Here is a 144,179-nt window from a genome sequence, read left to right as displayed (position 1 = left end):
ATGGCCACCCGGCACTTCGCCTTTAATTAGCGCCACCCCAGCTGCAGGTAGGCCCCCCTGACCCCGTCGGACATAACGTCCCGTGGTAAGTCAGGGGGCACTACCAAAGATCATGGCCAGGGCGCGAGTGGCCGGCAGTGCAGCATCGCGGGGCGCTAATGGTTACTGCTGCTGCTAACCTCTCACTGAATTTCGCGGGAGGCGCTGGTGGCGCCGCGTCCAGGCGCTAGTTGCTTTGCGCCCCGACGCTAACGGGAGGCCCAAAGCAACCAAATTTTTCCCATATAGTTTAAACAGAATTTGCTTATGGTAACCTCAGTCTAAGTTAATTTCCCTTGTTAGATTGACACTGAAACGTTTTAACCAACAGTCCTCTGGCTGTTGGCTATGAGATTCAAACACTGACAGATGACTGAAAACTGACTCTCAATATAATTATCTAAAAGGAAGACCTTGACTGCTGAGCTCTCAATCAACGAGGACGCCAGCCATTCAATGAATCAGTTCACTTTTCTAAAAGTCTCAGAAACAGCTACAAATCAATGTCACGTTCCCAGACAGGAGCTTATCAATTGCTTGAAATGTTATACTGAAAAAGGAAACTTTTTGTAATCTGACTATATGTGTGCCATGTTGGAGAATGGAATAGGACAACACCTTAAGCAACAAGGGGGGAGAAATTGGGTGAGTAGCGCCACCTGTTAGCGCCTAAAGAGGCAGTCAGTGGCTGTAGCGCCACTGGCTGCGTCTCCCGCGATATTCAGCAGGGGCCCTAATGGTGGCGTTAGCCTGTTGCGCTGCGCTGCCACTGATGACGTCATCGGTGTGCGCAGCGCCCCATTCGCGCCCCGATCGCGATATTTGGTAGCGAACGCCGCTGTAGCGCCGTTCGCTACCCGCGCCCGGTTCACGGGGCCTTGCTGCGCCGGCAGAGGCGCAAGTTAAGGTGGAGGTGCCGGGCGGCCGCTTTTTTCGGCGGCCGCCTGCCAGCACCTCCGTCCCCGGCCTCCTGGTCCCTCCCCGCAGCATTGCCGGTTGTTTCCCGAGAGCCCGGCACTTCTCCTTGGTGCCGGGCTCTTTTGCCAGCACTCGCGATCGGGGCTCGCGTTGTTGCAGGCCCCTCCCCCTTAACAGTGGGAGGAAGGCCTGCAGTACCGCAGCGTGCCGTGCCGCAGCGTGTGGCACTGCGGCACGTTGCGCTGCGATATTCAGTTTCAGCGCCTTAAGAGAGACGCGGAGCGCCTCGAGACTCGCCCCGTCTCCCTCTAGGGGCACTTCAACTGAATTTCTGATGATCGCTACAGCTCCGAACGCTGCGCAAAAACCAGCACCCAGGCGAACTTGGCACCAGTTTGGCGCCTCAACCCAGGTGTATTAATGTAATTCTGAGGCGCAATGTAGGCAACCTTTGACAAAGGCATTGTAAAAAACAGAGCTGATCAGCAGTCTATCCCCCACCTTAAACATCCACTCTCTCCACCAACGGCGTACCGTGGCTGCAGTATGTACTATCTACAAGATGCACTGCAGCCACTCGCCAAGGCTTCTTTGAGAGCACCACTCAAACCCACGACCTCTACCACCTAGAAGGGCAAGGGCGGCAGGCGCATGGGAACACCACCACCTCCAAGTTCCCCTCCAAGTCACACACCATCCCGACTTAGATATATAACGCCGTTACTTCATGGTTGCAGGGACTCCCTACCTTACAACACTGTGGGAGCACCATCATCACACGGATTGCATCGGTTCAAGAAGAAGGCTCACCACCACCTTGTCAAGACCTGGGCAATAAATGCTGGCCTTAACAGCAACGCCCACATCCTGAGCATTAATGAAAAGAAAACCAATTTGACTAACCAATCAATGCTTCATATAATCATTGTATGGGCCATAACAAACTCACAGCTTGTGCAGTCCTTCCTCAGACAACTTGTCTGTTCTGAACTAATAGCTTTCTGCTGACAAGATGCTATGTGTGACTGTTATTTCTAGCACTGCAAAATATAAGTTAAAACTCAACAGTGGCAAAAAAGTACATTTTTCCAAATCTTCACAGACATAATTGCAACAGGGATCATTGGAAAGTGCTTAGGAATAATAATCCTGGTCCTCTTCCTACCTTGAGAATCTTTAAACCTATTGTAGCAATCGTATTATCCCTTGATTAGATTAACTAATTCAATACACATCGGGGGTCAAACTTGGGACCCTCGCAGCCCTGCCTTCGATCTAGTTCCGATCGCAGCCCTGCCTTCGATCTAGTTCCTTTTCTCTCCAGTTTTGAAGAAGGGTCAAACCCGAAACGTCAACTCAAATTTCTCTCCACGGATGTTGCCTGACCTGCTGAGTTTTTCCAGCATTTTCTGTTGTTATTTGGGACCCTCCTGGTCTGTATGGCTCATTTTCCCACTGAGCCATCAGAGGAACGTGAAATAGCGATGACTTTAATGTGTATTTTGATACATGCAGTAGTGTTAATCTTCTTGATGTTTTATATTAGAATTTGCTTTTATGCCTATTTTACTTGGGATCTGCAAATGCAGATATTTTGCTATAAAAGTGTGAAAGGCTACAACTGATACAGTGTGGATGTGTTATGTTAGTTTATCACACAATGAAAGATCTTTCTATTCACTGCTCTTATAGTTCTTTATATAGTTAAAAATGTCAAATTTAAGATTAAACAATGGTAAATTCGGTCTAGATTTTCTACTGGATGCTTACTGATTTTGCCATTTGATGAATAACTTAGCTCAGCTCCTGATGTTTGTATTGATTTCTTTGTGGGTTCAATGACGACACATTCATGAAAGAGAATGGCCTAGAAATTGGGTTTTGGCGCAGCGACGGCTTTAGCGCCGGAAGTTAGTGCCGGAGCTAAGTCGCGCTGGGCGGGCCAAAAATTCACTACTTCTGCGCCCAAACGGCTGCCGGCGCTGCTGAAAGCTGTTAGCGCCTGAAAACTGGCGCTATGCGCTGAATTTCGGCGCTATTCCGGCGCTGCGGCGCCCGCTGCGGTGCGGCAGGTTCAGGAAGTGCAGGCCTCCTCCTTCCCTTAAGGAGGAGCTGCCTGCACCCGGCCGCGGCCCGCGATAATATTTTTAAAAATGAGCCCGGCACCTCGGACAAGTGCCGGGCTTGCTTCTGTTCCGGGGGGGGGGGGGGGAAGTCCGGGGAGGGAGCTGCGGCCAGGCGGGCGGCGGGAAAGCGGCCGGCCGCCGCGGGGCCTTTAATGCGCCGGCGCAACGTTCTGTAAGGCACCTCTGCCAGAACGTTGCTTGCGGCTGCCACGGGCGAGGCGGCCGCAACTCAATTTCCGAGTTCGGGCGGGTTACCATGGCAACCGGGACACTGCGCACACCGATGACGTCATCGGTGCCGGCGCAGCGCTACCGGCCTAACGCCGATTTAGGGCCCCTGTCAATTTCAAAACTGGCCATAACTTCGCCGCTAGGCCCTCTAGCGCCTCAAAAGCGGCGCTAAGGCCAGTGAATTTCTAGGCCATAGAGTTTTAATCTAAAGCTTGTTCAACTCTTTTATACAGCTTTTACAGGAGACACCTTGCTTGTGATGCATCTAGAACAAAACTGAAACTAAACTGAACTTCCTTGCTTGTCTCAGTCACATAACCTCTGCTGGTCAGGCATAAGTAATCAATACCTGCAAACATGCTGGTAAGGCATCATAATCAAACAGGCAAATAACATCACTATTTGCTGATATCATTACATCTCCTTTTCTTAAAACAAAAGTATTTTACTTTTAACTAACAACATGTTTTCTTTGTATTAATCTGCATTTTAACTGTAACACTTAATGAACTTACATTATCATTATCATGATCAAGGTTTTTTAACCTTGCTTTGTGTGTTCACATGAAATATGTCAATACACTAGAACTTGAAGAAAGAATAAGATAACATTACTTCCTTCTATAACAATAGTCCTTAAATTTGCTCAATGAGTCTCTCAGGAGGCTTCACGTGTCTTGAGGATTTTCTGATTGATTGTCCTTGACTCTGAGTTGTTGCCTCAGATGATGTGTTCTCAGCTGTGTGATCAGGTTGTTCAACAGTATCAGTCTCTTGACCTGCTGTGGCTGGTCCCATGAGAAGATCTCGACGATTTCTTCTCAGAACAGCACCCTCATCTGTCTGAATGGTGTATGATCTTGGTTGAACTTCACTCAGGACAGTTCCCTTCTGAGTCCATGTGTTTGTTTTGTCTTTCAACCTTACTTGGTCACCAGTGTGGAGTTCAGGTAGGTTTTGTGTTCCTCTGTCATAGTAGTACTTTTGCTTTTCTTTCTGTTGTTCTTTGAACTTCCTCACTTTCTCCCCCTCTTTTGTTTTCAGGAGGTTCTCCGGGATGGGTAGGTTTGACCTTTCATTTTCGTTCACTGGCCACGCCTCTTTTTTCACATTGGCGCTCTTTTTGTTAAACGGTTTATGTCCGTTCATTCTCACTGCATCCACGTTGCAGCTACTGTCACTGAACAGCTCCTTTGCCTGCAACTTCACAGTCTCTGTAGCCCTACACAGTGCTATGGCTTTTCCCAGGTCTAGATCTTACTCTCTTAGCAGTCTTTCCCTTAGACCATTATTCGGAATACCACACACCAGTCTGTCTTTTATCAGCGAGTCTGTCAGTCCCCCAAATTCACATGTTTTGCTTCGGTTTCTCAGTTCAGTCACATACTGATCAATAGTCTCACCCGTTTTCTGTACACGTGAAAAATCTGTGCCTCTCAAACGTCACGTTACGTTTAGGTATGCAGTAGGCCTCAAACTGTTCCATTATTTTATCTAGCTTCATTTTGTCTCCATCAGCAGCGAATGTGAAATTACTATACACCTCCAGCGCTTCATCACCCACGACATGTACGAACACTGATGATTTCTTATTATTACTTTTCTCGTCAGCTCCAATTGCTGATAAATACAACCCCACACGTTGTTTGAACCTTCTCCAATTTTCAGCCACATTACCTGTCAACTGAAGCGTCGCCGGTGGGTGTAAACCTTCCATTTTTTCACTTCGTTAGCTATTCTCCAATGGTAAGCAACGATGTTCTCTTTTGGCTTGCTAATTTGTGGAGAGCTGATTTAACTTCAGATTTTTTCTCTTCATCTCTTTCAGTCACTTCTGACACCATGTATTGATTTCTTTGTGGGTTCAATGACGACACATTCATGAAAGAGAATGAGTTTTAATCTAAAGCTTGTTCAACTCTTTTATACAGCTTTTACAGGAGACACCTTGCTTGTGATGCATCTAGAACAAAACTGAAACTAAACTGAACTGCCTTGCTTGTCTCGGTCACATGACCTCTGCTGGTCAGGCATAAGTAATCAATACCTGCAAACATGCTGGTAAGGCATCATAATCAAACAGGCAAATAACATCACTATTTGCTGATATCATTACAATGTTATGTCCATTGTATTGCACCCAATAGCTAGAGGTATTGGCCTGGAGTCGGGATGCAATTATTTTTCAGATTATTCAGATTCAATAGCTAATTTTTTTAAAATACTGAGCTGCAGGAACCTGAATGATATTTGTACACTTACAAGAAAGTAATAGAGGGCAGTGTTCAATTTGGAAGATATTTCCATGTGTTATTCATTTTAGATTATTACTGTATTTGGCTTACCCCTGAGTTTTACACACTCAGATAATGTAACAGCAAGCAGCTAACATGATGCACACATAAATGTGTCCTCTCAGTCACATGTACAATAATAGTAAAAATATAAATACGTTAGGTTATCCAGGAAGAATCTCAGCTGATCCAATCTGTTACCTAAACTGACCTATTTGACCTGCAGCAGACCCCATGGACCCTTGAAATCTTCTGCCCATATTGACCTGCTTTTCAATTAACCATTACCATATTATTATTTCTCCCAGTAAAATTTCCTGCCCATAAATAATTTATCCATTATATATACCATGTCAGAGTGAATTTGAGGAAAAATAAAGAAATGTAAATCTTTTGTGAAGCTCATGAAATTATTTTTCATTATTTATTCATGGGATGTGGGCGTTGCTGGCAAGGCCAACATTTATTGCCCATCCCTAATTGTCCTTGAGAAGGTGGTGGTGAGCTGCCTTCTTGAACCACAGAGGGCAGTTAAGAGTCAACCACATTGCTGTGGGTCTGGAGTCACATACAGGCCAGACCAGGGACAGCAAATTTACTTTTCTAAAGGACATTAGTGAACCAGATGGGTTTCTTACAACAAGTACGCTCACTATTACTGATACCAGCTTTTTAATTCCAGATTTAATTACTTAACTGAATTTAAATTCCCCAGCTGCTGTGGTGGGATTTGAATTCATGTCCCATGGATCATTAGTCCAGGCCTCTGGATTACTAGTCCAGTAACATAAGCATTGTGCTACCGTACCACTAAGCAATGCAAAGTCATGCAAAATCTTAAAAATCAGTTCTCAGTGGTAAGTAATTCATACATAAACTATCCCTGAATCATCACTGTTGACATGGATCAGCTGTACAATTATCAAACCTCAACATTACTTTTTTTTTAAAAACATTTTACAATTACACTCTGTCAGCCTTGGCTCAGTGGTAGCACTATGGCCTCTGAGTCAGAAGGTTGTGGGCTCAGCAGAGATGTTAAACCAAGGCCCCACCTGCCCTCTCAGATGGACATAAAAGATCTCATGGCACTATTGAAAGAAGAGCAGGGGAGTTCTCCCGATACCCTGGCCAACATTTATCCCTCAACCAACATCTAAAACAGATCATCTGGTCATTTATTTCATTGGTGTTTGTGGGACTTTGCTGTGCATAAATTGGCTGCCGCATTTCCTACAATACAACAGTGATTACATTTCAAAGGTACTTCAGTCGCTGTAAAGTGCTTTGGGACATCCTGAGGATGTGAAAGGTGCAATATAAATGCAAGTCTTTCTTTTCTTTATTCTTACTATCAAGGTAACTTGAGCGCATTCATAGTTCTCCATACAATATAAATCTATTTTTCCATATAGGCACACACATGAATATTATCCTTACAGGAATATTTATAAAAAATGTAAACATCACAGCAGTATGCATAAATCATTGAAAATACAGTTGCAGTATGAAATGTTATTAAACATTTCTGTTGTATTGCAAGTACAAAAGTTGCCTCATAGTCAATCTGTCACAAGTGACAATCTTGTAGTCTTGTTAAACGGGCAAACATATTTTCTAGCAGACACAGTTGGATTATTAATTCACTACGGTATGAAACATTTTTCTTCCCTCCTAAATGCGTGTCTGCTGATGTTCCTGCCACAAATCACTTGCTGTGTCCTGAATGACTCATTGCTTATGCAGAGGCATAGGCGATACAAGGGAACTGTTACATTACTGGCAATCAATCACTACCAGCAGGTTCTGCGTAGTTGCAGCTTTTGGATGTGAAACCTCCATACGTCAGTTTTTCCCTTGTGCATGTCCACTTGCCTGTCCACCATTCTGCAATTTTCTTTGTTGAAAGAGATAGTCAAACAGCATGGGAACAATACAAAACAATGATGTTGATGAAACACAGCTCCCAGATGTAGCATCCATGAACAGAGATAGAGAATGGAGATGACAAACACAGGCACTTCTGATCTGAGATCAAAACGTAACAAAGGCAATAAAAATTCTGACAGGAATTAAAAATGTTTTCATTGCTTCTGTTTCCAAAACTCTATTATTTTCTTTTGGATGAGACTTTAAAGTGAAGCCCTCTCAGGTGGACAAAAATGATCCCATGTCACTATTTGATGAACAGCAGGGGAGTTATCCCCGGTGTCCTGGCCAATAGTTATCCCTTAACCAAAATCACTAAAACAGATTATTTGGTCACTATCACATTTCTGCTTGTGGGAGGTTGCTGTGCGCAAATTGGCTGCCGTGTTTCCTACATTACAACAGTGACTACTTTTCAAACCATTGGCTGTAAAGCGCTTTGAAGTTGTGAAAGGCACTATATAAATGCAAGTCTTTCTTTTCTTTATCGAATTAAAGAATTACAGTGCTTTGGAATCAGGTAAAATTTCCTTTTACTCCCCTGAGTACTTTCTCTGATTGCAAATTAAGATATTGTAATGTATGTAATGTATATATACCTTAAGGGAGAGAACTACTTTTTGCAGCTCCTGTATACTGTAGTACTGGCAGTGAACACACCTGTATATAAACCCTGAGTAGTGATCTGTACAGTTAGTTCTAGAGTAACCATCATTCAGTAAACACCTGTTGATCATTCCCTGCAGTCTGTTGTTTGATTACTGAAGGACACAACGTTAAAATACACGGATATAACATTGGCGACGACGCAGATTCGAACCTACCTGCAACTCTGCATCATCACCCAGGGATTCGCTCCTGGAGAACAGTGGAAGGAGGTCGAGTCCAGAAGCACGGGCGTCGACCATGGGCAACCGGCCAGTCATCCAGCGGAGATTTGAGCATCGCAGGGGAGGCTGTCGAGAGCCAGGCTTGGCTTTCCAGTCACGGTGGTCCAGCGAAACGGACTGGCAACAGGTACTGCGCAGACCCTTCCCGGACAGCGGCGGCTAGAGCCGACCGAGCGGCACAGAAAAGGGCCGAGCAGCGTCGATGGGGGAGAGAGAGAGGGCAGAGCACACAGGGCGCAGCCGGTGTTCAGGACCAAGCGGCGTCAACGGGGAGAGAGACGAGAGAGAGCAGAGCGCAGCCGGTGTTCAAGGGCCGAGCAGCGTCAACGGGGGAGAGGGGCACATAGGAAAACGTGAGGCGCTGCCATTGCCACGAGGACCGCAGAGAGCGGCATTAGCAGCAGCGCAGGAGCAGCGCATGAAACCCACAGAGCATCACCATTTGCCACGAGGACCGCCGAGAGCGGTGTTGGCAGCAGCGCGGGAGACGCCATTTTAAGCTGCAGCGGGGAAGAAAGGAAAGCGTGGGAGACGCCATTTTAAGCCAGTCTAACCACACCCAAAAATTCCAAAGAGTGGCAGTATCATAGCATTCGACAATGAAGTCGAAGATTGGACGACATATGTCGAACGCATAGAAGTATACTGCAAGCCGAATGAAGTGCCAGATGACAAGAAAGCGCTGGTATTGTTGAATTCAATGGGTGCAAAACGTATGGCTTACTACAAAACCTAGTAACCCCAGAGAAGCCAGTAGAAAAGGATTTTGAAAACATAGTGTCAATCCTACAGGACCACTTAAACCCCACACCGCTGCTGATAGCAGAAAGATTTAAGTTTCACAAAAGGAACCAGCATAAAGATGAAAGTAATGCTGAGTATTTAACGGAACTGCACAAGCTATCGAAACACTGCCAGTTTGGAACAGGACTAGCAGATACTTTAAGGGACAAGTTTGTGTGTGGGCTTCAAAGTGAAGGAACCCAGAAACGGCTTCTATCAGAAAAGGATCTTATGCTGGACAAGGCTTTCAGCATTGCAGTATCAAATGAAGCAGCAGCACCGGGCACTGCAGAGATACAATGGAGACCGCAAGAATATGGCACAATTGAAATGTCATACGGAACAGTGAAGTGCTATCGCTGCGGCAGAACAACACATGACCATAATGATTGCTGGTTCAAGGACAATGTGTGCAGACAGTGTGGAAAAGTAGGACACATAGCAAGAGTCTGCAGGTCGGGAAAGAAAACCAGCAGCAAGAAATCTCCACAGGAGAAGTACAAGAAGGTACATAAGGTGACGGAGAGAAGTTCAGACGAACAGAGAAGTGATACAGACTCCGGAAGCAAGGAGCTGGGTTGTCTGAAACTACATAATGTGATCAAAACGGAGGATCACCAAACTATCTGGGTCACGCTCAAGATAGCAGGGCCTAGAAATTGAGTAGCCTTAGCGCCGCATTTGAGGCGCTAGAGGGCCTAGCGCCGGAGTTATGGCCAGTTTAGAAATTCCCTGGGGCCCTAGAATCGGCGGTAGACCGGTTGCACTGCGCTGGCACCAATGATGTCATCAGTGTGCGCAGCGTCCCGGTTGCCATGCCGACGGGCCCCAGCGCCGAAATTCAGTTGCGGCCGCCTCGCCCGTGGCAGCCGCAACTAAGACTCTGGCAACAGTCTTACATCAGTTAGCGCCTGCGCCTTAAGGTCGCGCGGCGGCCGGCCGCTTTCCCGCCGGCCGCCTGCCCCACCTCCCTCCCCGGACTCCTCCACCCGCCCCCCGCGGAACAGATGCTTCCGGGCTGCGAGCCCGGCACTTCCCCGAGGTGCCGGGCTCATTTTTCTGATGAGTTTACCGGCCAGCGGGCGGGTGCAGGCAGCTCCTCCTTAACTGAAGGAGGAGGCCTGCACTTCCCGAGCCTGCCGCACCGCATCGGGCGCCGCAGCGCCGGAATAGCGCCGCAATGCGGCGCATAGCGCCAGTTTTCAGGCGCAAACACCCTTCAGTAGCGCTGGCAGCCGTTTGGGCGCGGCGCTACTGAATTTTTGGCGCGCGCAGGGGGACTTAGCGCCGGCGCTAACTTTCCGGCGCTAAAGCCCTGGCGCGGCGCCAACTGAATTTCTAGGCCCAGGAGTCCAAGTGAAAATGGAATTGGACACAGGATCAGAGCTAACAGTCATAAACCGAAGGGACTACAAGCGGCTATTCTCACATATACCCTTGAGAGATACAAAGATTGTCTTGAAGACGTACACGGGGTAAAAAGTCTACCCCAAAGGAAAAATAAGGGTGAACGTTATATATAATGGCAAGGAAACACCAAAAATGGACCTATATGTATTGCCAGATGGAGGACCACCACTACTAGGATGTGAATGGATCCGGAAGATACAGCTAGATTGGCATTCCATACAAGCACTGACTGTAGATGCCAAAAAGGATGATGACGTCACACCTGGACGACTGTCAAAAATGCTAACTGACGCACAAGAAGTGTTCCAGCAGGGACTCGGAACACTAAAAGGCATAACAGCGACGATCAAAATAGAGGAAAATGCAAGCCCAAAGTTTTTTAAGGCCAGACCGGTACCTTATGCGATCCGCCCAGCCGTCGAAGCAGAGCTGGAAGGTTTGGAACGTTCAGGAGTACTGTCCAAAGTGGACTGGAGCGAGTGGGCTACACCCATCGTTCCTGTAATGAAGAGGTCATTGAGTAATATGCATGGGGAACCAAAGAAGGTTCGCATCTGTGGGGACTTTAAGGTGACAGTGAACCCAGTCCTTCACACTGTACAATATCCACTTCCGCGGATTGAAGATATTTCGCCTCACTATCTGGAGTGAAACGCTTTACTAAGATTGATTTGGCCCAGGCGTACCTGCAAATGGAGGTAGAAGAAGAGTCGAAACAGTACCTCACGATCAACACTCATAAAGGTCTCTACCAATACAACCGGCTGGTGTTCGGGGTAGCATCAGCTCCGGCTATTTGGCAAAGGGCAATGGAACAAGTCCTGCAAGGGATCCCAGGGACCCAGTGTTATTTGGACGACATCCTGGTCACGGGCGAAAATGACAGTGATCACCTCGCCAACCTGGAGCAGGTGTTCACTAGATTGAAGGAATATGGGCTCCGAGCTAATCGCCACAAATGCGAGTTTTTCCAGAAGCAGATCTCGTATTGTGGCCACGTTACTGATAAAGAGGGGTTACATAAGTCCCCTGAAAAGATTGAGGCAGTAGTCAAGGATCCAGCACCGGAGAATGTGTCACAAGTGAGGTCGTTCCTCGGGCTGGTGAACTACTACCATAAGTTCTTGCCAAATTTGTCTACCGTACTACACCCACTGAACACCCTACTGCAAACGGGGGTACCATGGAAGTGGAGTGACGAATGTAAATGAGTTTTCCGGAAGAGCAAAGCATTGATCACATCAAAAGAGGTGTTGGCTCATTTCAACCCAGCACTACCAATTCAGTTGGCGTGTGATGCACCACCCTATGGCATTGGAGCGGTGCTGTCGCACAAATTCCCGGACGGCTCGGAGAGGCCAGTAGCATTTGCGTCTCGGTCACTAACCTGAGCCGAGCGTAACTATGCCCAGATTGACAGGGAGGCCCCCAGCCTCGTGTGGGGAGTGAAAAAGTTCAATCACTATCTGCACGGGCAGAAGTTCACCTTGCTGACTGACCACCAACCACTTGTCTCCATCTTTAATCCAAAGAAGGGCGTTCCGGTGATGACTGGGCAACGGCTACAAAGATGGTCCCTTTTTCTAGGGGCGCACCAATATGAAATCGAGTATAAGGGCACGAAACAGCATGGAAACGCTGATGGGCTATCACGCCTGCCACTGCCTACTGCGGAGGAAGCACCAGCAGTGGATCCTGTCGAAATATTTCATTCGACTATAATTGAATGCTTGCCAGTAACTAACGCTGGTATAGAGAAGGAGACCCGAAATGACCCGACACTGTCTCAGGTATATGATTTGATGGTGAAGGGATGGCCAGCACATGGCGACTCACTGTTGCCAGCATTCTCATCCAGAAGAGAACAGCTGTCAGTATGCCAGGGGACCTTGATATGTGGATCCCAAGTGGTAATTCCACCCAAGTTAAGGGAGAGAGTGCTCAATGAGCTTCACAAAGGTCATCTGGGAGGGGTGAAAAGGAAAAGCCTTGCTAGGGCTTATGTGTGGTGGCCGGGGATCGATCAGCAAATCGAGTACCTGACAAAGAGCTGCTCAGGATGCCAGAAGGTCCAAAATGCACCACCACATGCCCCTCTACACCCATGGGAGTGGCTCTCATCTCCATGGCAATGGGTGCATATTGATTTTGCTGGTCCATTCATGGACTCAATGTTTTTAATAGCCGTGGATGCGCACTCGAATTGGCCTGAGGTGATCAAAATGTCCTCCACCACCACGGAGAAAACTATTACAGTCCTACGGACCATTTTTGCCAGGAGCGGCTTGGCAGAGCAGATCTGCTCTGATAACGGACCACAGTTTGTGTCCAAAGAGTTTCGAAGATTTAAGAAAAGGAATGGGGTAAGGCACTACACATCCGCCCCGTATCATCCAGCCACAAATGGATTGGCTGAGAGGTTCGTACAAACCTCTAAAAAAGCAGTAAAGGCCATGTGCGATGACGACATTCCACTGCAGCATAAGGTGGACAATTTCCTGTTAGCCTACAGAAATGCGACACATGCAGTCACCAACCAGGCCCCGGCCATGATGTTCTTTAACCGAAGGTTGAGATGTCGTCTGGATTTGCTCAGACCAAATGTACGAAGAGATGTTGAGAGTAAGCAATTCCAGCACATCAATGAGAAGCCTCTGGGTTGGAAAGAAACTTGCAGTGGGAGGGGGTGGATCCAATTGTCGTGGTCCATGTTGGTACAAACGACGTAGATAGGACTAGGAAGCCGGTTCTGTTAAAGGAGTATGAGCAGCTAGGGGTCAAATTAAAAAACAGAACCTCAAGGGTAATAATCTCTGGATTATTACCTGAGCCACGAGCGAATTTGGCTGGGACAAATAAAATTAGAGAGTTAAACGCGTGGCTCAAAGACTGGTGTGGGAGAAATGGGTTTTGCTTCCTGGGACACTGGCACCAATACTGGGGCAGGAGGGAGCTGTTCCGTTGGGACGGGCTTCACTTGGCCAGTGCTGGGACTAGAGTCCTGGTGGATCATATAACTAGGGCTGTAGAGAGGGCTTTAAACTAACTAGTTGGGGGGAGGTGCTTAGAGAGCAAAGAATAAAAATTACATCAGAGAAGGTCATAGACTTAGGTAGCAGTGGGGAAATTAAAAACCAGAGCATGTCAGGAAGGGGCAGAAGGTATGGAGTAAAAGGTAAAGTAATAAAAAGGGCAAAAGCAGGAACTAAGTGTCACAAAACATATTTGAAAGTTCTCTATCTGAATGCACGTAGCATTCGTAACAAAATAGACGAGTTAATGGCACAAATGGCTACATATGGGTATGATCTTGTGGCCATTACAGAAACATGGCTGCAGGGTGACAATGCCTGGGAATTAAGCATACCAGGTTATTTAACAATCAGGAAGGACAGGCAGGAAGGAAGGGGAGGTGGGGTGGCTATGTTAATAAAGGAAGGAATCACTGTAATACAGAGAAATGATACTGGGTCAAAAGATCAGGATAATGAAACAGTTTGGGTGGAGGTAAGGAATAATAAGGGGACAAAAACACTAGTGGGCATAGTCTATAGGCCTCCGAACAGTTGCAACTCTGTTGGACGGAGTATCAATCAGGAAATAGTTGAGGCTTGTAATAAGGGAGCATCTATCATTATGGGGGATTTTAACTATCATATTAATTGGACAAATCAAATTGGGCAGGGCTGCCTTGAGGATGAATTCATTGAGTGTATTAGGGATGGGTTCCTTGAGCAGTATGTAACTGAACCGACAGGGGGCAAGCAACCTTAGATCTGGTCCTTTGTAACGAGACAGGATTAATTAAAAATGTGCTAGTAAAGGATCCACTTGGAATGAGTGACCATGACATGGTTGAATTCCATATTCAATTAGAGGGTGAGAAGGTTGGATCTCAGACAAGCATGCTAAGCTTGAATAAAGGAGACTATGAAGGTATGAGAGCGGAATTGAGTAGAGTGGATTGGGAAAATAGATTAAAGGGTAAGACGATACATGATCAGTGGTGTACATTTAAGGAGTTATTTTACAACTTCCAAAAAATATATATTCCACTGAGGAAAAAAGGGTGTAAAAGAAAAGATAGCCATCCATGGCTAAGTAAAGTAATTAAGGATAGTATCCGACTAATAACAAGGGCATATAAGGTAGCCAAATCTAGTGGGAGGATAGAAGATTGGGAAGTCTTTAAAAGACAGCAAAAAATAACTAAAAGATTGATTAAGAAAGGGAAGATAGATTATGAAAGTAAATTAGCAAAAAATATAAAAACAGATAGTAAGAGTTTTTCTAGTTATATAAAAAGAAAAAGGGTGGCTAAAGTAAATGTTGGTCCCTTAGAGGATGAGACCGGGAAATTAATGGTGGGAAATATGGAGATGGCAAAAACACTGAATGAATATTTTGTATCAGACTTTACAGTAGAAGACACTAAGAATATCCCAACACTGGACAAACAGGGGGCTATAGGGGGGAGGAGCTAAACACGATCAAAATCACTAAGGAAGTGGTACTCGGTAAAATAATGGGACTCAAGGCGAATAAATCACCTGGACCTGATGGCTTACATCCTAGGCTCTTGAGGGAAGTGGCGGTAGGGATTGTGGATGCATTGGTAATAATTTTCCAAAACTCCCTGGACTCAGCAAAGGTCCCGGCAGACTGGAAAACTGCTAATGTAACGCCCTTATTTAAAAAGGGCAGTAGACAGAAGGCTGGAAACTATAGACCGGTTAGCCTAACATCTGTGGTAGGTAAAATATTGGAGTCCATTATTAAGGAGACAGTAACAGGACATTTGGATAATCATAATTTAATAGGACAAAGTCAGCATGGTTTTATGAAGGGGAAGTCATGTTTGACAAATTTGCTGGAGTTCTTTGAGGAAGTAACATATAGGGTGGATAAAGGGGAACCAGTGGATGTAGTGTATTTAGACTTCCAAAAGGCATTTGACAAGATGCCACACAAAAGATTATTGCTTAAGATAAAAAATCACGGGATTGGGGGTAATATTCTGGCATGGATAGAGGATTGGCTATCTAACAGAAGGCAGAGAGTTGGGATAAATGGTTCATTCTCGGACTGGCAATCAGTAACTAGTGGTGTTCCACAGGGGTCAGTGCTGGGTCCCCAACTCTTTACAATCTATATTAACGATTTGGAGGAGGGGACCGAGTGTAACATATCAAAGTTTGCAGATGATACTAAGAAGGGAGGGAAAGTCGTGAGTGAGGAGGACATAAAAAACCTGCAAGGGGACATAGACAGGCTAAGTAGGTGGGCAGAGATTTGGCAGATGGAATACAATATTGGAAAGTGTGAGGTTGTGCACTTTGGCAGGAAAAATCGCAGAGCAAGTTATTATCTTAATGGCAAGAAACTGGAAAGTACTGAAGTACAAAGGGATCTGGGGGTCCTGGTGCACGAAACTCAAAAGGTTAGTATGCAGGTGCAGCAAGTGATTAAGAAGGCCAATGGAATGTTGGCTTTCATTGCTAGGGGGATAGAATATAAAAATAGGGAGGTATTGCTTCAGTTGTACAAGGTATTGGTGAGACCGCACCTGGAATACTGCATACAATTTTGGTGTCCATACTTAAGAAAAGACATACTTGCTCTCGAGTCAGTACAAAGAAGGTTCACTCGGTTAACCCCGGGGATGAGGGGATGGACATATGAGGAGAGGTTGAGTAGATTGGGACTCTACTCATTGGAGTTCAGAAGAATGAGAGGCGATCTTATTGAAACATATAAGATTGTGAAGGGGTTGGATCGGGTGGATGCGGGGAGGATGTTCCCGATGATGGGTGAAACTAGAACTAGGGGGCATAGTCTTAGAATAAGGGGCTGCTCTTTCAAAACTGAGATGAGGAGGAACTACTTCACTCAGAGGGTGGTAGGTCCATGGAATATGCTGCCCCAAAAAGCTGTAGAAGCTACATCATTACATAAATTTAAAACAGAAATAGACAGTTTCCTAGAAGTAAAGGGAATAAAGGGTTATGGGGAGCGGGCAGGAATTTGGACATGAGTCTAGGTTCGGATCGGTCATGGTCCTGTGGGTAGCGGAGCGGGCCCAGGGGCCGTGTAGCCTGATCCTGCTCCTATTTCGTGTGTCTAATTCTGTTAGATTCAGGAGATGGTTCTGTGATAGTAGATTGGCGGTTAAGATCAGATCAGCCATGATCTTATTGAATGGCGGAGCAGGCTCGAGGGGCCGATTGGCCTACTCCTGCTGCTATTTCCTATGTTCTTATGTTCTTATGTTCTTAAGCCGACAAGGAGCTTCAATGTAGGGCAACCAGTCTTGGCCCGCGACTACCGAACAGAGAAATGGCAACCAGGAACGGTATGCACATGGCAGGGGCCACTAATGTACACAGTGGATGTTGGGGAGAACATTGTGAGACGCCATGCTGACCAGATCCTAGAGTCACAGGAACGAGTCAACCCCATGTCTCGGCCATATGTACCTGGTGAGGAACCCGACGGACAGGTCGCATCTACCTCAGAAACAATAGCATTGGAAGCTGATGAATCAACTGACGACAGGGTGCTAGAATCGCCTCCGCACCAAGAGCGAGACACTCGGGAAAGGCGTTATCCAGAAAGAATCAGGAAGCCTCCCCAGAGACTGAATATATGAATGGACTATTTTCATATAACATTGTATATTAAAAATGTTAATTGTTAAATGAGTATTATGGTACTGTTAATCTAAAAGGGGAGGAATTGTAATGTATGTAATGTATATATAGTTTAAGGGAGAGAACTACTTTTTACAGCTCCTGTATACTGTAGTGCCGGCAGTGACCACACCTGTATATAAACCCTGAGTAGTGATCTGTAGAGTTAGTTCTAGAGTAACCCTCATTCAGTAAACACCTGTTGATCGTTCCCTGCAGTCTGTTGTCTGATTATTGAAGGACACAACATTAAAATACACGCATATAACAGATATAATTCTAATTTCTTTACTCATCAGATGAGCATTAATGAGTTACACATTACAACAGTGACTACATTCCAAAAGTACTTCATTGGCTATAAAGTGCTGTGGGACGTCCAGTGGTCATGAAAGGCATTATATAAATGCAAGGCTTTCTTTTTCTTTTATATTTAGTGCTATCCATCTGGAAAGTTTAAAGCAAGTTTGGACTCCTTTATTTAAGTTACAGCTATACAAAGCCCTGGTTAAACCACATCTGGAGTACTGTGTTCAGTTCTGGGAACCGCAGCTTAGAAAGGATAGATTTGCCTTGGAAGGATGTTATTTGGGCTCCAAGGGTTAGATTATGAGGAGAGAATACATAAACTAGGCTTATATTCCCTGGAATATAGAAGGCTAAGGGATGATTTGATTGAGCTTTTTACTGTTGTGGGGAGTCTAGTACAAGGGGATAAAATCTTAAAATCAAAGCCAGGCCATTCAGGAGAGACGTTAGGAAACATTTCTTCACGCAAAGGGTAATAGAAGTGTGGAACTCTCTCCCACAAAAAGTAGTAGCAGCTCAATTAATAATTTAAAATCTGAGATTGATAGATTTTTGCTAGACAAGTGTATAAAAAAGATATGGAGCCAAGGCAGGTGGATGGAGTGAAGATACAGATCAGTCATGATCTCATTGAATAGCGGAACAGGCTCGAGGACCTGAATAGTCTACTCTAGTTCCTATGTTCCTCAGCAAATGGCAATTTTTGGTGGGAAAACCAAGATCAATCAGCTTAGTGCTCCACAGAAATATATCTTTGAGTTTTATTAAGGTCGGGTGTCTACGTTAACCTCCCTTCCTTAATAGGGTCTCTCTCCCCCTTCTTCACCTCTGCTTCCACCACAGGGTAATTTTCTGGGTTCTGATGAAAGGTCATTGACCTGAAACATTAACCCTACAACCCTCTCTCCACAGATGCTGCCTGACCTGCTGCGTATTTTCAGCATTTTCAGTTTTTATTTCAGATCTCCAGCATCCGCAGTATTTGCTTTTTTGTGTAAATCTCCCTCTCCCTTCTCATTTCCGTTTGTTCAAAAAACAACGGCGAAGTGTCCTAACTTGGAGTAGAAGCTTACAAATTACAGAACAAGAGGAGGCCATTTGGCTCATCGTGGTTTTGCCAGAGATTGGACCTCAGGCCTCATTTTAATTATTGCAACGAACTGCCAGCACCTGTTGAGCCTCCAAAGGCAGCAGGCCACTTTGTTCAGCTCCAATTTGGGCCGGCTGCCACGCTGGCAATGACCTGCAGGTAAGTTCAGGGAGGGAAGGATGCAAATGAGAGAGGGGGAGGAGCAGGGCATTAATATGGAAGCAGGAGGAGTACTCATGCTCCTCATGGCTCCGCATTGAGGGAAGTGTAAAAAACTTACCTGATGGTTTCTTCGATGGCCTCCGGCGGTCCATGCTCCGACTTGTTTTAACAAATTTAACATACAGGTAATGAAATGGGCATAGTATCCTCACTTTAACATTGAACTGAGGCCTGTGTTTGTTTCAGGCACCTGCCAAGGCTGCCTATAACTAGTAGGCTCAGCTGTCTGAATGCATCCGAATGCAAGCAATGTTCCTTTTATTTATTTTTTGGGTGGGTGGCCCCTTTAAGAGGCTGTGTGGCCCATTCAAAATACCGTGATTAGATGGTTTTTCCTATTTAAAAGCCGGTGAGCTGCAACTTAAAGGGAACATTGAATGCAAGTCACTGATGCCTTGAACAAATGTAACATTCTTTCCATGCTTTTATATTCCATGGCCCTATGTATAGCGGCACCAATTAAGGTAAACAGGGTAAAGTGGTACACTCAGATTTGTTATCACTGTTCCAGGACCTCTAATTTTCATGGTCTCATAGTCAGCTGGATTATTCCCCATGATCTTGCCCAAAACGTAAGTGGTAGCGAGGGGGGGGAGGTTAGAGGGGAGTGAGAGGGTGTGTGGGTCCCTGTTGGATTTCCCTCCCGTCTGCCTGTGCGACCCCAAGGACCAGGTAGGCCCCAGAGCAGCGGCGGACTTGAGTGGAGTGGGCGGCGGCGGCGGAGCGACTACAAAAGCGACCCCGAGGACCAGGTAGGTTTACCAATCTCCGAGCTCCAAGAGCGGGAGAGAGAAGTAAAAAGTAATTGAAGTGTGACATCACCAGAAAGCAGGTAAGTGATTGGTTGGAGAGTATTTCTCTCTTACTCCCTTTTTACAAGCTTAAATTCTGTGTTTTATAGTTTCTAGGGTCTCTGTGGTGTAGTGGGGACAGTTGGTAAACAAGGGCCATTGAGTATATCATTTAATTGGTGGTTTTGATTTAATTTAAATTAATTAAAGGGTAATTCATGGCAGGAGAGCTCGGCCCCGTGGTATACTCCTCCTGCGCTATGTGGGAAATCAGGGACACTTCCTGTGTCCCTGGTGACCATGTGTGCAGGAAGTGTATCCAGCTGCAGCTTCTGGCAGACCGCATTGCGGTGCTGGAGCTATGGATGGATGCACACTGGAGCATTCGCGAGGCTGAGGACATCATGGTTATCACATTTAACCAGTTGGTCACACCGCAGGTAAAGGTTGCACAGGCAGAAAGGGAATGGGTGACCAACAGGCAGAGTAGTAGGCGCAGGCAGGTAGTGCAGGAGTCCCCTGTGGCCATCCCCCTCTCAAACAGATATACCACTTTGGATACTGATGGGGGGGATGGCTTACCAGGGGAAGGCAGCAGCAGCCAACTTCCTGGCACCAGGGGTGGTTCTGCTGCACAGGACGGGAGGAAAAAGAGGGGAAGAGCTATAGTGATAGGGGATTCTATTGTAAGGGGAACAGATAGGCGTTTCTGCGGCCGTAAATGAGACTCCAGGATGGTGTGTTGCCTCCCTGGTGCAAGGGTCAGGGATGTCTCAGAGCGGCTGCAGAGCAGTTTGGAAGGGAAGGGTGAACAGTCAGTTATTGTGGTGCATATAGGTACCAATGATATAGGTAAAAAATGGGATGAGGTCCTAAAAGCTAAATATAGGGAGTTAGGAGGTAAATTAAAAAATAGGACCTCAAACGTAGTACAGGAAACTTTGTGCTATCCGGCACCAATGGGACCGAGTTGTTGCCGTCCCATCAAAACTGCCGGACAAACCAGCGCTAATGTTGAAACATACGGAGATTTTGAGCTCTGTATCTGGCAACAAACCCTGCTTCTAAACAGTCAGCCGTACCTTGCAAGCGTCTCCGTAGCTTAGCAACAGCTTCAGCGAGACCTTGCAGAGCCTGACTGGTGAAAAAAAAGCAACAAAAAGAACAAAATCCTAATGAAACGGCTCCTGATTTTTGCCGGTGGCTCGAGCATTCTGGACAGTTAACCTCCGGATAAACCAAAGTTTCCTGTAATCTCAGGATTGCTACCAGTGCCACGTGCTAGTCAGAGTAGAAATAGAAGGATATTTCATATGAATATATGGCTAGAGGAATGGAGCAAGGGGGAGAGATTCAAATTCCTGGGATATTGGAACCAGTTCTGGGGGAGGTGGGACCAGTACAAACATGACGGCCTGCTCCTGGGCAGAACCGGGACCGATGTTCTTGGGGGAGTTTTTCCTAGAGTTCTGGGGGAGAGTTTAAACTAAAATGGCAGGGGGTTGGGAACCTGAGCAGGGAGACAGAGTAAAGGAAAACAGGGATAGAAGCAAAAGACAGGAAGGAGAAAAACAAAGGTGGCAGTCAGAGAAATCAAGGGTTTAAATCAAATATGGCCACAGTAAATAATTCTAAATGGTCTAAGAGCATTAAAAAAACAAGCCTGAATGCTTTGTGTATTAATGCGAGGAGCATTTGTAATAAGGTGGATGAATTAGCAGCGCAAGTAGAGGTAAATGAATATGATATGATTGGGATCACGGAAACATGGCTCCAGGGTGACCAAGGCTGGGAACTCAACATACAGGGGTATTCAATATTCAGGAAAGATAGGCAAAAAGGAAAAGGAGGTGGGGTAGCATTGCTGGTTCAAAAAGGGATTAACACAAATGTAAGGAAAGATATTGGCTCTGATAATGTGGAATCTGCATGGGTAGAACTGAGAAATACCAAGGGGCAGAAAACGTTAGTGGGAGTGGTGTATAGACCCCCAAACAGTAATGCAGAGGTTGGGGATGGCATTAAAAGGGAAATTAGAAAAGCATGCAATAAGGGCACAGCAGTCATCATGGGTGACTTTAATCTACATATAGATTGGGCTAACCAAATTAGTAACAATACTGTGGAGGAGGAATTCCTGGAGTGTATACGGGATGGTTTCCTGAACCAATATGTCGAGGAACCAACTAGGGATCAAGCCATCTTAGACTGGGTATTATGCAATGAGAAAGGATTAATTAGCAATCTTGTTGTGCGAGGCCCCTTGGGTCGGAGCGATCATAATATGATAGAATTCTTCATTAAGATGGAGAGTGAAGTAGTTGACTCAGAGACTAAGGTCCTGAATTTAAATAAAGGGAACTATGATGGTATGAGACGCGAGTTGGGTAGGATTGATTGGGGAATGTCACTCAAAGGGTTGATGGTGGATAGGCAATGGCAAACATTCAAAGATCGCATGGATGAACTACAGAATTTGTTTATCCCAGTCTGGCATAAAAATAAATCAAAAAAGGTGACTCAACCGTGGCTAACAAGGGAAATTAGGGATAACATAAGATCCAAAGAGAGGACATATAAATTGGCCAAAAAAAGCAGCAAACCTGAGGATTGGGGGCAGTTTAGGATTCAGCAAAGGAGGACCAAGGGATTAATTAAGATGGGGAAAATAGATTATGAAAGTAAGCTGGCAGGGAACATAAAAACTGACTGTAAAAGCTTTTATAGATATGTGAAGAGAAAAAGATTGGTGAAGTCAAGCATAGGTCCCTTACAGTCAGAATCAGGGGAATTTATAATGGGGAACAAAGAAATGGCAGACCAATTAAATACATATTTTGGTTCTGTCTTCACAAAGGAGGACACAAATAACCTCCCAGAGATGTCGGGGAACATAGGGACTAATGAGAGGGAGGAACTGAAAGAAATCAGTATTTGTAAGGAAATGGTGTTGGGGAAGTTGACTGGATTGAAGGCCAATAAATCCCCAGGGCCTGATAATCTACATCCTAGGGTACTTAAGGAAGTGGCCCTGGAGATAATAGATGCATTGCTGGTCATCTTCCAGAACTCGATAGACTCTGGAACAGTACCCATGGATTGGAGGGTAGCTAATGTTACCCCACTGTTCAAAAAAGGTGGTAGAGAAAAAGCAGGGAATTATAGACCGGTAAGCCTGACATCGGTGGTGGGGAAAATGCTAGAGTCCATTATAAAAGATGTAATAGCAGAGCACTTGGAAAGCAGTGACAGGATCGGACAAAGTCAACATGGATTTACAAAAGGTAAATCGTGCTTAACTAATCTACTGGAATTTTTTGAGGATGTAACTGGTAAAATAGATAAGGGAGAACCAGTGGATGTGGTGTATTTGGACTTTTGGAAGGCTTTCGATAAGGTCCCGCATAAGAGATTAGCGTGCAAAATTAAGGCACATGGGATTGGGGGCAAGGTATTGACTGGATAGAGAACTGGTTGGCAGGTAGAAAGCAAAGAGTTGGAATAAACGGGTCATTTTCTGAGTGGCAGGCAGTGACTAGTGGGGTACTGCAGGGATCGGTCCTAGGACCCCAGCTGTTCACGATATATATTAATGATCTGGACGAGGGAATTGGATGTAATATCTCCAAATTTACAGATGACACAAAGCTGGGTGGGAGGGTGTGCTGTGAGGAGGATGTCGTGAAACTCCAATACGATTTGGACAGGTTGGGTGATTGGGCAGAAACATGGCAAGTGCACTATAATGTGGATAAATGTGAGGTTATCCACTTTGGTGGCAAAAACAGGAAGGCAGTTATTATTTGAATGGCAATAGATTGGGAAAAGGGGGAGTGCAAAGAGATCTGGGTGTTCTTGTGCACCAGTCGCTGAAGGTAAGCATGCAGGTGCAGCAGGCGTTTAAGAAGGCAAATGGTATGTTGGCCTTCGTAGCGAGAGGGTTCGAGTACAGGAACAAGGATGTTTTGCTGCAGTTGTACAGGGCCTTGGTGAGACCGCACCTTGAGTATTGTGTGCAGTTTTGTTTGCCTTATCTGAGGAAGGATGTTCTTGCCATGGAAGGAGTGCAGCGAAGATTCACCAGGCTGATACCTGGGATGGCAGGAATGACGTATGAGGAGAGATTGTGTTGATTGGGCTTATACTCACTGGAGTTTAGAAGATTGAGAGGGGATCTCATCGAAACCTATAAAATTCTGTCAGGCCTGGACAGACTAGATGCAGAAAGGATGTTCCCGATGGCCGGGGAATCCAGAACTAGGGGTCATAATCTAAGGATAAGGGGTTAGCCATTTAGGACTGAGATGAGGAGGAATTTCTTCACCCAGAGAGTGGTGAACCTGTGGAATTCTCTGCCAAAGAGGGCGGTGGAGGCCAGTTCATTAAATATATTCAAGAAGGATTTGGATATATTTCTCAAGGCTAAAGGGATCAAGGGATATGGGGAGAAGGCAGGGACAGGGTACTGAATTTGGATGATCAGCCATGATCTCATTGAATGGCGGAGCAGGCTCGAGGGGCCGAATGGCCTACTCCTGCTCCTATCTTCTATGTTTCTATGCTACTGCTGTTTCCCAGGGCCACCATGGGGAAGGTGGCAGTAGGCCCCATGAAGCAGTGGTGATTATTCGAAGGTGCCCCGCATGGAGGGAGAGCACCTTGCAGTGACCTCCTCGCACAACATTCCACACCCAACACTTACCTACTGAAGGCCTCAGTCTTGGGCGAGACCATTAATGAGGCATCTGGTTGGATTTTCATGGCATTTTTGCACTCCAAGGTCATCTGGTGCTGCAGCTGCAGGACTTCGCACCATCACAATGGTGAGAATCCCACCAGGAGCTTGCCCTGCATCATTACTGACCTCTGAACCAGGAACCTGGTTAGGATTCTGGCAGTATCGGAGAGGCAGATGAAAGTCTCACCCACTGGAACATCGCTACTGGCAGGAAAATCCTAGCTGGTGTGGTGCCGACTATTCATATAGAACTAAAGAATCTTATAGCACAGAAGGAGGCCATTCGGCCCAACGTCCCTGTGTCGGCTTATTGAAAGAGCTTTCCAATTAGCCTCACTCCCCGGATCTTTGCCCACAGCCCTGCCAAATTCTCCTTTTTAAGTATATATCCAATTCCCTATAACCTTAATATTGCACATTCTCCGGCCTGTTATCATCAGTCTTCACTTAGTTACACACTCGCATGAGGCAATTTGATCAAGTAAATACATGTATATCAATACATTGGTAGACATTACTTTATTACATAAAAAGAAAAAACTGCTAAGCACATATGATCACCAAGCATCTTAGGAATAAGGGGGCCTAAAATGCCATTTCCTCTCCATGCTCCAGATTGTGGATGGAGGCCCTGGCCTTCCACAACTTTCTTTATGAGACACTGAGCAGATCGAACACCTTATCATGTCTCAGAATGTCTCAAAGTGTTTCACATACATTGAATTACTTTAAAGTAAAATATCTGTTGTTATGCAAGTAAACTGGGTAGTAAGATCAGTAGTGAGGTGAGTGACCAATTAATCTATTCTTTTGATGACTTTGGATGCGAGGAATTTTGGCTAGAACGCCAGGAGAACTCCCTGTTCTACTTTCAGTCGTGCAATAGAACCTTTAATATCCACCTGAATCATTGGATCAGGCAGACAGGGCTCAGTTTAATGTCTTCACCCTACTTAACATAATACAACACACAACACAGACCCTCAGGTCTGCAAGTAAATCTCAGGACTGGCGCTATAACTTTTAGTCAATTCAATGTATGGCTGCAGAGAGAAATAAAGAGTGAGATGAACAAATGCTATGTGAGCCTGTCCAAAAAGATATCGGATTTCTGCTCAGTTTCTCATACAGAAAGTTGTGGAAGGCCAGCTTCTCTGTCCACCATCTAGAGGGTGGAGAGGAAATTCAATTCACTCCACGTGATATCAACAAACAGCAGAACGCACTGGATACAGGAAAGGCTGTGGGCCCCGACAACATCCCGGCTGCGGTGCGGAAGACTTGTGCTCCAGAAATAACTGCGCCTCTAGCCAAGCTGTTCCAGTACAGCTACAACACTGGCATCTACCCGACAAAGTGGAAAATTGTCCAGGTACTTTTTGTCCACAAAAAGCAGGACAAATCCAATCCAGCCAATTACCAACCCATCTACTCTCAATCATCAGCAAAGTGATGGAAGGTGTCATCGACACTGCTATCAAGTGACACTTACTCACCAATAACCTGCTCACCGATGATCAATTTGGGTTCTGCCAGGACCACTCAGCTCCAGACCTCAGTACTGCTTTGGCCTAAATAGGGACAAAAGAGCTGAATTCCAGAGGTGAGGGGAGAGTGACTGGCCTTGACATCAAGGCAGCATTTGACTGAGTGTGGCACTAAGGAGCCCTAGAAAAATTGAAGTCAATGAGAATCAGAAGACAATCTCTCCACTGGCTGGAGTCATACCTAGCACAAAGGAAGATGGTTGTGGTTGTTGGAGGCCAATCATCTCAGCCCCAGGACATCGCTGCAGGAGTTCCTCAGGACAGTGTCCTAGGACCAACCATCTTCAGCTGCTTCATCAATGACCTTCCCTCCAGCATAAGGTCAGAAGTGGGGATGTTCGCTGATGATTGCACAGTGTTCAGTTCCATTCGCAATTCCTCAGATAATGAAGCAGTCTGTGCCCGCATGCAGCAAGACCTGGACAACATCCAGGCTTGAGCTGTTATGTGGCAAATGACATTTGTGCCACACCAGTGCCAGGCAATGACCATCTCCAACAAGAGATTCTAACCACTGACCCTGGACATTCAACGGCATTACCATCGTCGAATCCCTCACCTTCAACAGCCTGGGGGTCACCATTGACCAGAAACTTAACTGGACCAGCCACATAAATACTGTGGCTACAAGAGCAGGTCAGATGCTGGGTATTCTACGGTGAGTGACTCACCTCCTGACTCTGCAAAGCCTTTCCATCATCTACAAGGCACAAGTCAGGAGTCTGATGGAATACTCTCCACTTGCCTGGATGAGTGCAGCTCCAACAATACTCAAGAAGCTCGACAACATCCAGGAATAAGCATCCCGCTTGATTGGCACCCCAACCACCACCTTAAACATTCACTCCCTCCCCCACTGGCGCACCGTGGCTGCAGTGTGTACCATCTACAAGATGCACTGCAGCAACTCGCCAAGGCTTCTTTGGCAGCACCTCCCAAACTTGGAACCTCTACCACCTAGAAGGACAAAGACAGCAGCCACCACATCCAAGTTCCCCTCCAAGTCACACACCATCCTGACTTGGAAATATATCGTTATTCCTTCATCATTGCTGGGTCAAAATCCTGGAACTCCCTCCCTAACAGCACTGTGGGAGTACCTTCACCACATGGACTACAGCGGTTCAAGAAGGCGGCTCACCACCACCTACTCAAGGTCAATTAGGGATGGGCAATAAATGTTGGCCGAGCCAGCGACGCCCACATTACATGAATTAATTACTTGAAAAAAAATTGAAAATGGCTTTTTAGGCCCCCTTATTCCTAAACTGCTTGCTGATTGTATGTGCTTAGCAGTCTTTAATTTGGTGGGGACATGGCACTGACATTAAAATACATTTATGAGTTAAACTGAATGAAAGATGAATCATCTCAGTTGCCGTTACATTCAGCAGTGAGCTAATTCAATGTGTAAAGGTAATCTTTTTGGCTTCTTTATCACCATCAAACAAATACTGAATCTCTGCAACAACCTATAATAATGAAATTGGGTAGCACTGTTCAACACAATTATTCCAGCAAAGAGGAGTCAAGTCAAAATGAATACAGTTCAGTTTCGCTGCATACTTTGTGTTGAATTTTAAACAGACTACCAGATGGCAATTACAGATATAGATAGCCCAATAACTCAGAAGGTCATCATAATGTGTAACTGATTCCAAGCGGCAAAAATTGGCTCGCGCCCCCTTTGGGACAATAACTTTGCCAAAGTAGCGCCCCAAAAAGGTTAGCGCCCTGCGCCCGAAATTAGATGGTAGCGCCCCAAGCAGGAGGCGGGACGCTACTGGAAGCGCTCCCCCTCCCTCTTGGGGTGCTCCCATTCAATATCACACGTAGCACCGCAATACTGCAGGCCTCCCTCCCCTGATTAAAGGAGAGGGGTCTAGCGCAGCCGGGCCCTGCTGCACCACCGGGGAGCGGGGTGCCTGCAAAAGAGCCCTGCACTCAAGAGGACTGTCAGGCTGCCCGATCATGGCCGGCACCCCACAAGAGGAGACAGGTGCTGACAGGCGGCCCAAAATAAAATGGCCGCCTGACACCTGCCCTTTAATTTACACCGCCTCGGCCGCAAAAATGCCACCCTGACCCTGTCGGACATAGCGTCCAGTGGTAGGTCAGGGGGCGTGATCCAAGTTTGCGGCCCAAGTGTGAGTGGGGCGCTGCACACGGCGATGACATCATCGCCGGAGGGGCAGTGCTGCAGGGCACTACCGGCTACTGCCGCCACTAACCCCCCGCTGAATTTTGTGGGAGGCGTTAGTGGCGCCACGCCCAGGTGCTAGGTGCTTTGTGCCCTGTTAGCATCCCTAACGGGAGGCGCAAAGCAAACGCATTTCCCCCCCCTCCCACAAGTGTCCTCCCACTCCTTGACATCTGGAACCACCTTAAAATTTCTTCCAACAGGAAATTCTAATCAGAGTGCCTCTTTTCCTTAACATGTTATTAATAAAATAGTTGTATAAATCCGTGATCAAGTCACAGTGTTTCATTTGGATGTAGTCCAGCTTCCAAAAGCACCAAGGTTGTATTGACAGTGCGTAGAATTGTCTGCGGGGGCGTTAACATCAATTGCTCACTTAGTCCTTATAGTGGAGTGCTTATTCTGCCATTGACCCTCCTTTTGGACTAATTACCACAAATTCACATTTTCTGCAGTTAATTAATCACAGACCTAATGCATTAGCACACAAGTGGTAAGTCGCCAATTAAACCAATTACTGAAGTGTGTAGTTCATTAAAATAAACCAATCAGTGGTTTTGGACCTCAAGTGCCAGTGCTATGTGTAAACATGCACTATTGGTGAAATTAATATGCTGAAGTAGGGTTTAATAGTGATTGCATGTGCACATTATTTTATATGTGTCACAGAGTATCAATGTCTAATGGTAGTAGTGTGGCGGGGCCACTGAATTACTCTGGGCAACTGTATATAATTCCCTTTAATGATGTTCTAACACCAGCCTAAGCCGGTACCATTGTGTTAGACATTACTGTGTTTTGTATATAGTGTTTGTATGTACGGGGCGTGGCCCCTTTAAGAGAGCGGGAAAACGCGGGCAAACGCGATGATGTCACGTCGCAAACCACGTGACTGCCCAGGCAGTCCTCGTGGAATCTCCATCTTGTTAAGACCTGTTTTCGTGGTTCTCCTGTATCGATCTCAACAAACGGTTCGAACTCGTTTAGTCTTACATTAAAGACCTGTTTGTTTGATCTCCCGAGTCGACCTCAGTTATTAGTTAGGAATTCGACGATTCCTACATTGGTGACCCTGTTTTTTGTGAACATTTTTCGCAAAAAGAACACAACATGGAGGCCAACGCCGTTTCGCTGAAGCTACCGCAGTTCTGGGAGCAGCAAGCGACCTCGTGGTTCATTCAGGTCGAGGCCCAGTTTGCCCTGAGGGACATCGTTGCGGATCAGACCAAATATCTCTATGTGGTCTCCGCACTCGACAGCTCTACCGCCTCGCGGATCATCAGCCTCCTCGAGAACCCTCCAACGGAGCGCAAGTATGAAACCCTCAAGGCACGGTTGCTGCAAGTTTTCGGGCTCACTAAATCAGAGCGTGCCCGTCGATTGCTCGCTATGCCCGGCCTCAGGGACTCCAAGCCTTCGGAGTTGATGAGCCAAATGCTCACACTCCTGGGCTCAGAACCGGAATGCTTCCTTTTCGGTGAACTATTCCTCAGCCAGCTGCCTGAACAGGTGCAAGCTGCCCTGACCAGATCCGAGGTGGAAGACTGCGCGGCACTCACGGCAGAGGCGGACAAAATTTTTGCAGTAACGCAGCAGTACTGCACCGCCACGAGGTGCCCATCCCCCACAGACGCCGCCCCAGCTCGTCAGCCTGCTGGGCTGTGTTTCTACCACGCGCAGTTCGGCGCGAAGGCGAGGTGTTGCCACCCTCCCTGCAGCTTTCCCCAAAACAAAAACAACCGCGACTACTGAGAAACAGGTCTAACGGGCGCCCCGCAGCCGCCATGGCGATCGGCAACGCGGGCAAGTTGCTTTTCATCACCGCAGTGCAGCATTTTACCCGCATCCGCCCTCGATGTGCAGGCAGGGAATCACGGCCTCGCCCTTGAAGCGGCCAATGGCGGAGCAATTCCGACCTTCGGCAGACGGCGAGTGGAGGTGTGCTTCGGGGGGCAACGTTTTCACTGGGAGTTTGTTACGGCCAAGGTTTCTCAACCCATTCTCGGCGCGGATTTCTTGTGCGCCAAAAGCCTCCTGGTCGACGTGAAGAACCGGCGGTTGATCAACGCGGCAACTTTCAATTCTATCCCTTGTTACCGCAGTAACACTATGTCGCGCACCGTCACCTGTGCTTTCCCGACTCCTGACGAGTTCGCTCGTCTGCTCGCTGAATTTCCCGACCTGACAAGACCCACGTTCTCCTCCACAGTCATGAAACATGGTGTTGAGCACCACATCACCACCAACGGCCCCCCGGTCTACGCGCGAGCCCGGCGCCTGGAACCTGGCAAGCTGGCGGTCGCAAAGGCGGAGTTCGCGACCATGGAACGGTTAGGGATTATTCACCGGTTGAATAGTCCCTGGTCTTCACCCCTCCATATCATCCCGAAGCCTGGTGGCGGATGGCGACCATGCGGCGACTATCGATGCCTAAATGACGCCACCACTCCTGATCGGTACCCGATCCCCCACATCCAGGATTTCTCTGCCCATTTGGCAGGGAGCACCGTCTTCTCAAAAGTCAACCTCATACGGGGCTACCACCAGGTCCCAGTGCACCCACAGGACGTCCAGAAGACAGCAGTCATCACCCCATTCGGTCTCTTCGAGTTTTTGCGAATGCCGTTTGGGTTAAAGAACGCCGCCCAGGCTTTCCAACGCCTGATGGACTCCGTGCTGTGGGACCTCAAGTTCCTCTTCTTCTACCTGGACGATATTCTCATTGCCAGTCCTACTAAAGAGGAACATATCTGTCACCTATGCACCCTTTTTCGACGCCTCAGCCAACACGGCCTGATTATCAACCCGGCCAAGTGTCAGTTTGGCCTGCACCAAATTGATTTCCTGGGGCATCGCATCACCGCAGAGGGAGCGGTTCCTTTACAAGTGAAGGTGGAGGCGGTGATATCCTTTCCACGCCCGCAAAACATTAAGGCCCTGCAGGAATTCCTAGGCATGGTAAACTTTTACCACCGTTTCGTGCCTAAAGCAGCACTACTCATGCAGCCCCTGTACGAGGCCCTCAAGGGCAAGACTGGCAAGAACCCGGTAGACTGGACGGATGACATGGTCCGAGCGTTCACCGACACCAAAAGCGCCTTAGCCAACGCAACCATGCTGGCGCACCCGCTGTCAGGAGCCACCATCGCCCTCACCACCGACACGTCAGACTACACAATCGGCGCCGTGCAAGATCAGTGGGTGAATGGGACATGGCAGCCGTTGGCATTCTTCAGCCGTCAACTACGGCAGAACGAGAGAGCATATAGCACGTTCGACTGGGAGTTGCTCGCACTTTTTCTGGCCATCCGCCATTTTCGCTTCCTCCTGGAAAGACGTCCTTTCACTGCCTTTGTGGACCATAAGCCACTAACTTTTGCTATGGCCAAGACCGCCGAACCGTGGTCATCCCGACAGCAACGTCAACTGACCTACATATCCGAATTCACCACGGATATACAGCACATGGCCGGTAAGGACAACCTGGTGGCAGACTGCCTCTCCCGCGCGACCGTCAATACGGTTCATTTGGGCATCGATTACGCCCTCATGGCAGCCGACCAAGCCTCAGACCCAGAAGTTTAAGCCTGCAGATACTATCCTTAATTACTTTACTTAGCCACGGATGGCTATCTTTTCTTTTACACCCTTTTTTCCTCAGTGGAATATATTTTTTGGAAGTTGTAAAATAACTCCTTAAATGTACACCACTGGTCATGTACCGTCTTACCCTTTAATCTATTTTCCCAGTCCACTCTAATTAATTCCGCTCTCATACCTTCATAGTCTCCTTTATTCAAGCTCAGCACGCTTGTTAGAGATCCAGCCTTCTCACCCTCTAATTGAATATGGAACTCAACCATGTTAAGATCACTCATTCCAAGGGGATCCTTTACTAGGACACTTTTAATTAATCCTGTCTCATTACACAGGACCAAATCTAAGGTTGCTTGCCCCCTGGTCGGTTCAGTTACATACTGCTCAAGAAACCCATGCCTAATACACTCAATGAACTCTTCCTCAAGGCTGCTCTGCCCAATTTGATTTGTCCAGTTAATATGATAATTAAAATCCCCCATAATTATAGCAAAAGGCATTTGACAAGGTGCCACACAAAAGATTATTGCTCAAGATAAAAAATCACGGGATTGGGGGTAATATTCTGGTGTGGGTGGAGGATTGGCTCTCTAACAGAAGGCAGAGAGTTGGGATAAATGGTTCATTCTCAGACTGGCAATCAGTAACTAGCGGTGTTCCGCAGGGGTCAGTGCTGGGTCCCTAACTCTTTACAATCTATATTAACGATTTGGAGGAGGGGACCGAGTGTAACATATCAAAGTTTGCAGATGATACAAAGATGGGAAGGAAAGTAGTGAGTGAGGAGGACACAAAAAACCTGCAAAGGGACATAGACAGGCTAAGTAAGTGGGCAGAGATTTGGCAGATGGAATACAATACTGGAAAGTGTGAGGTTATGCACTTTGGCAGGAAAAATCATAGAGCAAGTTATTATCTTAATGGCAAGAAACTGGAAAGTACTGTAGCACAAAAGGATCTGGGGGTCCTGGTGCACGAAACTCAAAAAGTTAGTATGCAGCTGCAGCAAGTGATCAAGAAGGCCAATGGAATGTTGGCTTTTATTGCTAGGGGGATAGAATATAAAAAGAGGGAGGTATTGCTGCAGTTGTACAAGGTATTGGTGAGACCGCACCTGGAATACTGTATACAGTTTTGGCGTCCATACTTAAGAAAAGACATACTTGCGCTCGAGTCAGTACAAAGAAGGTTCACTCGGTTAATTCCGGGGATGAGGGGGTGGACATATGATGAGAGGTTGAGTGGATTGGGACTCTACTCATTGGAGTTCAGAAGAATGAGAGGCGATCTTATTGAAACACATAAGATTGTGAAGGGGCTTGATCGGGTGGATGCGGTGAGGATGTTCCCAATGATGGGTGAAACTAGAACTAGGGGGCATAATCTTAGAATAAGGGGCTGCTCCTTCAAAACTGAGATGAGGAGAAACTTCTTCACTCAGAGGGTGGTAGGTTTGTGGAATTTGCTGCCCCAGAAAGCTGTGGAAGCTACATAGTTTTATACATTTAAAACAGAAATAGATAGCTTCCTAGAAGTAAAGGGAATTAAGGGTTACGGGGAGCGGGCAGGAAATTGGACATGAGTCTAGGTTCGGAATGGTCTTGGCCCTGTGGGTAGTGGAGCGGGCCCAGGGGCCATGTAGCCTGGTTCTGCTCCTACTTCTTGTGTTCTAATTCTGTTAGATTTCAGGAGATGGTTGTATTGCTGTTCCTGGCTGGGGTGGAGATCGCCTTTACAGAAGGTAAGTACTATAGAAAATATAGGGACAGAGTGATCTCCTGGACGAGTTTCGATCGCCTAGATGGATCGGAGAGGAATTTCCCAGATTTTTTCTCCTAAATTGGCCATTGGGTTTTTTTTTACCTGGTTTTTCGCCAGATTCATCAGCCGCACTCACAAGACAGTCCAGAATGTCACCCGAGCACAACGCAACGCCATCCACGCTCTCAAGACCAACCGCAACATCGTCATCAAACCAGCAGACAAAGGAGGTGCCATCATCATACAGAACAGAACGGACTATTGCAAAGAAGTATACCGACAACTGGACAACCAGGAACACTACAAACAGTTACCCGCAGATCCGACCAAAGAACACACCCGCCAACTCAACAGACTGATCAAAACCTTCGATCCAGACCTTCAAAGCATCCTACATGCTCTCATCCCACGTACTCCCCGCGTGGGAGACTTCTACTGCCTCCCAAAGATACACAAAGCCAACACACCTGGACGTCCTATCGCATCAGGCAACGGAACCCTGTGTGAGAACCTCTCTGGATATGTCGAGGGCATCCTGAAACCCATCGTACAGGGAACCCCCAGCTTCTGTCGCGACACTACAGACTTCTTACAGAAACTCAGCACCCACGGACCAGTTGAACCAGGAACACTCCTCGCCACGATGGACGTCTCGGCACTCTACACCAGTGTCCCCCACGATGACGGCATCGCTGCGACAGCCTCAGTACTCAACACCAACAACAGCCAATCTCCAGACGCCATCCTACAACTCATCCGCTTCATCCTTGACCACAATGTCTTCACCTTCGACAACCAGTTCTTTACCCAAACACACGGAACAGCCATGGGGACCAAATTCGCACCCCAATACGCAAACATCTTCATGCACAAGTTCGAGCAAGACTTCTTCGCTGCACAGGATCTCCAACCAACGCTATACACCAGATACATTGACGACATTTTCTTCCTATGGACCCACGGCGAAGAATCACTGAAAAGACTACACGATAACATCAACAAGTTCCATCCCACCATCAAACTCACCATGGGCTACTCCTCAGAATCGGTCTCATTCCTGGACACACAAATCTCCATCAAAGACGGACACCTCAGCACTTCACTCTACCGCAAGCCCACGGACAACCTCACGATGCTTCACTTCTCCAGCTGCCACCCTAACCACGTTAAAGAAGCCATCCCCTATGGACAAGCCCTGCGAATACACAGGATCTGCTCAGACGAGGAGGAATGCGATGGACACCTACAGACACTGAAAGACGCCCTTGTAAGAATGGGATATGACGCTCGACTCGTCGATCGACAGTTCCGACGGGCCACAGCGAAAAATCGCATAGACCTCCTCAGAAGACAAACACGGGACACAACCAACAGAGTACCCTTCGTCGTCCAGTACTTCCCCGGAGCGGAGAAACTACGCCATGTTCTTCGCAGCCTTCAACATGTCATCGATGACGACGAACACCTCGCTAAGGCCATCCCCACGCCTCCACTACTCGCTTTCAAACAGCCGCCTAACCTCAAACAGACCATCGTTCGCAGCAAATTACCCAGCTTTCAGGAGAACAGCGACCACGACACCACACAACCCTGCCACAGCAACCTCTGCAAGACATGCCAGATCATCAACACAGATACCATCATCACACGTGAGGACACCACCCACCAGGTACATGGTACATACTCATGTGACTCGGCCAACGTTGTCTACCTCATACGTTGCAGGAAAGGATGCCCCGGAGCATGGTACATCGGCGAGACCATGCAGACACTGCGACAACGGATGAACGGACACCGCGCAACAATCACCAGGCAGGAGTGTTCCCTCCCAGTCAGGGAACACTTCAGCAGTCAAGGACATTCAGCCTCCGATCTTCGGGTAAGCATTCTCCAAGGCAGCCTTCGAGACACACGACAATGCAAAATCGTCGAGCAGAAACAGAAACAGAAACAGAAGCCAAGTTCCGCACCCATGAGGACGGCCTCAACAGAGATCTTGGGTTCATGTCACGCTACATGTAACCCCACCTGATGCAGGGTCATCCAGACTCGAGTCGACATTGGCTTGTTCTCTCTACACAGATGCGGCCGGACCTGCTGTGATTTCCAGCCAAAAAAAATGTTTTTTGTCTGGTTTTTTGTTTTTCATACAGACCCCAGCATCTGCAATATTTGACCCCTTGTGACCCCACCTCATTGTTCTTTGATGTAATGTTTCCCTGACTGACCTGTTTGGACACCATTCACACCTTTGACTGCTGTGATTATCTCTCTGCCGAGGTGTGATAAATGGCAGTTGGAAAGGTTACCTGTAAACATCTGACATGATTCTCTGACTATATAAGCTGTGTCTTTATGCATTTCTCCACTTCACCTGAAGAAGGAGCAGCGCTCCGAAAGCTTGTGATTTCAAATAAAGCTGTTGGACTATAACCTGGTGTTGTGTGACTTCTTACATTTGTCCACCCCAGTCCAACTCCGGCATCTCCACACCATTTTTAATAATGACATTGGTATAGTTATTAATCTTTCAATAATATGTTACAAAAATCTGACAGTGATACAAATGTGAGTATCATATTTTCTGAGTTTCCTGTCAACTATTAGTGATTGTGAAGACAGCATCTGTCTCTGCACCAACCCACATGTCAACCATCACACCACCTCATTCACATCTACCATATCCACAACCAGCATTAGCCCCGGCACATAGAAATATGCATGCTCTCCTTTTCATTCATATGTTGCCCTATTTTTTCAACTGCTTTCAAAGCAAAGGGGGTGATTTTGCCAGTAGTGGCGCGTTGGAGGCAGGACTGCTGCTTGTCGGGTTTCAGTCCCGCCGCCATCGACGTCTGGCCAATCCCCAATGATTGAAGCCTGCAGGAAGAAACAAAGTTAAGGAAACTTTTCCTAAGACTTTTCACTCACCTCACATATTTACCGCTCCACACTTGCACCCATCGCTCACCTCCACTTTTCGAACCTTCTGACCCCCGCAGTTCCACTGCTCGCCTTGCTGACCCTGGCAGGGTTTCCCGACGTCAGGGAGCCTGCACATCTGTTGGAAAAATGGGGATAATCCTTTTAACTGCCTGATAACTACCTGTTAACAGGCAGTTAAGTGGCTGTAATCCCCTTCCCACCTCGAGGAGATGGGACCCGGCGGGGTCAGGTACCCCCCTCCTGGGAAGATGGCACGGAGGCGGGTTGAGGGTGGATGTGTACCTGCCCCCAGATTCTGCTATTTTCCTAGCAGTCCCGCCTCCAAGCCCACCTCCTCAGGGTTGGCAAAATCGCCCCCGTAGGTTCTACTGTAGGAATCGTCGAATTCCTAACTAATAACTGAAGTCGACTCAGGAGATCGGGTGGATGCGGTGAGGATGTTCCATTTGGCAGGTACCACGCTGTTGTGTGTCGTCTCCATACGGGACCCTCGCCCGGTCATGCCGGTCGTCTGGCACCGTAAAGTGTTCGATGCCATACACGGATTGTCACACCCAGGAATGAAGGCCTCTCAGAAGCCGATGTCAGCAAAATTCATATGGCATGGCATGCAGAAGGATGTCCGTGACTGGGCCAACACCTGCATGGTCTGCCAAAGGGCCAAAGTACAGCGCCACGTCAAAGCTCCGTTGGCCACCTTCACAGTTCCGGAGTGACATTTTGACCATGTCAATGTGGGCCTGGTAGGACCACTCCCACCCTCCCATGGTTTTTCACACATCCTGACCATGGTTGACCGCACCACCAGATGGCCAGAGGCGGTTCCCCTGTCATCCACTACTTCAGCAGACATGGCCAAGGCGTTCATTTCCACCTGGATCGCCCGTTTCGGAGTGCCCGCAGATATTTCTTCCGACAGAGGACCGCAGTTTTCCTCCGAACCCTGGAATGCAGTGGCCCAAGGACTCGGTGTCAAATTTGCACCGCACCACGGCCTACCACCCACAGGCGAATGGCCTCTGTGAACTCTTCCACCGATCACTGAAAGCCGCCCGAAGGGCCAGCCTCCAGGATGCTGGATGGGCAGACAAGCTACTGTGGGTCCTGTTGGGCCTTCGCACGGCCCCCAAGGAAGACCTTCGCTCTTCATCAGCTGAGCTGGTGTACAGTCAGCCACTGCGAGTCCCGGGGGATTTCCTGCCAGCATCGACGAAGCCATGGTTCGCGTCTGACCAGTTTACTAGTCACCAGGAGGCGGCCAGATGCTTTGCACCGGTGCCCACTTCGCATCATGGGCTGCAGAGTTCGCACGTTCCCCCGGAGTTTCACAAGGCTGAGTACGTCTTTATTCGCCACGATGCTCATAGGGATCCACTCAAGGCCTCATATACTGGTCCCTTCTGCGTGTTGGAGGCAGGGGACAAAACCTTCACGGTAGATGTTGGTGGTAAACCGGATCACATTTCGGTCGATCGCTTAAAGCCATCACATCTGGACTTCGACCGCCCCGTCGAGACAGCACAACTGCCGAGACGAGGTCGGCCACCCATCGCCGTTACAGCAGACCAAGTGCAACCACCCGCCAGACCGCCAGCTGCCCAACAGCCTCCGCCTCAGGAGTACAGGAGTCGTTCTGACAGGCTCATCAGACCACCTCACCGTTTGACTTTGTCCGTTAAAGCGAATTCTGGGGGGGGGGTGCATGTGGCTGAGCCACTGAATGACTCTGGGCAACTGTATATAATTCCCTTTAACGATGTTCTGACACCAGCCTAAGCTGGTACCATTGTGTTAGATATTACTGTGTTTTGTATATAGTGTTTGTATGTACAGGCGTGGCCCCTTTAAGAGCGTGGGCAAATGCGGGCAAACGCGATGATGTCACGTCGCAAAACACGTGACTGCCCAGGCAGTCCTCGTGGAATCTCCATCTTGTTCAGACCTGTTTTCGTTGTTCTCCTGTATCGATCTCAACAAACGGTTCGAACTCGTTTAGTCTTACATTAAAGACCTGTTTGTTTGATTTGTCCAGTTAATATGATAGTTAAAATCCCCCATAATTATAGCTGTTCCCTTATTACAAGCCTCAACTATTTCCTGATTAATACTCCGTCCAACAGAGTTGCAATTGTTCGGAGGCCTATAGACTACGCCCACTAGTGTTTTTTCCCCTTATTATTTCTTATCTCCACCCAAACTGTTTCACTATACTGCTCCTTTGACCCAATATCATTTCTCTGTATTATAGTGATTCCTTCCTTTATTAACATAGCCACCCCACCTCCCCTTCCTTCCTGCCTGTCCTTCCTGATTGTTAAATAACCTGGTATGTTTAATTCCCAGTCATGGCCACCCTGCAGCCATGTTTCTGTAATGGCCACAAGATCATACCCATATGTCGTTATTTGTGCTGTTAACTCATCCATTTTGTTACGAATGCTATGTGCATTCAGATAAAGAACTTTCAAATATGTTTTGTGACACTTAGTTCCTGTTTTTTCCCCTTTTACTACTTTACCTTTTACTCCATACCCTCTGTCCCTTCCTGACACGTTCTGTTTTTTAATTCCCCCACTGCTACCTAAGTCTATGACCTTCTCCGTTGTCATTTTTATTATTTGCTCTCTAGAAACCTCCCCCCCACTAATTAGTTTAAAGCCCTCTCTACAGCCCTAGTTATATGATTCGCCAGGACTCTAGTCCCAGCACTGGCCAAGTGAAGTCCATCCCAACGGAACAGTTCCCTCCTGTCCCAGTACTGGTGCCAGTGTCCCAAGTAGCAAAACCCATTTTTCCCACACCAGTCTTTGAGCCATGCATTTAACTCTTTAATTTTATTTATCCTAGCCAAATTTGCTCATGGCTCAGGTACCCTTGAGGTTCTGTTTTTTAATTTGACCCCTAGCTGCTCATACTCCTTTAACAGAACCTTCTTCCTTGTCCTATCTACGTCGTTTGTACCAACATGGACCACGACAACTGGATCCTCCCCCTCCCACTCCAAGTTTCTTTCCAGCCCAGAAGAGATGTCCTTAACCCTGGCACCGGACAGGCAACACAGCCGTCGGGACTCCCGCTCTTGACTGCAGAGAACCCTATCTATCCCCCTAATGATACTATCCCCTACCACTACAACATTTCTTTTTACTCCCTCCACTTGAATGGCCCCCTGTTCCACGGTGCTGTGGCCAGGTTGCTCATCCTCCCTGCAGTCCCCGCTCCCGCCCTCACAGGGAGTAAGAACCTCGAACCTGCTTGACAAGAGCAAGGGCTGCGTCTCCGTCAACACTACCTCCTGGATCCCTGTACCTGCCTCACTCGTAGTCACACTGTCCTGTCCCTGACCACGGACTACTTCTGCATTAATTAATTTCATAGGTGTGACTACCTCCTGAAACATAAGAGTCCAGGAACTTCTCCCCCTCCCTGATGTGTCGCAGTGTCTGAAGCTCGGTCTCAAGCTCTTTAACACAGAGCCTGAGTTCCTCTAGCAGCAAACACTTATCGCAAATGTAATCACCGTGAACCTCAATGGGGTCCACCAGCTCCCACATTTTGCAACAGTAACACATCACCTGTTCACCCATATCTAAGTAATTAATTAAATTTCTTATTATTAGTTATGAAGGCCCTCTGCCCCGAAATAGATGATAATATTACACCACTATTGAATAGGACTTACCAACTTAAAGTTATAGAAGAGAAGGAAAAGGACCTACCAACCAGCTGATTACCAACCTTCGTTTTGAATGCTGTCTGTGGGGCCTGTCCGGTTGAATTGTCTCGCTGCTCCGCTTCCGCAATGCTGGATTAGCCTGAGAGTGGGAAGCAAAACAGAGCAAAAACACCCCCTCACCTCCCACTTGCCCGAACTCTCCCACTTACCAAACTCTGCTTACACTCAATGCACCGCACTCAGTGCATCCGCACTAAGCCCGCCCCTTTTTATACCCGGATTCTACTTCCGGTTTAAACTCCCCAACAGCTTAATTTACTCTAAAAAATTTATTATTTATTTCTCCTTTTATATACTTAGAAACTCTTGCTATCATGAATCTCATTGCTGTGAACGCCACCCAAAGACTCAAGGAAAATAAAGATCTGTCGCTCTCTTCTCTGCAAATATTGGGGGTCTCAGGGTGAGTGACCCCTCCCTGTTGTCTCCACAAGCCTCTGTTGGTTGAACATGCTATTTTTTTACAGTCTTGTTGGACCATTTTCCGATGTCCTGCCAGATTCTCTTATTGTGAGAGATCAAATTCATCTGCTTAGTCATCTCTCCCCAGGCCATAATGTGGATTACGGGATTTGGTGAATTCATGCTGATTTGAAAAGTGAAAAGCTGCTTTTTAGCACCATCAGCTCAAACTCCTGCTCTGTGAAACGGGGCTTCCGAGTTTGATTCGATACCAATGCCATTTTGCATGATATTACATCAGTTGCGTTTCCTTGTACCAATCGATTGATCAGCTTGCTGTCATTGGAAATGATAAAGCACCATATGACACATTGCTACTTGGATTACAAATACAAGCAACTATTCCTTACTGACCAGACTGGATGTTCCCAGGACATTCCTAAACTAGAGGACGGAGTAAGTAATTGTTTATTTGAAGCAATTCACATTTTTATTTAATGGGGCAAGTTACTGAACATTCTAATTTGCTCAAAGGGCAGTGGTATTTTATTGATCAAGTTTCCAGTCTGGCAGAGCCCCCTTTGTTCATAAAGGCAAATTAACCTTTTTCCTGCTGGATGTAAATATTAAGAAACCTATTAGAGACATTAAAGATGCTCCTATATTGGCTTTGTACTGTGCTGATGCCATGAGGACCCAATGCACAGGTCTCACACAGCTGGTGGCATCCCTAAAGGAAATTTGCTGGATTTACTGAGGCCAGACACCAGGAAGACATGGTAAACATACATGGGACAATCACACTACAAAACCAAATAAAAGTGGCTTAAGTTTACATGTAATGAGTATTCTATAAGTCTACATTGTCCCCTGTCTCATCCCCCTCTGATGCTACTGGCTTTGTACTCTTAACCGCTCCGACATTAGGCCTGGATCCACCATATCTGGTTCCCATCTAATTTCCAGCCGTCCGGTTCACTCTTGCTGGAGTTACGATGGGTGTGTACCAACAGGGCTGGATATATTTGGCCTTAGGTTTTAATAAGTGCAAGGAACTTAGGAATTTCTTCATAACGAAGGCAGAGACCGTCCATTCAGCCACCTCTGCTGTTTCCCCTCTTCCCCTTGCCTAGTAAGCAACACTTTTCCCATTCCCTCTCCCACTCTAGTCCAAAATTCTTGTCTTTATTTTTTTCCCATTTCCTCCCTGTCTACTTCAAGTTCATCTCATCCATAAGACCAATCTCCCGGTCCCACTAAACTCTTGTTCTCCCAGCTTCCCTTCCTGGCACCCAGACTAGCTGACATTGTAAATAGTTCCCTCCCCTCAGGCACTGCTTTCCCTTTTTCAAAAGCACCAATATTGCCCACCCCCCTCAAATAATCCGCCCTCACTCACTCCTGCCCCATCGCCAACCTCTCTTTTTCCTTGTCTCCTCTCATTTTCTGCCCCTCTCTTGCCCCAAAACTCCATGTTTGAATCTCTCCAATCAGGTTTCTGCCCCACACTTTGCACCAAAACAAGCCTAACTAATGTCATGAATGACATTCAATGTGACTGTGACCATGGTTCATTATCTCTCCCCATGCTTCACGACCTCTTTGCAACCCTCAACATGGTCAACAACACCATCCTCCTCCAACACCTCTACTCCATTGTTCAGCTCTTTGGGACTGCCCTCACTTGGTTCTGCTCTTACCTACCCGATTGTAATCAAAGCTTCTCCAGCAATGCATTCTCTCTCCAACCCTGCAATGTCAGCTCCAGAGGCCCGCAAGGATCCATCCTTAGTGGCATCATCTGCAGACATGGAATCAGTTTCCCCATGAATGCTGATGAAATCCAACTCTAACTCTCTATCATCTGTCTCCACCCCTCCAATACCTCTGTGCTGTCAGATGGCTTGTCCAACATCTAGTCTTGGATAAGCCTCAATTTTCTCCAACTAAACATTGAGAAAACTGAAACCATTGTCTATGGACCCCGCCACAAACCTTGTATCCTTGAAATCAACTCGATCCATCTCCTTGGCCACCGTCTCAGACTAAAACAGGCTGTTTGTAACCTTCGCATGCTGTTCAACCTCAAGCTGAGCTTCCAACACCAAATCCTGAAGATAAGGCCATTATCATAATGGAGGTGGACAACTACACCTGTAGTGGCATAGTAAGGGCATGCATGAGGTGCAGCACACATAATCTCGGACTGCACACAGGCCAGTCAGGCTGAAGGTTTCAGACAGGCAATTTTTTTCCTTGGTTGTTCCCACATAGACAGGTGCCAAATCCAATGGTAATCAATTCCTGTTGGATCGATTATCATTCAATTTTTTCCTGATGAATCCCAGTTGCGGCCTAGAAAGACCCCTATACCTTCTTAGGCATAGGTGCAGTTGAACCATACAATATCGCATATGTCAGGATTCCTGGAGGAGTCTGGGTACAATCTCAGACATATCCCGAAAAGCAAGTGAGACATAGAGTGTTGGGCAGAAGAAGTGCATGGCTAATCTCCGTTGGCATTGGCATCAATGCTCTGAAGGGACGGTAACTTGATGGAATCAGGTTCCATGCCAACTTCATTTTTCCTATGTCAGAATTCTGCCCCATGAAAGCTATGTTGTTTAATATAGAAACTACATATAGAAAGGTATATCTTTAGGAGGTTATTGTACAGGCTGTTACATAGTGAAATCTGAATACACTTAATAACAGCTTCATATGCAAATATACTGGCTCTAATTAAAAACTCCAAAATCTCCTCTAAAGCTTTTACTCAATAATAGTCCTCATACTCAGGTCAACAACCCATATAGACTTTTAAAACACAATGGTCTGTAAAAAGTATTCCTCTCATTTTTAATTGCTATAGCAACTGTCAGTCAGGAGAGCATAATATGACAGAGTGATGGAGATAGAGAAAGATTAACGACCCTGTATTCACCAGTCTTCTCTTGTACCACAATTTCTTTGCGTGTAACCGAATGTGTTTGTTGTCCTTTGATGTTGGCGGCACATCTTGATCATCAGGCAGCCAAGTGAAGACAAGATTCTAAATAGCTGCAGGGTGACATCGCTTCTCCCAGCAACATACCCACTTGAGCAAAACTGCCACTAAATGCTGCAGCAGCTACTTACCGACCTAGAAACCAAGGGAAAGCTTGCTGTCCCTCAAGTTCAACTGCACTAATTATTAATTTGCAAAAACTTTGTCAGATACACTCTGGTTTTCTAACACATCTCAATGTTAAATATTGCAATAAATTCAGACAAGGGGTGGTGTTCTTTTTTAATGAGCCATTAGGAACATAGGAACATAGAATCTGCCGGGTGAAAAATGAGCAAGGTCCCATTTAGTTCGCCGGTTGGAGATTTAAAAAAAAATGTTAATTACATTATTTTTCACTCCCTTAATCCAATCGTTCTTCCCCTCCTCTTTATTTCACTTTCTGTACCTGATTTGACATTGAATTCACTATTCTAACTTACACTTCCTGGTTCAGACTCTGAGCTGGTCATTAACGATTCTTCAATATGATTGGTTCAGGAGACACACAGTTGCTTGCCCTGTTCACACAGATCCCAGCACAGATACAAGCATAAGAGTTTTCAAATCGAAATAAATAGATTTTAAATAGTTGCTAACTTCAAGGAGAATGTTTTGTTTAAGTTTAGTACCCTACCCTCATGGAGTCCTGATATTTGTATTGGCAGGACATTGTTCCACACTCACTGAACAGGCTGTGTCAGTGAGCATATCATAGAATGGTAGAATCATAGAATGGTTACACCACGGAAGAAGGCCATTCGGCCTGTTGAGCCCATGCCGGCTCTCTGCAAGAGCACTTCAGCTAGTCCCATGCCACTGCCATTTTCCCGTAGCCCTGCATATTTCTTTCCTTCAGGTACTTATCCAACTCCCTTTTGAAAGCTATGATTGAACCTGCCTCCACCAGCCTTTCAGGCAGTGCATTCCAGATCTTAACGACTCGCTGCGTAAAAAAGTTTTTTCTTACGTCGTCTTTGGTTCTTTTGCCAATTACCTTAAATCTGTGTCCTCTGGTTCTTGACCCTTCTGCCAATGGGAATGGTTTCCCTCTTTCTACTCTGTCCAGACCCCTCAATATTTTGAGCACCTCTATCAAATCTCTCAATCTTCTCTGCTCCAAGGAGAACAACCCCAGCTTCTCCAGTCTATCAACATAACTGAAGTCCCTCATTCCTGGAATCATTCTCGTAAATCTTTTCTGCACCGTCTCTAAGGCTTTCACATCCTTCCTAAAGTGTGGTGCCCAGAATTGGACACAGTACTCCAGTTGGGGCCGAACCAGTGTTTTAAACAGGTTCATCATAATTTCCACACTCTTGTACACTATACCTCTATTTATGAAGCCTAGGATCCTGTAAGCCTTTTAAACTGGGATTGGGATAGATTGGGAAATGCTGATGTACAGAGGGACCTGGGTGTCCTTGTACACCAGTCACTGAAAGCAAACATGCAGGTGCAGCAAGCAGTTAGGAAGGCAAATGGTATGTTGGCCTTCATTGCAAGAGGATTTGAGTACAGGAGCAAGGATGTCTTACTACAGTTATACAGGGCCTTGGTGAGACCACACCTGGAGTACTGTGTGCAGTTTTGGTCTCCTTACCTAAGAAAGGATAAACTTGCCATAGAGGGAGTGCAGCGAAGGTTCACCAGACTGATTCCTGGGATGGCAGGACTGTCGTATGAGGAGAGATTGGGTCGACTAGGCCTGTATTCACTAGAATTTAGAAGAATGAGAGGGGATCTCATTGAAACGTATAGAATTCTGACAGGGCTAGACAGACTGGATGCAGGGAGGATGTTTCCCCTGGCTGGTGGGGGGGTCTAGAACGAGGGGTCACAGTCTCATTTAGGACATTTAGGACTGAGATGAGGAAAAATGTCTTCACTCAGAGGGTGGTGAACCTGTGGAATTCTCTACCACAGATGGCTGTGGAGGCCAAGTCACTGAGTATATTTAAGAAGGAGATAGATAGATTTCTAGACACAATAGGCATCAAGGAGTAAGGGGAGAGTGCGGGAATATGGTGATCAGCTATGATCATATTGAATGGCGGAGCAGACTCGAAGGGCTGAATGGCCTACTCCTGCTCCTATTTCTATGTTCTAAACTGCTTTCTCAACCTGCCCTGCCACCTTCAACGATTTGTGCACACATACCCCCAGGTCTCACTGTTCGTGCGCCCCCTTCAGGATTGTACCATTTAGTTGATATGTGCCTGTGGTGTATGTAACATGTTCCACCTTAAGAGAACTTAAGCCTGGTCCACCTTAAGAAAGGTACTACTTTCTTTGGCTGCTGTATACGTAATACCGGTGGTGACCACACCGGTATATAAGCACAGTGTAATAATATTGTATTCAGTATAGTCCTGACCTCCAACCAGTAAAGACCTGTTGAATTTACTCTTGTGGTCTGTGTAGTAATTCTCACTATCACACACAGACTTAACAGTGGCGACGAGTCCGATTCTTACCCTGCTGCAGTAATTTCTACGGTGACTTCGTCCACAGACAGGACGTCGAAGAGAGGTTTCCAACCTCATCACCTACTGGAAGACACGTCGAGCGGCAGGCATCAAGCAACGGGAGTGCAGAAGACATCCTGACCTCGAAGCCTCCATCAGCGACTGTCAGCTTCTTCTACTACCTCGTGGTGGGTAAGCCGGGCAGCGACGCGACAGAAAGTCAACCGCGTTGGCTGTACAGACGGGGCTGGGAAGACGGAGGAATAAGGGCGGTGAGGTCGCTCGCGACCGGAGATAAGGGCCGGGCCGCTTTCGAGCGAGAGGCGCAGCGCGGGACATCGATCGCGACCGGAGATAAGGGCCGCATTCGGGCTAAAGGCGCAGCGTCTGGGGAAACTGAAGACGCGAGAGCCGCGGTGAAGCGGAGACTGCGTCGGGGGGACGGGTGAAGACCGCCAAGCGCGGGAAAACCGCCATTTTGTGGGCGGAGGACGACGACAAGAGCGGGAAGCCGCCATCTTGGATAACATTAAAAATACAATAAATTGCTACGATGCCTAAACATGGGAACATTAATGCCTTTGACAGTGATATAGAAGACTGGGCTATGTATGTAGAACGCATACAAAACTATTGTAAGGCAAATAAAATTCCTGATGCAGATAAAGCACTAACATTACTAAACTTAATGGGTGCGAAGACATACGGGCAATTGAAACACCTGTTATCACCAGATGAACCGGCGGATAAGACGTTCGAACAGATTGTTACTGTCCTCAAAAATCATCTTAACCCCACGCCGCTGATGCTAGCGGAACGATTTAAATTTTACGATAGAAGACAGCTGCAAAATGAAAGCAATGCTGAATATTTGATGGAATTACGTAAGCTAGCAAAATATTGTCAGTTTGGAACGGGACTGACAGAGGCACTTCGAGATAGATTTGTGTGTGGTTTATTTAAACAGGATACACAAAGGCGACTGCTCGAGGAGAATGAGCTGTCTCTCGAGAAGGCGGTCACTATGGCAGCAGCACACGAGGCCACAGGGAGAGGCACGGCAGTAATGCAGCTACGGCCACCGGAACTCGGTACAAACAAATTGGGTTTGAGTTCTGTCAAATGTTATCGTTGTGGAAAGACAACGCACGATCAGAACCAGTGTTGGTTTAAAAACCAAGCATGCAGAACGTGTGGCAGGCTTGGCCACATAGCTAAAGTATGCCGGTCAGGAAAGAAGACCAGCAACAAAAAGTCACCGCAAGGAAAATATGCAAAGGTACACAAGGTGACAAAGAACAGTTTGACCGAACAGAAGTCAGATTCAGACGCTAGCAGTAATGAACTGGATAGCTTAAGAATACACAACGTTGGTAAGTATACAGACCTCCAGACAATTTGGGTCACCCTTCAGATAGCAGGAGTCCAAGTAAAAATGGAATTGGACACTGGATCGGCATTGACGGTCATGAATAAGAAAGATTACAGAAGGTTATTCCAACATATTCCCTTACAGGATACGGAGATTATATTGAAAACATACACGGGACAAAGAGTGTACCCCATCGGAAAAATAGAGGTAGAAGTGGTCCACAAGGGCGAAGGAAGCCAAGTAATGGACTTATATGTGCTACCTGAAGGAGGTCTACCACTACTAGGACGGGAGTGGATTAGGAAAATGAATATGGACTGGCACTCCTTGAAAGCACTAACGGTAGATTCCGGGGAAACAGCTGTCAAACCTAAACGATTGTCCAGAATATTGGATGAGGCTAAAGAGGTGTTCCAGCCGGGACTGGGAACACTGAGAGGAATTACGGCAAACATCAAGATTGATGAACATGCACAACCAAAATTTTTTAAAGCCAGACCGGTACCCTATGCAATACGACCTGCAGTTGAAGCGGAGCTGGAAGCACTAGAACGTTCAGGTGTACTGTCTAAAGTAGATTGGAGTGAGTGGGCTACGCCCATTGTTCCCGTTATGAAACGTCCTGCAAACAATAAGCCAGGAGATCCAGGGAAGGTTCGCATCTGTGGAGATTTCAAAATCAACGTTAATCCGGTGCTTCACACGGTGCAGTATCCGCTTCCACGGATTGAGGATATTTTCGCTTCACTGTCTGGCGGGAAACACTTCACCAAGATAGACCTGGCACAGGCGTACTTGCAGATGGAGGTTGAAGAAGAGTCACGCCAATACCTCACGATCAACACGCATCGAGGGTTGTACCGGTACAATAGGCTGGTTTTTGGAGTGGCATCGGCTCCAGCAATTTGGCAGAGGGCCATGGAGCAGGTATTACAGGGAATTCCAGGCACACAATGTTACCTGGACGACATTCTGATCACAGGTGATGGTGAGGAACAACATCTCGCTAACTTGGAACTGGTGCTCAACAGACTGAAAGAGTATGGACTTAGAGTAAATCGGCAGAAATGTGAGTTCTTCCAGAAGCGGATCTCGTACTGTGGTCATGTCATTGACCGGGAGGGGCTTCATAAATCTCCTGACAAGATAGAGGCAGTTGTAAAGGCTCCCGCTCCGGAGAATGTCTCTCAGTTGAGGTCGTTTCTAGGATTAATTAACTATTACCATAAATTTCTGCCAAATCTATCCACGGTACTGCATCCGTTGAACGCTCTTTTACAGAAAGGGGTATCATGGGACTGGGGCAAAAACTGTAAGAAGGCATTTCGCAAAAGCAAAGAATTGATCACCTCAGAGGAAGTGTTGGCTCACTTCAACCCGACACTGCCTATTCGGTTGGCTTGTGATGCTTCTCCATATGGTATTGGGGCAGTATTCTCACATAAATTGCCAAATGGCACGGAAAGGCCAGTCGCGTTTGCATCCAGATCATTGACCTCCGCTGAGTGCAACTATGCGCAGATCGATAGGGAGGCCCTTAGCCTTGTATGGGGAGTGAAGAAGTTTAATCATTACCTACAGGGCCAAAAATTCACACTTCTGATGGACCATCAACCGTTGGTGTCCATTTTTAACCCTAAGAAGGGTGTTTCGGTGATGACAGCACAGCGTCTCCAGAGATGGTCTCTTTTCTTAGGGGCACATCAATATCAGATAGAATTCAAAGGTACGAAACAGCATGGCAATGCTGATGGCCTGTTGCGCCTGCCACTACCTGAAGATGAAGACACGACGAAAGTTGACCCTGTTGAGTTATTTCATTCGACCATTATCGAGTGTTTACCTGTCACCAATGCAAGTATTGAAAGAGAAACCAGGAACGACCCGACACTGTCCAGAGTCTATGAGGTGACAGTGAAAGGATGGCCAACACGGGGTGATCCTCTGTTACCGGCATTCTCGGCAAGGCGAGACCAGCTGTCCGTCTGCCATGGTACTTTGATGTACGGGACAAGAGTGATTATTCCTCCCAAGTTAAGGGAAAGAGTTTTAAAAGAACTACATGAAGGTCATCTGGGGGGAGTTAAAATGAAAAGTCTTGCTAGGGCTTACGTATGGTGGTCGGGTATTGACCAACAGATTGAGGAGTTAACGAAAAGCTGCGCTGGGTGTCAAAAAAGTGCAAAATGCACCTCCGATAGCACCGCTACACCCATGGGAATGGCCTTCAGCCCCATGGCAACGCGTACACATTGACTTTGCTGGTCCATTCATGGACTCCATGTTCCTAATCGCGGTGGACGCACATTCCAAATGGCCAGAAGTCATCAAGATGAATACCACTACTTCAGAAAAGACAATTGCGGTGTTAAGAACAATATTCGCAAGGAACGGATTGCCAGAACAGATCTGTTCGGACAACGGACCACAGTTTGTATCGGAAGAATTCCAACAATTCTTAAAGAAGAATGGAGTTAAACATTATACCTCTGCCCCATATCATCCGGCGACAAACGGGTTGGCTGAAAGATTTGTCCAGACATTCAAAAAGGCTATTAAGGCCATGAATGATGATCAGATTCCACTGCAACACAAGGTCGATAAGTTCCTGATGTCATATAGAAACGCCGATCGTGCCGTGACTAACCAAAGTCCTGCTATGATGTTTTATAACAGGAGGTTGCGGTCCAAGTTGGACTTGTTAAAACCAAATGTGCGGAGGGAAGTGGAAAACAAACAGTTTCGGCATATTAACAGCAAGACCACTCGAACTTTCGACGTAGGACAACCAGTGATGGCAAGGGGCTATGGAAACGAAAAATGGCAGTCCGGAACAATCCAGGCCAGACAAGGACCTCTGATGTACATCGTAGATATTGGTCATAATGTGATAAGGCGTCATGCGGATCAACTGGTAGAGTCGAGAGCAAGGGTCGAACCCATGGTTGTGACAGAGACAGCTGTGGAAGACGTTCATGAACCTGAAGCATCTACCTCGGCCGAGAATGTACTTGATGATGATGACACCCAATACATTGGCAACCAAATAGAGGAGGCACCTCAACAACAAGAATCAGAGACCACTGAAAGGCGTTATCCAAGCCGAATCAGAAAGCCTCCTGAGAGACTGAACCTTTGAACTGTTATACCTGAAGTTATATATGTATATATGTTATGTTTATTTGGGGATATGACTGTTAAGCTAAAAAGGGAGGATTGTGGTGTATGTAACCTGTTCCACCTTAAGAGAACTTAAGCCTGGTCCACCTTAAGAAAGATACTACTTTCTTTGGCTGCTGTATACGTAATACCGGTGGTGACCACACCGGTATATAAGCACAGTGTAATAATATTGTATTCAGTATAGTCCGACCTCCAACCAGTAAAGACCTGTTGAATTTACTCTTGTGGTCTGTGTAGTAATTCTCACTATCACACACAGACTTAACAGTGCCCTACTCATTCTTTCTACTGAAATGTATCACTTCACACTTTTCTGCATTAAATTTCATCTGCCACGTGTCTACCCATTTCACCAGCCCGTCTATGTCTTCTTGAAGTCTATCACTCTCCTCCTCACTGTTCACTATACTTCCAAGTTTTGTGTCATCTGCAAATTTTGAACTTGAGCCCTGTAAACCCATGTCCAAGTCATTAATATATATGAAGAAAAGCAGTGGTCCTAGAACTGACCCCTGGGAAACACCACTGTATACCTTCCTCCAGTCTGCAAAACAACTGTTCTCCACTACTCTCTGTTTCCTATCACTTAGCCAATTCTGTATCCATGCTGCCACTGTCCCTTTTATTCCATGGGCTTTAACTTTGGTAGCAAGCCTATTATGTGGCACTTTGTTGAACACCTTTTGGAAATCCATGTACACCACGTCAACTGCATTACCCTCATCAACACTCTCTGTTACCTCATTAAAGAAATCAATCAAGTTAGTTAAACACAATTTGGCTTTAACAAATCCGTGATGGCTTTCCTTAATTAATCCACACTAGTCCAAGTAACATTTAATTTTGTCCCTGATTACTGTTTCTAAAAGCTTCCCCACTACTGAGGTCAAACTAACTTGCTTGTAGTTGCTGGGTTTATATTTACATCCTTTTTTGTACAATGGTGTAACATTTGTAATTCTCCAGTCCTCTGGCACCACCCTCATATCTATGGAGGATTGGAATATTATGGCCAGTACCTCCGCGATTTCCTCCCTCAATTTCCTCAGCATCCTCGGATGCATCCGATCTGCTCCTGGTGATTTATCTACTTTAAGTACAGCCAGCCTTTCTAATAACTCCTCTTTATCAATTTTTATCCTATCAAGTATCTCCACTACCTCCTCATTTACTATGTCTATGGCAGCATCCTCTTCCTTGGTGAAGACAGATGCAAAGTACTCGTTTAGTACCTCAGCCATAACCTTTGCCTCCATGTATAGGTCTCCTTTTTGGTCCCTAATTGGCCCCACCCCACCTCTTACTACCCTTTTACTATTATCTTTTATGTTGGTTGCCATTCTATTCTCATGCCCTCTCTTTGCCCCTCTTATTGTCTATTTCACTTCTCCTCTGACCTTTCTATATATAGCCTGATTCTCAGATGTATTTAGAACCTGACATCTGTCATACGCGCTCTTATTCTGCTTCATTATATTCTCTATTTCTTTCGCTATCCAGGGAGCCCTGACTTTAGTCGCCCTGCCTTTCCCCCTAGTGGGAATGGACCTCAACTGTACCCGTAAGTTCAGAAAACACAGATATCCCTTTCTGGATAGCACTTCATACCATAGTTTGCCTTCTTAGCCTTGTGGCCCAGGCAATATTCATCTCCATTATGATCAGTCTCCTGTAACTGTCAACTTTTATAGACTTTTATAGAGTCCCTTCATATTTCTTCCAAAGTAGTTTCAAATGTGATTAAATTGAGTTACTCTTAACTTTGACTTTTTCTTTGGGTTAATGATTCAGGCTGCACTACATATCTTAAATGAATTCAGATTTACCATATGAGAACATTACATTGAATGGATTTGTTGTTTTGGATGAGTTGAACTTATTTATAAACCTCATTTTCATTTGAACACATTTTTTGGAAACACAAATTTAATTTGTTGTAATGAGACTGATCCATAATATAGCATAACGCAGGACAGAACAAACTGGAAGCCAGTAGGCTTACAAAGATAGTGATATGAGAGCCTTATAATAATTTTGGGATGTATTTCATATAAACTGATCTTTGATTGTTAATTTCCTTGGTTTAGGTCAAATCTTGATGCAGCCATGGAAAGGGAGGTAACAATATCAGAACACTTTGATTGATTCCTCCATGATATAAAATGAATTTGGATGCAATTATTTCAAGCACTTTTCTCCTTTCAATTAAAACAAATGTGACCTACATATTGTGAAACATCGCAACATGAATCCTTTGTTGAATAAAGGTGTGTAGAAAATATATTAATCTCATCACAAAATCAGTAAAATAAAACTGTCTAAATGTATTCAAAATGACATGTGAATAATTCATGATGAAAACAATAACAAGCGTTCTGGGTAACTCTTCTTGTCACATTTAATAAGCGTATAATGACATCAGTATAGAAAGCTGCTATTACTGCTTGCTGACCAAATACTAAGAGATGGAATGCCAGACTGTTGACTTCACTTAAGTGAGCATCTGATAAGTTGATGGAGGGAATTTTAACCCCAAAAAATGGTTCGTTTGGGGTCGGTAGGAGGTTAAAGTGATAAAAATCTGATTCCAGACCCCAACCTGTAATGTATGTACCTTTAAGGGGGAGAACTACTTTTTACAGCTCCTGTATACTGTAGTACCGGCAGTGACCACACCTGTATATAAACCCTGAGTAGTGATCTGTACAGTTAGTTCTAGAGTAACCCTCATTCAGTAAACACCTGTTGAATCGTTCCCTGCAGTCTGTTGTCTGATTATTGAAGGACACAACATTAAGATACACGGACATAAAATTGGCGACGACGCAGATTCGAACCTACCTGAAACTCTGCATCACCTCCCAGGGATTCGCTCCTGGAGAACAGTGGAAGGAGGTTGAGTCCAGAAGCACGGGCGTCGACCACGGGCAGCCGCCCAGTCATCCAGCGGAGATTTGAGCATCGCAGGGAAGGCTGTCGAGAGCCAGGCTTGGCTTTCCAGTCACGGTGGTCCAGCAAAACGGGCTGGCAACAGGTACTGCGCAGACCCTTCCCGGACAGCGGCGGGCTAGAGCCCGACCGAGCGGCACAGAAAAAGGCCAAGCAGCGTCGACGGGGGAGAGAGAGAGGGCAGAGCGCACAGGGCGCAGCCGGTGTTCAGGACCGACGACGTCAACGGGGGAGAGAGACGAGAGAGAGCAGATCGCAGCCGGTATTCAGGACCGAGCGGTGTCAACGGGGGAGAAAGACGAGAGAGAGCAGAGCGCAGCCGGTGGTCAAGGGCCGAGCAGCGTCAACGGGGGAGAGAGGCGTGCAGGAAAACGCAAGGCGCTGCCATTGTCATGAGGACCGCAGAGAGCGGCGTTGGCAGCAGCGCAGGGGCAGCACACGAAACCCACAGGGCGTCGCCATTTGCCACGAGGACCGCCGAGAGCGGCGTTGGCAGCAGCGCGGGAGATGCCATTTTAAGCCGCAGCGGGGAAGAAAGGAAAGCGCGGGAGACGCAATTTTACACCGCAGCGGGGAAGAAAGGAAAGCGCAGGAGACGCCATTTTAAGCCAGTCTAACCACACCCAAAAATGCTGAAGAGTGGCAGTATCACAGCGTTCGACAATGAAGTCGAAGATTGGACGACATATGTCGAACGCATAGAAGTATACTGCAAGGCGAATGAAGTGCCAGATGACAAGAAAGCACTGGTATTGTTGAAGTCAATGGGTGCAAAAACGTATGGCTTACTATGAAACCTAGTAACCCCAGAGAAGCCAGTAGAAAAGGATTTTGAAAACATAGTGTCAATCCTACAGGACCACTTAAACCCCACACCACTGCTGATAGCAGAAAGATTTAAGTTTCACAAAAGGAACCAGCATAAAGATGAAAGTAATGCTGAGTATTTAACGGAACTGCGCAAGCTATCGAAACACTGCCAGTTTGGAACGGGACTAGCAGATATTGAAGAGACAAGTTTGTGTGTGGGCTTCAAAGTGAAGGAACCCAGAAACGGCTTCTATCAGAAAAGGATCTTAAGCTGGACAAGGCTTTCAGCATTGCAGTATCACACGAAGCAGCAGCACGGGGCACTGCAGAGATACAACGGAGACCGCAAGAATATGGCACAAATGAAATGTCATACGGAACAGTGAAGTGCTATCGCTGCGGCAGAACAACACACGACCATAATGATTGCCGGTTCTAGGACAAAGTGTGCAGACAGTGTGGAAAAGTAGGACACATAGCAAGAGTCTGCAGGTCGGGAAAGAAAACCAGCAGCAAGAAATCTCCACAGGAGAAGTACAAGAAGGTACATAAGGTGACGGAGAGTAGTTCAGACGAACAGAAGAGTGATACAGACTCCGGAAGCAAGGAGCTGGGTTGTCTGAAACTACATAATGTGATCAAAACGGAGGATCACCAAAGTATCTGGGTCACGCTCAAGATAGCAGGAGTCCAAGTGAAAATGGAATTGGACACAGGATCAGCCCTAACAATCATAAACCGAAGGGACGATAAGCGGCTATTCTCACATATACCCTTGAGAGATACAAAGATCATCTTGAAGACGTACACGGGGCAAAAATTCTACCCCAAAGGAAAAATAAGGGTGAACGTTATATATAACGGCAAGGAAACACCAAAAATGGACCTATATATATTGCCAGATGGAGGACCACCACTACTAGGACGTGAATGGAACCGGAAGATACAGCTAGATTGGCATTCCATACAAGCACTGACTGTAGATGCCAAAAAGGATGATGACGTCACACCTGGACGACTGTCAAAAATGCTAACTGATGCACAAGAAGTGTTCCAGCAGGGACTCGGAACACTAAAAGGCATAACAGCGACGATCAAAATAGAGGAAAATGCAAGCCCAAAGTTTTTTAAGGCCAGACCTGTATCTTATGCGATCCACCCAGCCGTCGAAGCAGAGCTGGAAGGTTTGGAACATTCAGGAGTACTGTCCAAAGTGGACTGGAGCGAGTGGGCTACACCCATCATTCCTGTAATGAAGAGGTCGTTGAGTAATACGCCTGGGGAACCAAAGAAGGTTCGCATCTGTGGGGACTTTAAGGCGACAGTGAACCCAATCCTTCACACTGTACAATAGCCGCTTCCGCGGATTGAAGATATTTTCGCCTCGCTATCTGGAGGGAAACGCTTCACTAAGATTGATCTGGCCCAGGCGTACCTGCAAATGGAGGTAGAAGAAGCCTCGAAACAGTACCTCACGATCAACACTCATAAAGGTCTGTACCAATACAATCGGCTGGTGTTCAGGGTAGCATCAGCTCCGGCTATTTGGCAAAGGGCAATGGATCAAGTCCTGCAAGGGATTCCAGGGACCCAGTGCTATTTGGACGACATCCTGGTCACGGGCGAAAATGACAGTGATCACCTCGCCAACCTGGAGCAGCTGCTCACTAGATTGAAGGAATATGGGCTCCGAGCTAATCGCCACAAATGCGAGTTTTTCCAGAAGCAGATCTCGTATTGTGGCCACGTTATTGATAAAGAGGGGTTACATAAGTCCCCTGAAAAGATTGAGGCATTAGTCAAGGCTCCAGCACCGGAATATGTGTCACAACTGAGGTCGTTCCTCGGGCTGGTGAACTACTACCATAAGTTCTTGCCGAATTTGTCTACCGTACTACACCCACTGAACACCCTACTGCAAACGGGGGTACCATGGAAGTGGAGTGACGAATGTAAACGAGCTTTCCAGAAGAGCAAAGCATTGATCACATCAAAAGAGGTGTTGGCTCATTTCAACCCAGCACTACCAATTCGGTTGGCGTGTGATGCATCACCCTATGGCATTGGAGCGGTGCTTTCGCACAAATTCCCAGACGGCTCGGAGAGGCCAGTAGCCTTTGCATCTCGGTCACTAACCTCAGCCGAGCGTAACTACACCCAGATTGACAGGGAGGCCCTCAGCCTAGTGTGGGGAGTGAAAAAATTCAATCACTATCTGCACGGGCAGAAGTTCACCTTGCTGACTGACCACCAACCACTTGTCTCCATCTTTAATCCAAAGAAGGGTGTTCCGGTGATGACTGCGCAATGGCTACGAAGATGGTCCCTGTTTCTAGGGGCGCACCAATATGAAATCGAATATAAGGGCACGAAACAGCATGGAAACGCTGATGGGCTATCACGCCTGTCACTGCCTACTGCGGAGGAAGCACCAGCAGTGGATCCTGTCGAAATATTTCATTCGACTATAATTGAATGCTTGCCAGTAACTAACGCTGGTATATGGAAGGAGACCCGAAATGGCTCAACACTGTCTCGGGTATATGATTTGACGGTGAAGGGATGGCCAGCACATGGCGACTCACTGTTGCCAACATTCTCATCCAGAAGAGAACAGCTGTCAGTATGCCACGGGACCTTGATGTTTGGATCCCGAGTGGTAATTCCACCCAAGTTAAGGGAGAGAGTGCTCAATGAGCTTCACGAAGGTCATCTGGGAGGGGTGAAAATGAAAAGCCTTGCTAGGGCTTATGTGTGGTGGCCGGGGATCGATCAGCAAATTGAGGACCTGACAAAGAGCTGCCCAGGATGCCAGAAGGTCCAAAATGCACCACCACATGCCCCTCTACACCCATGGGAGTGGCCCTCATCTCCATGGCAACGGGTGCATATTGATTTTGCTGGTCCATTCATGGACTCAATGATTTTAATAGCCGTGGATGCGCACTTGAAATGGCCTGAGGTGATCAAAATGTCCTCCACCACCACGGAGAAAACTATTGCAGTCCTAAGGACCATTTTTGCCAGGAACGGCTTGCCAGAGCAGATTTGCTCTGATAACGGACCACAGTTTGTGTCCGAAGTGTTTCGAAGATTTATGAAAAGGAATGGGGTAAGGCATTACACATCCGCCCCGTATCATCCAGCCACAAATGGATTGGCTGAGAGGTTCGTACAAACCTTTAAAAAAGCAGTAAAGGCCATGTGCGATGACGACATTCCACTGCAGCATGAGGTGGACAATTTCCTGTTAGCCTACAGAAATGCGACACATGCAGTCACCAACCAGGCCCCGGCCATGATGTTCTTTAACCGAAGGTTGAGATCTCGTCTGGATTTGCTCAGACCAAATGTACAAAGAGATGTTGAGAGTAAGCAATTCCAGCACATCAATGAGAAGCTGACAAGGAGCTTCAATGTTGGGCAACCAGTCTTGGCCCACGACTACCGAACAGAGAAATGGCAACCAGGAACGATATGCACACGGCAGGGGCCACTAATGTACACAGTGGATGTTGGGGAGAACATTGTGAGACGCCATGCTGACCAGATCCTAGAGTCACAGGAACGAGTCAACCCCATGTTTCGGCCATACATACCTGGTGAGGAACCCGACGTACAGGTCGCATCTACCTCAGAAACAATAGCATTGGAAGCTGATGAATCAACTGACGACAGGGTGTTAGAATCGCCTCCGCACCAAGAGCGAGACACTCGGGAAAGGCGTTATCCAGAAAGAATCAGGAAGCCTCCCCAAAGACTGAATTTATAACTAGACTATTTTCAGCTAATGTTGCATGTTAAAAGTGTTAATTGTAATTAGTTTGATATTTAATTGTTAAATGAGTGTTATGGTACTGTTAATCTAAAAGGGGAGGAATTGTAATGTATGTACTTTTAAGGCTTTTAAGGGGGAGAACTACTTTTTACAGCTCCTGTATACTGTAGTACCGGCAGTGACCACACCTGTATATAAACCCTGAGTAGTGATCTGTGTAGTTCGTTCTAGAGTAACCCTCATTCAGTAACCACCTGTTGAATCGTTCCCTGCAGTTGACGACACCTTCCATCACTTTGCTGATGATTGAGAGTAGACCGATGGGACGGTAATTGGCCGGGTCGGATTTGTCCTGCTTTTTGTAGACAGGACATACTTGGGCAATTTTCCACATTGCCGGGTAGATGCCAGTGTTGTAGCTGTACTGGAACAGCTTGGCTAGGGGCACAGCTAGTTCTGGAGCACAAGTCTTCAGTACTATTGCCGGAATGTTGTCAGGGCCCATAGCCTTTGCAGTATCCAGTGTCTTCAGCCATTTCTTGACATCACGTGGAGTGAATTGAATGGGCTGAAGACTGGCATCTGTGATGCTGGGGACCTCAGGAGGAGGCCGAGATGGATCATCCACTTGGCACTTCTGGCTGAAGATAGTTGCAAATGCTTCAGCCTTGTCTTTTGCACTCACGTGCTGGGCTCTGTGGTGTATGTAACCTGTTCCACCTTAAGAGAACTACCTTAAGAGATGTACTACTTTCTCTTGGCTGCTGTATACTGTAATACCGGTGGTGACCACACCGGTATATAAGTGTTGTGTAGGGATTTGCTGGGCAGTTCAGCCCTGACCTCCGAATAGTAAAGACCTGTTAAAGTTATTCTTGTGGTCTGTGTCCAGTGATTTGTAATAAGCATAACTGGGACACACAGACTTAACAGTGGCGACGAGTCTGATCTTACCCTGCGACAGTTTTACATCCAAGGCAGCTTCGTCCTCAGAACGGGCGTCGAGAAGAGGCATCCGCCCTCATCATCCTGCTGAGCACCATCGCACGGGAGGCATCGAGAACCCGGGTTAAAAAGAAAAATTCTGACCACGAAGCCCTCCATCAGCGACAGGCAGTGATCATCCCTTCTACCATGGTGGTGGGTAAGCCGATCAGCGACACGAGCAGAAAGTCGGCCGCGTTGACTGTGGAGTGGGGGCGGGAAAACGGAGGAAAAAGGGCGGAGAACTCGACCACGGCCGGTGAAAAGGGCCGGGCTGCAATCGAGGCCGAGAGGCGCAGCGACTGGGGCAGCTTAAGGCACGAGAGCCGCGGAGAACTCAAACGCAGCCGGTGTAAAGGACCGGGCTGCATGCGGGGTTGAGAGGCGCAACAGCAGGGGAAGCGTGAATGCCCATGGGAACCGCGGGGGAGTAAAAGCAGCGTCGGGGAATTGAGAACCGCTGGGGAGGCGAGAACGGCAGCAGCACGGCAATCGCCATTGCAGCCAGCGGGGGAAGAAGGCAAACGCGGGAATCCGCCATTGTAGTCGGCGGGGGAAGAAGACGAGCGCGGGAAAGACCGCCAAGCGCGGGAAGCCGCCATTTTAGTAGGCGGGGGAAGAAGACAAGCGCGGGAAGCCACCATTTTGAGAAAAAGAAAAATTTAAAAACTTGCAAGGATGCCTAAACATGGGAACATTAATACCTTTGATAGCGATATCGAAGATTGGACCACGTATGTAGAACGCATGGAAGTTTATTGTGAAGCAAATAAGGTACCAGATGATGAGAAAGCACTAACCTTATTAAGCTCAATGGGTGCGAAGACATACGGGCTATTGAAGCACCTTCTGTCACCAGATAAACCGGCGGATCAGACTTTCGCGAATATTGTTACTGTCCTGAAAAATCATTTAAACCCCACGCCGCTGATGATAGCGGAACGATTTAAATTTTACAGAAGAACGCAGCTGAAAGACGAAAGCAATGCTGAATTTTTAATTGAACTGCGTAAGCTATCAAAGTACTGTCAGTTTGGAACAGGACTAGCAGATTCGCTGAGAGATAAATTTGTGTGTGGATTGTTAAAAGAAGGAACACAAAAGCGACTGCTTGAGGAGAATGATCTTACGCTTGATAAAGCTGTCACTATTGCAGCATCGCACGAAGCCGCAGCGAGAGGCACTGCGGAAATGCAGCTACGGTCACCGGAACTCAGCACCAATCAAATGGTCTTGGGTATAGTAAAATGTTATCGTTGTGGAAAGACAACGCACGATCAGAACCAGTGCTGGTTCAAAAATCAGGAATGCAGAAAATGTGGCAGGCTTGGTCACATAGCTAAAGTATGCCGGTCAGGAAAGAAGACCAGCAACAAAAAGTCACCACAGGAAAAGTACAGAAAGGTACACAAGGTGACAGAGAACAGTTCGAACGAACAGAAGTCAAATTCAGGCTCCAGCAGTAATGAACTGGGTAGTCTAAGAGTACACAATGTTGGTAATGAAGCAGACCTCCAAACAATCTGGGTCACACTTCAGATAGCAGGAGTCCAAGTGAAGATGGAATTGGACACTGGATCGGCATTGACGGTCATGAATAAGCAAGATTACAAAAGGTTATTCCCACATATTCCCCTACGGGATACGGAGATTGTATTGAAAACATACACGGGGCAAAGAGTATACCCCATCGGGAAGATAGAGGTAAAGGTGGTCCACAAGGGCAAAGAAAGCCGAGGAATGGACTTTTATGTGCTACCTGAGGGAGGTCCACCACTACTGGGACGGGAGTGGATTAGGAAAATAAATATGGACTGGCATTCCTTAAAAGCACTAACGGTAGATTCCGGTAAAAAAGATGTCAAACCTAAACGATTGTCCAGAATATTGGACGATGCTAAAGAGGTGTTCCAACAGGGACTGGGAACACTGAGAGGAATTACGGCAAACATCAAGGTTGAAGAACATGCAAACCCGAAATTTTTCAAAGCCAGACCGGTACCTTATGCGATACGACTTGCTGTGGAAGCTGAGCTGGAAGGGCTAGAACGTTCAGGAGTACTGTCTAAGGTAGACTGGAGTGAGTGGGCCACGCCCATTGTCCCCGTCATGAAGCGTTCATCGAGCAACAAGCCGGGGGAACCGGGGAAGGTTCGCACATGTGGAGATTTCAAGATCACTGTTAATCCGGTGCTTCACACGGTGCAGTATCCGCTTCCGCGGATTGAGGATATCTTCGCTTCGTTGTCTGGTGGGAAACACTTCACCAAGATAGACCTGGCGCAGGCGTACTTACAGATGGAAGTTGAGGAAGAGTCACGCCAGTATCTCACGATCAACACGCATAGAGGCTTGTACCAGTATAATAGACTGGTTTTTGGAATGGCATCGGCTCCAGCAATTTGGCAGAGGGCCATGGAGCAGGTATTACAGGGAATTCCAGGCACACAATGTTACCTGGATGATATTCTGATTACAGGAGATGATGACGAGGAACACCTTGCAAATTTGGAACTGGTGCTCACCAGATTGAAAGAATATGGACTTCGAGTTAATCGCCAGAAATGTGAGTTCTTTCAGAAGCGGATCTCGTACTGTGGTCATGCCATTGACCAGGAGGGGCTTCATAAGTCCCCTGACAAGATCGAAGCTGTTGTGAAGGCTCCCGCTCCGGATAATGTATCCCAGTTGAGGTCGTTCCTCGGGTTGATTAACTATTACCATAAGTTTCTGCCAAATTTATCCACGGTGCTGCACCCGCTGAACGCTCTTTTGCAGAAGGGAGTACCATGGAAGTGGAGCGAGGACTGTAAGAGGGCCTTTCGCAAAAGCAAGGCGTTGATCACCTCAGAGGAAGTGTTGGCTCACTTCAACCCAACGCTGCCTATTCGTTTGGCTTGTGATGCTTCTCCATATGGTATTGGGGCAGTACTCTCACACAAGTTGCCAAATGGCCTGGAGAGGCCAGTTGCGTTCGCATCCAGATCATTGACCTCCGCTGAGCACAACTATGCTCAGATAGATAGGGAGGCTCTCAGCCTTGTGTGGGGAGTAAAGAAGTTTAATCATTACCTGCAGGGCCAAAAGTTTATGCTTCTGACAGACCATCAGCCGTTGGTATCCATTTTTAACCCTAAGAAGGGTGTTTCGGTGATGACAGCACAGAGACTCCAGAGATGGTCCCTTTTCCTAGGGGCACATCAACATCAGATCGAATTCAAAGGTACAAAGCAGCATGGTAATGCTGATGGGCTGTCGCGCCTGCCACTACCTACAGAGGAGGAGGCACCGACGGTTGACCCTGTTGAGTTATTTCACTCGACCATCATCGAATGTTTACCAGTCACCAATGCAAGTATTGAAAGAGAAACCAGGAACGACCCGACACTGTCCCGGGTCTACGAAGTGACAGTGAAGGGATGGCCAGCACATGGTGATCCACTGTTACCGGCATTCTCAGCAAGACGAGAACAGCTGTCCGTCTGTCAAGGAACATTGATGTATGGAACAAGGGTGATTATTCCTCCTAAGTTAAGAGAGAGAGTTCTAAAGGAACTGCATGAAGGTCATCTGGGGGGAGTCAAGATGAAAAGCCTTGCTAGGGCTTATGTGTGGTGGCCGGGTATCGACCAACAGATAGAGGATCTGACGAAAAGCTGCTCAGGGTGCCAAAAAGTGCAAAATGCACCTCCGATTGCACCGCTGCATCCATGGGAATGGCCTTCAACCCCATGGCAACGTGTACATATTGACTTTGCTGGTCCATTCATGGACTCCATGTTTTTAATTGCGGTGGACGCACATTCTAAATGGCCAGAAGTGATTAAGATGACTACCACTACCTCGGAAAAGACGATCGCGGTGCTAAGAACGATATTTGCAAGGAATGGATTGCCAGAACAAATATGTTCAGACAACGGACCGCAGTTCGTGTCAGAAGAATTCCAGAAATTCATGAAGAAGAATGGGGTGAAACATTATACCTCTGCCCCATATCATCCGGTTACAAACGGGTTGGCCGAGAGATTTGTACAAATGTTCAAAAAAGCAATAAAGGCCATGAGCGAAGATCAGATTCCACTACAACACAAGGTGGACAAATTCCTACTGGCATATCGAAACGCCACTCATGCAGTGACAAACCAAAGTCCTGCCATGATGTTCTATAACAGGAGGTTGCGGTCCAGGTTGGACTTGTTAAAACCAAATGTGCGGAGGGAAGTCGAAAACAAACAGTTCCAGCATATAAATAACAAGACCACTCGGAGTTTCGAAATAGGACAACCAGTGTTAGCCCGGGACTATAAAAACGAGAAATGGCAATCTGGAACAATTCGGGCCAGACAAGGACCCCTGATGTACACGGTAGATATTGGTGAAAATGTAATACGGCGTCATGCTGACCAACTGGTAGAATCGAGAACAAGGGTCGAACCCATGGTTACGGCAGAGACAACCGTGGAAGAAGTTAGTGAACCTGAAGCATCTACCTCAGAAGTGAATGTACCTGATGATGATGTCCAATCCATAAGAGACCAACTAGATGAGTCACCCCAGCAACGAGAATCAGAGACCCCTGAAAGGCGTTATCCAACTCGAATCAGGAGGCCTCCTCAGAGACTGAATCTTTGAGCTGTTTTGCATGAAGTTGTATATATATATATATGTTATTATGTTATGTTAAATGGGGATATAACTGTTAAGCTAAAAAGGGAGGATTGTGGTGTATGTAACCTGTTCCACCTTAAGAGAACTACCTTAAGAGATGTACTACTTTCTCTTGGCTGCTGTATACTGTAATACCGGTGGTGACCACACCGGTATATAAGTGTTGTGTAGGGATTTGCTGGGCAGTTCAGCCCGGACCTCCGAATAGTAAAGACCTGTTAAAGTTATTCTTGTGGTCTGTGTCCAGTGATTTATAATAAGCATAACTGGGACACACAGACTTAACAGGCTCCACCATCATTGAGGATGGGGATATTTTTGGAGCCTCCTCCTCCTGTTAACTGCTTAATTGTCCACCACCACTCACGACTGGATGTGGCAGTACTGCAGAGCTTTGATTTGATCCGATGGTTGTGAGATTGCTTAGCCCTGTCTATCGCATGTTGCTTCCGTTGTTTGGCATGCAAGTAGTCCTGTGTTGTAGCCTCACCAGGTTGACACCTCATTTTTTGGTATGCCTGGTGCTGTTCCCGGCATGCTCTCCTGCACTCTTTGTTAAACCAGGGTTGATCTCCCGGCTTGATGGTAATGGTAGAGTGAGGGATATGCCGGGCCATGAGGTTACAGATTGTGGTTGAATACAATTCTGCTGCTGCTGATGGCCCACAGCGCCTCATGGATGCCCAGTTTTGAGTTGCCAGGTCTGTTCGAAATCTGTCCCATTTAGCACGGTGGTAGTGCCACACAACACAGTGGAGCTTATCCTCAACATGAAGACGGGACTTCGTCTCCACAAGGACTGTGCGGTGGTCACTTCCACCAATGCTGTCATGGACAGATGCATCTGCAACAGGTAGATTGGTGAGGACGAGAACAAGTAGGTTTTTCCCTCCTGTTGTTTCCCTCACCACCTGTCGCAGACCCAGTCTGGCAGCTATGTCCTTTAGGACTCGGCCAGCTCGGTCAGTTGTGGTGCTACCGAGCCACTCTTGGTGATGGACATTGAAGTCCCCCACCCAGAGGACATTTTGTGCCCTTGCTACTCTCAGTGCTTCTTCCAATTGGTGTTCAACATGAAGGAGTACTGATTCATCAGCTGAGGGAGGATGGTAGGTGGTAATTAGCAGGAGGTTTCCTTGCCCATGTTTGACTTGATGCCATGAGACCTCATGGGTTCCTGAGTCAATGTTGAGGACTCCCAGGGCTGCTCCCTCCCGACTGTATACCACGATGCCACCACCTTTATGTGCCTCAGTGTCAAATTTTGTTTTATAACGGTCCTGTGAAGCCCCTCGGGATATTTAACTATGATAAAGGCACAATATAAATACCAGTTGTTGTTGTTCATTCCAACAAACTTCTACTGAAGTTAGGGTGGGCGATATGGAGAACTCCATAGAACTTCTACTCCAGAGAGACTGAAGTGACAACAAAGGGCAAGTGTGGGGCTGGAGATGCCCTTCTTGAGAACAGAGTTCTAATTTGAATTCAGAAAGTGCATTCTTGTAGATCAAGATAATAATCAGCAAACTTGGCATTCAAATTGTGCTGCTTGCTTTTTAATGGCGATGACAAAACTGGCAGTTGACCTTGCTAAATGACATCAAGTAAGATGGTTAAAGATTGCATTTATAGAAGAGAAAGTCATGGTCAAAACCCTGTGTGTTTCTTTTAATGAAAAAAAATCAGCAAAATAAATGTGTGTCAAATAATGACATGAAGCTCAAACATGCAAAGCAAATAGAAAAACATGATGTCAGGAGCCTGCAGCAAAGTAGAGGATTTAAGCTATAGTGAAAGCTGTGTTTCATACTGTTATAGCACAAGGATTATCGTATTTTCAAGAATTAATTATCTGTGCATTGATATCCCTTTTACCAACAGTATTTAACGGAGCAATTCACCTTTGTCTACAAAGGCTGTATGATAAATACAATTGCCAGCTTGCATTCACCATCAACTGAATAAAAGTCTCTAAGCTGACAGTACTAATACGATTTCTTTTGCATTTCAGTGTACTGTCTCCAGCTAGACTATCATGTAACTAAAAGAACTAAAAACAGAAAATGCTGGAAGCACTCAGCAGGTCAGGCAGCATCTGTGGAGAGGGAAACAGAGTTAAGGGCCGCAATTTTACTGACCTCGGCGGGTCTGTGGCGGGCAACGTTGGTGACGGGTCCCGCCCCCGTTGCTGGCTCCATCCCTGCTGTATGAAATGAATTTCCCTTGATGGGGCTTGTTAAGCCCACCCAGCGCATTTCCCGGCCAATTAGAGGTAGTGGGTCTGGTGACGTCATTCAATGTCGTGTCATCAACCGGTTTCCTTAAAGGGAACATGGCCAAATTCATTTTGACATTTGTGCTGTCAGTGTTCTACAGCATGGAGGTGCTGCAAACACTGACAAGCACTGCACAGAGGTGCACGGCTGTACCCAGGCTCTTCCATGACTCCCTCCATATGCTTATGAAGGGAGTCACAGCACGCAGGGAGGTTATCTTCCCTTCCCATGGGCAGAAGAGACCTCCCCAGGAGACTGACACAGTCTGGTTGCACATTGCAGAGGAGGGCACAAGCCGGGATGTGGTCAGGAGGACCAGGCTGCATTGCTGCAAAAGTTACAATGATTGCAGTAGATCATGAAATGTTAGTACAAAGCCACACTCAATGTTAGATCCGTGGTTCAGTGGATAAATAATTGCACGGATGCTGTACATAAACAAATAACAGGTCTTTACTGGAGGAGGGTAATCTCTAGACTGGGGTACAGAGGCATGCGCACAGCTTATATACCGGCGTGGTCACTGTCGGTACTACAGTATACAGGAGCTGTAAAAAGTAGTTCTGACTTAAAGCACATACACTACAATTCCTCCCTTTTTAGATTAATAATACCCCCTTAATATTCAAATAACAATTACATTTTTACATGTACATTCAATAACAAAAGTCCATTTATAGATTCAGTCTTTGGGGCGGCTTCCTGACCCTTTCGGGATAGCGCCTTTCCGGAGGTTCTTGTTCTTGGTGCCGAGGCGATTCTGACCCCCTTTCATCGGGTAGTTCATCGGGTTCCACTGCTACTGGGTCTGAAGTAGATACTACCGGTATGTCGGGTTCATCCCCAGGTACTCGAGACATGGGTTGACGCATTCCTGTGATGCTAAGATCTGATCGACGTGGCGTCTCACAATGTTCTCCCCGACATCCACTGTGTACATTAATGGCCCCTGCCTTGTACATATCGTTCCGGGTTGCCACTTCTCTGTTCGATAGTCCCGGGCCAAGACTGGTTGCCCTACATTGAAGCTCCTTGTCGGCTTCTCGTTGATGTGCTGGAATTGTTTGTCCTCAACATTTCTTCGCACATTTGGTCTGAGCAAGTCCAGACGAGATCTCAACCTTCGGTTAAAGAACATCATGGCCGGGGTCTGGTTGGTAACTGCATGTGTCGCGTTTCGGTAGGCTAATAAGAAATTGTCCATCTTATGCTGTAGTGGAATTTCCTCGTCGCACATGGCCTTTATCACCTTCTTAAAGGTTTGTACGAACCTCTCAGCCAATCCATTGGTGGCTGGATGATACGGGGCGGATGTGTAATGCCTTACCCGATTCCTTTTCATGAATTTTTGGAACTCGTCGGACACAAACTGTGGTCCATTATCAGAGCAGATCTGCTCTGGCAACCCGTTTCTGGCAAATATGGTCCGTAGGACTGCAATCGTTTTCTCTGTAGTGGTTGAAGACATCTTTATCACCTCAGGCCACTTTGAATGAGCATCCACTGCTATTAAGAACATTGAGTCCATGAATGGAACAGCGAAATCAATGTGCACCCATTGCCATGGAGAGGAGGGCCACTCCCATGGGTGTGGAGGGGCATGTGGTGGTGCATTTTGGACCTTCTGGCATCCTGAGCAGCTCTTGGTTAGGTCTTCGATTTGTTGATCGATTCCCGGCCACCACACATAAGCCCTAGCAAGGCTTTTCATTTTCACTCCCCCCAGATGCCTTCATGTAGCTCATTTAGCACTCTCTCCCTTAACTTGGGTGGAATCACCACTCTGGATCCACACATCACTGTCCCCTGGCATACTGACAGCTGTTCTCTTCTGGATGAGAATGCTGGCAACAGTGAGTCGCCATGTGTTGGCCATCCCCTCACCGTCAATTCATATACCCGTGACAGCGTCGAATCATTGCAGGTCTCCTTCTCTATATCCGCATTTGCTACTGGCAATCGTTCAATTATCGACGAATAAAATATCTCGATAGGGTCCACTGCTGGTGCTTCCTCCACAGTAGGCAGTGGCAGGCGCAATAGCCCATCAGCGTTCCTATGCTGTCTCGTGCCTTTATATTTTATTTCATATTGATTCGCCCCTAGAAACAGGGACCATCTTTGTAGCCGCTGTGCAGTCATTACTGGCACGCCCTTCTTAGGATTAAAGATGGAGACAAGTGGTTGGTGGTCAGTCAGCAAGGTGAACTTCTGTCCATGCAGATAGTGGTTGAATTTTTTACTCCCCATACTAGGCTGAGGGCCTCCCTGTCAATCTGGGCGTAGTTGCGCTCGGCTGAGGTTAGTGACCGAGACGCAAAGGCTACTGGCCTCTCCAACCCGTCTGGGAATTTGTGCGACAGCACCGCTCCAATGCCGTAGGGTGATGTATCACATACCAAACGAATTGGTAGTGCTGGGTTGAAATGGGCCAACACCTCTTTTGATGTGATCAATTCTTTACGCTTCTGGAAAGCTCGTCTACGTTCGTCATCCCACTTCCATGGTACCCCTGTTTGCAGTAGGGTGTTCAGCGGGTGTAATACCGTAGACAAATTTGGTAAAAACTTGTGGTAATAGTTTACCAGCCCGAGGAACGACCTCAGTTGTGACACATTTTCTGGTGCTGGAGCCTTGACTACTGCCTTTATCTTGTTAGGGGACTTATGTAACCCCTCTTCATCGATGACGTGGCCGCAATACGAGATCTGTTTCTGGAAAAACTCGCACTTGTGGCAATTAGCTCGTAGCCCATATTCCTTTAATCTGGCGAGCACCTTCTCCAAGTTAACGAGGTGATCACCGTCATTTTCGCCCGTGACCAAGATGTCGTCCAAATAACACTGGGTCCCTGGAATCCCTTGCAGGACCTGATCCATCGCCCTTTGCCAGATAACCGGAGCCGAGGCTACTCCAAACACCAGCCGGTTGTATTGATAGAGACCTTTATGGCTGTTGATCGTAAGGTAATGTTTTGAAGCTTCTTCTACCTCCATTTGCAAGTACGCCTGGGCTAGATCAATTTTGGTGAAGCGCTTACCACCAGATAGCGAAGCGAAAATATCCTCAATTCGTGGAAGCGGATATTGCACCGTGTGAAGGATTGGGTTCACAGTCACCTTAAAATCCCCACAGATGCAGAACTTCTTTGGTTCCCCAGGCATATTACTCAACGACCTCTTCATTACAGGAACGATGGGTGTAGCCCACTCGCTCCAGTCCACTTTGGACAGTACTCCTGAACGTTCCAACCCTTCCAGCTCTGCTTCAACCGCTGGTCTGATCGCATAAGGCACTGGTCTGGCCTTCAGAAACTTTAGGCTTGCATTATCCTCTATTTTAATTGTTGCTGTTATTCCTTTTAGTTTTCCTAGTCCCTCCTGGAACACTTCTTTTGCGTCAGTTAGCATTTTTGACAGTCATCCAGGTGTGACGTCGTCATCCTTTTTGGCCTCCACCTTCAGTGCCTGTATGGAATGCCAATCTAAATTTATCTTCCGGATCCATTCACGTCCTAGCAGTGGTGGTCCTCCATTTGGCAATACATATATATCCATTTTAGGTATTTCCTGACCTTTATATGTCACTTTCACCCTTATTTTTCCTTTGGGGTAGACTTTTTGCCCCGTATACGTCTTCCAGACAATCTCTGTAGCTTTCAAGGGTATGTGTGAAAATAGCCGCTTGTAGTCTCTTTGATTTATGATTGTTAGAGCTGACCCTGTTTCCAATTCCATTTCCACTTTGACTCTGTCTATCTTGAGTGTAACCCAAATAGTCTGGTGATCCTCCATTTCGGTTACATTATGTAGTTTCAGACAACCCAGCTCCTTGCTTCCGGAGTCTGTGTCACTTTTCTGTTCATCTGAACCACTGTCCATCACCTGGTGTACCTTTTTGTACTTCTCCTGTGGAGATTTCTTACTGTTGGTTTTCTTCCCAGACCTGCAGACTCTTGCTATGTGTCCTGCTTTCCCACACTGTCTGCACACTTGGTCCTTGAACCAACAATCTTTCTGGTCATGTGTTGTTCTGCCACAGCGATAGCACTTCCCTGTTCCATAGGTCATTTCGTTGGTGCCATATTCTTGCGGTCTCCGTTGTATCTCTGCAGCGCCCCTTGCGGCTGCTTCGTGTGATACTGCCATATTGAAAGCTTTGTCCAGCGTAAGGTCCTTTTCTGATAGAAGCCGTTTCTGGGTTCCTTCACTTTGTAGCCCACACACAAACTTGTCCCTTAACGTGACTGCTAGTCCCGCTCCAAACTGGCAGTATTTTGATAGCTTGCGCAGTTCCGTTAGGTACTCAGCATTGCTTTCGTCTTTGCGTTGGTTCCTTTTATGGAACTTAAATCGTTCTGCTATCAGCAGTGGTGTGGGGTTTAAGTGGCCCTGTAGGATTTCTACTATGCTTTCAAAATTCTTGTTTACCGGCTTCTCTGGGGTTATTAGATTTCGCAGTAACCCATAAGTTTTTGCACCCATGGAATTTAACAGAACCAGTGCTTTATTAGCATCTGGCACTTCATTCGCCCTGCAGTACACCTCAATACGTTCCACATATGTCGCCCAATTTTCGACTTCATTGTCGAACGTAGAGATACTGCCACTCTTCGGCATCCTTGGGTGTGCGTTAACTATCACCAATGGCGCCTCCCGCGCTTCCCCTTCTTCTCCACTGGCACAAAATGGCATCTCCCGCGCTTTCCTTCCTTCCCGCGCTCGCCCTTCTTCTCCGCTGCGGCTTCGCAAAATGGCATCTCCCGCGCTCTTCCTTTTTTTCCGCGGCTCAATGGCGCCTCCCACGCTCTCCCTGCTTCTCCGCGGCTCAATGGCGTCTCCCGCACTCTCCCTGCTTCTCCGCGGCTCAATGGCGCCTCCCCTTGCTTCGCCCCGCGGACCCTGATCAGCCCGTGATCCCTGGCTGTGCTCTGCGCGTTCTTCTCTTGATATTTGTCGATGCCGCTCAGTCTAGAACCCGGCTGTTTCTCACCCTCGCTCTCTCCGGTTTGCAGTATTTTTCCTCGACGCCGCTCGTTGATCAACCCCCGGCTGCGCCCTGCTCTCTTCACCCTCTTTCTTACCCCGTCGACGCTGCCCGGCTCTCTCTCTCTGCCGTCGGTCGGCTCCAGCCGCCGCTGCTCGGGAAGGGTCTGCTCTGGACCTGTCGTCGGTCTCTTACTGCTCGTTGTGGCTGGGGAACCAAGCCCGACTCTGCACAGCCTCCCCAGCGAAGTTGGATCTCTGCCTGACTGCTGGGCGGTTGCTCGCAGTCGACACCCGTGTTCCTGCAGGTAGATTCGCATCAACACTCGTCGCCACTGTTAGATCCGTGGTTCAGTGGATAAATAATTACACGGATGCTGTACATAAGCAAATAACAGGTCTTTACTGGAGGAGGGTAATCTCTAGACTGGGGTACAGAGGCATGCGCACAGCTTATATACCAGTGTGGTCACTGCCAGTACTACAGTATACAGGAGCTGTAAAAATTAGTTCTGACTTAAAGCACATACACTACACTCAACCTTATCCTGCTGTGCCTCTCATCACATCCCCATCACTCTGCCTTTCCTACCCTACTCCTGCACATCCTTACTCACACCAACTTACCTTGGACCTCCACCCATTCCTCTCTGTCTATATTATCACATCCCCATCTAACTAGCCACCCCTTAAACCCACCCTCATCCCAGTGCAATCATAGCAACTAACAACACACAAGGGTGTTTTATGCAATGTTCATGTAAAGTTTCTGTTAATGAGGTGTCATATCTTTATTTTCAATACTTTGCATTTTTGGACAGATTAAGTGGCTTAGTGAATTGCAGTGAATGATGAGACTTAACGATACCCCCACAATGGTCATGAGTGTGAAAGGAATGGCTTGGGCATTGTAGGGATGCTTTATGGTGTTGGTGTGGGGTGGTGCCAACCTGGTGTATCGTGTGGCAACCAGGGTATACAACATCAAGTGAAATAAATCTGGCCATGGTGAGGCCATCCCTGGTGTCCCGGGCAGCAATGTGGTCCGATGCTGATGCACTCTGTACTGTGCAACATCAGATGATTGCGGAGAAGGTTGGTGTTGTTGGTGCTGCTGGTGTTGGGGCTGATCGTAGTGGGATTCTGAGGACCAAGGTGAGAGAGTAGAAAAGATACCCATGTTGATGTATAGATGGCAGGTGACTTTGAGATGGCAGAAGTGATCTGTCAATGGTGAGAGAGGTTGTTCCAATGAGGTGACACTGGATAGAGAGTTTGCTCCAAACACTTGCAAGCTGCATAAAGCTCAATCTGTCTTCCAAATGCAGTAAGCAACAACATCTGAACTTGGAAAGTGAACAGCTGTGAGGTGGGAGCTTTTGTAACACATTTCAAGCTGTCAAGTAATCAACTCTTTCAATGGCCATTCATCTCCCGCCTCAGCTTAACAGACGTGATCCCCGAGCAGCAAGGACCATGTGGGCGAGCACATAAAGTCAAAAGGTGACCTCAAATGTAGTCTTAATGATCTTTAAACAAGGTCATAATGACCTAAACTGGGTCCCCCGCTGCTGCATGTTGTATTTGCTCAGCACAGACAGACCCGACATCGGGGAGAGGCGCGTGGCGGCGGGTTCATAGTGGGGTCCCGACTCGCTAGGGGAACATACGAACATACGAATTAGGAGCAGGATTAGGCCACTCGGCCCTTTGAGCCTGCTCTGCCATTCAATAAGATCATGGCTGATCCAATTATTCCACATTCCTGCCTACCCCGGATAACTTTTCACCCCCTTGCTTACCAAGAATCTATCTACCTCTGCCTTAAAAATATTCAAAGACTCTGCTTCCACCGCCCTCTGAGGAAGAGAGTTCCAAAGTCTCATGACCCTCTGTGAGAAAAAATTTCTCCTCATCTCTGTCCTAAATGGGCGACCCCTTATTTTTAAACAGTGACCCCTAGTTCTAGATTCTCCCACAAGAGGAAACATCCTCTCCACATCCCTCCAGACCCCTCAGGATCTTATATGTTTCAATCAAGTCACCTCTTACTCTTCTTAACTCCAGCGGATACAAGCCTAGCCTGTCCAACCTTTCCTCATAAGACAACCCACCCATTCCAGGTATTAGTCTAGTAAACCTTCTCTGAACTGCTTCCAATGCATTTACATCCTTCCTTAAATAAGGAGACCAATACTGTACACAGTACTCCAGATGTGGACTCACCAATTCCCTGTATAATTGAAGCATAACCTCCCTACTTTTGTATTCAATTCCCCTCGCAATAAACGATAACATTCTATTAGCTTTCCTAATTACTTGCTGTACCTGCATAGTAACCTTTTGCGATTCATGCACTAGGACACCCAGATCCCTCTGCATCTCAGAGCTCTGCAATCTCTCACCATTTAGATAATATGCTTTTTTATTCTTCCTGCCAAAATGGACAACTTCACATTTTCCCACATTATACTCCATTTGCCAGACCATTGCCCACTCACTTAACCTATCTATATCCCTTTGTAGCCTCCTTATGCCCTCTTCACAATTTACTTTCCTACCTATCTTTGTGTCATCAGCAAATTTAGCAACCATACCTTCGGTCCCTTCATCCAAGTCATTTATATAAATTGTAAAAAGTTGAGGCCCCAGCACTGATCCCTGTGGCACACCACTCGTTACATCTTGCCAATCAGAAAATGACCCATTTTTGCCTACTCTCTGTTTCCTGTTAGCTAGCCAATCTTCTATCCATGCCAATATGTTGCCCCCTACACCATGAGCTTTTATTTTCCGCAATAACCTTTGATGTGGCACCTTATCAAATGCCTTCTGGAAATCTAAGTAGAGTACATCCACCGGTTCCCCTTTATCCACAGCACATGTTATTTCCTCAAAGAACTCCAATAAATTTTCTTTAAGTTTAATACTATCTTTAACATTTTTAGTTAACCACAGATGGTGGGTCCTGCCCTTGGAATTTTTCTTTCTTGTTGGAATGTATATATTCTGTGTATTTTGAAATATCCCCTTAAATGTCTGCCACTGCAACTCTATTTACCTATCCCTTAACCTAATTTGCCAGTTTACTTTAGCTAGCTCTGCTTTCATGCCCTCATAATTGCTCTTATTTTAGTTTAAAATACTAGTCTTAGATCCACTCTTCTCTCTCTCAAACTGAATGTAAAATTCACTTTCCCATCGATTGCGCCTGCTGACCTGCTGGAAAATCTTGGCCAATGTTTCAGGTCGATCGCCTTTCGCCAGAACTGGAAAAAGTTAGAGTAACAGGTTTTAAGCAAGTGCAGGGGCAGGGAAAGGAGTGGGGGGAAGAACGAAAGGTAAGGTCTGTGATAGGCTGGAAGGCAGGAGTGATTAAATGACAAAAGGGATGATGGTGCCTTGCATTACCATTCCCTTTTGCCTTGTACTTATTGGCAAATCACAAGATCTGAATGGGTTAATTCAATCTTAAAAATGATTTATATTATAAAAACAGAAAATGCTGGAAATACACAACAGGTCTGTTTATAAGTAAAGAAAAAAGATAGGTTAATGTTTTGGTGGTGGACACTTGCAGAAACACCCAAAACATTAACCTATCTTTTCTCTTTTTGGAGGCTTACAGACCTGCTGTGTATTTCCAGCATTTTCAGGCATTGCGACATCCCATCGTTACATAGACGATGAATGTAGGAGGCATGCAACAGGCTGTAACAATGATCGAGTTTATTTCAGGTCATCACCCAAACAATTTTATCTATAATTTTACAGCACAGAGGAAGCCATTCAACCAATCTACCTTGCAGTGGCTCGCTGAAAGAACTATCCACTCAGTCCCATTACGTTGTCCTTTCCCTTTACGCATTTAAGTTTTTTCTATTTCAGATATTTATCCATTTCCCATTTAAAAGCTCTAGTGGATTTTGCTGCCACCACTGTTTCTGGTAGGGAATTCCATGTCCTAATAAGCTTTTGCGTATAAAAAACAAATGCTCTTAAACTCTCCCTTCATTCTTTTGGTGATGATCTTAAATTTAGACCCTCTAGTTACTGACTGACCAACTAGTGAAATAGTTTATTCCATATTTAGTTTATCAAAAACTTTCATAATTTTGGATGCCTCTATCAAATCTCTTTGCTCTAGAAAAAAGAAACCCAGTTTATCCAGTCTCTCCTCATAACTAAAGTCTCTCCTCCCTGAGTATTATCTGAGTGAACCTCTTCTGCATTCTTTCATCCTTAGAAAGGGTGTAGAGTTCTGTAGAACGTGACAGAATATTCTAACTATGGCCTTGTGGCGGAGACCACATAGGGACAATAACACAATGTATAGCCAATGCTGTTATATGTACCTAAACACAATTCACTTTGTATAGCAATGTTGTGATATGTACATGCTGGGTTGGGCTATCGGTGCAGGGTCCCTTTAAGAGCATCGGTAGCGTGATGACGTCATGACGTCGGTTGCGTGATGACGTCATAGCCCCTGCACGGGGCTGAGCCTTCAGACCTCGTGGACAGTGATTAAAGTAAGACACGTTTTGTTTTTGCTTAAAGAAAAGTCTCAGCCTGTTGATTTCTGTCGATCCCAACATTGGTGACCCCGCTGCTCTTTTGGACGATCCCAAAGACCTCATCTGAAATGGCGACGAACGCCGTTTCCGTCAAATTACCCGAGTTTTTGGAACAACAGGCTGCCGCTTGGTTCGCCCAGGCCGAGGCTCAATTTGCACTCCGGGACATCACCGCGGACGACATGAGGTACTACTATGTTGTCTCTGCTCTCGGCAGCTCCACCGCGGCCAGAGTCGTGAACCTGCTCGAAAACCCCCCGGAGCTCAACAAATACGGTACGCTGAAAGCGCACCTCTTACGAGCGTTCGGACTCACCGAATCCGAACGCGCACGCCGGCTTCTCTCTCTACCCAGGCTTGGCGACTCCAAGCCCTCGGAGCTGATGGACCACATGCTGGCCCTCCTGGGCACACACACACCGTGCTTCCTATCAAGGAACTGTTCCTTCAGCAGCTGCTAGGTCAGGTATGGTCGGCATTAGCCAACTCTTCCGCTACCGATTTCCGCGACCTGGCCAAGGAGGCCGCCAAATTTTTCTCTGCCGGGCAACAGTACTGCGCGGCCACGCGGAGCCCTGCCCCCACTGATAGGGTCCAACGGCGGCAACTCTCAAACCTCTGCTTCTACTATGCGCAGTTCGGCCCCAAAGCCAGGAAGTGCCGGCCCCCGTGCAGTTTTCCCGCGTCGAAGCAAACTAAAGAACACTCGTCGGCTGCTATGGCTGTCGGCCGTTCAGGCAGTTTGTTGTTTATTACAGACACCGACTCCGGACGTCGTTTCCTTCGCGACACGGGTGCCCAGGTGAGCGTCCTGCCCGCGTCAACCATAGACATTCAAGGGGGGAACCACGGCCCCGTCTTCGAAGCATCCAACGGCAGTTCCATCCGCACCTTCGGGAAACGGAATGTGGTGCTTTGTTTTGGCGGGCAACGGTTCACCTGGGACTTTGTCATGGCAAAAGTGTCCACTCCCCTTCTCAGCGCTGACTTCCTCTACGCCAATGGCCTTTTGGTGGATGTCAAGAACCGACGTCTCATCAACGCGGAAAGCTTCAGCTCGCTCCCATGTTCCCTCAGCGGGTCCAGCATGACGCAGTTGTCCAGCGCACTCTCGGCCTCCGACGAGTTTTCCCGCCTCCTCGCCCAGTTCCCGGACCTCACGAAGCCCACGTTCTCGTCCGCCGCCACCAAACACGGGGTAGAACACCACATTTCGGCCACTGGTCCGCCTGTCTACACCCGCGCTCGGCGCCTCGACCCGGGGAAGCTCGCCATCGCCAAAGCCGAGTTTGACACCATGGAGCACCTCGGCATCATCCGCCGGTCGAACAGTCTGTGGGCTTCGCCCCTCCACATCGCCCCGAAACCAGGCGGTGGGTGGCGCCCGTGCGGAGACTACCGGCGCTTCAATGACGCGACGACGCCTGACCGCTACCCAATTCCACACATCCAGGACTTTTCCACCTGCCTGGCCGGGAAAGTGGTATTCCCGAAAGTGGACCTCGTCCGGGGTTACCACCAGGTCCCTGTCCAGCCACAGGACATCCCGAAAACCGTGGTGATCATCCCGGTCGGGCTATTCGAATTTCTCCGCATGCCATTCGGCCTCAAAAACGCCGCACAGGCTTTTCAATGCCTAATGGACACCGTGTTACAGGACCTGACATTCCTGTTCGTATACCTGGACAACATCCTCATCGCCAGCGCCTCCAGGAGGGAGCATGTGTCCCACCTCCGGATTCTTTTCGAACGACTCAGCCAACACGGCCTAATCGCCAACCCGGCCAAGTGTCAGTTCGGGCTGTCCTCAATCGACTTTCTCGGGCACCGCATCACGAAGGACGGGGCGGTGCTACTCCCATCGAAAGTGGAGGCCGTGATGGACTTCCCGCGACCCCTCACCGTTAAGGCCCTGCAGGAGTTTTTGGGCATGGTGAACTTTTACCATCGCTTCGTCCCCCGAGCAGCCCAGCTTATGCGGCCCCTTTACGAGGCCCTCAAAGGCAAGCCCGACAAACTCGCCGTCAACTGGTCTGATGAGATGGCCAATTCTTTCACGGACACGAAAAGGGCCCTAGCTAACGCGACCATGCTGGCGCATCTGTTGCCTGATGCGCCGATCGCTCTCACCACCGACGCCTCGGACTATTCGGTCGGCGCCGTCCACGAACAGTGGGTCAACGGCGCCTGGCAGCCGCTCGCCTTCTTCAGCCAGCAGCTCCGCCCCAACAAGCAGAAGTACAGCATCTTTGATCGCGAGCTTCTTGGCCTCTATCTCACCGTCCGACACTTCCGTTTCCTGCTGGAGGCCTGCCCGTTCATGGCATTCGTGGGCCACAAGCCATTGACCTTCACCATGGCCAAAGCCTCCGAGCCATGGTCGGCCTGTCAGCAACGCCAGCTGGCCTTCATCTCGGAGTTTACAACGGACATCCAGCATGTGGCTGGGAAAGACAACCCCGTCGCCGACTGTCTCTCCCGAGCCGTTGCCAGCGCCGTGCACCTCGGCATCGACAACACCCGCATGGCGGCCGACCAGGCCTCCGACCTGGACGTCCAGGCCTACAGGACGGCGGTCACGGGCCTTCAACTAGCAGACGTCGCGTTCGACGCTGCCGGCACCACACTCCTGTGCAACGTCTCCGTTGGGCAGCCACGTCCCGTCGTGCCCGAAGGGTAGAGACGGCAAGTTTTTGACGCCATCCATAATCTTTCCCACCCAGGCAGGAAGCCGTCACAGAAGCTGGTGGCAGCCAAGTTCGTCTGGCACGGGCTCAGGAAAGACATTCGCGACTGGGCCAGCACCTGCGTGGTATGCCAACGCTCGAAAGTACATCGCCATACTAAGGCCCCGTTGGCGCCTTTCGTGGTGCCCGAGAAGCGGTTCGACCACGTTAACGTGGACCTGGTGGGGCCCCTGCCACCCTCCCGCGGGTTCACCCACCTCCTCACAATGGTCGACAGAACCACCCGATGGCCGGAAGCCATCCCGCTGTCTTCAACGACGGCCGCCGATGTGGCTTGGGCGTTCATCAGCACTTGGGTCACCCGGTTCGGCGCCCCATCTGACATTTCCTCCGACCGGGGGCCCCAGTTCACATCAGAGCTCTGGAACGCTGTCGCCCGAGGCCTCGGGTTGAGACTCCACTGCACCACAGCTTACCACCCTCAGGCTAATGGACTGTGCGAATGGTTTCATCGCTCCATGAAAGCCGCGCTCTGAGCCAGCCTCCAGGACGACGGCTGGATCGACAGACTCCTGTGGGTCATGCTGGGACTCAGGACCGCTCCCAAGGAGGACCTCCAGTCCTCGTCCGCCGAGCTTGTCTACGGACAGCCGCTGCGGGTTCCCGGGGATTTCGTCCCAACGCAACGGAACCTTGGTCCGCAGCCCATCAGCGGTCCGACCTTCTGGGCAACGCCAAGGTTTTCACTCCGGTGCCCACGTCGCAGCACGGCCTCCTGCAGTCCCACGTTCCACTCGACCTTCGTGCAGCGGAGTACGTTTTTGTCCGCCACGACGCCCACTGGGGACCTCTTCAGCCACCCTACGATGGACCATTCCACGTCCTGGAAACCGGGGACAAGACTTTCGTCGTGGATGTCGGTAAGCCGGACTACATTTCCGTGGACCGTCTTAAGCCGACCCACCTGGATCTGGACCGACCCGTTGAGTTGGCACAGCCCCCGAGACGGGGCCGACCTCCGGTTTCCACACCCTCAATCCACCACCGAGCGCCCAAGGTCCCTCCGACGAACCCCCCGGTCCCCACCCCGGAATTGAGGAGCCATTCCGACCATGTGATCCGGCCCCCCCAACGACTGACATTGCCAGTACTAGTGAATTCTGGGGGGACGTATGTGGCAGAGACCACATAGGGACAATAACACAATGTATAGCCAATGCTGTTATATGTACCTAAACACAATTCACTTTGTATAGCAATGTTGTGATATGTACATGCTGGGTTGGGTTATCGGTGCAGGGTCCCTTTAAGAGCGTCGGTAGCATGATGACGTCATGACGTCGGTTGCGTGATGACATCATAGCCCCTGCACGGGGCTGAGCCTTCAGACCTCGTGGACAGTGATTAAAGTAAGACACGTTTTGTTTTTGCTTAAAGAAAAGTCTTAGCCTGTTGATTTCTGTCGATCCCAACAGCCTAACCAATGATTTGTGTAGGTTTAGCTTTATCTATTTGCTTTTGTCCACAATACAAATTTCAGATCACATATTCTTTTTTACAGCTCTATCTACTTGTCCCCCCACATTTAAAGATTTGTGTATCTGAGCCTCTAAGCTTCTCCTCCACTCCTTTTAAAATGTTACCATTTAGTGGATATTTCCTCTGCTAAATCTTCCTTCCAAAGTGCATCACCTTATACTTATCTGCAATAAATTTAATCTGATATTTATCTACTAACCTGTCTACATCCTCCTAACATCCCCGCGGGCTTACATTGGCTCCCGGTCCCCCAACGCCTCCAATTTAAAATCCTCATCCTTGTGTTCAAATCCCTTTACTGTAGTGTATGTATCCGTCTACCTTTAAGAAAACCATTGTATGTAACCGTTCACCTTTAAGAGAACTATTTTAGGTGTGGCACTACTTTGTTGGCTTCTGTATACTGTAATACCGACGGTGACCACACCGGTATATAAGTGCTGTGTCAGGATTTATTTGGCAGATTCGCCCTGACCTTCGAATAGTAAAGTCCTGTTTTAAGTTACTCTGGTAGTCTGTGTATTAATTAACTAAACAACCCACAGACTTTACAGTGGCGACGAGTCCGATCGTACCCTGCGGCAACAATACTTCCGAAGCAGTTAACGAGCGTCGAGAAGAGGCAACCGCCCTCGTCATTCTGCTGGGAGAAAACTCGAGTCTGCAGAGCTGGAAAGGAGGAAGAATTCAGAGACAAAGACTTCCATCAGCAACAGGCACTGACTGTCCCTTCTGCCATGGTGAGGAGTGAGCCGATCAGCATGAGAAGCAAGGCGGCCACGGTGACTGTGAGTAAGGGAAAAGTAAAAAGAATAACCGGAGGATAAGGGCGGTGCACTCGACCACGGTCGAGGGGGAAAGGAGCCGGACAGAAGTCGGGCCCAGAGGCGCTGAGACTGGGGCAGCGTGGAGCAAGGAAGCTGTGGTACAGACAGGCTGGGGACGCAACGGCGTCGTGAGACAGCTAGACCGCGACTGGCGAAAAAGGCCGGGCAGCGACCGAAGCCACGAAGCGCTGCGACCGGGAGCGTAGGCGCGGGAAGATATAAAAACTCAGCCGCAGCAGGGGAGGGAAGCACCGGACTGCGAGAGGGCTGGGAGGCGCGATTGGGAGCCGAGCGAGCGGGAGAGGCAGAGCCGACCAAGGGAGACTGAGCGAGAGCCAGTCCAGCGGCTGAAACTGTTCGCCGTCAACGGGGTGTACCCAGCGCCGGTAGAGCCGAGCGAGCGGGAGAGAGACAGAGCCCGAGCAAGGGGAACCGACCGAGAGCCAGCCCAGCGGCTGAAACTGTTCGCCGTCAACGGGGTGTACCCAGCGCCGGTTGCCCTGCCGAGAAAAGGGAAAGCCCTGAAGCCGACGCGTAGGCTGTGAACCTGAAAGCCAGCGGCCGTCGCCCGTGGGGAAAGTGTACCCCTCCCGCTAGGGAAGAAACACGGAAAGCCGCCAATAGGCGGGGAAGAAGACAGAAGCGGGAAACCACCATTGAAGTGGGCGGGGAGAGAAGATAAGCGCGGGAAACCGCCATTTCCGCGGGAACTGTCATCTTGGAAAAAAAAAGAAAAGAAAATTTAAAGAAATAATTCGTGGTGTTATCAGGAAGAGAGGAAGATGCCTAAGCGTGGTAACATCAACGATTTTAATTCCGAGGTAGAAGACTGGGCCACGTATGTGGAATGCATTGAGATCTATTGTGAGGCCAATAAAATAGAAGAAGATGACAAAGCTATAACCTTGCTAAACTCGATGGGCGCGAAGACATACGGGCTCTTGAAGCATCTACTAGCACCAGCTAAACCGGCGGATCAGACTTTCGATGATATTGTGACTGTTCTGAAGGATCATTTGAACCCCACACCGTTGATGTTGGCGGAACGATTCAAATTCTATGTGAGAACGCAAAGGAAAGACGAAAGCAACGCAGAATACTTGGTCGAACTGCGTAGACTAGCGAAACACTGCCAGTTTGGAGGGAATCTGAGAGAGGCATTGCGAGACAAGTTCGTGTGCGGGTTGTCAAAGGAAGGAACGCAAAAGCGACTACTCGAAGAGAACGACCTTACACTTGACAGGGCTGTCCTTATTGCAGCATCGCACGAAGCTGCAGCGAAGGGAACTGCGGAAATGCAGCTAAAGGCAGCGGCACTCAGTGTGGATCAAATTACCTCGAGTACAACAAAATGCTATCGTTGTGGGAAGACAACACACGACCAGAACCAATGCTGGTTTAAGAACCAGGAATGTAGGAAATGTGGCAAACTGGGTCACATAGCTAAGGTATGCCGGTCAGGGAAGAAGACCAACAACCAAAGGAAGCCATCACAGGAAAAGTACAACAAGGTACACAAGGTGGCTGAGAAGAGTTCAGACGAACAGAATTCGGACTCAGACCCAAATGGCCAGGAGCTGGGCAGTCTGAGAATTCACAATGTGAGTAAGGAAGCTGACCTACAAACTATCTGGGTCATGCTAAAAATAGCTGGAGTCCAAGTGAAAATGGAGTTGGACACTGGATCAGCTCTATCAGTCATAAATCGAAGGGATTACCACCGGCTATTCTCACATATACCCTTAAGAGATACCAAGTTCATATTGCAGACATACACGGGGCATAAAGTATACCCCATGGGGAAGATAAGAGTCAAGGTGAGAGATGGGGGTAAAGAACACCCAAGAATGAACTTATACGTACTACCTGAGGGAGGACCACCACTTCTGGGACGGGAGTGGATCAAGAAAATAGACATGGAATGGCACTATCTAAAAGCCATAACGAGTGAGGACTCGGTGCAGACAATCAGCTCAGATTCTGAAACGGATGACGATAAGACCAACCCAAATATGAAAGACAAGGCTAAAATGGACTTGCCGACTAAGGTTGGAAGAATGAAGGCATGCATAAAGGCTTATGCTCCAGAGAAGAACAAAGTTTCAGAACAGAACTCCACCGAACAACGACAACATAGTTTGACAGAGAATTCTGAGTCTGTTCAGTTTACGGACATATCCATGACTGACGAACACCGAGCTCGGACTCAACTTTATTTCAAATTACGACAGCAAGTAGAACAAGTGAGTGACCGTCTCGAACAAGAGATGAAAACAATGAAAAAGTTCTATGACACCGAATGGGAGAATCTGGAAAGACAACAGAAGCAGCTAGCTCAAGCAGAGAGCGACCATAGAGCCATTGTGACCAATTACCGATCACATCTCCCTTATGCTGTTCAGGAGTTAGAATATTTGCAGGAAGGAGCAAATGAAGAGGAATCTTCAGGAAGCCAGGATTTTATTCCCGTTCTTCTCTACGACTCCTTACAAGCAGAGTTTGAGAAGTTGAAGGAACAGTATGAACAGGCCCAGGCTACAATCCTGGAGGGGGTTAACTCGGCAACCTCCAAAAAGCTAGTTTCAGTAGAAGCATATGAGCAACTAAAGGTTGAACATGAGCAAGAAGTCCAAAGGCTGCAGGAAATTCTTGATGGGCTCAAGGCCAAGACAGACTCATCGGTAGAAGTTCCATCCATAGATGAGAAATTAGAGGTGAAAGACATGGCAGAACATGAAAGACAAGATGTCCAAGAACTCATAAAAATATTGAAGGAAACCCAAGACAAATATGAGGCGGCAATGACCGAGGTTCAACAACTTGAAGAACAGATTCAACTGGGAATCCTTTCAGTGGAAGAAAAGGAAACTGTAAGAAACACCGAGACTGTAAGAATGGCCCCTGAACATGAGCTAGAGAGCATCAAGGCGCAACTTCTCCGAGCGCTTAAAGCCAAAGTACAAGAGGAAAAGAAGGTGAAAGCATTGGAGGAAAAGGTGGATGAAATGGAGAAGACTCTGATCCACAGTGTTCCCGTGGAAGAGTTAATGGTCAGCCAACTCCTTCATATGCTGAGGGACAAGACTCTGCAATGGGAACAATCTGAACACGAGCTTCAATCTTCAAAGGGAAGGAGTTCGGAGCTCTCAAAAGTTATGGAAATAGCTGAGGTTACAACACAGATTTTACTGGGATGCCAAAAGTACGCTGAATCACGTCTATGTGAACAACAGAATGTTGAAACAGCTGCTCCAGTAGAAGGATTGAATAGCCCGATCAATCAATCCCCGAGGGAAGGGGAAGTATTGAAATCACAAATGAGGTCATTAGTGAAGGATTTGCAGGAAACCCAGGAAGAGCGGGATGAATATGAACGCATGAAGAAGTCTCTTCAGGAAAGATGTCTAGGGAGGGAACAACAGTCGGCTAACGTCCAGTTGGGTAAGGAAGAAGTAGCAGGCCCTCTCGCTAGACTAGTTCAGGACGACACCGAATATTACCATGACCTGTTGAGTGACACGGAATATTACGAGGACTTGGTCTGCCCAGCTTGTGATGAAAACTCCCAAAGTGCAGAAATCAGGATGAAGCACTTAAAGTCTAAGGAACATAGGGAGATGGTGGCGCTACAGCTGGCAGCTGATAAGGGAGCCCCGAGAGTCTCCAAGAAGCAGAAAAGAAAAAGACGAAGCAGAAGGTGATAACCATCTAAATCATTATCACTTCTACCAGATCATGTCCGTGGGCCCTACGAAGGGAGCCAAATCAGTTGGCAAGTAGGAAAAATTACCAAGGCAGTCCAGCTGTTTGTAAAAGTCAGCACTGCTGGTTCAGCAGGACGGAAGTTCAAGCTGTTAAGTCAAGGGAAAGACTATTGGATGAGTCACGCTAGCAATGTGAACCGGCTACACCACAGAGATGTTGTTCGGACCGAGTCAAGACCAGAGACTGAATCTGTGAACTGTTCCCGCAGAGACTGAATCTGTAAACTGTTTCCCGCATAGATTATACCTGTGAATTGTTTTACATGAAGTTGAATATATGTTATGTTTAATGGGGGACTAAGTATGTTGTAAGCTAAAAAGGGAGGATTGTAGTGTATGTATCCGTCTACCTTTAAGAAAACCATTGTATGTAACCGTTCACCTTTAAGAGAACTATTTTAGGTGTGGCACTACTTTGTTGGCTTCTGTATACTGTAATACCGACGGTGACCACACCGGTATATAAGTGCTGTGTCAGGATTTATTTGGCAGATTCGCCCTGACCTTCGAATAGTAAAGTCCTGTTTTAAGTTACTCTGGTAGTCTGTGTATTAATTAACTAAACAACCCACAGACTTTACATTTACGACCTCTCCCCTCCCATTTACAAGGTGTCTGGCAGTTGAAAATGGCAGGGCAACGGCAGCTGCCCTTTTGACAACCAAGGCCTTCCTGAGGCATATTTTTCAGGCGGGCATGTAAATAGACACCCAGCATTCCCACCTGAAACAGGCCAGGGGTGGGTGTGGGGAGGAGGGGGTGGAAGGCGGGCGGGGGGGGGTGCTGCTTGCATTTACAAATCGGGATCCTACACAGTGCAATGTTCCTGTTAAGCTACCCGGCCGTGCAGCTGTCTGGAGGTCCCATGCAGGCCGTTCACCAGCTTTTCAATGCGACATTTCGCGCATGCACAAAATTTTGAATGGTTTGCACAGTCCATTAAAGGGACCGCATACCCCCCAAATAAATAGGGGGAACGTTGGCAGGGTGTAGGACCCCACATGAAATGTTGAAGTGTAAGTGGGCGGAGTGCATGCTCTACCCATTTGTACCAGATGGTGAGTAACCTAGCCAGCGACTCTTAAAAGGACCACTTAGGTCACTCCAAAACAGTCTGGAACAATTTTCAGGGGAATTTTTATGGGACCAGAAGGAGCAGGAATGTTCCTTTTGATTTCACAAAAAATACAACGGCCTTCCCTGGCCACAGGTACACTTTCCACCCCCCTTTTACTGCTGACTTCAGGCTTGGCTCGCCCTTGGAACTACCCACTGATACTCATCGAAAATGGTTCAAGCCTCCCACTGAATTCATCGAGTGGGGGCCATGGATGCACCGTTGACTCCACACCTTCTTTAGGCATAAGTTCAAAATCGGCCCCTGTTTATGAGAAAAGCTACGGCAGCAGAAATATGGGTTCTTTTGGGATAATTGGTCTACAATTTAGTCAAGTGCCTAATTTGCATCTACAAGTGTAAGTCAAATGATGATCCTTCACGGATTTTATTATACTTCCTATAGAATGACTACACTTGGCTGCTTGTTGGTGGATAGTCATTGGTGCTGCGACTCAGAAGGACCATCCTTTTTACTCTGTGGCACTGTCCTAAAATCCCCTCCTTTGAGAGTGGTTGTGAGTACCATAGCCAAGGAAAATGGAGTAGCCATCAATAATGATCCTAAAATATGCTTATTGGGATTGCTTTTGGAAGTTAATGCTTTGCGGTATTCATGCAGAAGGGGCTTATTATCCTGGCATGGTGATCACAGAGCCACTTGCGGACTCTCACTGTATGAGTGGTTTTGCTGAAAATGTGAACCTGCAGGCACATTCCATAATGTGGGAGGGCTGGGACTCTACCAACACATTTTGGAAGGGGGAACCAGGGTTTTTGATTTGCACTTCCTGCAGGTGAGGCCAGAATGATCCTTTTGGAGTATTGGACTGAGATGTGGAGGTGCTCTAATGGGAGAGGGAGATTACCTCCTGAGTTCAGGATCAGATAGTATGCCAAGGTACCAAACTAATCTGGAGCAGAGCCAAATATCCCTTATCTCCTTTTTTTCTTTTCTTTTGATCCTGTTTACTGGATTTCAGCTAAGCAAGGAGCAAAACTGCTAGGTTGAATATAAGACTACATTTACTCCGTTAATGATCTCCTTTTGCATTTTGTGGTGAAGCTGAAAATAAATTAAAATATTTTTCTGCAAAATAGAACATCTGTTTCTGCTGGCAAAAAAAATATTTTTTTTGTTGAACTAAAAGGATCATGGAATCACACAGCCAGTGATGTTTTTTCTTGGGTTGACAGAAGAACAATTCAGGTGGAGCTGTGTGACCAGCATCTCAATGAAATTTTAAAAGAGAAATTCAATGAATGTCCAGACTGTCTTCATGTTTTCTGGATTCAGTTTATCGATTTCTGAGCTTAAAATGGCTTGCTGCAGCAACATGTAATATGTTTGGCTTTACCTACGCTTGTGAATTTCTTTTTTTCTCTCAAATGATTTCATAAAGGACCACAGCAGGACAACAAATGACCATCTTCAGCAATGTCCCTGCATTGCAACTGTTAACAATGTACCTGACTTCAAAAGGATGATAGCAAACAAATAATGCTAGCTTTCAATGGCTATTCCTTAACTGTGACAATTCTGCAGTTTGTTTTTTGTTTTGAACTTTTATATGATAAAGTACATGAAGTAATTTAGGGGATAAGAAAGAAGTGGGTTATGTTTTGGTGTCAGTTTTTTGGGGGCCATTGCACTCAATGCATGAATAAAATCCAGAAAAGTCAGTGACATCCATGTCTTGACTTCTTTTGACCCATTAAAAGCCAAGATTCAGGTTGAGTCTGGGCTAGACTTCTGTGAGATTGATGACTAAAGGTAAGTGAACCCAGTCTGAATATAACTGGGAACTCCTACCAAGACAGAGAGTGGTGGCAAATTGTTTGTCAGTGACGTGCATTACCAGCCACCCTGTCATTGGGCCGTATTTTCCAATCGGAGGCTTCCTGCGTGCGGAGGCCTCTGATCTGGAAAAAATCTACGGACTTACCCGAGGGCTCCCGAGGACCGGACACTTCCACTCCTGGGCCTCTCCAACTCGAAATGTGCAGGGCCCACGTATCCCAGAGGCACATGCAAGCGTCCCTGGGATCATGTGGGCCATGGGGAGCCAATAGGAGAAGGGAATCTCCCTTCATACACTTGACAGACAGACCTGTCAAAAACATAGTAAAACTTTAAATAAATATTGTTTTAAATCACATTTTTAAAATGAGTTGAAATTACAATAAATGAAATATTTTAAACAAAAATTAAATTTTTTGAAAAAAATAATTAAAGTTTTTTACAGGGCTAAAAATAAACTTATCTTTTTTAAAGTATTTTTTAATGATAAATGAGTGAAAAAAATTTAAAACTTTTTTTCAAATCTTATGCTTTTACCAGGCATAAGATTACTAAGGGTTTTCTGCGGGCGGAGGTTCTCCAGAAAACGGAACCATCCGCCCGCAGAGGCCCTTCTCTAGGGCAGGCGTCTGATCTGTCAAGAGCACCCGTAGGGATCGGAATATCCGGCCTATTTATCTCCACCTGACATTCACACACACAGATTTTCCAATTGAGGTTGCTAGAAAGAAAACAAATCATATTGTAGCACCCTTATCACTGCCTTGGCTGAGATTATCTAACTCAAGCCAGACTAGGGATTGAATTTGGGACATTGGTCAGCTAGCTATTCACTGTCTTAACTAACAGAGCCAAATTGCATCATACAAAGCAACATTTTGTAGAGATTTTTGTGTCAATTGGTAGCTAAGAGTTACCAGTTGAGCAGTTAAACTGTTCTGATAACCAGGTTCAAGTAATATTTGCCATTCCTTTTGCACAGACAGTTCAAATTCAGCTTGGCTAAAGTGGGAATCTACCTACCAGACATTCAGGCATGTTACCAAGGGAAACATACCCTTCTTCCCATCACAGACATCAGACAAAAGTAATATTACATTCCAGCTTCTCTCCAGTCCAAAGTGAGTATTACCCTTCCCTCGCTCCATATCACACAACTGATCTGCAACAATTCCTAAGCCGCTCTGTATTCCTCATATAGTCTTACTGCATATAATGTACTTAGAGGGATCGTAACTCTCTTTGAGATAAAATATTCCTTGGGGGCACGTAAAGTAGTTAATATTGATAGCCATTTAAAGCAGACAGAAATTAATGGCTGTTAATGATCAGTGCATTAAATTGACTGATGGGCTTTTTTGGTGGAAAGGCAAGGGCTGTCACAAAGTGGTAAGGACAGCTGGTAAGGACAACAATAAAAAATGCCTTAATGGAGGACATAATAATAGCGATTTATTTGAGATGCATCAATTACAACTTACTGTGTTAATGCAGTTCACTCCTGGCATTAAATCAGTTTGTGACTCAAACTGTGTAGAAAAAATGCATTGTGTAAGTTTCTGTGGAACTATTTTGCACTGGACACAACAATAGCTTCAGTGAGGTGATAAACTGTGCTGCTTGTAAACCAACAGCAATACTTTTCAATGCATGCTGTGCTGGCTCCGATCAAGGTGTTTTGTCACAAGAATGTTTCATCTCAGTGACCCAAGGATCACAGTGAGGTTCAATGTTATTTCAATCATTGACTTTATTTTGGAGAGGTTCACCAGCTCCTGAAATGGAGCATTGGACTCCTAGTTAAGAGGCTGCAAGTTCAGATTCCCCCTGCTTTGACTGCCATTTGAACCCACTTTGTGGCAAGTTTCACTATTCTTCAACTATGACTCTCTTAATGCTATTATATCATACTGCCCCATAGCAATGTGGGCCTCTCGCTCACCAATTTTATTCAGAATACTTTGAATATTTATGTTCATACAACTCTGTTTAGAAATCTTACTCATTTTAATAATTCTTCCTTCTAACCTGATAGGGAGAGGGAGGTGATTGGGAGGGGGCCAAGCACGGGCTGTTAACAGTTTCCGGGACTCCTGTGGAACCAGGAAGAGCAATCCTGGACCTTCTGGCTCCTCATTCAGGTAAGAATGTTTTAAGAAACTTACCTTTTTGTTGGTAACCTTCCATTCTCTTTCAAATAATGTTCTAATCTCAATAGTCACTTGTGGTGAAGCATCCCATGGTCTAATAGACCTCAGTTCAAGAACCTTCCTTCTACCTTCCCCCTTGGCACATCCAATGAGAATCCACCAGTGGAAACAATCTTTCACTGTTTACCCACAGTAAGGTCCCCGGGTTTTACTCACCCCTTTACTGGCTGCTCTTCCCTCAGTGCTGCTCCCACTCACCACATTGCTGCTGCTGCTGCTCTCGGCTTTGTAGAAAACGCTGTCCTCCACGCCAATTCCATTCCCCAGTCTCCCTCTTTCCACCCCCACCCGAGCCCCAATTCTGAACCCCAAGTCCCCAGTCTAGCTCTCTGTCTCCGAGACCCCATGCTCCAACCGACATTCCCTAGTCTCTCTCCCCAACCTCCATTCCCCAGTCCCTCTCTTTCCCCTGACTGTCATTCCCAAGTTTCACTCTCTTGCCTCCAACTCCAGAGCCCCCTCGGGACTACAGAGCACTGCTGCAAAAGGTTCAATGACTTCACAAGAGCTGGCAAGGTAACACACTGGGCACTGTCTCCTTTTTTTCATTACTCACATTGGGATCCATTAGTCTTCATCCTTTTAAAGCAACTAACCCTTCACATTGCACTCTAGTTAAGTGCAACTCTAACTCCATATCATGCACAAAAGCAAAATACTGCGGATACTGGAAATCTGAAATAAAAACAGAAAATGCTGGAAATACTCAGCAGGTCAGGCAGCAGGATAAGGTTGAGTGTGGCTGAGATCATTGAAAGGTTTGTGCCACTGTAGCCTGGTCCTCCTAATGACATGTCTGCTTGTGTCCTGTGCAATATGCAACCAGGTTGCGTTGATCTCCTGGGGAGGTCTCTTCTGCCCATGGGAAGGGAAGAGAACCTCCCTGCGTGCTGTGACTCCCTCCATAAGCATATGGAGAGAGTCATGGGAGAGCCTGGGCGCAGCCCTGTGCCTTTGTGCAGTGCTTGTCAGTGTTTGCTGCACCTCAATGCTGTAGAACACTGACAGCACAACTGTCAAAATCAATTTGCGCATGGTCCCTTTAGGGAAACAGGCTGATGACGTGTCATCAAATGATGTCATCAGACCTGCTTCCTTCAATTGGCCAGCAAATGCGCTAGCCAGGATTATCAAGCCCAATCAGCGTAAGATCACTTTGGACAGCGGGCTGGAGCCAGCAGTGGGGTTGCAACCTGCCACCGACCCCGGCCACACCGGACCCGCCGAGATAGGTGAAATCGCGGCCTTAGCTTCTACCCTCCTTTTCTGCATATCTACCACAGCAACCTAGGGGCCACAGGAAATGGAAGATTATGGTGATGGTGAAGAGGAAGAGGAGCTGGAAGATATTTCTCCATCATCGCATATGACAAAAATAATATGAGGAAGAGGATTACAAGAACAGGGATATCTTCGCTGTGCAGCTGCTTCATCCTGCCTGCTCTTCCTGTACCCTAGGATGGGAAGTGGATTGATCAAATATCTCTATTTGCAAATTGGGGAGAAGGAGGTCAGGTTGTAGCGTCTGAGGTAGACTGAGGTAGACAGAGGGGAAGACTTCTGTGAGGATCTATCTTCTGATGCTCCTTTCAGCATTCAGTGAGGACTCCTCTGAGTGCAAATAATCCTGGTGGTCTGTTGCATGTAGTTCTGGATCCATTGGAGCTAGGGCCTCCTCATCAGCCATGTAAAAGTGCAGCTCTTTCTAAATGGCAAAGTTGTGAAGGGCACAGCAGGCTATCACCCAATCTGGATCATGCTGCAGATCCCCTCCCAACCTTTCCAAGCAGTGAGAGGGTGTCCCACGATGGGCCTCTTGACAACCACCCTGGTACTTGCATGTGAATCATTGTAGCACTCCTCTGCCGCTCTTTGGCCATTCTGATTGGGGTCATTACTATGGGAACAGGTGGTATGCTATGTCACCCAGAAGCCATCCATGGATCTGATTCTCTTCCCTGAAGATGTCAGGAAAGGCCAAAGGATAAAGGATGAGGCATCATAGCAACTTCTTGCATAGCAGGATCCATACAATAACCGTGGAGGTCTTTAATCTTCATCTAGACTGGGAAAATCAAATTGGCAAAGGTAGTCTGGAGGATGAGTTCATGGAATGCATTCAAGACAGTTTCCTAGAACAATATCATGGAACCAACCAGGGAACAGGCTATTTTAGATCTTGTATTGTGTAATGAGACAGGGTTAATTATTAATCTCATAGTAAAGGATCTTCTGGGGAAAAGTGATCATAATATGATAGAATTTCACATTGAGTTTGAGAGTGAAATACTTAAGTACGAAAAGAGAGTCTTGAACTTAAACAAAGTCAATGGCATAGTTATGAGGGGCAAGTTGGCTAAGCTAGATTGGGAAATTAGATTAAAAGGTATGACAGTAGATAAGCAGTGGCAAATATTTAAAGAAATATTCCAAAATTCTCAATGAATATACATTCCATTGAGAAATAAAAACTCCACGGGAAAGTGATCCATCTGTGGCCAGCTAAAGAAGTTAAGGATAATATTTGGATTAAAAGAAGAGGCTTATAATGTTGTGAGGAATAGTACTAAGTCTGAGGATTGGGAGAGTTTTAGAAACCAGCAAAGAATGACCAAAAAAATTATAAAAAGGGAAAAAATAGAATATGAGAGTAAATTAGCAAGAAATATAAAAACAGATTATAAGAGCTTCTAAACAGGAAGAGAATAGCAAAAGTAAGCATTGGTCCATTAGAGGCTGAGACAGAAGAATTTATAAAAGGGAATAAGGAAATGGCAGAGACTTTAAACAAATATTTTGTATCTGTCATCACAGTAGAAGACACAAAAAGCATACCAAAAATAGCGGGGAACCAAGGAGTTAATAAGAGTGAGGAACTTAAAGTAATTAATATCAGTAGAGAAAAAGGTACTTGAGAAACTAATGGGACTAAAAGCCAACAAATCCCCAGGACCTGATAGGCTACATCCTAGGGCTCTAAAAAAGGTGGTTGCAGCGATAGTGGATGCTTTGGTTGTGATCTTCCAAAATTCCCTAGATTCTAGAATGGTCCCAGTGGATTGGAAGGTAGCAAATGTAACACCGCTAATCAAGAAAGGAAGGAGAGAGAAAACAGAGAACTACAGGCCAGTTAACCTGACATCAGTCATTAGGAAAATGCTGGAATTCATTATTAAGGAAGTGGTAACAGGGCACGTAGAAAATCATAATATGATTAGGCAGAGTCAACACGGTTTTATGAAAGGGAAATCGTGTTTGACAAATTTATTAGAGTTTTTTGAGGATGTAACTAGCAGGGTAGATAAAGGGGAACCAGTGGATAGAGTATATTTGGATTTCCAAAAGGCCATCGATAAGGTGCCACATAAAAGGTTATTACACAAGGTAAGGGCTCATGGGGTTAGGGGTAATATATTAGCATGGATAGCAGATTGGTTAATGGACAGAAAACAGAGAGTAGGGATAAATGGGTCATTTTCAGATTGGCAGGCTGTAACTAGTGGGGTGCCGCAAAGATTAGTGCTCGGGCCTCAGCTATTTACAATCTATATTAATGACTTAGATGTAGGGTCTGAGTGCAATGTTTCTAAGTTTGCTGATGATACAAAGCTAGTTGGAAAAGTAAGCTGTGAGGAGGATACAAAGAGCCTGCAAAGGGATATAGACAGGTTAAGTGAATAGGCAATAAGGTGGCAGATGGAGTATAATGTGGAGAAATATGAGGTTATTCACTTTGTTAGGAAGAATAGAAAAACAGAATGTTTTTTAAATGGTGAGAAACTATTAAATGTTGGTGTTCAGAGAGATTTAGGTGTCCTCGTACAGGAAACACAGAGAGTTAGCAGGCAGGTACAGCAAGCAATTAGGAAGGCAAATAGCATGTTGGCATTTATTGCAAGGGGGTTGAAGTACAAGAGTAAGGAGGTCTTATTACATTTGTACAGGGCTTTGGTGAGACCACACCTGGAGTACTGTGCACAGTTTTGGTCTCCTTATCTGAGGAAGGATATATGTGCCTTAGAGGCGGTACAACAAAGGTTCACTAGCTTGATCCCTGGGATGAGCGGGCTGTCCTATGAGGAGAGATTGAGTAGATTGGGCCTATACTCTCTGGACTTTACAAGGATGAGAGGTGATCTCATTGAAACATATAAGATTCTAAGGGGGATTGACAGGGTAGATACTGAGAGGTTATTTCCCCTGGCTGGAGAGTCTAGAACTCGGGGGCATAGTCTCAGGATAAGGGGTCGGCCATTTAAGACTGAGATGAGGAGGAATTTCTTCACTCAGAGGGTTGTGAATCTTTGGAATTCTCTACCCCAAAGGCCTGTGGATGCTGAATCATTGAGTATATTCAAGGCTGAGATAGATAGAGTTTTGGACTCTAGGGGAATTAAGGGATATGGAGATTGAGCGGGAAAGTGGAGGTGAGGTCGAAGCTCAGCCCTGATCTTATTGAATAGCCGAGCAGGCTCGAGGAGCTATATGGCCTACTCCTGCTCCTAATTCTTATGTTCTTATGATCCTCTGATTGTTGTCACACACTATCTGTGGAAGTCCTTACTTACGGGAGTGGGTGTTCTGTGGGTGTCCTCAATACAATGCGAGTGCCATCGATTGCACCCTAGACTTGGTGAAGCCAGCAACCGCGGCAAGCTATATGGTTTATCTCTCTTCTGCCTTCCTGTGACGCCAAGCTTTTGAATTGCTGTAAAGGGCATCAGAGACCTGATGAATGCATGCTCGTGCTTCTCCCTGCTTGATGTTTTAGAGATCTTCTGAGGCTACCTCAAATGACATTTGTCATAGAAATCGAAAGTAGTGGTCACCGTCATAACTACAGAGAGAGCAGTGCGGGCAGATATACATGGCTTCAGGTCTTCCTGCATCAGGTCACAGAGATGCCCTAACTGCACTCTTCATATAGAGAACTCGTCAGAGAAGTCCTTGTATGACTTGTGCTGCCTGTATATTCTTTAGGGGATGGGGGATAATATCTGGCGGGCTTCGTTCTCTTTGAATGATGCCTAACTCTCCTTAGCTTCATCAAATGCTGCTCCTCCTGCACAAGCAGCAGAAACGTCTTCCAGCCAAATTTCCTCACTAAAAAAAAAATTCCTGTGCCATTGCTGCACTGTAAGTACACCGAAAACAATGAGGAAATTCACACTCATTATATTACAGAACAAATATGTGTCCAAAGATTAAGCCTGGCATTTGGCACACACTGGTCAGTATAATTATTAGAGGATTTGTGATAATGCTGGGGAATTGCTTGTCTGAGGTTATAATGAAATGTTGGATACTGTTCTACTTTCCTAATATCAAGGTGTCGAGTACTCGTCAAGTGTAATGTATAATATGTACTCTGTTGTACCATTCTGTAATGTATAATATGTACTCTGTTGTACCATTCTGTAATGTATAATATGTACCCTGTTGTACCATTCTGTAATGTATAATATGTACCCTGTTGTACCATTCTGTAATGTATAATATGTACTCTGTTGTACCATTCTGTAATGTATAATATGTACTCTGTTGTACCATTCTGTAATGTATAATATGTACCCTGTTGTACCATTCTGTAATGTATAATATGTACTCTGTTGTACCATTCTGTAGTGTATAATATGTACTCTGTTGTACCATTCTGTAGTGTATAATATGCACTCTGTTGTACCATTCTGTAATGTATAATATGTACTCTGTTGTACCATTCTGTAATGTATAATATGTACCCTGTTGTACCATTCTGTAATGTATAATATGTACTCTGTTGTACCATTCTGTAGTGTATAATATGTACCCTGTTGTACCATTCTGTAATGTATAATATGTACTCTGTTGTACCATTCTGTAATGTATAATATGTACTCTGTTGTACCATTCTGTAATGTATAATATGTACTCTGTTGTACCATTCTGTAATGTATAATATGTACTCTGTTGTACCATTCTGTAATGTATAATATGTACTCTGTTGTACCATTCTGTAGTGTATAATATGTACTCTGTTGTACCATTCTGTAATGTATAATATGTACTCTGTTGTACCATTCTGTAGTGTATAATATGTACTCTGTTGTACCATTCTGTAATGTATAATATGTACTCTGTTGTACCATTCTGTAATGTATAATATGTACTCTGTTGTACCATTCTGTAATGTATAATATGTACTCTGTTGTACCATTCTGTAATGTATAATATGTACTCTGTTGTACCATTCTGTAATGTATAATATGTACTCTGTTGTACCATTCTGTAATGTATAATATGTACCCTGTTGTACCATTCTGTAATGTATAATATGTACTCTGTTGTACCATTCTGTAATGTATAATATGTACCCTGTTGTACCATTCTGTAATGTATAATATGTACTCTGTTGTACCATTCTGTAATGTATAATATGTACTCTGTTGTACCATTCTGTAATGTATAATATGTACTCTGTTGTACCATTCTGTAATGTATAATATGTACTCTGTTGTACCATTCTGTAGTGTATAATATGTACTCTGTTGTACCATTCTGTAGTGTATAATATGTACTCTGTTGTACCATTCTGTAATGTATAATATGTACCCTGTTGTACCATTCTGTAATGTATAATATGTACTCTGTTGTACCATTCTGTAGTGTATAATATGTACTCTGTTGTACCATTCTGTAATGTATAATATGTACTCTGTTGTACCATTCTGTAGTGTATAATATGTACTCTGTTGTACCATTCTGTAATGTATAATATGTACCCTGTTGTACCATTCTGTAATGTATAATATGTACTCTGTTGTACCATTCTGTAATGTATAATATGTACTCTGTTGTACCATTCTGTAATGTATAATATGTACTCTGTTGTACCATTCTGTAATGTATAATATGTACTCTGTTGTACCATTCTGTAATGTATAATATGTACTCTGTTGTACCATTCTGTAATGTATAATATGTACTCTGTTGTACCATTCTGTAATGTATAATATGTACTCTGTTGTACCATTCTGTAATGTATAATATGTACTCTGTTGTACCATTCTGTAATGTATAATATGTACCCTGTTGTACCATTCTGTAATGTATAATATGTACTCTGTTGTACCATTCTGTAATGTATAATATGTACTCTGTTGTACCATTCTGTAATGTATAATATGTACCCTGTTGTACCATTCTGTAATGTATAATATGTACCCTGTTGTACCATTCTGTAATGTATAATATGTACTCTGTTGTACCATTCTGTAATGTATAATATGTACTCTGTTGTACCATTCTGTAATGTATAATATGTACCCTGTTGTACCATTCTGTAATGTATAATATGTACTCTGTTGTACCATTCTGTAATGTATAATATGTACTCTGTTGTACCATTCTGTAATGTATAATATGTACTCTGTTGTACCATTCTGTAATGTATAATATGTACTCTGTTGTACCATTCTGTAGTGTATAATATGTACTCTGTTGTACCATTCTGTAGTGTATAATATGTACTCTGTTGTACCATTCTGTAATGTATAATATGTACTCTGTTGTACCATTCTGTAATGTATAATATGTACTCTGTTGTACCATTCTGTAATGTATAATATGTACTCTGTTGTACCATTCTGTAATGTATAATATGTACTCTGTTGTACCATTCTGTAGTGTATAATATGTACTCTGTTGTACCATTCTGTAGTGTATAATATGTACTCTGTTGTACCATTCTGTAGTGTATAATATGTACTCTGTTGTACCATTCTGTAGTGTATAATATGTACTCTGTTGTACCATTCTGTAGTGTATAATATGTACTCTGTTGTACCATTCTGTAGTGTATAATATGTACTCTGTTGTACCATTCTGTAATGTATAATATGTACTCTGTTGTACCATTCTGTAATGTATAATATGTACTCTGTTGTACCATTCTGTAATGTATAATATGTACTCTATTGTACCATTCTGTAATGTATAATATGTACTCTGTTGTACCATTCTGTAATGTATAATATGTACCCTGTTGTACCATTCTGTAATGTATAATATGTACCCTGTTGTACCATTCTGTAATGTATAATATGTACCCTGTTGTACCATTCTGTAATGTATAATATGTACTCTGTTGTACCATTCTGTAATGTATAATATGTACTCTGTTGTACCATTCTGTAATGTATAATATGTACTCTGTTGTACCATTCTGTAATGTATAATATGTACTCTGTTGTACCATTCTGTAATGTATAATATGTACTCTGTTGTACCATTCTGTAGTGTATAATATGTACTCTGTTGTACCATTCTGTAATGTATAATATGTACTCTGTTGTACCATTCTGTAATGTATAATATGTACTCTGTTGTACCATTCTGTAATGTATAATATGTACTCTGTTGTACCATTCTGTAATGTATAATATGTACTCTGTTGTACCATTCTGTAATGTATAATATGTACTCTGTTGTACCATTCTGTAATGTATAATATGTACTCTGTTGTACCATTCTGTAATGTATAATATGTACTCTGTTGTACCATTCTGTAATGTATAATATGTACCCTGTTGTACCATTCTGTAATGTATAATATGTACTCTGTTGTACCATTCTGTAATGTATAATATGTACTCTGTTGTACCATTCTGTAGTGTATAATATGTACTCTGTTGTACCATTCTGTAATGTATAATATGTACTCTGTTGTACCATTCTGTAATGTATAATATGTACTCTGTTGTACCATTCTGTAATGTATAATATGTACTCTGTTGTACCATTCTGTAATGTATAATATGTACTCTGTTGTACCATTCTGTAATGTATAATATGTACTCTGTTGTACCATTCTGTAGTGTATAATATGTACTCTGTTGTACCATTCTGTAGTGTATAATATGTACTCTGTTGTACCATTCTGTAATGTATAATATGTACTCTGTTGTACCATTCTGTAATGTATAATATGTACTCTGTTGTACCATTCTGTAATGTATAATATGTACCCTGTTGTACCATTCTGTAATGTATAATATGTACTCTGTTGTACCATTCTGTAATGTATAATATGTACTCTGTTGTACCATTCTGTAATGTATAATATGTACTCTGTTGTACCATTCTGTAATGTATAATATGTACTCTGTTGTACCATTCTGTCCCCACAAAACAAAAAGATACCCTGAATGTTTAAAATTACATAAACTGAAACCCAACAATAAAAAATACAAATGGCAGAAAATACCTCTTTTAGATCCTACACCCTTCACAAATGAAATCTTTATATTTTGTTGACTCATAAATAACAAGGAAAATTAATTTCTACAATGTAAGCGTCCCTCCAATTGACTTCATTCATATCAATGCCATGGTGTTAAGACAGGCTGCGATAAAAGGACAAAAGGATAATGAATACGCGATGGTTTAAAATCCTATGTACAGCAACCAAAAAGATGCTTCATCTTTATGAATATTATTCTGTCAAGCGAAGATGGAAATGGTGAGTTCTGTCATTCTTTGTGAATATGTATTGATGGAGAGAAATGTTAATATACAAGGGTTAAGGCTCTTTACTTGTACAACAAAGTATGAGACAGCATTATGACCTTGTGGTGACCATATTCCATGAAGTGTTACATGATCACCAACAAGGAAAGTGCCTAATGGAAGTTATATAGAGCTGAGATGTATCCCTGTCACACTTCATCTAAACTGATACATTGAAATTGTTCACACTGCGCAGACCTGGCAATTACTGTCCAATTCCAATCTATTCCAAACATCCACTGTAATGAAAAATAATTAAGAGCTTGAAAATTAGTTTTCACATGAAATGGTTTCAGTGACTGGACACAATTGCATTTGGCAGCCTGTTCTGGGTTCACTTTTATATAACAAAGATTGCTAATTATCTCTCAAGGTGTGTTTTGAATGCTTATGTTGGCCATACCAAAGGCACCTCTGGCAACAAAATTTAGATGACGCACGAGATGCCTCAGGCAATTCCCAAAGAACCCTTTACATACAATTATGTTATATTTGTATTATTACAACACACCTGTAATTCTTCCAGTTGAAAGCATTGGGATTTGAAGCCAGGCAGTAAATTCACCAACTGCCTCATTTGTACTTAATGACTGTCGTCTTTAGTTGTGGTTTCATTAATTGAGTTGCTTTAGATAAACAGCTAATATACAAACTAATGGCCACATAACATTTCAAAAGATTACTTTTCAAAATGAGGTAACTGCTTAACCAAAGTTCAAAGATGAAAATCCTGAAAGTGTCTGTCTGTCCCTTGGGACTAAACTTTCACATTGACACAATGATACAAACACAGGGCCAGAAATTCGCGGCCAGAAGCGTGAGTACGATCGGGGTACTCACGCATTTGGCCGTTGGAAATGCTGGCGTTCAGCAGGAACAGCGCATGCGGGGAACGCCGGCATTTCCAGACCCGAGGTCTATTCACAGCGCGTGCGAATGCACAGGCAGCGCTTGCGCAGTGAACTTTGTGGATTTCAATGATGGATTCAGTGAGGGTAAGTCCTTAGAAGTTACACTTGAAAAAAGCAAGTGTAAAGTTGTTCATTGGCTGCGGAGGAAGATATATTTTATCGTGGAGCTTCTGAAATGCAATATTTTTGTTTGGGAAAGGGAGGGAAGTTATTTTAAGAAATTTTAAGTAAGTTTTAAAGTTAAAATTTTTTTTTTTTTTAAAGGGTTTTCAGAACGGTAGGTAGAAGGAGCAATTGTGGCTGTGTGAATGGAATGTGAGAATGAGTTATGTATGTATGTCCACATATATTCCTTTACGTATATGTATGTATGTTTTATATTCCTTTACTAATGTGTATGAATGTATGTTTTTAATTATGATTTTCCAATAAGTTACCTTCTCTGAAAGTTATAATTAAATAATACATTCATACACATAAGTAAAGGAATATATACATAACACGCAAAGGAATATAGACAGACATACATACTTTCAGAAGCTCCACGATAATAAATATCTTCCTCCGCAGCCTCTGGAGCAACTGTACCCATGCTTTTTTCATGTGTAAGTTGTAATGACTTGACCTCACTGAAAGCATTAATGAAAGCGGCAAATTATACTGCGCACGTGCTGCCTGTGCAGTCGCACGCGTTCTGCCTCTGAACCCCTTCATTCAGAGGACAGGAAATGCCGGTTTTCCCCACATGCACTGTGAATGCTGAAAACCGGCATTTCATCTGGCCAGATGCGTAAGTACCCCGACCGTACTCGCGCATTTGGAAGGGAATTACTGGGCCAACATTTTACATGTCAATAAAATGAAAAATTTAACAATTGCACGACTTGCCCCCTCGCATCTGCGACTGAGGGTCCAAGGAGGTGCATTGCGCAAGAGGTCATCATCGTACGTATCCTCACACTGTTCCCTTTGGGGAACTGTATGAAGTGGTGGAAGGATTTATGGCCGTGATTAACGCTCATTCCGTGACCGTAACCATCTTTGAACCAGCCATTAGGGTGGTTAGTCCTATGGCGGGAGGGTTTTACGGGCTCCCACAACCCATCTGAGGGGGGGGGGGCACCAACACCCACGGACGCAAGTATCCCGCTGGATGTCCACCCAGAATTTAAAGTTGGAGCTCCGACTCCACTTGCCGGGACTGTCTGGAGTGGGGTTCAAAACCCTACTCCTTCTGGCCCAGCGGCGGGGATGCTTACTGCTACGCAAAAGGCCCACTCCGCACAAAAGGTGACACCCATACGTTTCCTGCGCCTTTTCCCTCCCCGTGACTGGAGCCCTATGCTGCCATTTCACGTTGCTAATCGGATTGGGCCTTTGTCATAGCGGTAGGATCCCCGCCGCTGGGCCAGATCAGGGTAGGGTTTCGAACCCCGCTCCAGACAGTCCCGGCAAGTGGAGTCGGAGCTCCGGCTCTAAATTCTGGGTTGACATCCAGTGGGATATTTGCGTCCGTGGGTGTGGGTGGCCCCCCTCCTTGTATAGCTTGTGGGAGCCTGTAAAACCCTCCTGCCATAGGACTAACCGCCCTAATGGCTGGTTCAAAGATGGTTACGGTCACGGAATGAGCGTTAATCATGGCCATAAATCCTTCCACCACTTCATACAGTTCCCCAAAGGGAACAGTGTGAAGACACGTATGACGACGACATTGCTAAATAAATAAATGAAATTAAAAAAATTCTTTTAGGGCTTTTAAAAGTCTTTAAATTGCTTTAATTCTCTTTAAAACTACTTCAGATTACTCAAAATAATGTAAACATTTTAAAAAGTTTATAAAAGTTACCAAAATCTTCAAAAAACTTCCAAAAACCTATTTAAACTGCTGCTTTGCATGTAAAAATGCTTAGCAGCTTGACAGAAACATTGGGGGCGTGTCCAGTGAAACTGAGACCTCAAGGGGCGTGTCTCACTTGCACTGCACGCTCCTGGCTTCGCGCTGGCTGCACTCCTGGGCGGCGTGACGTCATACGCTGCCCGGGATTCTTCTTTTTCAAACACCAAGTCCAGGCGTACCTGGAGCTGATCGGCAGTAGCGCGGGGTAAGTGCATATACGGGGCTTGCACGCGCGGCAAGCCCCGTTCACCAATTTCTGGCCCAATTTGTGATGGGAGCCTACACAGATTGGTCAGATGCATTTCACCGAATAATGATTTGCTACAGGATTTGTTCTGGAGTTAGGCAGTATTGCCCCAAGCAAAATTTTTAACCTCTGAGTGAATAATGAGCCGTTATAGTGTGAACCATCCGATATTTAAAAAAAAAAAGTGTACAGCAATTATCTGAGTCAGTCTACATGCATTCCACCAGGGATTAAGTTTGAACAAATAGTCTTAAAGGAAGAGGACAAACCAGCATTCTCCACTCTTCTGTAGTCACAAGATAATTATCGATGAGGAAGGGCATTCAGTCCATCTTAATTCATCCTTGCAAATAAATCCTAAAGTCTTTTTTCTATTTCAGCATCAAGCTGTTTCTTAAAAGTTTCCAGGTTTTTTTTTACTTCTGGAAGTCTATCCCAGACGTTGATCACTCTTTGTGTGAAGAAGAATGTCCTGACATTAGTTCTAAACTTACCTTTTACTAGTTTGAGCATGTCCTCTTGTCCTACCGTTACAATTTAATTTAGTATATCATTCCAGATTTATCCATTTCATTTCCTTAACTATTTTATCTACCTCTATAAGATCACCATTTAGATGCCCCTTTGCAGGCTGAAAGCTCAAGTCTCTTCTGACTTTACTCATAGCTCAGCTCTTTGATAGGGATCAACCACATCGTTCTTTTCTGTGTTTCCTGTAGCATTTGAATGGCACCTTGTGTCTGGGTGACCAGACCTGTACATAATACTCAAGATGTAATCTGACCAGAGCGATGTACAGTTTGGTCACAACTTCCTTTCACTTGTATTTAATCATTTCAGCTATGAAGTTCAACAACCTATTGGTTTTGTTGGTTGCTGCTTTGCAATTGGCTGATGGGTTGAATGTTGAATCTACTAAGACTTCTAGGTCCCTTTTTAGCTTAAGAACATAAGAACATAAGAACATAAGAAATAGGAGCAGGAGTAGGCCAATCGGCCCCTCGAGCCTGCTCCACCATTCAATAAGATCATGGCTGGTCTGATCCTAACCGCCAATCCACTATCACAGAACCATCTCCTGAATCTAACAGAATTAGACACACGAAATAGGAGCAGGATCAGGCTACACGGCCCCTGGGCCCGCTCCGCTACCCACAGGGCCATGACCGATCCGAACCTAGACTCATGTCCAAATTCCTGCCCGCTCCCCGTAACCTTTAATTCCCTTTACTTCTAGGAAACTGTCTATTTCTGTTTTAAATTTATGTAATGATGTAGCTTCTACAGCTTTTTGGGGCAGCATATTCCATGGACCTACCACCATCTGAGTGAAGTAGTTCCTCCTCATCTCAGTTTTGAAAGAGCAGCCCCTTATTCTAAGACTATGCCCCCTAGTTCTAGTTTCACCCATCATCGGGAACATCTTCCCCGCATCCACCCGATCCAACCCCTTCACAATCTTATATGTTTCAATAAGATCGCTGTAGTGTATGTCTCCGTCTACCTTTAAGAAAACCATTGTATGTAACCGTTCACCTTTAAGAGAACTATTTTAGGTGTGGCACTACTTTGTTGGCTCCTGTATACTGTAATACCGACGGTGACCACACCGGTATATAAGTGCTGTGTCAGGATTATTTGGCAGATTCACCCTGACCTTCGAATAGTAAAGTCCTGTTTTAAGTTACTCTTGGAGTCTGTGTATTAATTAACTAAACAACCCACAGACTTTACAGTGGCGACGAGTCCGATCGTACCCTGCGGCAACAATACGTCCGAAGCAGTTAACGAGCGTCGAGAAGAGGCAACTGCCCTCGTCGTTCTGCTGGGAAAAAACTCGAGGCTGCAGAACTAGAAAGGAGGAAGAATTTAGAGACAAAGACTTCCATCAGCAACAGGCACTGACTGTCCCTTCTGCCACGGTGAGGAGTGAGCCGATCAGCACGAGAAGCAAGGCGGCCACGGTGACTGTGAGTAAGGGAAAGTAAAAGGAATAACCGGAGGATAAGGGTGGTGCACTCGACCACGGTCGAGGGGGAAAGGAGCCGGACAGAAGTCGGGCCCAGAGGCGCTGAGACTGGGGCAGCGTGGAGCAAGGAAGCCGCGGTACAGACAGGCTGGGGGACGCAACGGCGTCGTGAGACAGCTAGACCGCGACCGGCGAAAAAGGCCGGGCAGCGACCGAAGCCACGAAGCGCTGCGACTGGGAACGTAGGCGCGGGAAGAGATAAACTCAGCCGCAGCCGGGGAGGGAAGCACCGGACTGCGAGAGGGCTGGGAGGCGCGATTGGGAGCCGAGCGAGCGGGAGAAGCAGAGCCGACCAAGGGAGACTGAGCGAGAGCCAGTCCAGCGGCTGAAACTGTTCTCCGTCAACGGGGTGTACCCAGCGCCGGTAGAGCCGAGCGAGCGGGAGAGAGACAGAGCCCGAGCAAGGGGAACTGAGCGAGAGCCAGCCCAGCGGCTAAAACTGTTCGCCATCAACGGGGTGTACCCAGCGCCGGTTGCCCTGCCGAGAAAAGGGAAAGCACTGAAGCCGACGCGCAGGCTGTGAACCTGAAAGCCAGCGGCCGTCGCCCGTGGGGAAAGTGTACCCCTCCCGCCAGGGGAAGAAATGCGGGAAGCCGCCATTAGGCGGAGAAGAAGACAGAAGCGGGGAACCGCCATTGAAGTGGCCGTGGAGAGAAGATAAGCGCGGGAAACCGCCATCTTCGCGGGAACCGCCAGCTTGAAAAAAAAAAGAAAATTTAAAGAAATAATCCGTGGTGTTATCAGGAAGAGAGGAAGATGCCTAAGCGTGGTAACATCAACGATTTTAATTCCGAGGTAGAAGACTGGGCCACGTATGTGGAACGCATTGAGATCTATTGTGAGGCCAATAAAATAGAAGAAGATGACAAAGCTATAACCTTGCTAAACTCGATGGGCGCGAAGACATACGGGCTCTTGAAGCATCTACTGTCACCGGCTAAACCGGCGGATCAGACTTTCGATGATATTGTGGCTGTTCTGAAGGGTCACTTGAACCCCACACCGTTGATGTTGGCGGAACGATTCAAATTCTATGCGAGAACGCAACGGAAAGACGAAAGCAACGCAGAATACTTGGTCGAACTGCGTAGACTAGCGAAATACTGCCAGTTTGGAGGGAATCTGACAGAGGCATTGCGAGACAAGTTCGTGTGCGGATTGGTAAAGGAAGGAACGCAAAAGCGACTACTCGAAGAGAACGACCTTACACTTGACAGGGCTGTCCTTATTGCAGCATCGCACGAAGCCACAGCGAAGGGAACTGCGGAAATGCAGCAAAAGACAGCGGCACTCAGTGTGGATCAAATTACCTCGACAACAACAAAATGCTATCGTTGTGGGAAGACAACACACGACCAGAACCAATGCTGGTTTAAAAACCAGGAATGTAGGAAATGTGGCAAACTGGGTCACATAGCTAAGGTATGCCGGTCAGGGAGGAAGACCAACAACCAAAGGAAGCCATCACAGGAAAAGCACAACAAGGTACACAAGGTGGCTGAGAAGAGTTCAGACGAACAGAATTCGGACTCAGACCCAAATGGCCAGGAGCTGGGTAGTCTGAGAATTCACAATGTGAGTAAGGAAGCTGACCTACAAACTATCTGGGTCATGCTAAAAATAGCTGGAGTCCAAGTGAAAATGGAGTTGGACACTGGATCAGCTCTATCAGTCATAAATCGAAGGGATTACCACCAGCTATTCTCACATATACCCTTAAGAGATACCAAGTTCGTATTGCAGACATACACGGGGCATAAAGTATACCCCATGGGAAAGATAAGAGTCAAGGTGAGAGATAGGGGTAAAGAACACCCAAGAATGAACTTATATGTACTACCTGAGGGAGGACCACCACTTCTGGGACGGGAGTGGATCAAGAAAATAGACATGGAATGGCACTATCTAAAAGCCATAACGAGTGAGGACTCGGTGCAGACAATCAGCTCAGATTCTGAATCGGATGACGATAAGACCAACCCAAATGTGAAAGACAAGGCTAAAATGGACTTGCCGACTAAGGTTGGAAAAACGAAGGCATGCAGAAAGGCTTATGCTCCAGAGAAGAACAAAGTTTCAGAACAGATCTCCACCAAACAACGACAACATAGTTTGACAGAGAATTCTGAGTCTGTTCAGTTTAAGGGCATATCCATGACGGAAGAACACCGAGCTCGGACTCAACTTTATTTCAAATCACGACAACAATTAGAACAATTGAGTTACCGTCTCGTACAAGAGATGAAAACAATGAAAAAGTTCTATGACACCGAATGGGAGAATCTGGAAAGACAACAGAAGCAGCTAGCTCAAGCAGAGAGCGACCATAGAGCCATCGTGACCAATCACCGATCACATCTCCCTTATGATGTTCAGGAGTTAGAATATTTGCAGAAAGAAGCAAATGAAGAGGAATCTTCAGGAAGCCAGGATTTTATTCCAGTTCTTCTCTACGACTCCTTACAAGCAGAGTTTGAGAAGTTGAAGGAACAGTATGAACAGGCCCAGGCTACAATCCTGGAGGGTGTTAACTCGGCAACCTCCGAAAAGCTAGTTTCAGTGGAAGCATATGAGCAACTAAAGGTTGAACATGAACAAGAAGTCCAAAGGCTGCAGGAAATTCTTAATGAGCTCAAGGCCAAGACAGACTCATCGGTAGAAGTTCCATCCATAGATGAGAAATTAGAGGTGAAAGACATGGCAGAACATGAAAGTCAAGATGTCCAAGAACTCATAAAAATATTGAAGGAAACCCAAGACAAATATGAGGCAGCAATGACTGAGGTTCAACAACTTGAAGAACAGATTCAACTGGGAATTCTTTCAGTGGAAGAAAAGGCAACTGTAAGAAACACAGAGACTGTAAGAATGGCCCCTGAACATGAGCTAGAGAGCATCAAGGCGCAACTTCTCCGAGCGCTTAAAGCCAAAGTACAAGAGGAAAAAAAGGTGAAAGCATTGGAGGAAAAGGTGGATGAAATGGAGAAGACTCTGATCCACAGGGTCCCCGTAGAAGAGTTAACGGTCAGCCAACTCCTTCATATGCTGAGAGACAAGACTCTGCAAGGGGAACCATTTGAACACGAGCTTCAATCTTCAAAGGGAAGGGGTTCGGAGCTCTCAAAAGTTTGGGGAATAGTTGAGGTTGCAACACAGATTTTACGGGGCTGTCGAATGTACGCTGAATCACGTCAATGTGAACTACAGAATGTTGAAACAGCTGCTCCAGTACAAGGATTGAATAGCCCGATCAATCAATCCCCGATGGAAGGGGAAGTATTGGAATCACAAATGAGGTCATTAGTGAAGGATTGGCAGGAAACCCAGGAAGAGCGGGATGAATATGAACGCATGAAGAAGTCTCTTCAGGAAAGATGTCTAGGGAGGGAACAACAGTTGGCTAACGTCCGGTTGGGTAAGGAAGAAGTAGCAGGCCCTCTCGCTAGACTAGTTCAGGACGACACCGAATATTACCATGACCTGTTGAGTGACACGGAATATTACGAGGACTTGGTCTGCCCAGCTTGTGATGAAAACTCCCAAAGTGCAGAAATCAGGATGAAGCACTTAAAGTCTAAGGAACATAGGGAGATGGTGGCGCTACAGCTGGCAGCTGATAAGGGAGCCCCGAGAGTCTCCAAGAAGCAGAAAAGAAAAAGACGAAGCAGAAAATGATAACCATCTAAATCATTATCACTTCTACCAGATCATGTACGTGGGCCCTACGAAGGGAGCCAAATCAGTTGGCAAGTAGGAAAAATTACCAAGGGAGTCCAGCTGTTTGTAAAAGTCAGCACTGCTGGTTCAGCAGGATGGAAGTTCAAGCTGTTAAGTCAAGGGAAAGACTATTGGATGAGTCACGCTAGCAATGTGAACCGGCTACACCACAGAGATGTTGTTCGGACCGAGTCAAGACCAGAGACTGAATCTGTGAACTGTTCCCGCAGAGACTGAATCTGTAAACTGTTTCCCGCATAGATTATACCTGTGAATTGTTTTACATGAAGTTGAATATATGTTGGCCTAGAAATTGAGTTTTGGCTTAGCCAGGGCTTTAGCGCCGGAAGTTAGTGCCGGCGCTAAGTCCCCTGCGCGCGCCAAAAATTCAGTGGCGCCACGCCCAAACGGCTGCCGGCGCTACTGAAGGGTCTTAGCGCCTGGAAAAGGGCGCTAACTGCCGTTTCGCGCCGCAATTCCGGCGCTGCGGCACCCGATGCGGTGCGGCAGGCTGGGGAAGTGCAGGCCTCCTCCTTCCGTTAAGGAGGAGCTGCCTGCACCCGGCCGCGGCCCGCGCAAATCTCCTCAAAAATGAGCCCGGCACCTCGGACAAGTGCCGGGCTTGCATCTGTTCCGGGGGGGGGGGGGAGAAGTCCGGGGAGGGAGCTGCGGGCAGGCGGCCGGCTGGAAAGCGGCCGGCCGCTGCGCCTCCTTAAAGCGCCGGCGCAGACTCCGGCAGCACTCGTTTGCCGGAGTCTTAGTTGCGGCTGCCACTGGCGAGGCGGCCGCAACTGAATTTCGGCTTGGGGCCGGGTTACCACGGCAACCGGGACGCTGCGCACACCGATGACGTCATCGGTGCCGGCGCAGCGCTACCGGTCTACCGCGGCGGAAGGGCCCCAGGCAATTTCGGCGCCGGCACCAATTGCAGCGCTAGGCCCTCTAGCGCCGCAAAATCGGCGCTAAGGGCACTCAATTTCTAGGCCGTTATGTTTAATGGGGGACTAAGTATGTTGTAAGCTAAAAAGGGAGGATTGTAGTGTATGTCTCTGTCTACCTTTAAGAAAACCATTGTATGTAACTGTTCACCTTTAAGAGAACTATTTTAGGTGTGGCACTACTTTGTTGGCTTCTGTATACTGTAATACCGACGGTGACCACTCCGGTATATAAGTGCTGTGTCAGGATTATTTGGCAGATTCGCCCTGACCTTCAAATAGTAAAGTCCTGTTTTAAGTTACTCTTGGAGTCTGTGTATTAATTAACTAAACAACCCACAGACTTTACAATCGCCTCTCATTCTTCTGAACTCCAATGAGTAGAGTCCCAATCTACTCAACCTCTCCTCATATGTCCATCCCCTCATCCCCGGGATTAACCGAGTGAACCTTCTTTGTACTGACTCGAGAGCAAGTATGTCCTTTCTTAAGTATGGACACCAAAACTGTACGCAGTATTCCAGGTGCGGTCTCACCAATACCTTGTACAACTGAAGCAATACCTCCCTATTTTTATATTCTATCCCCCTAGCAATGAAAGCCAACATTCCATTGGCCTTCTTAATCACTTGCTGCACCTGCATACTAACCTTTTGAGTTTCATGCGCCAGGACCCCCAGATCCCTTTGTACTTCAGTACTTTCCAGTTTCTTGCCATTAAGATAATAGCTTGCTCTACGATTCTTCCTGCCAAAGTGCATAACCTCACACTTTCCAGTATTGTATTCCATCTGCCAAATCTCAGCCCATTTACTTAGCCTGTCTATGTCCCCTTGCAGGTTTTTTATCTCCTCCTCACTCACTACTTTCCCTCCCATCTTAGTATCATCTGCAAACTTTGATATGTTACACTTGGTCCCCTCCTCCAAATCGTTAATATAGATTGTAAAGAGTTGGGGACCCAGCACTGACCCCTGCGGAACACCACTAGTTACTGATTGCCAGTCTGAGAATGAACCATTTATCCCAAATCTCTGCCTTCTGTTAGATAGCCAATCCTCTATCCATGCCAGAGTATTACCCCCAATCCCGTGAACTTTTATCTTAAGCAATAATCTTTTGTGTGGCCCCTTGTCAAATGCCTTTTGGAAGTCTAAATACACTACGTCCACTGGTTCCCCTTTATCCACCCTATACGTTACTTCCTTAAAGAACTCCAGCAAATTTCTTAAACATGACTTCCCCTTCATAAAACCATGCTGACTTTGTCCTATTAAATTATGATTATCCAAATGTCCTGTTACTGTCTCCTTAATAATGGACTCCAAAATTTTACCTACCACAGATGTTAGGCTAACCGGTCTATAGTTTCCAGCCTTCTGTCTACTGCCCTTTTTAAATAAGGGTGTTACATTTGCAGTTTTCCAGTCTGCTGGGACCTTTGCCGAGTCCAGGGAGTTTTGGAAAATTATTACCAATGCATCCACAATCCCTACCGCCACTTCCCTCAAGACCCTAGGATGTAAGCCATCAGGTCCAGGTGATTTCTCCGCCTTGAGTCCCATTATTTTACCGAGTACCACTTCCTTCATGATTTTGATCGTGTTTAGCTCCTCCCCCCCTTAGCCCCCTGTTTGTCCAGTGTTGGGATATTCTTAGTGTCTTCTACTGTAAAGACTGATGTAAAATATTCATTCAGTGTTTTTGCCATCTCCATATTTCCCACCATTAATTTCCTGGTCTCATCCTCTAAGGGACCAACATTTACTTTAGTCACCCTTTTTCTTTTTATATAACTATAAAAACTCTTACTATCTGTTTTTATATTTTTTGCTAATTTACTTTCATAATCTATCTTCCCTTTCTTAATCAATCTTTTTGTTATTTTTTGCTGTCTTTTAAAGTTTTCCCAATCCTCTATCCTCCCACTAGATTTGACTACCTTATATGCCCTTGTTTTTAGTCGAATACTATCCTTAATTTCTTTACTTAGCCACGGATGGCTGTCTTTTCTTTTACACCCTTTTCTTCTCAGTGGAATATATTTTTTTTGGAAGTTGTAAAATAACTCCTTAAATGTACACCACTGATCATGTATCGTCTTAACCTTTAATCTATTTTCCCAATCCACTCTACTCAATTCTGCTCTCATACCTTCATAGTCTCCTTTATTCAAGCTTAGCACGCTTGTTTGAGATCCAACCTTCTCACCCTCTAATTGAATATGGAATTCAACCATGTTATGGTCACTCATTCCAAGGGGATCCTTTACTAGGACATTTTTAATTAATCCCGTCTCGTTACACAGGACCAGATCTAAGGTTGCTTGCCCCCTGGTCGGTTCAGTTACATACTGCTCAAGAAAGCCATCCCTAATACATTCAATGAACTCATCCTCAAGGCAGCCCTGCCCAATTTGATTTGTCCAATTAATATGATAGTTAAAATCCCCCATAATTATAGATGTTCCCTTATTACAAGCCTCAACTATTTCCTGATTGAAACTCAGTCCAACAGAGTTGCCACTGTTCGGAGGCCTATAGACTACGCCCACTAGTGTTTTTTTCCCCTTATTATTCCTTACCTCCACCCAAACTGTTTCATTATCCAGATCTTTTGACCCAATATCATTTCTCTGTATTACAGTGATTCCTTCCTTTATTAACATAGCCACCCCACCTCCCCTTCCTTCCTGCCTGTCCTTCCTGATCGTTAAATAACCTGGTATGTTTAATTCCCAGGCATTGTCACCCTGCAGCCATGTTTCTGTAATGGCCACAAGATCATACCCATATGTAGTTATTTGTGCCATTAACTCGTCTATTTTGTTACGAATGCTACGTGCATTCAGATAGAGAACTTTCAAAGATGTTCTGTGACACTTAGTTCCTGCTTTTGCCCTTTTTATTACTTTACCTTTTACTCCATACCTTCTGCCCCTTCCTGACACGCTCTGGTTTTTAATTTCCCCACTGCTACCTAAGTCTATGACCTTCTCTGTTGTCATTTTTATTATTTGCTCTCTAGGAACCTCCTCCCAACTAGTTAGTTTAAAGCCCTCTCTACAGCCCTAGTTATATGATCCGCCAGGACTCTAGCCCCAGCACTGGCCAAGTGAAGCCCGTCCCGACGGAACAGCTCCCTCCTGCCCCAGTACTGGTGCCAGTGTCCCAGGAAGCAAAACCCATTTCTCCCACACCAGCCTTTGAGCCACGCATTTAACTCTCTAATTTTATTTGTCCTAGCCAAATTCGCTCGTGGCTCAGGTAATAATCCAGAGATTATTACCCTTGTGGTTCTGCTTTTTAATTTGGCCCCTAGCTGCTCAAACTCCCTCAGCAGAACCTCCTTCCTTGTCCTATCTATGTCGTTGGTACCAACATGGACCACGACAACTGGATCCTCCCCCTCCCGCTCCAAGTTTCTCTCCAGCCCAGAGGAGATGTCCTTAACCCTGGCACCGGGTAGGCAACACAGCCTTCGGGACTCTCGCTCTCGGCTGCAAAGAACTCTATCTATCCCCCTAACGATACTATCCCCTATCACTACAACATTTCTTTTAACTCCCCCCACTTGAATGGCCCCCTGCTCCACGGTGCTGTGGCCAGGTTGCTCATCCTCCCTGAGTTAGTGATGTCAATATAATTCATGGAGTAATTGTACCGTTTAGTTTTTATTTTCCTATGTGCAGAACTTTGTACCTGTCTCGATTTAATTGCATCTGCCATTGTTCCAACAATTTACAAACTTTCAACCTCATTCTGTAATTTCTGAGATGCCTCTTCCAATTCCACTCCCTGTCCCAGTTTGGTATCATTGAAAATGTAACCACTTTGTATCGAGATTCTGAATCCAAGTCATTTATTTAAACTAGAAACAGTAGTGGCTCCAACCCTGAGCCCTGGGACACCACTCATTACCTCCATTCGGTCTGACATCACTCCTGTAATGCGTACTTATTGTTATTATTATTACTTATTGTTAGCCTACAGTCGATTTCTTAACCATTCCCAGGGTTTATCCTGAATCCCCACAGCTTTGAGTTAGTCTTTCATATGGAACTTTATGAAATGTCTTTTGGAAATGTGGATACATTGTTTTGTAAGGTGTATCACAGTCCACTTGGCTTATCATTACCTCAAAGAAGTCAAGGAAGTTGGTCAGACAGGACCTTCCATTTTTGAGTCATGTTGAATGTTGTTTACCAGATTGTTGTTGTACAGGTAGGGGCCGAAATTCCTTCATTCCGCTGAACTGGTAACCTACGCTCCTGATCCCTCCGGGGAATCAAATTTAAATAAATCAGGCGGGTGCTTGCACCACAATGGGCACATCTTGGGCACCCACTAGAAAGGGCGGGGGGGGTTAGTTGGCTGCAAAATGCAGTGCCAGGCAGCTGCTGGAGGCAGAGGCTGGCATGACTGGTGTAAACAAAATTAAAACTGTAGAAATCGCCCCCCTTTATAAGTCAGTTGACTTTATTTCTGGTGTTTCAAATCCAGGCCAAGGATTAGGTCCCACTTATACTCGCCCATCTTTCTGGCATTTATTTTATTGGGTGCTGAGGAGGAGGGAGCCTCAGGTAATCTGGCAAGTGGTGTCAGCTTGTCCCACCTTCATTTCAATGCCAGGCTATTTATGGGGTGGACGGAATCAGGGGCGGCGATAGGGCCGTGCAACCTGGGCAATTGCATGGGGCTCTGAGCGGATCCAGTGAAAGGACATCTATGCTCTATGGAACACGCTGACATGCAATATAACCCCAGGACATTGCTACAGGAGTTCCTCAGGGCAGTGCTGAGGCCCAACCATCTTCAGCTGCTTCATCAATGACCTTCCCTCCATCATAAGGTCAGAAGTGGGGATGTTCGCTGATGACTGCACAGTGTTCAGTTCCATTTGCAACTCCTCAGATAATGAAGCAGTCCATGCCTGCATGCAGCAAGACCTGGACAGCATTCAGGCTTGGGCTGATAAGTGGCAAGTAACATTTGTGCCACACAAGTGCCAGGCAATGACTATCTCCAACAATTGAGAGTCTAACCACTGCCCCTTGACATTCAACGGCATTACCATCACCAAATCCGCCACCATCAACATCCTGGGGTTCACCATTGACCAGAAATTTATCTGGACCAGCCAAATAAATACTGTGGCAACAAGAGCAGGTCAGAGGCTGGGTATTCTACGGCGAGTGTCTCACCACCTGACTCCCCAAAGCCTTTCCAGCATCTACAAGGCACAAGTCAGGAGTGTGATGGAATACTCTCCACTTGCCTGGATGAGTGCAGCTCTAACACTCAAGAAGCTCGACATCATCCAGAACAAAGCAGCCTGCTTGATTGGCACCCCATCCACCACCTTCACTCCCTCCACCACCAGCGCACCATGGCTGCAGTGTATACCATCTTCAAGAGGCACTGCAGCAATTCACCAATGTAGGGGGTTTGTCCACAGGCGTGTTCGGGTCAGTCAGCTTTGCCTCTGACTACCTTCCTTGAGCGGTTCGAATCGCTCGCCCCCTGGGTTTTTGACATCGGATTTAGATACAGGTAACGATACAGAGAAAACTCGAGTAGAGAGGTGGTTGGATGCAAACAAAACCAAGATTTTATTGAAGAGGAAAAACTTGATACAATCTTATGGAAAATTATTAGTGTACACTTCTACAGGCAAAAATTACAAGAGAGTCATAATAATACTACAGGTAGACTATCCTTTATCCGAAAACCTCGGGACCAGCCGAGTTTCGGATAAAGGAGAATTTCGGATTTCGGAAGGTGGGTCGGCGGGGGTCCGCGGGGGGGTCGGCGGGGGTCCGCGGGGGGGTCGGCGGGGGGTCGTGCGCACGACTTACGCTGACGCTCAGCGTAAGTCAGTCGGGGTCGGCGGGGGTCGGGGCCGGCGGGGTCTGCGGGGGGGTCGGCGGTTGTCGGGGCCGGCGGGGTCCGTGGGGGGGTCGGTGGTTGTCGGGGCTGGCGGGGTCGGCGGTTGTCGGGGCCGGCGGGGTCGGCGGTTGTCGGGGCCGGCGGGGTCCGCGGGGGGGTCGGCGGTTGTCGGGGCTGGCGGGGTCGGCGGTTGTCGGGGTCCGCGGGGTCCGCGGGGGGGTCGGCGGGGGGGATCGGCGGTTGTCGGGGCCGGCGGGGTCCGCGGGGGGGTCGGCGGTTGTCGGGGCTGGCGGGGTCGGCGGTTGTCGGGGTCCGCGGGGTCCGCGGGGGGGGTCGGCGGGGGGGATCGGCGGTTGTCGGGGCCGGCGGGGTCCGCGGGGGGGTCGGCGTTTGTCGGGGCTGGCGGGGTCGGCGGTTGTCGGGGCCGGCGGGGTCCGCGGGGGGGTCGTCGGTTGTCGAGGCTGGCAGGGCCGGCGGTTGTCGGGGCCGGGGGGGTCGGCGGGGGGTCGTGCGCACGACTTACCCTTTATCCGAACTTCCGAAACCGGAACCCTCTAAAAACCAAAGGTTTTTTCGTTCGTACGCACGACTTACGCTGAACGAAAAAACCTTCGGTTTTTAGAGGGTTTCGGTTTTCGGAAGTCCGGATAAAGGGTAGTCTACCTGTATATACTTATACAGGGAATGGGGAACACACGGCACATCGAGGGCAAACAACTATCTTAACAATCCCCTTATCCTTATCCCACCCCCTACACCTAACTAGGTTAATCTATGAGGGGTCAGAATTCATGCTCACCAATCAAAAGGGTTTGTTAGACTTAAAACAGCGGTTGTGTTCGGGGTTCGCTCTTGGTGCTCTCTGGAACCTGCCGTCGTCACGTGGGCTCCGGGTGCTGCAAGGGCGTTGTCCAGGTTCGAGTACCCCAAAGTTACAGTCTCTGCTTGGGTACTTTACCTTGCAGGGATGATTCTTCGCCGACAGCTTGAGTTTGCATGAAGATACTCGCAGGTCGGCTGAGGCTGAAGGCCCAAAGCCTACCCTCAGTTGGCCTTCCCCGGGTGGCCTTCCTCCTCCCCTCATCACGTCCCGCTTCGCCTGGCCTGAATTGCCCATGTTCGCCCGACCCGGTGTCGGGGCGAGTCCAGATGGAGTTGGAGGGGGCATGGGCAAAGGTCAGGGGGTAAGCGCGGGACGGGGGAAAGAGCGGCAACCACAAGGGCGAGGGGCCGAAGGACCGGGGAGTGGCAATACCGACAGCAGCCGAGCAGCAGTCTTCTTCTTCTTCTTCTTCCAACGACCTACCCATGCTACCTGGGGGCCTTCAATTATACCTTCGTCGAAAAACCTTATCTGCCCGCCAAATCAGGTTAGTTCTTTGTTTTGATTTTGGCGGGCTAGTTAAAATAATGGTAGCAATCTATACTGATGGGTTTTTAGATGGCCGGTAATTGCATCTACCGGCCCGATAGTTGACTCATATTGTCCTGAAAGTCCTTGATGGGCTTGTCCAGCCTCAATGGATGTGTTTAATCTGTTTCCGATTATGTATGCAGACTGTTTGATGGCTTAAACTGTAGGCCTCATTGAATTCAGATCTGCCTCTAATTCGGCCTAATACATAATTCACAGTTTGTCTGGGTCCCAAATCACAAAGTACTTTTCACAGGAAACCTGCAGCCTTAGTTTCGATTTCCCTCAAACTGCTTGGGCTGCAGAATCCATTTTGGAGACCCGCAGGCTTTCTGCCACGAGGCACAGACGCCATCTTGGATACCCTTTTTAATTTCTAAAGAAATGTCCACGCAAGGTCCCTTTTATCGATAATAACCTTCGGGGAAATGCACAAATTTTGCGAATTTTACACCAAGGCTTCTTAGCCAGCACCTCCCAAACCCACGACCTCGACCACCTAGAAAGACAAGGGCAGCAGGCGCATGGGAACACCATCACCTGCAAGTTCCCCTCCATGTTACACACCATCCTGACTTGGAAATATATTGCTGTTCCTTCATCGTCGCTGGGTCAAAATCTTGGAACTCCCTCCCTAACAGCACTGTGGGAGTACCTTCACCACATGGACTACAGCGGTTCAAGAGACGGCTCACCACCACCTTCTCCAGGGCAATTAGGGATTGGCAATAAATGTTGGCCTTGCCAGTGACGCCCACATCCCAGGAATTAATAAAATAAGATATAGCACCAAGAACAATCAGGAAGGTTATTGCACTTTTCTGCTGGTTTGTTGTCATATTATATTAAATAGGCAGTCTGCCTTTATATTGTTTAAGAAAAATTATATGCCTCTGATAAAGAAAAGAAAATCATAGACACTCGGGCCCTGCTGCAGAAGTTAGTGGGAGTCCGCCTCGGGCAGAAGCTCCAGCCTTCGAGTTCTGGACAAACTTTAGTCATTCATTCCGGGGACAGACTTTCACTTTCGGGCTCCTGATAGTGTGCTGCTAGTGAGTGTAGGGGTCGGTGTCTGGGGTTCCATAGAAAGGGCAAGGAGGGAGTGTGATCAAGTCAGTGAGGGAGAGGGGTTAGGACACAGAGAGAGAGAAAATGATAAGGAGTACAATTCCCATCACACCTTGAGGTAGGGGTACAATCCCCTCACACTCTGGAATCAGGATACAGTTCCCCCCTCCCTTGGGTAAAGGAGGCGCAGTACTGAGAGAGTGAGAGTGTGCAACAGAATGTGTGAGTATGTGAGCTTGACTGTGAGTGAGTGAATATGAAAGTGAGCATACAAGAATGAGTGACTGTGAGCATGGGTGAGAGAGTAAGTTAGTATGAAAGTAAAAGGATGAGTTACTGGGAGAGAGAGTGAATGAATGAATCAGTGAGACTGAGTAAGTACGTGAATGAATGAATAAGAGAGTGAGAGAGAGTGGCCGGAATTTTGCCGGCACTCAGAGTGTGGGTTTGGAGGTGGGACCGCTGTCAAAATCACAATGATTGACAGCGGGTAGGAAAACCGCTGTCAATCCGCCTCCACTCGAGTCCCCCAGGTGTCGGGTCTGTCAGCGCAGAACTGACCTGACACCAAGTGGTGGGGGAGACAATTCTGGCACTTAAATGGCTTGTTAAGAGCCAATTTAAGAGTCTTTTGAGGCTTACTTGTAATTTTACCTTCTCCCCCACTGGTTACCCGCTGTTCGGGGAACACGCCAGCTCAACCTGACGTGTTGTGAGTCTGGTCTGATGCTTGTGTAAAGATGAAAGCTGCAAAAGTGCTGTCGAGGATGTCGTGTTGCAGATGGTGAGTTTCAGAGCAAAGGAAATGTTGGCTGCTGCATTTTTAATACATATACAGATTTCTTTATCTTACAAGTTTTTAAATCCAACTCTATGTCCAGTGCTACTTCATTTGGAGAACCTCTCTCACCAGTGACAGATCGCTTCTGTCATCTCACCTGCAGCTGCCATCTATTGCAGCAACATCAGAGCCAGTGAAACAACCAGACCTTGGTCCACCGAATCCTTCCACAATCATCCCCAACACCAACATCACCAAACTCATCACCAACCTTCGCCGCCATCACCTGATGCTGCACTGGACACAGGGCATTAGCCCCTGACAAAATTGCTGGCCGGGAGGCCAGTGATGGCATCACCCTGGCCAGACTTTCTTCACTTGATGCTGTAAACCCTGGCTGCCATATGATGCACCAGGTTGACACCATCCCACACCAGCACCGTGAAGCATCCCTTTAATGTCCAAGTCAACACATCACTATAGCAGGGGGGGGGGGGTTATGACTGAACAATCACTGGAACTCCATAAGACACTTCTCAATGTGTGCTCAGATCTGTCCAATAAGGGGCACTTTTTGAAAAGGAAATTTCACTGTGTGACAACACATTACCAGAAACGTCACATGGACATTGGCTAAACCTCTCAAGTGCCCACTCTTGTGTGTTGTTAGTTGGTATGCTTGCAGTAGAATGAGGCTGAGTGTGAGGGGTGGCTAGTGAGATGGGGAAGTGATAAAGTAGATAGAGAGGGTTGGTTGGAGGTGCAAGGTAAGTTGGTGTCCTGGGGAGGTCTCTTCCACCCTTGGAAGGGAAGAGAACCTCCCTGCGTACTGTGACTCCCTCCATAAGCATATGGAGGGAGTCATTGGAGAGCCTGGGTGCAAGAGTTCACCTTTGTGCAGTGATTGTCAGTGTTTTCAGCACCTCAATGCTGTCAAACACTGAAAAATCAACTGTCAAAATAAAATTGTGCATGGTCCTTTTAAGGAAACCGTCAGATGATGTGTCATCATATGACGTCATCAGACCCGCTTCCTGTTAATTGGCCGGTAAGCCCGCAGGGTGGGCTTAACAAGGCCAAGCAAGGGAAAATCACATCTGTAGAGTGGAGGCAGCTGGGGGCGGGACTGGAACCCAGAAACCAGCTGACCCACCCCCATCCTGACACCACTGAGAAAATCGCGGCCAGTAAGTGAGTGAGAAAGTGAGGGGAAGCATGATTGAGTGGATGATTGCGTAAAAGACTGTGAGGGAGTGGGTTTAAGAGAGTGTGAGAGAATAAGATTGTGAGAGAATAAGTCCATATGAGATTAAAGGTATGAGTGTGAGGTGTCTTAAAATCAGAACAAAGCAAACTCCGTAGGTCTGAGAGGTGAGTTGGCTAAAATAGATTGGGAAACTAAATTAAAATGTATGATAGTAGATAAGCAATGGGGAACATTTAAAGAAATAATTCATAATTTGCAACGAGTATACATTCTCTTAAGGAATAAAAACCCCACAGGAAAAGTGGTCCAACTGTGGCTAACAAGAAAAGTTAAAGACAGTATTAGATTAAAGGAAGAGGCCTATAACATTGTCAAAAAGAGCAGTAAGCCTGAGGATTGGGAGGATTTTAGAATTCAGCAAAGGATGGCCAAGAAGTTGATAAAGAGAGAGAAAATAGAATATGAGAGTAAACTAGCAAGAGACATAAAAGCAGACTGTTAAAGCTTCTACAAGTATGTAAAGAGGAAGAGATTAGCAAAAGTAAATGTGGGCAGAAACAGGAGAAATTATAATGGGGAATAAGGAAATAGCAGAGACATAGTTTGTATCTGTCTTCACAGTAGAAGACACAAAAAGCATTCTGGAAATAGTCAAGGGTCTAGTGAGAATGAGAAACTTAAAGAAAATAGTATTGGTAAAGAAATAGTGCTGGAGAAATTAATGGGACTAAAAACCAATAAATCCCCATGATCTGATGGCCTACATCTTAGGGTTTAAAATAGGTGGCTACAAAGATAGTGGACGCATTAGTTTTGATCTTCCAGAATTCCCTAGATTTTAGAACAGTCCCCGTGGATTGGAAGGTAGAAAACATAACCCCGCTATTCAAGAAAGGAGGTAGAGAGAAAACAGGGAACCAAAAGCGATATGAGAGAAAAAAAAATGTATGCAGTGAGTGGTTAGGATCTGGACTACACTGCCTGAAAGGGTGGTGGAGGCAGACTCAATCGTGGCTTTCAAAAGGGAATTGGATAAGTACCTGAAGGAAAAAAAATTGCAGGGCTACGGGGAAAGGGCGGGGGTGTGGGACTAGCTGAAGTGCTCTTGCAGAGAGCTGGCATGGGCTCGATGGGCCGAATGGCTTCATTCTGTGCCATAACCATTCTATGATTCTATAGGTCAGTTGTTAGCCTGATATCAATAGTAGGGAAAATGCTCAAATCTATTATTAGGGATGTGGTAACAGAGCACTTAGAAAATCATAATATTATTGGGCAGAGTCAACAAGGTTTTATGAAAGGGAAATCGTATTTGACAAATCTGTCGCAGTTTTTTGAGGTTGTAACTAGCAGGGTAGATAAAGGGGCACCAGTGGATGTAGTGTTTTTGGATTTTCAAAAAGCATTCGATAAGGTGCCACACAAGAGGTTATTGCACAAAATTAAAGATCATGGGATTGAGGGTAATATATTAGCATGGATTGAGGATTGGTTGATGGACAGAAAACAGAGTCGAATAAACGGGCCATTTTTGGGTTTGCAGGCTATAACTAGTGGGGTGCCGCAAGGCACAATCTATATCAATGACTTAGACAAGGGGACCGAGTGTAATGTATGCAAGTTTGCTGACGATACAAAGTTAGGTGGGAAAGTAAATTGTGAGGATGATGCAAAAAGGCTGCAAAGGGATATAGACAGGTTAAGTGAGTGGGCAAGAACGTGGCAGATGGAGTATAATGTGGAGAAATATGAAGTTATCCACTTTGGTTGGAAAAATAGAAAAGCAGAGTATTTTTTAAATGGTGAGAGACTGGGTACTGTTGGTATTCAGAGGAACCTGGGTGTCCTTGTGTACGAATCACAGAAAGTTAACATGCAAGTACAGCAAGCAATTAGGAAATTAAATGGTATGTTAGCCTGTATTAAAAAAGGATTGGAGTATAAGAGTAAAGACATCTCATGGCAATTACATAGGGCCTTGATGAGACCACACCTGAAGTAATGTGTACAGTTTTGGTCTCCTTACCTAAGGAAGGATATACTTGCCGTAGAGGGAGTGCAACGAAGGTTCACTAGACTGATTCCTGGGATGGGGGGATTGTCCTATGAGGAGAGATTGAGTAGACTAGGCCTATATTCCCTAGAGTTTAGAAGAATGAGAGATGATATCATTGAAGCGTATAAAATTCTTTAGGGATTTGACATGGTAGATGCTGTCAGGTTGTTTCCCCTGGCTGGGGAGTCTAGAACTAGGGCTCACAGTCTCAGAATAAAGAGTTGGTCATTTAGAACTGAGACGAGGAGAAATTTCTTCACTCAAAGGGTTGAGAATCTTTGGAATTCTCTACCCCAGAGGGCTGTGGAGGCTCAGTCGTTGAGTTTATTCAAGACCGAGATCGATAGATTATTGGATATTAAGGGAATCAAGGGATATGGGGAAAGTGGAGTTGAGGTAGATCAGCTATGATCTTAATGAGTGGCGGAGCAGGCCTACTCCTGCTCCTATTTCTTATGTTCTTATGAGATGAGTTATTGAGTGAGCCTGAGTGAATATGACAGTGACTGAGTGAGTGAGAGCTCGAGTGAGCAAGTGAGTGAGTGTGAGCACAAGTGAGTGAGTGAGTGAGTGTGAGCTCAAGTGAGCGAGTGAGTGAGTGTGAGCTCAAGTGAGTGAGTGAGTGTGAGCTCAAGTGAGCGAGTGAGTGAGTGAGAGCTCAAGTAAGCGAGTGAGTGAGCCAGACAGAGTGAATACACACGCTGAAGATGGGCTGCTGAATTTTTAGTGTTTTTAGTGTTTAAAGTGGGGAAAAAAAAGGTTCATTTCAAGTTTTAAAAGGTTTTAAAGTTAAATTTAGTTCTAGTTAAGTTAGTTTAGTTTGTTTAGTTAAGTTTAAGTTTAGTTTAGTCTAGATTAAGTAAGGAAGGAAAAGACCACCAAAGAGACCACCAAAGGAAAAAAAAACCAGAGGAAATTAGAAAAAAAAAAGCCAAAGAAAAAAAAAGAAATAAGGGAAAAAAATAAATAAATATACAAACCAAAGAACAGCGGCCGCACGGGGCCACAGCAGCAGCAGAAGCGAGGTGACTCGGCTGCATCGGGAACCGAGGCGCGAAGGCCGCACGGAGACGCAGCGGCAGCCGGAACGAGGTGACTCGGGGAGCCCGAGCGGCGAACGAGACACGGCCCGATCGGCGGCCGCAGTCCAGCACCCGAGCGACGACCGCAGTCCAGCACCCGAGCGACGGCCGCAGTCCAGCACCCGAGCGATGACCGCAGTCCAGCACCCGAACGGCGAACGAGGCACAGCCCGAGCGGCGGCTGGGCTAGAAAGCCCGGGAAAGGCCCGAGGAGCCAGGCCCAGAGACCTCTGAGGAGAAGGGGAGCAACCAGAAGGCTTCCAGAAGCAAACCAAGACTGTGAGTACAGGGCCCAGGGAGGGAGACTGAAGCCAGGGAAAGGCCCGAGGAGCCAGGCCGAGACAGAGGCACAGAGACGTCTGAGGGGGAGGGGAACAGCCCGAAGGCACCGGGAAACAGCGGCTCACAGACCCAGACCTGAGAAGGGTGAACCCAGAAGCTGAGGCCCAGGGACCATGGGGTCGGAGAGGGGGACCGGGAAAGTTCGCGAACAGGGAGAGGGAAACACCAAACCCGGGGCCCCAGAAAAGTTTATTCTAAGATCAACAATACTTTACCAAAAATGAGCGAATCAGAAGATCCACAACAGCCCCGCTTCCAGATTCCCCCCAACACCGCAAAAAAAGCTATAAAAGCGATCAAGCATGACCAGATGAGAGAAAAACCAGAAACACTTTTTGCTGACTGTTACAACAATGGGACAAAAAGTAACCTCATTTTCTACTCAGATCAGCCAGTGGCTTGGATCACAGCAATAAAATCACACTATACCAATGTTAAGCTAGAAAATACCGCAAATGGGTCCATAATGAAAATTAACACACCAGGAGACAGTTCAACTACGACGGTCAACGCGTACAATACCGGAACAATATTAGTGCAAGGCAACCTCGACAAATTTGCAACGGCCTTCAGGACACTGAAAAAATTAACTAAGGGGGGAAGGAACAGCCCCAGAGTGGCCCGCACTCCTCCCAACATTGACAACTTACCAGGAGAAAATCTGCCTGGTCAGGAGGTGAACGAGCCACACAGTTCAAACCAGACACTAACCCCGGGGAACCACAGCCACACGATACAACTGACAAACCCCAGCATAACTACCAGGGAGGAAGCCACACATAGTCCCCCTACCATTCCCAGCTCACCAAGAGAAGAGCAGCATAGCCAGGAAGTGAGTGAGCCCTCCAGGGCCGACCAGCCTAGCCAGGAAGTGAGTGAGCCTTCCAGGGCCGACCAGACACATACCCCGGGATCACACAGCCAGATACAACCAAAAGATAAATTTAATCAATTAGAGATAGAGATGGTTAAACTTAGAGAGGACTTCCTCAAAATGAATGACGATCAAAATCAGGAGAGGGAGAGACACAAGAGAGAGCTGAAGCTACTTGAGAACCAGGTGAATCTACTTAGGAATCAGGTGAAAGAGCTGCAGGAAAAAGAAGAGAGCCATAGAGGAGAGATAACACCATTAGACCAGCAACCAGAGGCTAGAGATAAGACAAGACAGAGCCGGACGGAACGGCTGCACTCCCACATGGAACAAAAGCAACAGACACACAATACAAGGGGTGCCACATAGACCGACCAGCATACTGATTCGCAATCTTCCCCCACCACCGTGGAACCACAAGCGGGCCGCTCACAAGAGGTACGCACACACCAGACACCCCAGCCCAGCACACACACTATGAGTCCAAGCGAAAGCCACCAGACAGTAAACACAAACAAGGCTGACGTCGTAATACTCATAGACTCAAATGGGAAATTTCTATGGGAGAAAAAGCTATTCCCTAGAAGTAAAGTAGAAAAGATCTGGTGCCCAACAACAAACAGAGCCATGGGATGGCTGACCAAAGCCAGATTAGGCTCCCCCCAACACATAATAATACACACGGGCACAAATGACCTAAAGACCCAACAGAAAGAAGTAGCAACATCGCTCAGAGCAATGATTAGGAAAGCAAGCAGTACATTTCCAAACACTAGAATCACTGTTTCCACAATATTGCCGAGAACAGACTTCAACAACAACACAATTCATGAAATAAATGCCAGCATAGCAAGAGACTGCGAATCAAACCACAACGTACACCTGGCCCAACACCCCACCCTCGATGAGGAATGTCTTTACGACCACGTCCACATCCAAAGGCAAAGAATATCGATCTTTGCTAAAGCCCTGAAGGACGTCGCTTTTAACCGGGTCCATACCCAGACTCCAAGAGGACCCCCCCCCGACCACCAGAGATCAGCGGGGTACATATCAGGAACACTACAAGGACCACCAACACACCAACCGAAACCAGAGAGGATCCCCATGCAAAACAACAATATCAGACCTGCACCACTCCTGTCCCACAGGGGAATAGGACTGCTCCCAGACAGACAGAGGGAGAGATGCACAGGACGTACGCAATACCTCAGACAGAAACAATCCATTAAGAGACAATAAGCAGATGTGCAGCAGCATCTACTTCCGCCTTATGGATCAAGGACTAATTAATAGAAAGAACTGTAACCAAATTGTATTAACTTTTATAGACAACTGATGTGATCTTTTTTTTCCCCACACTTAGACACGACAAACACATACCACTCTTTAACCTATCATAGTAAAAGATCAAACTTAACATGAAATCCTTATATATTTCGACCTGGAATATCCAAGGTCTACGCTCTTCACTGCGAGAAGTGAAAAGTAGGACCCCAGAGTTCATAGATGAAACTAAAGACCTAGATATTATCATTTTACAGGAAACTTGGTATAAAGGAAAAGGACACACTGGCTGTCCCCAAGGGTACACTGAGCTGGTGGTCCCCTCCAATAAATTACCAAGTGTAACCCAAGGCAGAGACTCCGGAGGCACACTGATCTGGTTTAAAACAGAACTTAAGAATTACATCAAATTTATAAAAAAGGGCGAAAACCATATGTGGCTCAACTTGAGAGCGAGATTATCTCAAACACCCAAGATGTTTACATTTGCGCACTTTATATCCCTCCAATCGATTCCCCGTACTTTAAAGAGGACACCTTCTCCAACATGGAGGGGGAAATTATCCAATACCAGGCCCAGGGGAACGTGTTGATCTGTGGGGACCTCAATTCAAGAACGGGCGAAGAACCAGACTTCACCAATAATCAGGGAAACAATTACGTTTTCGGGAATAACCACTTTGACATCCCTTCCCTTCCATACAGGCATAACTGCGACAAGCAGTCAAATACCAACGGAAAACAGCTACTACAGCTCTGTCGAAACCTGGGTCTGTACATTGTCAATGGTAGGTTCATAGGAGACCTCCTAGGAAGATCGACCTATTGCTCACCTCTTGGCTGCAGCACAGTAGACTATATGATTACAGACTTAGACCCATCCTCTTTCAGAGCATTCACAGTCAAACCACAAACAACACTGTCAGATCACAATCAAATTACTATGTTCCTCAAAAAGACAGAAACAAACAACATAGAAACACAACCCAGTAAACTGTACAACACCAAAAAATCGTACAGATGGGCCAAAAACGACACGGAAAAATACCAGAAAACAATTAGCAATGCATCAACTCAAGCTCTCTTAGACACCTTTCTGGATAACATATACACTCACAATAAAGAAGGCGTAAACCGGGCAGTTAGTAAACTAAACAATATTTTTGATAATTTGGCAACAAATGCAAACTTGAAAGCTCACAAGAACAAACCCAAAACAAAAAACTATGAAAAATGGTTTGACCGAGATTGCCATAACATGAGGAAAAAACTTAGAAAAATATCAAACCAAAAACACAGACATCCAGAAAACGAGGAATTACGCCTTACTTATTGTCAGACACTAACACAATACAGAAACACACTCAGAACCAAAAAAGAGCAATATATTAAGAATACACTCAGCTCCATGGAGGAATCCATTGATTCCAATTGTTTCTGGGAAAACTTGAAAACACTACACAAAAAACAACACGACGATTTGGCCATTCAAAATGGGGACACATGGGTAAACCACTTTGAAAAATTATACCAGAAAAACACACTAAGACCAGAGCAACACCAAATATGCAAAAAACTGGAAAAGCTAGAAATGGCCATAAAAGATAACCAAAACCCGCTGGACGCCATAATAACAGAAAAAGAACTTCTTGAAAAACTCAAGGACCTGCGACCAGGGAAAGCCTGCGGGACAGACGGCATACTAAACGAGATGATTAAACACACAGACAACAAAATGAAACTGGCTATCCTAAAACTCTTCAACTTGGTTCTGAGTGTCGGTTATTTCCCTGATATCTGGAACAAAGGACTCATAACGCCCATATACAAAAGTGGGGACAAAATCGACCCAAACAACTATCGAGGCATCTGTGTAAACAGTAACCTGGGGAAGATATTCTGTAGCATCATAAACAAAAGACTTATAAACTTCCTTGAGGAGCACAATGTCTTGAGTAAAAGCCAAATTGGATTCCTGCCAAACTATAGAACATCCGACCATATCTTCACCCTACAGACCCTAATTGACAAACACGTTCACCATAACAAAAGCAAAATCTACGCATGCTTTGTAGATTTCCAGAAGGCTTTCGACTCCATCTGGCATGACGGTTTATTCCTGAAACTTATCGAAAGCGGGGTAGGAGGGAAAACATATGATGTAATTAAATCAATGTATACAAACAACAAATGTGCAGTTAAAATTGGAGACAAACAAACAAAATACTTCCCACAGGGGCGGGGGGTGACGCAGGGCTCGCCAATCTCACCGACACTCTTTAATATTTACATAAATGGATTGGCAAAGCTACTTGAACAATCTACAGCACCCGGCCTCACCCTATATGAATCCAAGGTTAAATTCCTCCTCTATGCAGACGACCTGGTTTTGCTGTCACCTACTAAAGAGGGGCTACAGCAAAACCTGGACCTGCTGGAGTCGTACTGCCAGACTTGGGCCCTGACAATAAATCCCCAAAAAACCAAAGTCCTTGTGTTCCAGCAAAGATCCAAACATCAGGGACCCAAAATAAATTTCACAGTAGGAACAACCAAAATTGAACAAACCACTAACTACACATACTTGGGCTTAAAAATCAGTTCTACGGGAAACTTCAAACTGGCTGTGAATGAACTGAAAGAGAAAGCAAGAAGGGCTTTCTATGCCATCAAAAAATCAATCCAAATAGAAATCCCAATTAGCATTTGGCTCAAAATTTTCAAATCAGTAATTGAACCAATTGCACTCTATGGCAGTGAAGTATGGGGACCGCTAACTCAACAAGAATTTGCAAAATGGGACAAACACCCAATTGAGATCCTACATGCAGAATTCTGTAAAAGTATCCTCCGGACTCAAAGGAAAACAGTAAACAATGCATGCAGGGCGGAACTAGGCCAATATCCATTAATAATCACTTTCCAAAAAAGAGCCACCAAATTTTGGAATCACCTACAAATGAGCAATCCCCAATGCTATCACTACGACGCCCTGAAATGCCAAGAGCTGACCATAAAGAAGAATACCCTCAGTCAACTAGTCCTGGGACTCAGTGAAGTAACTACTAACAATACTAACAATAACCAGCCCCAGGACAGTGACAGGGTAACACAAAGAATTCGACCCAACACAATCGTCGCTAAGCAAAAGGAAAAATATCTGACATATTGGGCAGAAACAACAAAAACCCAAAGCAAACTCAATTGCTACTTGGCCCTAAACAGACAATACAACATAGCTGATTACCTGACCATGGTAAAGGATAACAAACTGAGAAGAACCTTGACAAGGTACAGACTTAGCGAACATAGCCTAGCGATCGAAAAAGGCAGACACAGGCAGACCAGGCTACCAAGAGAAGACAGGATATGCTCTCACTGCAGTCAGGGAGTAGTGGAGACAGAGATGCACTTCCTCACAGCCTGCGGAAAATATCAGGGCATCAGGGAGAATTTCTACCAAAAATTCTCACAAATATGCCCTGATTTCAGAAATCTGAATGACAACCAAAAACTCCCATACCTACTGGGAGAGGAGAGAAGCTGTATAACACTGGCGGCACACTATGTTACAGCTTGCCATGAACAGAGGGACAACCAGTAAACTAAGAAAAGAATATATATAAACAATGCGAATGTATATTTATACACTCAGGGATATACCTGTTTATACACTGTATGAATAGAACTGCGTTTATGTGCTAAACCATAAATGTATTTTGATGCTTTGGCAACATAAGATGTAACTTATCATGCCAATAAAGCGATTTGAATTGTGAATTGTGAATTGAGTATGAGCTCAAGTGAGCAAGTGAGTGAGTGAATGAATAAGAGTTTTACACCTTGCCCGAATTTACTCTCGATTGAAGTGAATGGACAGCAATATTGGGCAGGCTGTAAAACCGGTGTCCCACCCGATCCCATGGGTTTCCCGCCCGGCGGGTTAGGTTAAATTTACCCCAGAGTCGTAATCCAGGAGAATATGCAGCAATCTGCAGCTGACTCCCATCACAACACTTGTGTTCTCTCCTACTCCAGTCACCCTCCCGCAGTCGTGGCTGAGGTGGGAGAAGGAGAAGATGAAAGTCAGTTCTTACGAAATGCAAGTACCACTCGACTACTCCAATATTATACAACATTTTGCTGCAGCTGAAGCACAATAAGTTAGTTTCTGCCTTTTCATACGGTTCATGGACTGAAATAATATCAGTCTTTCAGGACCTTTATAATTGTTCAATGTTGTAAGGTTCGCAAATTTCTGCACAACCCTAAAACAGAAGAATAACCTTATTTAAGATGATTTTGGAACATCACAGAAGAAATCTGTAAAAAGGATAAAATATGTGGTCGGGCCTAACAGAAGAATTCAAAGAGTTAAATTACACATTTTCCCTAAGTGTAAGGAAGGAAGAGATTTTGGACTGTTTTAAGGAGTTATTGGGCCAAAGGGATTTAAAATAAAAATCCCAGGAAGATTTGGCTGGTTTAAAAAGATATGTTCAGGCTTACAAAAGGCTGTGACACAGGGGAGGTGGGGTGGGCCCCCGAGTTTGGATATTGGACAGTCTGAGAATGTCCTGGGCCACCCCAGCTTTACATAAAGACAATGAAACCTGTTTACACAGAGCCAGGTACATGAATAAAACAGGACATGTCCCCAGCAACACAAAGGAAAGAACATAGCCCGACAGGATACAACAATCAAACCACAGTCCAAAACCAATCAAAGAGATTGACAAACGTTTTGCATTTTAAACTAGTTTCAGGGCAATCCCGAAACCAGTTAAAGGCCGATTAAAGTTAGATGGACCATCCCCGAAGCTTGTTAAGAGTAGATGGGCCATTCCCGAAGCTCATTAAAGTTTTAAAATCTATTAAAAATAACGAGCCCGCCCAAAATCTAACAAGATTAGCAGGTTTCGTTTTAGTATAAACTAAAGACCTGTCTCCACAAGAAGTCAGTTTGTTCGATGAGTTCGATGGGTTTGATCAGTTCGATCAGTACAGTTCAAGCAGAGAATTGAAACAGCAGTCAGTGAATTGAAGTCAGCAGTACAGTTCGGACAGACACAGAAAAAGGCACAGCTCATTCAAAAGACATCTGCCTCGGGACAATCAATCGACGAAAGGACAACAGGAGGAGAATGGAAGGAATCGCGGCAACCAAGGGCCCAAGAAACCAACAACCAACGATATTACCAACAACCAGGTAATACTGGGCCACTGCGACCAACAAGAAACCAACTCGGAAGAAACTGAAGATCTGCAAGTTTTTCCCACTCTACAAACTATTCCTGCATTTGGTGAGCATTTCCTGGTCCTCTGGAATTCAACCTAGTTAGTATAGTGGGATTGGGAGGGGTAAGGTATTTTTGTCTATTGTCATTCTCCCTCGCATATTCCGAAGTGTTCCCCCTTTTAGAGTGATAAGATTATTGTGTTGTGTATATTTTCTTGTCTCAAATAAAATCCAAGTTCTTTTCACCAACTCAGTTGTCTGTTGCAATTTCATTACAACCCCCAAATAAGTCCAGGTCTAGAACCAAGGGAGTGGGGGCGATTCGAACTGCTCAGGGAATCAGAGGTGAAGCTGACCACACACACCACCCCTTACAATGTTATTTACACTTGTGATACCTATCACTTATCATTTTATCAGCAATTTTTACACTTTGTCATGTGACCCCGGTTTGAATATTAAAAGGGTCCTATCGCCTGGAACAGGCGGGTGTTTTGGACACACGCGTTAGGCCCCTCTCAAAATGGAGCCGGATGCATCGCAGGTGTTAACAGGGCGGTAAGACTACTGACACCATTTTGAGGCTGTTACCCCCTATTAACGGCAGGCGAAGGCAGTGAAAATCAACTCCAATATCTCTTCACAAAGAGTTTGAAACAGTCCCCAACTGTAGGGATTTTACAGTGTAATGGCTGCAATGTAGACCCAAGAAGGTATACCAGATAATTGTTGCTTGCTGTGGGCCACACAATATTATCTCAGTCCTAAATGACCGACCCTTTATTCTGAGACTGTGAGCCCTAGTTCTAGACTCCCCAGCCAGGGGAAACATCCTGACAGCATCTACCATGTCAAACCCCTAAAGAATTTTATACGCTTCAATGATATCATCTCCCATTCTTCTAAACTCTAGGGAATATAGGCCTACTCTACTCAATCTCTCCTCATAGGGTAGCAGGCGCATGGGAATACCACCACCTCCAAGTTCCCCTCCAAGTCATACACCATCCTGACTTAGAAGTATATCACCGATCCTTCATCGTCGCTGGGTCAAAATCCTGGAACTCCCTGCCTAACAGCACTGTGGGAGTACCTTCACCACTTGGACTGCAGCGGTTCAAGAAGACGGCTCGCCACCACCTTCTCAAGGGCAACTAGGGATGGCCAATATATACTGGCTTTGCCAGCGATGCCCACATCCCATGAACGAATAAAAAAAACCTACAAAACGTTGGTAATATGTAGCTGATACAAATGCTCTCTCCTCTCTGGGAACTTATGTCTAGTTTACGAGTAAATTTCCTACTAGATCTTTTCTCATTTGAGACATGTTAGCAGTCCAAAAAAATCTTCTATTTTCTCCCTGAGTAGGTCTTCTGTAAAGAAAACTTGATCTGGAAGTGTGCTATCTATTTTCTGCACATGGACTAACTTTACTGCAATGGTTCGGTGTTTCTGATACACATCACATTTACTTATGTCTGTAGACAAAATGCACATTGTGTGCAAAGCTTAAAAGCAAATTACCTTTTTTAAATCAGATAGTAAAAAGTACCATTAGGATGTGACTATTTGATTTGTATTTCCACAGTTTAGAGTGCACTTGTATGCTACAATTGGAAAACATTGCAACAGCAGAAATATATTACTGAATTTATTCCATGAATATGAAAGATCCATAATTTACAAGCACCACTGTCCTTTCACAATGGAGAAATTAATTCAGTAATACATGTTATCAGTGAAAGGTCCTATTAGTTATGGATTCATAACAACTTTCCAATTTCCTTACCTTATTTCCTTCCTTTCCTACTTGTGTAGAATTTGGTTCGATAGGTGTCAGCAGCTCTCCAGGACTTTGTCCAAGTCATTCTTCATGTGTGAGCCTAGACAGTACATTGTGGCAGGCTATTTGGCTGGGGGTCATCATTAGTTGCGCCTGATCCTGTCCTCTCGCGATTTCTTTTACAAGTCTCTGAATAGTGATCAGCAGAAGGAACCTGAACTGATTCCTCTCCTCCCTAGCCAAGAGGCCTACCGCAGTACATTGCCCGTCCCGAGTTGCCCTGACATCATTAAGAATTAACCACATAAGGTGGCACTGGAATCACATGTAGGCCAAAGCGGATAGGGGTGGCAGGTTCCTTTCCCTGAAAGAGATTAGTGAATCAGTTGGGTTTTTACGACAATCCAGCAGCTTCCATTGTCATTTTCAGCTACTAGACCCACAATATACCACATTTATTGAATTGAATTTCATAACCTACAATGCTGGGTTGCCAGTCCAGTACCATACCATTAGGCTACCATACACATGTAGCACAAACCAGAGATCTTATCTGTTATTGTTAAAGTATGAAAAAAGGAAATTATGGTTAAAATGTTAAAATAAATTGTAGTTAACTATTTCGTATTTGCGGAATGATGCTGATGTTGTTAGTTGCCGCACTGAAGGTAACTTCAGAATCTGCTCGTTATCTCTGTGCAAGGATGAATGCCTAAGGTTTGAGGTGTCTTAGCTGTATTTGTCAGATGAAAAGGAAAGTCAAGGAAATTTGTTACCTGTGCATGTTATTGTGAAGAGTGATCATTTTAATAAGCCCTGAAAATAGAAACACTTTAGAATAACGTCAGCCTGGCTCAGTTGATAACACTCTTGCTTCTTACCTAGAAGGTCAAGGATTCAAGCCCTACTCCAGCACTTAACTATGTAATCTAGGATAAAACTTCAGTGCAGTATTGGGAGGAATGCTGCATTATTGGAGGTGCTATCTTTCAGACAAACTGTTAAACTGACACCCTGCCTACCTCTGAAGGTCGACGAGGCAGAAATTCCGGTCCCTACAGCTGGGTATGCGCTGTGTACTCACCCGTAGGGCCAACGGAAATGCTGGTTTTAGGCATGCACTGCGCATGCGCTGGAAACCGACATTTCTGATCTGTCAAGAAAGCTCTTGACAGATCCTCCAGCTGTGCTGGAGCAGGGCCTCTGTGGGTGGGGAGTTCCGTTTTTTGGAGACCCTACGCCCGCAGAAAACACTTACAATTCTTGCGCCTGGTAAAAGCAGGCGCAAGGCCTACTTTTTCCAGGATAAGAGTTGAAAAAAGTTTTTTAAAAATGTTTTCCACTGATTTATCATTCAAAAATACTTTAAAGAAAGGTAAGTTTATTTTTAGCCCCGTTAAAAACTTTAATTTTTTTTCACAAAATACAATTTTTGTTTAAAATACTTAATTTATGTAATTTAAAGTCATTTAAAAAATTTGATTTAAAAAAAAAATTATTTAGTTTTACTATGTTTTTGGGGGTGATCTCTATTCATATATTTGACAGGTCTTCCTGTCAAATGTATGAATGGAGATTCCCTTCTCTGATTGGCTCCCCATGGCCCACATGATCCCAGGGTCGCTGCGAACCGCCTGCGCCTCTGGGATACGTGGGCCCTGCACACCGGCAGTTTGGAGAGGCCCAGCAACGGAACTCTGCACCTCCCGGGAGCCCTCAGGTAAGGGCGCAGATTTTTCCAAATCGCAGCCCTCGCCCGTGGGAGGCCTGCGAACGGAATTTCTGGGCCAAAATATCCTGTGGCACTATTTGAAGAAGAGGAGAGAATTGTCCTGGTCATTATTCCTCCCCCATTAACTGGTCATTTACTATTTGTTTCGAAATTGGTCTGCTGTGTTTGCCTACACAACAGTGACTACACTTCAAAAGTAATTCATTGATATGAAGCACTTTAAGACAATCTGACGATGTGATAAGGTACTATGTAAACGTTAGTTCTTTCTTTTTCTTTAGTAGCTGGACACTTTTGATCTCTTTTTGTGATGTAAGAAAGGTTTCCTCTGGGCTTAAAAAAACTGAGCTGGTGTGGCGGTACCACTGGTTGTCCCTTACATTGAGACACATAATTCCCTTTAACTTACCTTACTGTATGTTTAACTTACCTTTTGGGGCCGTTGCCCTTTTAACTTACCTGTTGGGGCCATTGCCCCTTTAAGGCGCGCCCTAGCGCGCTGATGTCACATCACGTACGACGTGACGTGCATGCGGCAGCCGCCGGCCCGACTCAGCCTTTCATGACGGCCGCCAGCACAGCCCGGCCTACCGCGACTTCGGCCTCAACGGCCGGCCGACGAGAGCGACGCAATCTCCCGCTCCCACGGCAAGCACCGGCACAGCCCAGCCTCGCGACCTCGGCCTCAACGGCCAGCCTCTATGCCGGGGAGATGCACTGACGTCATGACGCGATCACGTGACGCCCAAAGCGCGGGAACACACAGCAGAGCGTGATGACATCATCACGCTCCCCACAGGACTGCGAACTCAGTCCTCATGGAGTCCCAGCTGGGACAAGACCTACACCACGGTGCTCCTACAGTCAGCCATCTTACCTGCTATCTTACCTGCTGTAATTAGCCTGTTCCTGTAAATAAACAACTTATTTATAGTTCGTCGAAGTCAATCTCTCTTATTTAGTGGCGATCTACATGAACCGCTACATTGGTGACCCCACGACGTGAGTACGGGAGCACATCAATTCCAACGCTACAATTGGTGAACCCGTATCCGTGAATGATTTTCATGGTAGCAACGCGCGCCTGAACCTCGTCTTCACTCAAGATGACCAGCGCACAACCGACGAACAACCACGGAACAGCAACCGCCTAACACCGATTCCACCAAAAGCGACCCCGTCTTTGCGTACGTATTCGCAATGGAAGCGCAGCTTGGAGGTGAGTCCGTTTTTCACGAACGATTTCACAGAGGTAGAGCACGACCAACGGCAACCGTCATCCACCAGCGCTACAATTGGTGGGTTTCTGAACGTCTTTCACAAACGAAGCACGCTATGGAAGCATCAGCCGTTCTGCTGTCGCTACCGCAATCCAGGGAGCCACGGTCTCCCTCGTGCTTTATGCAGGTAGAAGTCTTGTTCGCCAAGAATATCGATGCGGCACAGACCACGCACGTGCTCACGGTCTCCGTATTCAACTCTTCTACCGCCACACAGATCGTCCACCTCTATGTCCAAAGCAACAGCAAGTATACATCTCTCCAAGCGCGGGGTACAGCATGTTCGGGCCCACAAGATCGGAGCACGCCCCGCGGGGATACCACGAGGACTCACCCCCGCAAAACACGAGGACGCACTCCTCGCGCACGAGGACCCATCCCTCGCGAACCACGAGAACCCATCCCTCGTGAACACCGACGACTCTTTAACCGCCGACGATGCACCAGCCCTTCAGCCTGCTGGTTGTGTTACCTACTACACGATTCGGCGTGAACAAAAAGCATGCCGCCCTCCCGGCTGTTTTCTCCTAAATCTACAACTGTTACAAGTGTTGCCGCCCTCCAGGCAGAGTTAACCCCTCCTGAAAGCAACAACAACCTGGACCGTTGCCGCCCTTTCTCCAGTTTTCCCTTTAACAAACGCAAACATCGACTGAAGCTGCACACATCGAGGACGGGTCCAACGGGCATCCTGCGGCCGCGATCAGCCACGTGAAAGTTGCTAACCTCACCGATCACTGATCAATGCAGCAACTCTTCACCCTCCGTTGTGTTCACGTCATAGCACTATGGCACGCACCGTTCCGTGCGTTCCAGCCTCCCGAAGGTTTCGCTCACCAGCCAACGGAGACATCGCCCGCGTCCGCCCAACCTGCCCGTCACTCTGACAAGGCCTGCTGTTTCGCACATCTCCACGGTCCTTCGCCTGATGGATACGTTTTATTCGCCACAATGCGCGTAAGGATCCGCTCACGCGCAGCATCTTCATACCTCGCCTACCAAGTCGAGACAGCACGACCGCCGTGACCACCAACTCGTCAGACCATCTCATCCTTGGACTTTCGTTAAAGTGAATTCTGGGGGGGCCTATGTGGCGGTACCACTGGTTGTCCCTTACATTGAGACACATAATTCCCTTTAACTTACCTTACTGTATGTTTAACTTACCTTTTGGGGCCGTTGCCCTTTCAACTTACCTGTTGGGGCCATTGCCCCTTTAAGGCGCGCCCTAGCACGCTGACGTCACGTCACGTACGACGTGACGTGTGTGCGGCGGCCGCCGGCCCAACTCAGCCTTCCATGACGGCCGCCAGCACAGCCCAGCCTACCGCGACTTCGGCCTCAACGGCCGGCCGACGAGAGCGACGCAATCTCCCGCTCCCATGGCAAGCACCGGCACAGCCCGGCCTCGCGACCTCGGCCTCAACGGCCAGCCTCTATGCCGGGGAGATGTACTGACGTCACGACGCCATCACGTGACGCCCAAAGCGCGGGAACACACAGCAGAGCGTGATGACGTCATCATGCTCCCCACAGGACTGCGAACTCAGTCCTCGTGGAGTCCCCGCTGGGACAAGACCTACACCACGGTGCTCCTACAGTCAGCCATCTTACCTGCTATCTTACCTGCTGTAATTAGCCTGTTCCTGTAAATAAACAACTTATTTACAGTTCGTCGAAGTCAAACTCTCTTATTTAGTGGCGATCTACACGAACCGCTACACTGGTATGTTTTGGTATTCACACAGTGCTGTTATCTATGGCAGAGCAGGAATGTGACAGTGTAACGATTGAGGGACCTGAGAGAGGAGTGTATGTTATTTTTCAAAACTTGTGGCTAGCCAGATGGCCCTCTATGTTCTGTCCAGCCTGTGCGGTCTGTGTTCCTATATATTGTTGAGAGTGGAGTGGGTTGTTAGGACAAGTAAATGATGGCCTCACACACATGTCATATAATTACTATTTTCACCACTCTGAATTATCACTTAGGACTGTAAAAATAACAGTAACAGATGTATGAAAAACAGATATTTTATTGTTCAATATCTGATATCATTGAACATTAGAATATCCTGTTTCACTGTTTCCAATGTTCAAACAAAAAATTAATGCAAAACAACAAACTGATCCGTAGACTTTCATCAGCCTCAGGGAGTTCTAACCTCCCTGCAAAGTCTAGTTTTTTGATGTTTGCCGTTCACAAACCCTTTTATTAGAAGTTGCTTTGCTACAATTATATTAAACATGCATAATCAAAACGACACTAAAGACCAGCTGTACATAAAAATAAACACTTTACTTCTCTTTTCTGTCCCATTCTTCCATCTGAAATACTGCACTTACGTGTCAGCTTAGTTTACGTGCTTAAATCGTGGAGTGGGGCTAAGCTTTCTGACTCAAAGACAACCACTGAACCAAGGCTGCCACGTCAGCCCTGATTTTAACCTGGGGTACGTAGAGGGCAGCCAGGGAAACCCCCGAGGAAAATCCAGTGTGAGGCCTGAGCCATTTTAATTCCCTTACCTCAGTTAAATAATGCAGAACTCTCTCGCACCCGATGCCAGCTGGAATGATGTCAGTGCTGGTGAGCGGAAACGGAAATTTGGGCAGGAACCAGATGCTGCCGGGTAGCTACGGAAATGCTTACCAGCAAGGCAACCCAGGGTGGAGGGTGGGTTCTGGCTGGGGAAGAGGAGGCCCAAGGTCTCCTTGTTGGGCTCCTCCTGAGCCATAAGGAATCTTACCAAAATGTTAAAATGAATACTTACCTTAGGGCTCTTCTGGTCCAATGCCAGCTTCTGTTAGCGGCTTGGAGACTGTGCGTGAATTACTCATTTCAGAGTTAAAATTATGGCAGGGTCTGAATTATGTCTTTGGACCCCAGGATTTCAATATTTATGAGGCTCCCATCTGCCTCTAGCAGACGGCCTCCACACTCCCGAAAACCAGGGGGTTAAACTCACAGAGGTGTAGAACACAGCGGGTTCCATCCAGCTGTCATTTTAACCTCCAGTCCGTACCGTTCCTACTGGGTGGGCAGGATTAAATTTGAGACTTTATTATATCTAACAAGTGCCTAAACATACTATTGAAAAAAAGCCAATAAGCTAACTCAGCCATTAAATTTATGATTATTTAATTCAGAAACAGACCTGCTTGGTAAAAATACGCATTCAAAGGACATAACTGCACTAAAGAAAGGCGATATAATGGCCTAGAAATTGAGTTTTGGCTTAGCCAGGGCTTTAGCGCCGGAAGTTAGTGCCGGCGCTAAGTCCCCCTGCGCGCGCCAAAAATTCAGCAGGGCCGCGCCCAAACGGCTGCCGGCGCTACTGAAGGGTCTTTGCGGCGGTAAATCGGCGCTAACTGCCGTTTCGCGCCGCAATTCCGGCGCTGCGGCACCCGATGCGGTGCGGCAGGCTTGGGAAGTGCAGGCCTCCTCCTTCCCTTAAGGAGGAGCTGCCTGCACCCGATCGCGGCCCGCGAAAATCTTTTAAAAAATGAGCCCGGCACCTCGGACAAGTGCCGGGCTTGCTTCTGTTCCGGGGGGGGGGGGGGGGGGGAGTCCGGGGAGGGAGCTGCGGCCAGGCGGCCGGCGGGAAAGCGGCCGGCCGCCGCGGGGCCTTTAATGCGCCGGCGCAAAGACTCGTAAGACTCTGTTGCCAGAGTCTTAGTTGCGGCTGTCACGGGCGAGGCGGCCGCAACTGAATTTCGGCGCTGGGGCCCGTCGGCATGGCAACCGGGACGCTGCGCACACCGATGACGTCATCGGTGCCGGCGCAGCGCTACCGGTCTACCGCGGCGTAAGGGCCCCAGGCAATTTCGGCGCCGGCGCCAAATGCAGTGCTAGGCCCTCTAGCGCCGCAAAATCGGCGCTAAGGGCACTCAATTTCTAGGCCAATCAATATAATAGCACTTGATTCAATTTATATCAAGGCAAAAATGCATTTGGGTGATGCAAATAAATAGTTATTCTGCATCCTCTCTTTATTGGATGCAATGTATCTCATTTGTTGTATACTGTACCATGAAGAAGGGGATAGATAGATATGGTACCAAAATATTGCCAACAGAATTCAGCACCTTTTAAGGTAGAGCACTTGACGTGGCCACCAGACTGCACAACACTCCATGAAGGAATAGTGTATAGGTAATGCGTGTTTTTGCAGACCTGTTTTAAGTATAAATAAAAAAACATAATCTCTACAGATTCAACAATAATGTCTTGGATACTGTAGAAATATGCCGATCTGCAGAGGCTTCAATTTTCCTTTATTAAGGAGCGGGTCTTTGTTTTCATCTCCTGTGTCAATGAAGTACAGGCTGTCATCTGTCATCTGTCTTTTCAGACACAAGACCACCGACTGTCTGCTCCTGCAGCCGCACATCCTCCAGAAATTCCTCCACTTCAGTCACATCGCTGTGTTTGGTCATCTTACATTGTAAATGATCGTTGATATATGTGAAAAATGGCCCCTGTGTTGAGCTTTGTACTGAGGACACATCCTCCATTATATTACTATGGAATTCCAGTACAGAAACTCAAAATGGCAGCAGAAATTCACTTAAATCAGCTCATTGATATTTACTTGGTGTCAGAAAATGACATTTTGTGCCATCAAATGGAATAGAAAACCTCAAAGCAGTAGCAAGCACAGTGTGTCGGCACTCACAGTGATGTATATCTGAGAAATAAAATTGAGCCCAATAACCTCAGTACAAACCCTGCAAATGAAAATACGTTATTGAATATAATAAACACATTCAAAATTACCTATGGAGTGTTAGAATTACCAATGGGTAATAAGATTTATTCCAAAGTCTATCATTATAACACAGAAGCATTTTGTTGAGGACAACTTCAATATTCTAAGAAACATGAATTGCAGAATATGAAGGGTAGCCTGAACAATAACCGTCAAGGGGAAAAAAATTGTAATACATTCAATTTCATATAAATGTGCAGAGTGTAACTATGAGGAAATGTTCCAGACCCGCTGCATGTCTGGTCACACTGGTTTATACAGGGTGAAGGCAGCTTTTCTTGCTTTTTTTTAACAAAACTAGAGCAGAAACAACAGTGAAACAGAAGTGCCAATATTAACAAGTTTAATCATTTAATTCTGCAGCTATGCTCTGAAAGTACAGTGATAACACTTGAGTGGGAAAATTAACAGGGAAACAATGCAACTTTAGAAATAATCAATTTGGAGGTGGCCTCAATAGTTATGCGTAAATCCAATGGCTAGTGTGGTGAGGGTAATGGACCAGTGGGGCCCCAGGTTTCTTCTGCAGTCTGTGCTAAGGTAGCTGATCTCAGCATGGGTGAAGTTTGGGGCGCTACAATTGACTTCAATGTCCACTGGGCTATGGAGAGAGAAATAAAATCATCCCGGTTCCTGTTTCTGATCACTATCCAGCGATCTTGCTGAAAGTATGAATGTGGAAATTGGGTGAGCATGGGATTAGGCGAAACTGTGATGGCCCCTGATGGAACAGCCTATCAACATTAATGTACGTATGAATGAAAAATGATTACCTGGGCAATATTCAGATGATTTTAAGGGGCGTGTACTCTACTGAATTGCTCTATAGTTTCTGAATGTTAGCTAAATAGTGCCTCCCAGCTGACTTTAGATGCTACATTTTATCAGTTTAAACTGCAAGTTATATGCAACTTGGGGTATAAATCCTTTGTGTGGACTCTTCTTGATGTGGTATCATGAAGTACCCCCAATGACATCATGCATGGGAATGCAGACCTCACCCATTAATCCAGTTCATAATGTTATTGGAATAGAACTTCAAGATGTCACATAAAGGAGAAATTCGAAATTTATTTACTTCCAATCAGTCTCTGAGCTGAAAACCATGGGATTAAAGGCAGACTGAGAGATGCTGGTATGTGTACAGATATAATGGTTCCGTGTAAATCAGCTGAGAGTGCAATGCAGGGGGGAGGAGAACCGGGTGGGACATGGAAGCACCAAGTCTCAGCCCTCAGAAGAGCATCAGAGGCCAGTTTCTGATGGGGCCTGGGCATGATGATGTTCTCCCATCCCACACAAGGCTCCTGGTGCCATAAGGAGATGGAGCTGGCGGGATAGCTTCCGCCGCTGAGATTCTCGCAGCATCCTTTCTGCCAGGGATCTGGATGCCAAAAAGAAATCAGCATTCAGGGGAGGAAGTGGCACCTAGGCAGGGAATATGACCTGGAAGACCCTGGCATTGAGTGTGCCAAATTTATTTGATTGGCCATCCTCTGGTGGATGCCCAAAATGCACAGGTGCCCACCAACAATATTTAAAAGCGGTGACCACACCCTGACCCCGGATACTTCAGTGGAGTCACTGCAGAGGTCATCATTGGAGCAGGATTCCCACTCTGTCACGCTCATGCCAATACAGAATGCCAGAAAATTTTCAGGTCCAATATTTGTAATATAATTATGAGGCACTTCAGTGGAATATACTTCTGGTTTAAATCTTGAAAGGGCATTCATCTTAGTTGAATGTCTTTTACTATAGCAGAATATTAGGAATGATTGCCAGAATCCAGTATTCAACCATGGCTTCTTCAATGGGGAAAAGGAAAACATTAGATTGTTAGAGACCCCAATAACTAAGAGTAATAATAATATCTAAAATATTATAAACCCCCCATCAACCATTTGAATATGAAACCAGAGCAAGCAAAATAAAGGGAATGGGAAATTGAGAGTCCACATCATCCAACTCTGTACACTGAGGACATGGATAAGGTACGCATAGGCTGCTATGTTAATCTAAACTGTTATTACCGAACTAGATTTAAGTGTGATTCCTTTAAAAGGTAGCTAGAAGAATATCTGTTTAACAATGGGGTTGGAGTATATAGAGCTAAGTGAAGAGAAAATTCTCTTTGGAGTGATTTGGAGGACAATAGTTCTTCTGCACTTGGGACCATGGATGATGGATGTAGAATTCAGCTGGCAAGGGTTGAGCATTTATGGATTGTGAGGTTGGATTAATATTAATATATAACTAGAGACTGATTACCTTCAAGGGCCAGAATGAACTTTCACAAAACCTTATCTTCTTGATAGTTTTACCTGTGGTTGGCTGTCTCCCTCCACTGCCTACAGATTAATTGAATTGGGTAGAGTCCATGATGGGGGTCTATGGAGGCAATAGGCTTCCAAGGCTTAGTGCTCTTTACTCATTTTATTGCTTTTTATACATTATGTTTTTAACAAGCTCAGTTTTCCAGTACATTTATTTAATTACTAGCTATAACCTAGAAATTACCATTGGCGATAATTGCCTACGAATACTTAATGGACTGGATTTTCATTAGGCTATGGAGGCGGAATTGGAGGCATGTAGGGGTTAAATTTGCATAAACTGGCGTGCGGGCCCAACCCTGCCTCCAGCCCACCTCCAAGCAATTTTAAATAATTCGTGTCTAGTGGTCCCGTCTCCGTCCTGCCTCCAAGAGGCGGGATAGGCCGTTAAGGCCATTAACAAGCACTAAATTGCCTCTATAATGCCATTTTGATTGGCCTTTGTGATTTTAACCCTTTTCCCATGTGAAACATGCCTGTTCTGAAACATGACGGTGAAACCTGGCAGGAGCACAATTGGATTGCTGACTTTCAGCTGCAGGTCAACCATTAAATAGTAGAATTGATCAGCCATCATTTGCATGTGGCAGGACTTTGTTGTCTCAGGTCTGGGGAAACTTTTAGAAGGCATAGCCACAGCTGTGGAAGTTTGGAGCCTGACACCCATCTCCAGTGTGACCTCATGTGAAACCATTCTCATCACCTTCACTGAGCGCTTCCTCAACTGAGGCATATACCAGAAGCATGGGAGCCATTTATTTCCTTCCCTTCTGGGCATTAGATGAGGTAGAAGACCAGCCGCGGCACCAGCAGAACCAGGAACAACAGCAGCACCAACAGCAGCAGCACCAGCAGGAGCGCCAAGCTGCTGCTCACCCACCTGAAGATGCACAGGCCAGAAGGGGCCAGCGCATGGAATCCCGTCAGCACAGGAAATACCCCCCAAACAGGGTCTACAGACACAGGGTCAGCTACCTCAACATGCCTGAGCAGCAGTGCCAAAGGCGGCTCTGACTTTCGCGAGAGGTAGTGGGTGACATCTGCGCAATGCTGCAACAATACCTGCAGCCCAGAGGACCAGGTGGACAACCCTTACCAGTGGCCGTCAAAGTCACCATCGCACTCAACTTTTTTGCCTCAGGCTCCTTCCAGGGATCAGCAGCAGACATCAGCGGCATCTCCCAGGCGGCTGCAAACAAATGCATTACGCAGGTAACCGATGCCCTCTTTGCCATCGCGCACAATCACATCCATTTCACCAAGGATCAAGCAAGTGGTTGGATTTGCTAATCTGGGTCCAAGGGTGCAGGGCGTCGTTGACTGCACACATGTGGCCCTTAAGGCACCCCATCGCAATCCAGGTATTTTTGTCAACCGCAAGGGCTTCCACTCCCTCAACGTTCAGCTGGTGTGTGAGCACAAGAAGGAAATTTTGCATGTTTGTGCCATGTACCCTGGCAGTTACCATGACTCCTTCATACTGCGCCAGTCTAGTGTGCCTCCGCTATTCAGTCCGCCAGACCAACTTAACGGATGGCTAATTGGAGACAAGGGCTATCCCCTGAGGACATGGCTAATGACGCCATTGAGGAGGCCATCCAACGAAGCTGAGGACAGCTACAACTCCAGTCACATGTCCACCAGTACCATAATCGAGTAAACCATCGGTTTGCTGAAGATGCGCTTCAGATGCCTGGATAGATCAGGTGGAGCCCTGCAGTACTCGGCAGCCAGGGTCTCCAGAATCGTTGTGGTTTGCTGTGCACTTCACACATGGCACAGTGTTGTGGCTTGCAGATTCCTGAGGACCAAGTGGCTCCTCACATATCCTCCTCAGATGAGGAGGAGGAGGAGGAGTTTGAGAGCAAAAACGAACATCTTGCAGAGGCCCATCAACCAGCGGCAGCAGTATGCGAGAACATAGCTGCCCGGGATGCAAGGAATGCACTCACCTTGGCCAGATTTGCTTAGCCTAGCCACTCAAGCACTTTTGCCTCACAGCTTCTTACCTGAGCATTGACAATGGCCAAGAACCAGCTGATTCCTAGCAATTTGACCACCATAC

This window comes from Somniosus microcephalus, chromosome 9, assembly GCF_052327205.1.
Source record: "Somniosus microcephalus isolate GS21.2 chromosome 9, FLI_Smic_1.0, whole genome shotgun sequence".
In the NCBI taxonomy this organism is placed as follows: domain Eukaryota; kingdom Metazoa; phylum Chordata; class Chondrichthyes; order Squaliformes; family Somniosidae; genus Somniosus; species Somniosus microcephalus.
This window is presented reverse-complemented; position numbering follows the sequence as displayed.